The following is a 144,179-nucleotide window of genomic DNA, read 5'->3' as shown; positions in this document are numbered from 1 at the left end:
ACAGTGTGTGCAAATGAAGTAAGGAGGTAAGGCAATAAATAGGCCAATAGTGGTGAAGTAATTACAATTTAGCAATTTACACTGAAGTGATGTGCAGATGAGGATGTGCAAGTAGAAATACTGGTGTGCAAAAGAGCAGAAAAACAAAAACAAACATGGGGATGAGGTAGGTAGTTCGTTGGATGGGCTATTTACAGATGGGCTGTGTACAGCTGCAGCGAATAGTTAGCTGCTCTGTCAGCTGACGCTTAAAGTTAGTGAGGGAGATATAAGTCTCTAACTTCAGTGATTTTTGCAATTCGTTCCAGTCATTGGCAGCAGAGAACAAGAAGGAAAGGCGGCCAAATGAGCTGTTGGCTTTGGGTATGACCAGTGAAATATACATGCTGGAGCACGTGCTACGTGTGGGCGTTGCTATGGTGACCAGTGAGCTGAGATAAGGCTTATAGATGACCTGGAGCCAGTGGGTTTGGCGACGAATATGTAGCGAAGACCAGCCAACGAGAGCATACAGGTCACAGTGGTGGGTAGTATATGGGGCTTTGGTGACAAAACGGATGGCACTGTGATAGACTCCATCCAATTTGCTGAGTAGAGTGTTGTAGGCTATTTTGTAAATGATATCGCCGAAGTCAAGGATCGGTAGGATAATCAGTTTTACGAGGGTATGTTTGGCAGCATGAGTGAAGGAGGCTTTGTTGCGAAATAGGAAGCCGATTCTAGATTTAATTTTGGATTGGAGATATTTAATGTGAGTCTGGAAGGAGAGTTTACTGTCTAGCCAGACACCTAGGTATATGTAGTTGTCCACATATTCGAAGTCAGAACCGTCGAGAGTAGTGATAAGAAACGTATCTCAACTGATTGACAGAGTTGCTATGCAGAGGTTTGAGAGGGTGAGCACTAAAATTCATAAATCAAAAATGACCCATTTAATAGAATCAAATGATTGTCTGAGTATTTGAAAGGTAGATAGACACCTCAAATATGGTTCACTAGAAAGAGCTAATCAATCAACATGGTAGTAGAAGTTGATTTTGCGATGACACGCTATTCAAAATGTAGAACAACTACACACCTGTAGACTCATTTTATTCATTTATTTTCATCTGTCAAATAATAACCTTTTCCTGTCACAATCCCTCCATTTCTCTCACATCTATCCGTCTCTGACTGTCACTCTAACTTTTCTACTAGAACCTGGAGTGACTTCTCTGGGAAGGAAACAGAAAATAAGCTGGAACCTGAAGAAGGGCCCTACCCCACCATGGCATTTGGGGCGAATTATAAGGGTTTAGCTCTCAACTTGACCTCTGTCCTAATGACTTGTAGTCTAAATCCTTTGGCTCCAGGAAGAGTGTTTTTCTAACCTCCACTTGTCTGCTGTTCGTCCAAACACAAGGAGAAAGGAAAACAGGGCCCACAAGAACAGGGGACTCCGCACCACCTTCTCACCAGTGGAGGCTGCTGAGGGGGGGACGGCTATTAATAATGGCTGGAATGGAAACCACGTCGTTGATGTAGTTGATACCATTCCAGCAATTATTATGAGCCGTCCTCCCCTCAGAAGCCTCCGCTGTTTCTCACAGCACAGCAGAATCCCCACTGCAGTCTCTCGTTCTTCTCTGCGGCCTGCACAGGTTATCCCAGGGTCTCTCTCCCTCTGATATGGATGGATTGTTAGATAGGATCATGGTCTCAGAATTACACCTCCCCCCCACCCTTTGCCCTCAGAACAGCCACCATTTTGTCAGGGCATGGACTCAACAAGGTGTCGAAAGCGTTCCACAGGGATGGTGTCCCATGTTGACTCCAATGCTTTCCACAGTTGTGTCAAGTTGGTTGGATGTCCTTTGGATGGTGGACCATTCTTGATACACACGGGAAACTGTTGAGCATGAAAAACCAAGCAGCGTTGCAGTTCTTGAAACAAACCGGTGTGCCTGGCACCAACTACCATACCCCGTTCAAAGGCATTTCAATTTTTTGTCTTGCCCATTCACCCTTTGGCCCACATACACAATCCATGTCTCAATTGTCTCAAGGCTTAAAAATGATTATTTAACCAGTCTTCTCCACTTCATCTACACCAATTGAAGTGGATTTAACAAGTGACATCTATAAGGGATAATAACTTTCACCTGGATTCACCTGGTCAGTCTATGTCATGGAAAGAGCAAGTGTTTTTAATGTTTTGTATACTCAGTGAATGTCACGTGAGATGACATATTAGATACTGTTGATGGCGCCTACAGAGATGGTCGCCTCGCTTCAGGTCCTTAGGAAACTATGCAGTAATTTGTATTATTTTTTACCTTGTTAGCCCAGAAAATCTCAAGTGTTATTACATACAGCGGATCCTTTGTTCGGACCTCCACCCTGGACGTGGGATCTTATGCCAGGGGCCGACCAAATACAACGTGGTCGCCGCAGGAGAGACAGACGGAGTGGCCTACTGGTCAGACTTAGAAGGCGAGCACACCATACACCGCTTCCGAGCATATTACTCGCCAATGTCCAATCTCTAGACAACAAGGTGGATGAAATTATGGCACGAGATGCTTTCCAGAGAGACATCAGAGATTGTAACATTCTCTGTTTCACGGAAGCATGGCTCACTCGGGATATGTTGTCAGAGTTGGTACAGCCACCCGGTTTCTTCACTCATCGCGCCCACAGAAACAAACAACTATCTGCTAAGAAGAAGGGCGGGGGTGTATGCCTTATGATTAACGACTCGCGGTGTGATCATAACAACATACAGGAACATACAGGAAGTCCTTTTGTTCACCTGACCTAGAATTCCTTACAGTCAAATGCCGACCGCATTATCGACCAAGAGAATTCTCTTTGATGATAGTCACCGTGTATATCCCTCCTCCAAAGCAGATACCTCGACAGCCCTGAAATAACTTCACTGGACTCTATGTAAACTGGAAACCATATATCCTGAGGCTGCATTTATTGTAGCTGGGGATTTTAACAAAGCTAACCTGAGGGCTTCCTAAATTCTATCAGCATATTGAATGCGCAACACGGGCTGGTAGCATTCTGGACCATTGCTACTCTAACTTACGCGATGCATACAAAGCCCTCCCTTGCCCTCCCTTCGGCAAATCTAACCATGACTCCATTTTGTTGCTCCCAGCCTATAGACAGAAACTAAAACAGGAAACGCCCGTGCTGGTCTGACCAATCGGATTCCACACTTCAAGACTGCTTTGATCACTTGGACTGGGTTATGTTTCAGGTAGCCTCTGACAATAACATTGATGTATATGCTGACTCGGTGAGCAAGTTCATTAGCAAGTGCATCGGTGATGTTGTACCCACTGTGACTATTGGAACCATCCCTAAACAGAAACTGTGGATTAATGGCAGCATTAATGAAAGAACAAACCACCGCTTTTAATCATGGCAAGGCAACTGGAAACATGACCAAATACAAAGAGTGTAGCTATTCCCCCCGCAAGGCAATCAAACAAACAAAGTAGAGTCTCAATTCAACGGCTCAAACATGAGACGTATGTGGCAGGGTCTACAGTCAATCACAGATTACAAAAAAGAAACTCATACATACACTGACACGGCCCACTACCAAAGCCTGTGGGTTCTCCTTCACCATGGCCAACGTGAGTAAAACATTTAAACGTGTTAACCCTCTCAAGGCTGCCGGCCCAGACAGCAGCGTCCTCAGAGCATGCGCAGACCAGCTGGCTGGTGTGTTTACAGACATATTCAATCAATACCTATCCCAGTCTGCTGTGCTCACATGCTTCAAGATGGCCACCATTGTTCCTGTTCCCAAGAAAGCTAACGTAACTGAGCTAAATTACTATCGCCCCATAGCACTCACTTTTTGACGCAAACAAAAATATGTATCTTTCGTCTCTCTGTGTTTCATAATTTCCTTCGATTTGCAAGAGGCTTAATGTATCTCACTGGAGAAAGCATCCGAGAAAGTGAAACAGCGCCCATCTGTCTCTGTATGTGTAGGCCATATATCTGATTCTGTCTGGTCACATTGTTGCCACCCATAGCATTGAATGCGAGGGAAGCCAGTGAGCATTTGTCCTATAAAAAAAGTATTAAATAATAGCCAATTAGCCTTGAGCTAAACTGAGTGAGCTCAACTGTGAATGGTCCTGCACACCAAAACAAAGTGTCAAGGGAAGCCAGTTTGGATCTATCTTCACTCCAAACACATCACATCGAGCACAAGACATCATTAACAGAAGCAACTTGAATTGTTGCATCTCGTTGTGTTGTTGTTCTCCAGTTTCTAGCTAGCTATCTAAAATTGTCCCTTTCCTAAATTAGCCATGGATGGAGTTAGACATTTGGACTTGTGGTTTTACTTAATTCTCAGTACTGGCCAATGATTATAATGGCAATTCTGATCTAACCAGTCATACATTGTGCCCCTGGACTGAGAGGATGGAAGTTCAATTAACACTAGATGTAGAAGGCTAATATTAACTAGTTAACATTGCCCATGAAAGGAAGTTAGGCTAGCGAGCAAGGATTTTACTACAACAAAAAATAAAAGTGTATACTGTATGATAGAGTCATAGACCGTTTTGTCAACAGAAAAGAGGAGAATGGCATTGGCGTTTCTACAAGTAGGGTGAGACAACATGTTTTTTCTACTTGCATGAACTCTACTTGCATGAGCACACACACAAATCAGAACGATGGACATCCTATTTAGTTTTTGGTATCTATTAGTTGTCACTGTATTAGACTAAGCACAGGTGATTTGATGATGCTGAAGTTGAAATGGTGCTGGAATAGTGGAGGCAGCTCCTGACTTGCAGTAATGCTCCGTGGTTCTAAATCAATAGTTGTTTAGTAGTCTGAAAACTTAGGCAAAAATGTACTTGCTGTAGGACATGTTAAATTAAAAAATAATAATAATTTAAGTTTGTTAAATGTAATATGCTTTGTTGGATTTCACCGGACAGAGGTTGCTCTCCGGTTTTGTGGTGAAACAAAGGTGTGTTTGAATATATTCATCTACTGTGTCTTCTTATTGTCTTGGCCTTAGGCCTACATATCACGATATCAAGAAATATGAACTCACAGGTTATATGGCAAACAACGCAATAGGTTGTAATATGGCTTTTTTTCTGGCTCGGCTTCCCCAGTGATTTTACCCACACGCCGCTACTGCTTACTGCTTATTTTACTACCTCAACATTCCCAAATATTCAAAGAATTGCTTACTGCTGTGGTCACCAATCTTTTGAGTCAAGATCACTTTCTGAGTAAAGATGCAAGCCAACATCTACCGCTCAGATTTTTTAGAAATCTGAAGCCTATGCAAACTTAACCCTATGCAACATTAACAAACAAAAACAGTTGTGTAGCAATGAGGTTTGTGCAGTAGGCTATAGGCAAAATAAATTATCACTGCATATTGGCTATGCTTGAATTGTCCTGCCAATGTTGTTCTCAGACCATTTTGAAATTATACGTAAAAAATGTAGGTATATGATCACGCTGGTAATAGATCATTTGTTGTGTTACTTGTGAAGCATAGGTAGGTGAGCATATCATTTGTTGTGTTACTTGTGAAGCATAGGTAGGTGAGCATATCATTTGTTGTGTTACTTGTGAAGCATAGGTAGGTGAGCATATAATTTGTTTAGTTTTTTATTACTGGACTGATGGCCTGCATCTGATGGTCAGTTAGGGAAAGTAAGACACAGCGGTGAGTGCAGCTGCCTCTCACCCAACTCCCCGTCCCTCGTTCCCGCCGCTGAGAAAAGGAGACATAGTCTTCCAGCTGACAGCGAAACTTAAGTCACACTGCCTCATGCACCAATTCATGTTCATGTTGTTTAAAAAATATATATAAAAAAATATTCAACCTTTATTTACCTATGCAAGTCAGTTAAGAACAGTTAATAACTTATTTACAATGACAGCCTACTGGGGAACCTGCCTTGTTCTGGGGTAGATTTGTACCTTGTCAGCTCAGGGATTTGATGCAGCAACCTTTTGATTATTGGCCCAACACTAACCACTAGGCTACCTGTCACCCCAGGTTACTCCTATGACCAGATAAAGTGAAATATTCCACAATATTAAAAGTCACAAACCGCTAATAATAGCAACGCAAGCTTATCGGAACACTTTGCTATACAGAGTTCTAAGGCGGAGTTCTACCTTCAGACACATGAAATGGTTAAAAATGTGACTCACCACCTGGAATAGGTCTTATGTAGCAACATTGGAATTTCTGTTTTTTTTATACATTGGATTAAAGTAGAGACTCAGAGCTATAAAATGGTATATCATACACTGCATTTGAGAAAACAACGGGAAAGTAATTCTGCTTTGAATGTTGATCAACTTGTAAACTTGTAAACTCACTTTTGAGAATACCATCAATATTTTGGGATTTCTTTGTCGACAGCCATTCAGTGTTGTTCTTAAGCCTTAGCCCCACCCATCTCGTTAAGGGTTGATCTGTGTGTTCTGTACTAACTTGCAAGCTACTTCCAGTCATCTAAGAGAGAGAGAACAGCTCACTGAACATTACTTGCCCTAGCAGAGTTGGTTAGGCTTTTATGTTATCGAGAGCATTGGTGACTGCAACTGTGCTGTCAGATTGTCCATTGCTAAATGCAGAGCGTTTCGCATTAAGAGCGCACACTGGATGCTCTGGCCAATATGCAGGGTTGTTTCGAAAGCTTTGACCTCACAACTATAGTCAAGCACCCAAGCTACAGTAACTGGCTAATAATGGCTAGCCACTTCCAGACACTTAATGAGAGAACACCCAGCTCTCACCATTTTACTCACCCTAGCAGAGCTGGTTAGGCAGTTTTCATGTTTTCCAGAGCATTGGTGACTGTAACCGTGCTGCTGGCAACAATTGAATTACGCTTTGTTGTCGACATTTACTGACACCGGACATATTCAACGGGTGTTGAGCGTTCAAAAATTAGTCAGTTATTCTGCGCTCTGGTACACTAAAATGGTAAGAAATGTAGCTAGATAGCTAGCTAGGTAAACATTGAATCCCAACGCATGACGTAACATTAGTTAGCGAGCCAGCCTGCCAACGTTAGCTAGCTAGCTAATTGTACACTTTACGATTATGGTGGGGTCTTTTATTAAGACATGTAGCTAGCTGGCTAAACAATGGACCACAATCACAACTCATAACGTTACTACCCTGCATGAATCTGCAGGTAGCTAACCAACCAGGTTCTATGGCTATAACTAGTCAAGCAAATGTGCCTGAGATACAAAGAATAAGATCATACACATAACGTTAGCTAGCTAACAGTACACTTGAAATGAAACTACTTTCTGTCAAAATTAGAAACGTGTAATATCTGATAATGTAGCTAGTTAGACTATCTTACCAATATACATCATGGTTGGACGCTTCTCCTGTCTGATGCCATGCATGGTTGCTCTTAGTTTGACAATGTAATGCAGACTTGTGTTTTCTCCATCTCCTTAGCTATCATACTCGAATTCCACTGATTTCAAAACTCGGTGGAGAGCATACACATAACGTTAGCTAGCGAGCCAGCCAGCTAACATTAGCTAGATAACAGTACACTTTAACTTGACATTAGGTATATGTAGTTTTACTATGAGACACATAAAAAAATCCCCGTTCGACACGACAAACTTAGACATACTAACCAGCTCCAATAGACAGACACGTGCTATATGGCAGATCAATCCAAACTCATCTCTCGGCATGTCCAGACCACTCATTATCTCAGCCAAACATGGCTAGCGGGAAGGTTACCCTCTCTTTCTGTGGCTTAACTAACTAGGATCGTAATTTAACAATTGTATTTGTATTTACAGATGGCATACAAGTTTGATATTAAGGCACATGAAAGTTCACGTGTTCGAGAAGGCATTTCTGCCCCCAAAAAATTACATTAAAACGGCTCTCCTGTGAAGTCGTGACTTATTCCTAATTTCTTGAATCGGGTCACAAATGTGAACACTTTGCCTTCCTGGTAATTGGGCTGCTGAGTCAAGTACAGAGCGCGAAACAAATAAACAAATAGGAACGCAAGGCTTTACCATTGTTTTTTTGTTTACAGAAATATTTGGTGATTGACTAGGAATGACATGGAGATCGACCAGTCGATCATGATATACCGGTTAGTTACCACTGGCTTACTGTCTTTGAGCAGCTAAATTCTCTTGCCATCCAGGGATTCTTCAAAGAATTTAAAAAAAAAATGTACAACGAAAGTATTGGATTCTTACATGGTCACAAGGATTTCTTGTCAAGATTGCCACACAAAAGTGTCTCTTTGTAGTAAAAAACAGACAATGGACTTATGAATGGCCCTTGTCATTGACTGTATATTTGAAAAATGCCCTCATTGACCTGTTATCAATATAAATGTTCCAATAGTCAGTCATGCATCCGTTTTTATTGAGAATATAACTCTCTGAATACAATATTATTGCTGTCAAAAATATAAGTACATGACTCGCCTTGATCATAAAAAAACATATTGTATAAAATAATTCAAAATAATTTCATATATCTTTCTGAACGTCTTTTGGTAGACTTTTAGGTGAATAAAAACAATTACACAATTACATAATGTATGTTTAGAAAGTACAGTACAGTCTTCTTTACAGAAAAACAAAACAAATCATGAATGATCATTTGCAAGTCCTCCAGTGGTTAGTGCGTTGGGCCAGTAACCAAAAGGTTGCTAGATCAAATCTCTGTGCTGACAAAGTAAACATCTGTTGTTCTGCCACTGAGCAAGGTAGTTAACCCACTGTTTCCTGGGTGCTGAAGATATGGGTGTCAATTATGGCAGCCCATAATTGGCTTCCCTCACAGGTTGACAGGTTAGGAGGAGTGCTTGCAACCTGTGGGGAATTTGTCTTCGTCAGACAATATTGCCAAAGACGTTTCAAGCCTTTTCCTCCAACCTCTCCTGTAATTACGACCTCTTCTAAGACGATGAGTAGCGCAGCATCTCTGTACCTCGACACTAATGGGGGATAATAGCTCTGGAATGGAGGGAGCGAGAGAGAAAAAGAGAGAAAGAAAGAGAGAGCATTGGACCTGTCAGAGTAGAGTCATTTATGAACAGTGCACAATTTTCACATATTCTTTGAACTCGACAGGGTTATTAGTTTAAGTGGGATTCCTGTATTAGTATTTAAAGTGGTGCTTATCTCCAATAAAAGCTTTATGATAATTTTATTGACTACCATTTGGTAAAATTGATGTCTCACAAACAACAAATGTAGTTTTTTAAATATTTGCTTATAAGCTGTTATTTCCGGTAGCTGACATTGCCTGGAATTTGTATTTCAACCTCCGTTGATTTTAGGTGCAAAGTCCTAACATTATATAAAGGTGACTCGGACTATGAAGTCTTTGTGACCTGACAATAAACGTCCTCGTGACCTGTTACACAATTCTTCCTGTTCCGAAACTCTTGTCCTGTTATGAAAGACTTGTCCTCTTACAAAACTCTTATGACATTTTTATAACGCAATTCTTCAAATTTTTGCAACAACCTCATAAAGTACCTTGACATATCCAGAGTGGGAAAATAATCTATATCCAGAGTGGGAAAATAATCCATATCCAGAGTGGGAAAATAATCCATATCCAGAGTGGAAAATAATACATATCCAGAGTGGGAAAATAATACATATCCAGAGTGGGAAAATAATACATATCCAGAGTGGGAAAATAATCCATATCCAGAGTGGGAAAATAATCCATATCCAGAGTGGGAAAATAATCCATATCCAGAGTGGGAAAATAATCCATATCCAGAGTGGGAAAATAATCCATATCCAGAGTGGGAAAATAATACATATCCAGAGTGGGAAAATAATCCATATCCAGAGTGGGAAAATAATCCATATCCAGAGTGGGAAAATAATCCATATCCAGAGTGGGAAAATAATCCATATCCAGAGTGGGAAAATAATCCATATCCAGAGTGGGAAAATAATCCATATCCAGAGTGGGAAAATAATCCATATCCAGAGTGGGAAAATAATCCATATCCAGAGTGGGAAAATAATACATATCCAGAGTGGAAAATAATCCATATCCAGAGTGGAAAATAATCCATATCCAGAGTGGGAAAATAATCCATATCCAGAGTGGGAAAATAATCCATATCCAGAGTGGGAAAATAATCCATATCCAGAGTGGGAAAATAATACATATCCAGAGTGGAAAATAATACATATCCAGAGTGGAAAATAATCCATATCCAGAGTGGAAAATAATACATATCCAGAGTGGAAAATAATACATATCCAGAGTGGAAAATAATCCATATCCAGAGTGGAAAATAATCCATATCCAGAGTGGAAAATAATCCATATCCAGAGTGGAAAATAATCCATATCCAGAGTGGAAAATAATCCATATCCAGAGTGGAAAATAATCCATATCCAGAGTGGAAAATAATCCATATCCAGAGTGGGAAAATAATCCATATCCAGAGTGGAAAATAATACATATCCAGAGTGGGAAAATAATCCATATCCAGAGTGGAAAATAATACATATCCAGAGTGGAAAATAATACATATCCAGAGTGGGAAAATAATACATATCCAGAGTGGAAAATAATACATATCCAGTATTCAAATAATTGACTCATTGACTTTTGATTTGATCTCGCAGGTCTCTGTTAACAAGGATTTATTTACACCCTGGTAAACTTTGTGTCTGATTACCACATTATTACCACATTATGAACAATACATTTGTTTGAGGATTATCCAAATTAGATTAGATTGTAGATCAGAGCTTCTCAAACCATTTAAGGTTTCGCTCAAATTTTCTGGGTCATCCACATGAACGTTCTCCCGTGCAGATAAGGAATTTCTGTGAAACCATGAGACTGGACAGAGGATTTACTCCGGATTACATGGCAGTTCTATAATAATGTTAAACATATGAGGAGAGCAGATTCCAAACCCACCAGTCCGTCCTTACATAGTGCCTCTTTTGTCGTTTGACAACTGACAGTTTGATTTACTTGAAAGGAATTGTAGATGCTCTGTGTGTAACGCAGCTCGAGAATTGATTTTCAATTTCATTAGCTGGACGATAACGAATGTATCATGGACAGCTTTCTTTGCTTGTACTAGACACAAAGAGTTTGCAGCCTGTTTGTGCACTTATTTGTAGAAGTTTACAAGTTTCTAAAGTTTCGCATTTCTGTTTACTCTATTCACATCTGCGTGGAAAGGTTTGGATGATAATTTGTAATCTGAACATAACTGTAGTCCCATTTTAAGTACCCTGAGTATAGCTCTGCGTCTTGTTTTTGCAACCACCATTTCATACTTTGCAAATAATTCTCATACATATTCAGCAATTTGCCAGGCCATGGTAGAAAACACGTTCTTGGGTTTCTGCAAAACGAGTTATTTATCCTGTCACATTACATTCCCATGGCTTAGAAAGTGTGTCCAAAAGCAAACAAAGGTAAACAAAACCCTATTTTATCTTTGTATCATATGACAACTCTGGCAGAGAGGTCTGTTATGGTACAGTAGGTTAGCATTACACTACAGTAGCCCTGCACTAACGCTAACATAGCACTCGGCAGATAAACGCTAGCCAAAGTCTAGCCACCTCCTAGCCACTTCAGACCACATGTCTCCACTAAGTGAAACCGAAGCTTGTTGTTTAGCCTGAGAAGCCATAGCTAGCTGCTTCAACTATTCTACTTACTAGTGTGTTCCACAAGAAGAAAAAGGCTCTTCATATCTTTAAGATATTATTGAAAGATAATATAAAATAAAGATAGATAATTAAGATAAAATATTAAGATAAGATAAAAAAATATATTTGAAATTGTTTCATTCCACTTGTAGAAATGTAATAATGACCAGTTTTGAATAGTAGAAAATACCAGTTCAGAGATTAAGTGAAAAATAGTTTTTTTTAAATGTTTTTGTTTTATGATTTAAATGTCAATTTGATTAAAGCACCAGGATTATTTCCAATGTCAGAGCCTTCTTGTCTGTAATTTTTTACATGTAAACACTTGGGTTCACAATACTCCCAATGTAGTTGAAATCTGGGGTATTCTGTACATGAAATACAATTACAGAGATTAAGCCAAGTACAAGCAAACATTTACATTTCTGTACATTAGGGCAATCATTGTTATACTTAATTTATAAACATGCCCTAAATTGTATAGAATTGTGTCATCATGTCATATAATTTTTCCATTTTGGTGAAGGTAAAGGGATCTTGTAATCGCTCAACTATCAGAGAAATAACCTGATAAACCAAACCATCATCATAATCTTTCTTTATTTCTCTCTGTCAAACCAAAATTAAGATTTATGTTTTCCTTGCTTCACATGTGTTAATGCTTTTCCACTGACTTCTTAGGCATGCATTATATAATTTTATTTGCAAGTCTAAAAACCAGATTGCCAGATTCAATTTTGTCATAAAAAACACACAACATTTTACAATAAAAAATGCTTGATATAAGGTTCTTAAACAGCAGATTTGAATTGTACTTAAGCCGTTTATTTTAGTAAGGTTGCTTTCGGGTTATTGAGTTTTATGGCAAATATTTGAAACAGGTTCCAAACAGTACTGTGTAGCAATTTGTACAAACTGTGTTTATGGGATCTTCTCCAAGAAAATGTTATGTTTAACTGCTGATATTAGATTGGACTAGATTCAATCAGAGAACAAAGGAAATGACTTGGCAGTTGATAATAGTGATGCATTTCACAATTACCTAACTTATCTTGCTATTATTATACATCGTTCTTTCTTTCAGACCAATTTGACACTTGCATGGTCATATTGGCCAACTTTTTGTCAATAAAGTTGACAGACAGTGCTTTTGCGACTCTCCTCTTCTCTTCTGTCAGGATGTAACATCAGATGATATATCCTCCAAGGGGAGGCACTGCCTGGCTCCTATTGCCTGTGCCTGTAGAGAGAGTGCATGTATCAGCACATGTCCACTGCTAGTGCACCACAACAGACTCCCCTCAGAGAGACTCACTTACAATGACGGCCTACCAGGGAACAGTGGGTTAACTGCCTTGTTCAAGGGCAGAATGACAGATTTTTACCTTGTCAGCTCAGTTATTTGATCCAGCAGCCTTTTGGTTACTGGCCCAATGCTTTAACCACTAGTTTACCTGCCACCCCTTGGCAGGTTAGCCTGGGAACAGGCAGATACATACATACCACAGGGCTGTCTTGTTCACTCATCCATACAGTCACCAACAGTTCATACATACAGTATGTGCTAACATTTCTGGCAACAATGTCCACATACTTTCTCACATTTTTGCTCCTTCCAGACACTTGACACCACTGAGTAGACCTACTGATATATTGGACTACTTAACAAAACATTATTATGATTATAGTGGGATTTTCAGAAAATGTGTATGTTTGATTTCTCAAAGCACAGAGAAAGAAAGATCATATTTTAATCACATGTACATTTGAAAACACATGCAGATTGTTGGACACACTCAGTGAAGTGACAATACCACCCAGAATGTAAGCTAACATCTCATTAAACAGCTTGATCTCTAGGACTCTGTCCATTTCTCACAGTTCCCTCTGATGACCCTGTCACTTACAGTCTCTGTGGAATGTGATATGTGTGTGTGTGTGTGTGTGCATGCGTGTGTGTTTTCCTACATATTTTACTGTAAGCAAGTGTGAACTTTAAAAGTCTGTACAGTTGCCCTCATGACCCTGTCACACATATGTGTGTGTGATTGTGCGTGTGTGTGTGATTGTGCGTGTGTGTGTGCGTGCGTGTGTGTTTGTGTGCATGCATGTGTTTTTATGTGTGTGTGTGTGTGTGTGTGTGTGTGTGTTTGTGCATATGCACACGCACACACACACACACACACACACACACACACACACACACACACATGCGCACACACACACACATACAAACACACACACACAAACACACATGCTTACACACAAACACGCACGCACACACACACAAATGTTTGACAGGATCATGAGGGCAACTGTACTCCAAAGACGTATAAAGTTCAGATTATTTTATGAAATTCACTGAGGAGGATGGTCCTCCCCTTCCTCCTCTGAGGAGCCTCCACTGATCCATACATCCCAGACAGTCATAAAAAAATACATTTAAAGACAAGCCAACATATCTTGAAATCTGTTTAGGAAACATGCAGTTTCACGTTCACATGTTGAGGTGTAAAATGGGAGGTGTATAATGACGAGAACCAAATATCATCAAGATTCAAAGATATGACCTGCTACGTACATAAACACGTGTTCGTACCGTACACACACTAACACACACACATTTGCATCTCACAGCAACATCCCCTCCTCTGTGGATATGTGATACAGAGTATAGGCTGAAGTTAAACTAGAAACTGATCTAAGGTCGGTGTTACATTTTCTCCACTAATGGTTAAGGTTTAGATATGGGGAGGATAAGCTGATCCTCGGTCAGTGCCGAAGGGCTATGGGCAATAAAGGTAAGCTAAGCTAGCACCCTCCTGTGTTAGTAAAGAGGGCTGCATCTCAACCACTAAGCACTCACACATGCAACTTCATTCGATCCCATCCTCCACTGTCTTTTTGTTTGTACTTTATCATTCATTCAATGCAGGTGTAATTCATATAATTCATATTAATATGTTATTTTTTTCAATGCTTTCTTGACTCTCGATCTAGAGACAATATTTGAATTTAAGCATAGAGTAATTTACACACATAAATGGGTAAGCAACCCAGGAACCTTCTCCATGTCTCTCATTCAAAGTCACACCTAGGGTTGCAAAATGTCTGGAACTTCAATAAAGTCTCTGTTTTCCCCAAACTCCCAGTTGGAGGATTCCCAGGATCCAGAGGGAATACGTAGGAAATCAAGAATCCTCCAACAAAGACTTCTGGAGAACCCTAGTCACACCATTACAGCTAGACCATTGACCAGTTCTGCATAACTCGCCAAGATACTTCAATCCATTGAAAGGACAGTATGGAATGCTCATAAATTGTAGTTGTGTAAAATAACAGTTGACGTCGAGAACGTCATACTCTAAGTGGGAGCCCCAAATGAAACAAACATCTTATGCTAGCTGCTTTGAAGCATGAAAACAGTTGTCAAATGGGCCACACTCTACCTGAGTAATAGCTTGCTTAAAAAGAGGTTGCAAAATGTGTTTCATGAGTGTGTCTCATGAAAACAATGACTTCCCATTACCTTTGAATATAATCCCCAGGGGGTTACTGTACTTGAAGACTGTTGTGATCAGATTTTACTTTTTGGATTTCATCTCCAATTTGAGTGTCCGGTACCAGAGCACCAAGTCTGGGACAAAAAGGCTCCTAAAGAAGCCATAAGACTGCTGAACAGTTCATCAAATGGCTACCCTGACTATTTGCATTGACCCGCTTTAATTATTATTTCCACTGACATTCTTGCACAGGCTCTATGCACACTCACTGGACTCTACATACACACTCACTGGACTCTACCTACACACTCACTGGACTCTACCTACACACTCACTGGACTCTACCTACACACTCACTGGACTCTACCCAGAGTCACTGCACTCTACCTACACACTCACTGGACTCTACCCACACACTCACTGGACTCTAGCTACACACTCACTGGACTCTACCCACACACTCACTGGACTCTACCCACACACTCACTGGACTCTACCTACACACTCACTGGACTTTACATACACACTCACTGGACTCTACCCATACACTCACTGGACTCTACCCACACACTCACTGGACTTTACCTACACACTCACTGGACTATACCTACACACTCACTGGACTCTACCTACACACTCACTGGACTTTACCCAGAGTCACTGCACTCTACCTACACACTCACTGGACTCTACCCAAACACTCACTGGACTCTACCCAGAGTCACTGCAGTCTACCTACACACTCACTGGACTACCCACACACTCACTGGACTCTATCTACACACTCACTGGACTCTACCCACACACTCACTGAACTCTACCCACACACTCACTGGACTCTACCTACACACTCACTGGACTTTACCTACACACTCACTGGACTCTACCTACACACTCACTGGACTCTACCCAGACACTCACTGGACTCTACCTACACACTCACTGGACTTTACCTACACACTCACTGGACTCTACCTACACACTCACTGGACTCTACCCAGACACTCACTGGACTCTACCTACACACTCACTGGATTTTACCTACACACTCACTGGACTCCACCTACACACTCACTGGACTCTACCTACACACTCACTGGGCTCTACCTACACACTCACTGGACTCTACCTACACACTCACTGGACTCTACCTGCACACTCACTGGACTCTACCCAGAGTCACTGCACTCTACCTACACACTCACTGGACTCTATCTACACACTCACTGGACTCTACCCACACACTCACTGGACTCTACCCACACACTCGCTGGACTCTACCTACACACTCACTGGACTTTACCTACACACTCACTGGACTTTACCTACACACTCACTGGACTCTACCCAGACACTCACTGGACTCTACCTACACACTCACTGGACTTTACCTACACACTCACTGGACTCTACCTACACACTCACTGGACTTTACCCAGAGTCACTGCACTCTACCTACACACTCACTGGATTCTACCTACACACTCACTGGACTCTACCTACACACTCACTGGACTCTACCCAAACACTCACTGGACTCTACCCACACACTCACTGGACTCTACCTACACACTCACTGGACTTTACCTACACACTCACTGGACTCTACCTACACACTCACTGGACTCTACCTACACACTCACTGGACTCTACCTACACACTCACTGGACTCTACCTACACACTCACTGGACTTTACCTACACACTCACTGGACTCTACCTACACACTCACTGGACTCTACCTACACACTCACTGGACTCTACCTACACACTCACTGGACTCTACCCACACACTCACTGGACTCTACCTACACACTCACTGGACTCTACCTACACACTCACTGGACTCTACCTACACACTCACTGGACTCTACCTACACACTCACTGGACTCTACCTACACACTCACTGGACTCTACCTACACACTCACTGGACTCTACCTACACACTCACTGGACTTTGCCTACACACTCACTGGACTTTACCTACACACTCACTGCACTACCTACACACTCACTGGACTCTACCTACACACTCACTGGACTCTACCTACACACTCACTGGACTTTACCTACACACTCACTGGACTCTACCCACACACTCACTGGACTCTACCTACACACTCACTGGACTTTACCTACACACTCACTGGACTCTACCTACACACTCACTGGACTCTACCCAAACACTCACTGGACTCTACCTACACACTCACTGGACTTTACCTACACACTCACTGGACTCTACCTACACACTCACTGGACTCCACCTACACACTCACTGGACTCTACCTACACACTCACTGGGCTCTACCTACACACTCACCCGACTCTACCTACACACTCACTAGACTCTACCTACAAACTCACTGGACTCTACCTACACACTCACTGGACTCTACCTACACACTCACTGGACTCTACCTACACACTCACTGGACTTTACCTACACACTCACTGGACTCTACCTACACACTCACTGGACTCTACCCACACACTCACTGGACTTTACCTACACACTCACTGGACTTTACCTACACACTCACTGCACTACCTACACACTCACTGGACTCTACCCAATCACTCACTGGACTCTACCCACACACTCACTGGACTCTACCTACACACTCACTGGACTTTACCTACACACTCACTGGACTCTACCTACACACTCACTGGACTCTACCTACACACTCACTGGACTCTACCTACACACTCACTGGACTCTACCTACACACTCACTGGACTTTACCTACACACTCACTGGACTCTACCTACACACTCACTGGACTCTACCTACACACTCACTGGACTCTACCTACACACTCACTGGACTCTACCCACACACTCACTGGACTCTACCTACACACTCACTGGACTCTACCTACACACTCACTGGACTCTACCTACACACTCACTGGACTCTACCTACACACTCACTGGACTCTACCTACACACTCACTGGACTCTACCTACACACTCACTGGACTCTACCTACACACTCACTGGACTTTGCCTACACACTCACTGGACTTTACCTACACACTCACTGCACTACCTACACACTCACTGGACTCTACCTACACACTCACTGGACTCTACCTACACACTCACTGGACTTTACCTACACACTCACTGGACTCTACCCAAACACTCACTGGACTCTACCCACACACTCACTGGACTCTACCTACACACTCACTGGACTTTACCTACACACTCACTGGACTCTACCTACACACTCACTGGACTCTACCCAAACACTCACTGGACTCTACCTACACACTCACTGGACTTTACCTACACACTCACTGGACTCTACCTACACACTCACTGGACTCCACCTACACACTCACTGGACTCTACCTACACACTCACTGGGCTCTACCTACACACTCACCCGACTCTACCTACACACTCACTAGACTCTACCTACAAACTCACTGGACTCTACCTACACACTCACTGGACTCTACCTACACACTCACTGGACTCTACCTACACACTCACTGGACTTTACCTACACACTCACTGGACTCTACCTACACACTCACTGGACTCTACCCACACACTCACTGGACTTTACCTACACACTCACTGGACTTTACCTACACACTCACTGCACTACCTACACACTCACTGGACTCTACCTACACACTCACTGGACTCTACCTACACACTCACTGGACTCTACCTACACACTCACTGGACTCTACCTACACACTCACTGGACTTTACCTACACACTCACTGGACTCTACCTACACACTCACTGGACTCTACCTACACACTCACTGGACTCTACCTACACACTCACTGGACTCTACCTACACACTCACTGGACTTTACCTACACACTCACTGGACTCTACCTACACACTCACTGGACTCTACCTACACACTCACTGGACTCTACCTACACACTCACTGGACTTTACCTACACACTCCAACGCACGCACGCACGCACGCACACACACACACACACACACACACACACACACACACACACACACACACACACACACACACACACACACACACACACTTTCATCCTGATTTTCTAGTCACTTTTACCCCTACCCACATGTACATGCTATATTACTTCAACTACTTCATACATTGATTCATTAACAAGGAGTACCAGTACAAGGAGTACAAGTAGTCCTTTTAGATAGCCTTGTTATAAGTATTTTATTGTGTTACTATTTTTGGGGGGTCTTATTTCACACAATTTTCTTACTTTTGGACTCTGCATTGCTGGGAAAGTGCTCGTAAGTAGGCATTTCACAGTAAAGTCTATACCTTTTGTATTTGGCGCATGTGACAAATACAATTTGATTGATTTGATTTGTATCGAAGTGTACAGTTTATATAGTCAAAGCTCCTTTAAGATCTTGCTGAAATAGATATCCATTAACGGATTGATGTATAAAATATAACCATTTAGTTTATAAATTCATTTCATTAATGATTTATGTTCTGAGAGCTTATCCATTAAATTGAAGAAGATAGGTTAGACAATATGCATCCAATGTCCAATTGTTGCTCCCCATATGCTGGGTGTCAAGTCAAGTAACATTTTATTAACGTAAAAAATGTCCCAATATACTAAAAAAAATATATAATAAAGTGAATGACATCCACTTTCAAGTCAAGGGTGAGAAACAAACAACCATTAAATTAATGCTCTCTTTGTGCCAGCAAGGTTGTTTTCCCCACCAATTATGTTTTTCCTTATTGTGGACCCTAATGCTACATGTACAAAGTTACTTTTCAGCCTTTTAGGCCAGGATGTTTATGCCAGGATGTTTAGGCCAGGATATTTAGGCCAGGATGTTTAGGCCAGGGTTTTAGGCCAGGATATTTAGGACAGGATGTTTAGGACAGGATGTTTAGGCCAAGGTTTTTAGGCCAGGGTTTTTAGTCCAGGGTTTAGGACTATTACAAAATAAGTTTCTCATTCTAAGACATTTAAGAAAACATCCACTAGGCTACTATTTCCAATAAACTAATATATTATTTAGCAAGCATACATCTGTACACATTGGGGTGAAAAAAATACTGTTTAAATGTGATTAGCCACTATCCCACTTCAGAACAAAACGTGGACCTCATGAGTGAGTCTTTTTCCAACTCTACAGGTAGAGTGTAGGAAGCGTATGCAAAACATAGGAAGGCATTTATAAATAAATACATGTAAACAGTATATATATATATATATGGCTTTATTAAACACACTCTTGGCATCCGTTCTCTGCTCTTTCTTAGTCAAAGTCCTCACATTACATGAGGAGAACTTGGCACGGCAGCCGAGCGCGCAATGGAAAATTGGAAAATCTTGTGCCCATGGGTGAGAAACAATTATGGGTTTGTGTTCATTACAATGGTGTACAACAAAGGGAATGAAAATACCAGAGCTAAGTGTTTTACCTTAAAAACGCTGGGAGCGAAATTAATGTAATTAAGACCACAAATATCTCAGGCTTTCGTAAAAATACTTTTACTGCCTCACCAGGATGCATGTACTCTAACTTCTTGAACCCTGTTTGAAATCAAGGGCCCCCTTAACTGTATCTTTTACTTTACTATTTATATTTTTGACAACTTTTACTTTTACTTCACTACATTCCCAGAGAAAATATTGTACTTTTTACTCCATATATTTTCCCTGACAACCCAAATTACATTTTGAATGCTTAGTAGGACAGGAAAATTGTGAAATTCACACACTTAACAAGAGAACAATTGGTCATCCTCACTGCCTACGGTCTGGCGGACTCACTAAACACTAATGCATCTTTTTTGCAAGTAATGTCTGAGTGTTGTCCCTGGCTATCCATACATTTAAAAAAAATAAAAAAAATAGTTTACAGGTCCAATAAACGTAATTATAGTGGCTGCTGTGACTAAGTTATGTTGTCTACCGACCCCACCTTCTATGGAGCCAGTTGGACTGTTAACTACCGTGTCAGACCAGGCAACTGAAGGCATCAAAGCCCCATTGACTTACAGCAATAAACACATAATCAGGGAACACACCATTACTGGGATACACACACTCCTGCACAGCCTCACAAACAACTGAGAGTGTGAACACAAGCACGCATGCACTCATGCAAACATGCTCACACATACAAACACTGAGTCTCACACAAACACACACACACACACACACACACACACACACACACACACACACACACACACACACACACACACACACACACACACACACACACACACACACACACACACACACACACACACACACACACACACACACACACACACACACACACACACACACACACACACAGGAGTATGTCTCAAACATAATCGATAGGCCAGCGCTGCACAAATCCTGACCTTACTGGACCTTTGCGTCTTAAAACTGTTCTTTCACACAGGTATTGCATAGGCTCACTGCAACATGTGAGTGCTTTGAAAGGGTGGGATTGTGTGTGTATACAACAGAGACAGCAGTAGGGGATTCAGGTTAGATATGTATATGTATCTCTTGTTTGGTATGTTTCCATGAACAATGCTTGTAACTGTAAATTAAATGCGTGCATATCTTTCTGTTCCCCTTGCATGAGTTCGGGTTGTTTGAACCTGTATGGGATATTCAACATCCTATGAATTTTGTTAAGAATCGTCACAGATTGTCAATGCAAAGTATTTTGTTACCAGTATCGAATTTGTACTGATATTTTTCCAATGTGTTTGGTAGACTGTAAAAGAAGACCTGGGATCAAAAACTATGAGAAATACTAGCATTTGCTTTTGTCTGCCTCGAGTGCCAGTTGGGCAGGGTTTGCAATTGTGTGACTATCCTATTAGTTCCATTGTGCCAGGTAAGCTCAATCAAACCTAACTAAAGTATTTTAAATGATTTCAAATAGTATTTGAACCTAGGTCTATAACTCAGTACCATAACCTCAGGCAATTCCATTTTTTACTATGGTAGTAGAATACTGATCTGGTCTCCCACAAACTAAGTACAAGTGTAATTGAACCTGTTTACATCCAAACTGACAATTATGTTTAATTATAACTCAACTTAATGACATCTTCTCAGCCCAATTATGTATATTGTGATTATTTTTGCCCGTCACAATAACTGGGCAATCAAGCAGATTTGTTATCATTACATGGAGTTTGGTGCAATCACAAACACACTGTTTGGGTTTTTATATAGTGGAGGTCGGACCACCTGCATTGGCTACTCTTATAGAGAATCAGGATTTTTAATGAGTTTGCAAGTATTTTGGTGAAAAACATTAGCAATATGAGAGACATTTCTGTAATTGCTATACATAGGTACTGTACTGTACTAAAGGAAATCATTCTCCCTTCCTCAACTTGAATTTATTTTCTTGGGGATGCAGAAAGAGAAGAAATATATATTTTCAAAAACCCATAACACAGCATTCAAGAAACATACCTTGAGCACAAGAGATCTAGTTAGTAGACCACAGCTCAGTCTACCAGTAGTCAACTCACGGACATTGTCCCGATATATCTTCACAGTCGAGGTGTAGCTTTTATCTCTCACTTTACCTTGCCCAACAGTTGGAGAATCTCCATAACTTTTGTACATAACCTCACTCACCCTGGCAACCCAGTTGGTGCATGTATCTTTTATCCCTATCAACAGTTAGATGAACATCTCAAGAACTTTCATACATTGCACAAAACTTCCTCCAACCTGGAAACCCAGTAGGTAGGGGTACTGTGTTTGAGGGTTAGTTACCGTGGGCTACAAGGATGGGAGGAAGGTCAGGCCCATTCCTCAGTGGTGCCAGCCTTTTTTAGAGGCATGTCCTGTCTGTCTGTGCCTGCTCCTCACAGGTCACTTTAATATCAGCCCAAGGCCTTGGATCTGCCCCCATGCAGCTCCAGCAATTGCTGTCTGGAATATCCCCTCCCTCCTTCCTTCACTTTTTGTTGTGTAGTATGCCTTTTCAGCTGGATAGCATGTACCTGTCCCGGCATCTCTCCTTTGCTTTCTCTCTCTTTTTTCTCTTTCTCTTGTTCTCTCTCCCTCTCCGTCTCTCTCTCCCCATTTCTCCCATCTCTCTCCCATCTCTCTCTCTCTCTCTCTCTCTCTCTCTCTCTCTGTCTTTCTCAATTCAATTATGTATCTCTCCCTCCCTCTTTCTCGCTCTCTCTTTTATACCTCTCTCTCCTTCACTCTCACTCTCCCCCTTTCCCTCTCTCTCTGTCTCTCTCTCTATCTCTACATACAGTACCAGTCAAAAGTTTAGACACCCCTACTCATTAAAGGGTGTTTATTTTATTTATTTTTAGTATTTTGTACATTGTAGAATAATTGTGAATACATCAAACATATGAAATAACACACATGGAATCATGTAGTAACCAAAACAGTGTTAAACAAATCTAAATATATTTAATATTTTTGTTTCTTCAAAGTAGCCACTCTTTGCCTTGATGACAGCTTTGCACACTCTTGGTATTCTCTCAACCAGCTTAATCTGGAATGCTTTCCCAACAGTCTTGAAGGAGTTCCCACATATGCTGAGCATTTGTTGGCTGCTTTTCCTTTACTCTACAGTCCAACTCATCCCAAGCCATCTCACTTGGGTTGAGGTCGGGTGACTGTGGAGGCTAGGTCATCTGATTCAACACTCCATAACCTCTCTGCGCACAGAACCCGTTAGCGGGATGAAATTCGACAACATACAGGGATCGCTACATAAATAGTCATATTAAACACTCATGAAAAGACAAGTGTCTCACATGTTTTGAAAGCCTAGAATCTTGCTAATCCAACTGCGTTGTCAGATTTTAAAAAGGATTTACTGCGAAAGAATACGATGCGATTATCTGAGGATAGAGCCCCATAAAAAACAACTATTTCAACCAGCACAGGCGTAACAAAATCACAAACTGCAATAAAATACATAGTTTACCTTTGACGATCTTCCTCTGTTTTCAATCCCAATGCTCATTGTTACACAATGAATGGTCTTTTGTTTGATAAAATCAATTTTTATAGCCTAACACGAAACATTTTGTGAACCGCTTGTGTCGTGAATTCCGTCTCATTCCATTTTCAACGACACATTCGATGTAAATACACACACGAAATGTGACTTTTCCAGTCATGTTTGGTTTCATTGCAATCAACTGGTTTGTTTGTAACACAACCAAATGTCATTTCGCGGGACGTATTGACTGAAAGAAACCGATTTGAACACAACAAGTAATGACATCATTGTGCACTGTTGATTGACGGTATTTTAACCCAATGACCACTGATCGTCTTGACATCTAGCTGGGTAGATAGCCAATGAGCTGAGGTAAATGGCAATATGTAATGTTTATGTGTTGGAAGACCAACCCATGTAGAAAACTCCGGCGTAAAGATGGTCATTCGCCATTGAAGTTTCATACCGGAAGGAGCAATGCATGTTACGCACAGCGTTGTTTTGGTAAAGCGCAGCTTCAGCTGTTTATATATCAATCAGTATGGCGACTAAGTCAGGGAAAGCTAAATCTAAGTCTAGGTATACAGATGTACACACAATTTTAGAAGAAATTGATCGGGAAAATGAGACAGAGATTGTTGGAGGACGATTCATTTAGCGATTCTCAAATGGAGGAATATTTTTTGAACGGAGAGGACATCGTTTTGGACTGGTAAGTTTTTCTCATGCCAATGCCGTTGTTTGAAATTAATAATATAAAATATTATTTGTGAAATGAAATAGCCTATTTGAGGCTGTTGAGGGGAGGGCAGGCCCACAACAATGGCCAAAGTGAAATAGAGACAGTAGATACAGCTGGTCTGTCATAATATAATAGAGACAGTAGATCTAGCTGAAATGTCATAATATAAAATAGACAGTAGATCTAGCTGGTCTGTCATAAAATAAATTAGACAGTAGATCTAGCAGGTCTATAATAATATATTCAACCTTATGTTCCCTGTACTCTATATATATATATATATATATATGTTTATTATACCTGTTGATACTGGGCTCACATGTGAAACTATTCTAATTGAACATTTTCTTTCACAGTGACATTGACTCCGAATGGGAGCCCCCAGTGCCAAGGTGTCCATCCCCCACTGAAGCTGGTTCATCCAGCTCCTGCCACAAGTGGTGTTCATCTGCCCAAATTTATTTCTGCAGGCATGGATGTGCCTCAGGGCCAAAAGGGCACAGCATGGAGGCGTCGCTGTGTTCTTTGCAAAATTAAGTCCCCCATCACCTGCACCACATGCTTGGTGACCCTCTGCTTTACAGCAGAAAGAGACTGCTATGGCACCTGGCATCAGCAGCACAATATTATATGGAGGACTGATGGTCTTCCAAATATTGAAAGTGTTATTTTGTAAATGTATATACTCCATTTTTGGGGGGGTGTGTTAGAATACCATTTTGGTATTTTGTATATAGTTATTCCATTCAAAATGTATAACTTCACCAATTTGGCCACTTGGGTACATTTGGGCTACTTGTGTGGGACACCTGGGTGACTTCATGATAAATATCATGTAGCACACTCATTTTGGAAGTTATCATTCTGAAACTTTGCACAAGTACTGTTGCCCTCTTATGTTTTTCACTGATTTTAAAGATGATGATACAACAATACAAATTGAAAAAACGTATGTTTTTTTCATTGTATTATCTAAACCAGATCTATTGTGTTATATTCTCCTACATTCAATTCACATTTACACAAACTTCAGAGTGTTTTCTTTCAAATGAAATCAAGAATATGCATATCCTTGGTTCTGAGCCTGAGCTACAGGCAGTTAGATTTCGGTATGTCTTCAGGCGGAAATTGAAAAAATTGAAAAAGTAGGGGGGTAGCTGTAAGAGGTTATTAACACAGCTGACATCCAACCCGGAAGCCAGCCGCACCAATGTGTCGGAGGAAACACTGTGCACCTGGCAACCTATGAGACAAGGATATCCCCGGACCTCCTGGTCGCAGCCGGTTACGACAGAGCATGGGCTCGAACCCAGAGTCTCTGGTGGCACAGCTGACGCTGCCAAACTATTCTAACTATTCCAAGGGAGTTGAAATAACGCTGAAACAATGTTGACTCAACCCACTTCTGCTTGGAGTGCAGCTACTGTACGCCTTAACATGTCTTTGGCAAGGTGTCTGTAACAACTCAATAAGCACAGTGGTCAGACAATTTCCATCTGTCATGACACAACAGTGTTCATTCACTATGACACAAAACACAACATTAAAAGAAAGAATGAATTATAGATTGTCCCATTGCAGCTTTGACATTAGAAAACGAGTTGATGTATGAAATTATTTAGGTAATTGAGGTTATTTACTGAAGTCAATGGGAAACATTACGTAAGAGGTAGCAACAGTGTTCAGTGGATTGTTGGTTACACAGGTTACATACAGAAAGTATAACTGTAGTCAAACATCAGAGAACAAGGTGTAGCATAATGTTTATATTCCTTATGAATTATGATGCTGGAATATTATTCTATCAAACTTTATGAGCTAGTTGAATCTTTTATTCAATAGAGCAGATGGGACAAGTTAAGACATGTCATCACATGATTCTGAACAGCACAGTCAATTCATCCAATCTTCTACGACTGCCATTGGCCCATTTGAGGTCAGTAAAAGTAGTAGTCTTTTGTTCCTGGGAATAGTAGGCTTCACTTAATGAAAAATGTTGTGAGTAACATTAAGAAAACAGTGACTGATATTAAAGTTTATGGACACTTTCAGGGTAAATTGCTGGCTCCAAAACCAAAGCCCTCTACAGCACAGAGAAACTAAACTCTAACTAATTTGTGTTTCTCCTGTTCTTAACATTAGACTCCCTCGGGCCAAATCTTCGTGAGAGACTCAACATATTTATAAATAGACAGAATGAGAGAGAGGACCCGAAAACATGAATAGAACCATATGGTATTGGTAAGAAAGTAACTAATCTTGTGACAATATAGCGTGGCTTTCCCTCAGAGCCGAGCCAGCTCCATTCTGTGTCATGTCAGAGACATTCATGAACAGACTGCAACCCTGCAACCGGAGAAGGTCTGTCTGTGGCTAGGCAAAGAACAAAGTGATGCTGGATCTGAGGAGGAAATGACTATGTCTATAGTCAATTACACGTAATTACAATAATTCAACCTTGGAAGATGGTTTATTCAATTTTATGATGAGGTTTTCTCTTTCATCAAATGCTTCATAGGAGACAAGGGGTGGATGGAGGATAAGGACAAAGAATGGTACTTTGTGAAACAGATATGTTTTTCCTTTGTCGGAATAGCTCATTTTTGTCTTTTATCTCCCAATGACTAGCGCTTTGCGGTTTATGTTATCTCAAAGTTTGATATGTCTTCCCCTCACTCACTGTTGTGTCGTCCCTTTGCCCTGTGATGTCCTTTGGTGCAAAACTCAGCACACTCCATCTATAACCATAGCAAAATAGCTTTCCTTTGCCCATTTTTCACTTGGCCTTCTATAAATATTGCAATGGCAATGTTGTTTGCTCCTCTAGGTCTGACTAGACAAAATTGATAGGGCAGAATTTTTTTTATCCTCTGAAGTAAGATCCCTTTTTTCATGTTGTGTTATAGACCCCCCCCCCCCCCCCCCCCCTGTTTAATAAACTAGAGAATTGATCGGTAGAAGTTCAATCCTTGTGCATATAGATTTATATGCCTCTATTGCAAATCAAATCAAATCATCAAATCAAATGTATTTATATAGCCCTTCGTACATCAGCTGATATCTCAAAGTGCTGTACAGAAACCCAGCATAAAACCCCAAACAGCAAGCAATGCAGGTGTAGTAGCACGGTGGCTAGGAAAAACTAGAAAGGCCAAAACCTAGGAAGAAACCTAGAGAGGAACCAGGCTATGTGGGGTGGCCAGTCCTCTTCTGGCTGTGCCGGGTGGAGATTATAACAGAACATGACTTAGATGTTCAAATGTTCATAAATGACCAGCATGATCAAATAATAATAATCACAGGCAGAACAGTTGAAACTGGAGCAGCAGCACAGCCAGGTGGACTGGGGACAGCAAGGAGTCATCATGTCAGGTAGTCCTGAGGCATGGTCCTAGGGCTCAGGTCCTCCGAGAGAGAGAAAGAAAGAATAAAGAAAGAGAGAAAGAGAGAATTAGAGAGAGCATACTTAAATTCACACAGGACACCGGATAGGACAGGAGAAGTACTCCAGATATAACAAACTGACCCTAGCCCCCCGACACATAAACTACTGCAGAATAAATACTGGAGGTTGAGACAGGAGGGGTCAGGAGACACTGTGGCCCCATCCGATGACACCTCCGGACAGGGCCAAACAGAAAGGATATAACCCCAACAACTTTGCCAAAGCACAGCCCCCACACCACTAGAGGGAGATCTTCAACCACCAACTCACCATCCTGAGACAAGGCCGGGTATAGCCCACAATGATCTCCGCCACGACACAACCCAAGGGGGGGTGCCAACCCAGACAGGAAGATCACATCAGTGACTCAATCGTATGACCCACTGAAAAGATGAGTCTTCAGTAACGACTTAAAGGTTGAGACCAAGTTTGCATCTCTCACATGGGTAGGCAGACCATTCCATAAAAATTGAGCTCTATAGGAGAAAGCCCTGCCTCCGGCTGTTTGCTTAGAAATTCTAGGGGCAATTAGGTCTGCGTCTTGTGACCGTAGCGTACGTGTAGGTATGTACGGCAGGACCAAATCAGAGAGATATAGGTAGGAGCAAACCCATGTAATGCTTTGTAGGTTAGCAGTAAAACCTTGAAATCAGCCCTTGCCTTGACAGGAAGCCAGTGTAGGAAGGCTAGCACTGGAGTAATATGATAAAACATTTTGGTTCTAGTCAGGATTCTAGCAGCCGTATTTAGCACTAACTGAAGTTATTTAGTGCTTTATCTGGGTAGCCGGAAAGTAGAGCATTGCAGTAGTCTAACCTAGAAGTGACAAAAGCATGGATTAATTTTTCTGCATCATTTTTGGACAGAAAGTTTCTGATTTTTGCAATGTAACGTAGATGGAAAAAAGCTGTCCTTGAAACGGTCTTGATATGTTCTTCAAAAGAGAGATCAGGGTCCAGAGTAACGCCGAGGTCCTTCACAGTTTTATTTGAGACGACTGTACAACCATTAAGATTGATTGTCAGATTCAACAGAAGATCTCTTTGTTTCTTGGGACCTAGAACAAGCATCTCTGTTTTGTCCGAGTTTAAAAGTAGAACGTTTGCAGCCATCCACTTCCTTATGTCTGAAACACATGCTTCTAGCGAGGGCAATTTTGGGGCTTCACCATGTTTCATTGAAATGTACAGCTGTGTGTCATCCGCATAGCAGTGAAAGTTAACATTATGTTTTCGAATGACATCCCCAACAGGTAAAGTATATAGTGAAAACAATAGTGGTCTTAAAACGGAACCTTGAGGAACACCGAAATTTACAGTTGATTTGTCAGAGGACAAACCATTCACAGAGACAACCTGATATCTTTCCGACAGATAAGATCTAAACCAGGCCAGAACTCGTCCGTGTAGACCAATTTGGGTTTCCAATCTCTCCAAAAGAATGTGGTGATCGATGGTATCAAAAGCAGCACTAATGTCCAGGAGCACGAGGACAGATGCAGAGCCTCGGTCTGATGCTATTAAAAGGTAATTTACCACCTTCACAAGTGCAGTCTCAGTGCTATGATGGGGTCTAGAACCAGACTGAAGCATTTCGTATACATTGTTTGTCTTCAGGAAGGCAGTGAGTTGCTGCGCAACAGCCTTTTCTAAAATTTTTGAGAGGAATGGAACATTCGATATAGGCCGATAGTTTTTTATATTTTCTGGGTCAAGGTTTGGCTTTTTCAAGAGAGGCTTTATTACTGCCACTTTAGTGAGTTTGGTACACATCCGGTGGATAAAGAGCTGTTTATTATGTTCAACATAGGAGGGCCAAGCACAGGAAGCAGCTCTTTCAGTAGTTTAGTTGGAATAGGGTCCAGTATGCAGCTTGAAGGTTTAGAGGCCATGATTATTTTCATCATTGTGTCAAGAGACATAGTACTAAAACACTTGAGTGTCTCTCTTGATCCTAGGTCCTGGCAGGGTTGTGCAGACTCAGGACAACTGAGCTTTGAAGGAATACGCAGATTTAAAAAGGAGTCCGTAATTTGCTTTCTAATAATCATGATCTTTTCCTCAAAGAAGTTCATGAATTTATTACTGCTGAAGTGAAAGCCATCCTCTCTTGGGGAATGCTGCTTTTTAGTTAGCTTTGCGACAGTATCAAAAGGAATTTCGGATTGTTCTTATGTTCCTCAATTAAGTTGGAAAAATAGGATGATCGAGCAGCAGTAAGGACTCTTCGATACTGCACGGTACTGTCTTTCCAAGCTAGTCGGAAGACTTCCAGTTTGGTGTGGCGCCATTTCCGTTCTAATTTTCTGGAAGCTTGCTTCAGAGCTCGGATATTTTTTGTATACCAGGGAGCTAGTTTCTTATGAGAAATGTTTTTAGTTTTTAGGGGTGCAACTGCATCTAGGGTATTGCGCAAGGTTAAATTGAGTTCCTCAGTTAGGTGGTTAACTGATTTTTGGCCTCTGGCGTCCTTGGGTAGACAGAGGGAGTCTGGAAGGACATCAAGGAATCTTTGTGTTGTCTGTGTATTTATAGCACGACTTTTGATGTTCCTTGGTTGGGGTCTGAGCAGATTATTTGTTGCAATTGCAAACGTAATAAAATGGTGGTCCGATAGTCCAGGATTATGAGGAAAAACATGAAGATCCACAATATTTATTCCATGAGACAAAACTAGGTCCAGAGTATGACTGTGACAGTGAGTAGGTCCAGAGACATGTTGGACAAAACCCGCTGAGTTGATGATGGCTCCGAAAGCCTTTTGGAGTGGGTCTGTAGACTTTTCCATGTGAATATTAAAGTCACCAAATATTAGAATATTATCTGCTATGACTACAAGGTCCGATAGGAATTCAAGGAACTCAATGAGGAACGCTGTATATGGCCCAGGAGGCCTGTTAACCGTAGCTATAAAAAGGGATTGAGTAGGCTGCATAGATTTCATGACTAGAAGCTCAAAAGACGAAAACGTATTTTTTTTGTGTAAATTGAAATTTACTATCGTAAATGTTAGCAACACCTGTGCCTTTGCAGGATGCACGGGGGATATGGTCACATTATGATCAGTGATTAGTTCAGTAACTATAATTGCCTTTGAAGTAAGGGATCTAACATTAAGTAGCCCTATTTTGAGATGTGAGGTATCATGATCTCTTTCAATAATGACAGGAATGGAGGAGGTCTTTATCCTAGTGAGATTGCTAAGGTGAACACCGCCATGTTTAGTTTTGCCCAACCTAGGTCGAGGCACAGGTCGAGGCTATCAATGGGGATAGCTGAGCTGACTACACTGACTGTGCTAGTGGCAGACTCCACTATGCTGGCAGGCTGGCTAACAGCCTGCTGCCTGACCTGCACCCTATTTCATTCTGGAGCTAGAGGAAAAACACACTCAGTAAATACTTGTATTAGTAGGCAATGTTAGACACAGACTGTGGACTGAGGTATACACTGTACAGCAACTGAATACAGTCGACCCTATGTGATTGATAGTAATTTTTATTTAATTTTAGGTCTTTGTGTGTTTCTCCAATGAAATATAGACCCCTTAAAAATACCAAATCATAGATGAGGGTAGAGAGGGCCTTTGAATTGAAGCAACCCCTGAACCAGAAAATAATCAGGGGACTTAGACAGGGCACTGTGGCCGGAAATTCTCTGTGAATACTGGCTTCAACTATGACCGTTTTGGAAACTGCCTTTTTGGCATTCGCATTGAGCCCTCTCTGTCTGTCACACGGTCAATTTGGGCTCTTCTGACCTAGAAGCTGATGAGTAGCTTTTCTGTTTTTCAGAGGCTCGCATCATGAAAAAAATGGATTGATGCACGCCTCCATACAACCCCGACCTCACCATCTAGACCTGTGGCTTGCCTTCTCCCTAAACATTAAAAGGATCTCTTCTAGCCAATTTTTTTTGTATTTTTCCCCTGTTTTCCTTTTGGTATTTCATCTCATCTTCCCACTCAGAGACAGAAATCGTGGTTGGGCTTTTCTGGATTGTGGCCAAGTCTTCGCACAGCTTGTCCTGATTACTAACCAGACTAGAGCCCATGGTTAGATGGAACCAAACCTCTGGCCGCTTGTTTCCCTCCCTACATGTTTTGATGTGATGGCCTATGAGGGTTTCCTAAAGGACAGGGGGATGTGACTGCAAGGGACCCCTGCAAATGTTGCACAGGCAGCAGACAGAGACAGAACATATTGTATTATCATTCAGTTCTAACGTAAATGATTGTGTGATGATTAAAAATAATGGTAATTTCTCACTTAATGACTGGTTACGGGGACCATGCACAGTCGTAAGGATGATATCACCTTTGAATTTCCCTCTGAGAACCTATTGACAGTGTACACCTGCTTTGTCAGGCCAGTGCTCAAGTACGCTGCCCTGGTATGGCCACTGGGTCTCATACAGGCGTGCATGGGAATTATGCTTCAACGCCACACTTCATCTACGTGCAATGAACTGGGGTTACATGCCTTTGAAGCCTGTCACACCCACCTGTTTATAAACTCTTTACCTTTCCCATTTGTTTCAGGATCCGTCTTCTGTATGGGTGACCCCTTATACTATTGCACGTTTTCCACATTAGTATTCCTTGTAAGCCTCTCTATCCTCTCCTCCCTTCTGATCACTGTTTTCGTCTGTGTTGTATCAACACCAATTGCTTTCCAGGCAATTAGTACAGGCAAACGGAGCAGACAAGCAGGCCTGAGCCTTAATGCACTAAACTACTCTGGTAGTAAATACTGACTGATTCCTGAAAGCATTGTCATTTAAAACCCAGTGGCTCTGGTCTTTGTCTGAGGAGAGAGTTCCTTTGAAATGCCAGGCCACAGGAATACATCCCGATGTGGATCACAATGGATGATTTTGCCAGATAAAGGGAGATTACAGTTAACTGTCTTTCATTATCCCAACAGGTTCTGTATTATGCTGTAATGAGGGCAGGTCGCAACATAACTGAGGCTCTTATTAACTGCTGAATTTGATTTTTTATTTAACAAAGCAAAACAGTTAAGAACAAACTCTTATTTACAATGACAGCCTAAGAACACGAGCAGAATGACAGATTTTTACCTTGTCAGCTCAGGGATTTGATCTAGCAGCCTTTCAGTTACTGGCCCATCGCTCTAACCACCAGGCTACCTGCTACCACCAAAAACTGGTTTCAAAGGATGGGATGACTAGTTTGATTCTTGCCTCTGTAGCCTCCACACAATCTACACTCTGAGGAATATTAAAAAATATATATATACTGTATCTTTAACCTTTATTTAACTAGGCAAGTCAGTTAAGAACCAATTCTTATTTACAATGACGGCCTACCAAAAGGCAAAAGGCCTATTGCAGGGACGGGGGCTGGGATGACATTTTTATATGTATAAATAAACATGGGACAAAACACACATCACGACAAGAGAGACAACACTACATAAATAGAGACCTAAGACAACAGCATAGCAAGGCAGCAACACATGACAACACAGCATGGTAGTAACACAACATGACAACAACATGGTAGCAACACAACATGGTAGAAGCATAAACATGGTACAAACATTATTGGGCACAGACAACAGCACAAAGGGCAAGATGTTAGAGACAACAATACATCACACAAAGCAGCCACAACTATCATTGAGTGTTCATGATTAAGTCTTTGGTATACAGAGATGACCATTGATTGCTAGTCAATGGTTCATATTTGCACCTGGTTCAAGGGAGGGACTTCTGTTGTCAGTTGGACGGTGTTTCCTCTGACACATTGGTGCGGCTGGCTTCCGGGTTCAGCGAGCAGTGTGTTAAGATAGAGGACGCATGACTCTCAACCTTTGCCTCTCCCAAGTCCGTTGGGGAGTTGCAGCGATGAGACAAGATCAATGATGTTTTACTATTTGCGGTGTACAAACGTAGTATGATGAACTGGAATGATATTTATGCTAACAAATGACCTCTAATTAGCCACGCCTCCAATCTGATAGGCTGCAACCTCTACCATATATTATTAAAAAGGTTCCAGTTTTAACCTTTACACATGGTTTCCTCGAAGACCCTTTTGAGAGGGGTTCCTTGAGGAATGTTAGAAAGGTTCCACCGGTGTGGCAACCCAAAAGGTTCTTCAGGCACCTTTACTTCTATGAGTGTATGAAACCCTCTTCTTAGGTTTTATCAAGTTACAAAGTGCTGGGTGTACATGTATTTTATGTTGTGATTCAGATATCCTTTTGTAGGTATTCTGTTCAGCAAATGTGGGTGTTAGGATTTGTCATCTTACAAAATCTCATTTGTGTAAAGATATGTTTTAGGAAGCTAGATTGTATGCCCAATTTATGTCAATATTAAGCATAGTATTTAATGAGAACGAAACCAAATCAGATGAAATTAGAAGATTAAAGAGTGGAAAAATCAGAGATTTAATAAGGTAAGAAGAGCAAAAAGCTTTAAAAGAAAGGTTGAGAAAAAAATGCTTTGTATGCAAATTCAGCAGTCTGCGAGGCACCTCAACACAATGTAAAAGGTAGCAAGACAATGCAAAGAATGCCAGGCATGTAGTTCTTAAGGGAACTTCAGTCGCCAGACCTAGTGGCGTTGATATTGTCACCATTTCCTCAGAGGCTTTCATACAGAAAGAGAGCGAGAGAGAGGGGGAGGGAGGAACCAAAGGAGAGAGCGAGGGAAAGAGAGAAAAGATAGAGACACTTCTAACAACGGCAGGGGAGCCTGGGGCCAACGGGGCCCAGAAGATGGATGGAGAGGGAGCCCTGCCAGGAGTCCGTCTCGAGGTCCCTGTCTCCCCGACCTCTCCGCGCTCCCATCCAGGCCAGGACAGCACCCCTATTCCACTCCCTCTCACTCCATGATCCCTCCCTCCCTCCTCTCCTCTCCTCTCATTAGGGCTCATTTCCACTTCAAAGTAGCCATTATCAGGCATCTCTGAAGGTAATTAGGAATGGGTGGCTTTGAGTAGTGGACACGCCACGGCTTTAAGGGAGTCATCCCCATTGTGGCCTTTGTGGGCCCATCGACATTGATGGAGGGGATGCCACGCATGTCCCATGCAGGCCCTGCCAGCTCTCCCTTTGACTAATAAACAGTGGAGTAAAACGGTGTGTAATTAACTGACAGTCAAAGCAGGACCTGTTCTGTTTGACAGACTGGGGGGGTGCACTTCAAGACTTTAAAATGGGTGGTGGTAAGGGGTGGGGGTATGGTGGAAAAAGTCATAAGGGGTCCTTTGGAATGAATGAGAAAAGAAAAGGCAGTAGGACACAATGGTGAGCCCACGAAACGGAGAGGCCAAAAATCCACTCTGGACAATGAAATAGAGTCAATGTTTACTCACGCACACCTAGGGATGGTTTCAACGTGTAAGAGAAGGGGGAGGATTGTGTTGTCAAAGCACTGCCTGGCTGCATCATCTATGACAGAGATAATGAGAAACTGAGAATTGGGGAACATCTGGCAGCAGAACAGCTCTTTTAGTGTCTATGTTCACAACTTTCATTTGGTCATTTATGAAGGCACTTTTTGAATTGTGGTGGATACAGACAGAGAAAGACGCTGTCACCAAATAAATGTGTCATTATTTTCGTGTCTACGGCGACTTCTGCTCTGCAACTCAACAGGGGTGAGAGTTGGTGGAGACCTCCGTTTTTTGCTACTGAGTGTTATACAGTATGTGGTTTTGAGAATGGCGGTTTGTGTAAAGTCATCCTGATGGCTATTACTGTACTACGGCTGCCTGCCAGGCCAATGAAAATGGTGAATAATAAAGTGCAAAGTGAAGACAGCTGTAGTACTGGAGACCAATGTTAAAGGCCCAGCGCAGACAAAAATGTGATTTTCTTGTATTATATACACTGCTCAAAAAAATAAAGGGAACACTTAAACAACACAATGTAACTCCAAGTCAATCACATTTCTGTGAAATCAAACTGCCCACTTAGGAAGCAACACTGATTGACAATAAATTTCACATGCTGTTGTGCAAATGGAATAGACAACAGGTGGAAATTATAGGCAATTAGCAAGACACCAACAATAAAGGAGTGGTTCTGAAGGTGGTGCCCACAGACCACTTCTCAGTTCCTATGCTTCCTGGCTTATGTTTTGGTCACTTTTGAATTCTGGCGGTGCTTTCACTCTAGTGGTAGCATGAGACGGAGTCTACAACCCACACAAGTGGCTCAGGTAGTGCAGCTCAGCCAGGATGGCACATCAATGCGAGCTGTGGCAAGAAGGTTTGCTGTGTCTGTCAGCGTAGTGTCCAGAGCATGGAGGCGCTACCAGGAGACAGGCCAATACATCAGGAGACGTGGAGGAGGCCGTAGGAGGGCAACAACCCAGCAGCAGGACCGCTACCTCCGCCTTTGTGCATGGAGGAGCAGGAGGAGCACTGCCAGAGCCCTGCAAAATGACCTCCAGCAGGCCACAAATGTGCATGTGTCTGCTCAAACGGTCAGAAACAGACTCCATGAGGGTGGTATGAGGTCCCGACGTCCATAGGTGGGGGTTGTGCTTACAGCCCAACACCGTGCAGGATGTTTGGCATTTGCCAGAGAACACCAAGATTGGCAAATTCGCCACTGGCGCCCTATGCTCTTCACAGATGAAAGCAGGTTCACACTGAGCACATGTGACAGACGTGACAGAGTCTGGCGACACCGTGGAGAACATTCTGCTGCCTGCAACATCCTCCAGCATGACCGGTTTGGCGGTGGGTCAGTCATGGTGTGGGGTGGCATTTCTTTGGGGGGCCGCACAGCCCTCCATGTGCTCGCCAGAGGTAGCCTGACTGCCATTAGGGAACCGAGATGAGATCCTCAGACCCTTTGTGAGACCATATGCTGGTGCGGTTGGCCCTGGGTTCCTTCTTTTTTTTCCCACCTTTATTTAACCAGGTAGGCAAGTTGAGAACAAGTTCTCATTTACAATTGCGACCTGGCCAAGATAAAGCAAAGCAGTTCGACACATACAACGACACATTTTACACATGGAGTAAAACAAACATACAGTCAATAATACAGTATAAACAAGTCTATATACAATGTGAGCAAATTAGGTGAGATAAGGGAGGTAAAGGCAAAAAAAGGCCATGGTGGCAAAGTAAATACAATATAGCAAGTAAAACACTGGAATGGTAGATTTGCAGTGGAAGAAAGTGCAAAGTAGAAATAAAAATAATGGGGTGCAAAGGAGCAAAATAAATACAAATATGTAAAAAATACAGTAGGGAAAGAGGTAGTTGTTTGGGCTAAATTATAGGTGGGCTATGTACAGGTGCAGTAATCTGTGAGCTCCTCTGACAGTTGGTGCTTAAAGCTAGTGAGGGAGATAAGTGTTTCCAGTTTCAGAGATTTTTGTAGTTCGTTCCAGTCATTGGCAGCAGAGAACTGGAAGGAGAGGCGGCCAAAGAAAGAATTGGTTTTGGGGGTGACCAGAGAGATATACCTGCTGGAGCACGTGCTACAGGTGGGTGATGCTATGGTGACCAGCAAGCTGAGATAAGGGGGGACTTTACCTAGCAGGGTCTTGTAGATGACATGGAGCCAGTGCGTTTGGCGAGGAATATGAAGCGAGGGCCAGCCAACGAGAGCGTACAGGTCGCAATGGTGGGCAGTATATGGGGCTTTGGTGACAAAATGGATTGCACTGTGATAGAATGCATCCAATTTGTTGAGTAGGGTATTGGAGGCCATTTTGTAAATGACATCGCTGAAGTCGAGGATTGGTAGGATGGTCAGTTTTATAAGGGTATGTTTTGCAGCATGAGTGAAGGATGCTTTGTTGCGAAATAGGAAGCCAATTCTAGATTTAACTTTGGATTGGAGATGTTTGATGTGGGTCTGGAAGGAGAGTTTACAGTCTAACCAGACACCTAGGTATTTGTAGTTGTCCACGTATTCTAAGTCAGAGTGGTCCATAGTAGTGATGTTGGACAGGCGGGCAGGTGCAGGCAGCGATCGGTGGAAGAGCATGCATTTAGTTTTACTTGTATTTAAGAGCAATTGGAGGCCATGGAAGGAGAGTTGTATGGCATTGAAGCTTGCCGGGAGGTTTGTTAACACAATGTCCAAAGAAGGGCCAGAGCTATACAGAATGGTGTCGTCTGCGTAGAGGTGGATCAGTTAATCACCAGCAGCATGAGCAACATCATTGATATAAACAGAGAAAAGAGTCGGCCCGATGGCGGTTATGATATTGTTTAGGACCAGTGTGGCTGAGGTGCACCCATGGCCAGCTTGGAAACCAGATTGCATAGTGGAGAAGGTACGGTGGGATTCGAAATGGTCAGTGATCTGTTTGTTAACCTGGCTTTCGAAGATTTTACAAAGGCAGGGCAGGACGGATATAGGTCTATAACAGTTTGGGTCTAGAGTGTCTCCCCCTTTGAAGAGGGGGATGACCGCGGCAGCATTCCAATCTTTGGGATCTCAGACGATACGAAAGAGAGGTTGAACAGGCTAGTAATAGGGGTTACAACAATTTCAGCGGATCATTTTAGAAAGAGAGGGTCCAGATTGTCTAGCCCAGCTGATTTGTAGGCATCCAGATTTTTTAGCTCTTTGTCACGTTCTGACCTTAGTTATTTTATTATGTCTTTGTTTTAGTATGGTCAGGGCGTGAGTTGGGTGGGTTGTCTATGTTCCGTTTTCTATGTTGTGTTTGAGTTTGGCCTGGTATGGTTCTCAATCAGAAGCAGGTGTCATTAGTTGTCTCTGATTGAGAATCATACTTAGGTAACCTTTTCCCACTTGTGTTTCGTGGGTGTTTATTTTCTGTTCTGTGTTTTGCTTCACCGTTCAGGACTGTTCGTTTGTCGTTTTATTGTTTTTGTTTCAGTGTTCACTATTCGTATAAAAAATCTAGATGAACACTTACCACGCTGTGCTTTGGTCCTCTTCTTCATACAACGACCGTTACAGAAACACCCACAACAACAGGACCAAGCAGCGTGGTACCCAGGAGCAGCGGGTTCAAGACTCCTGGACTTGGGGGGAGATCTTGGATGGCAAGGGCCCCTGGGTACAGCCAGGAGAATATCACCGCCCCAAGGCAGAGCTGGAGGCAGCGAAAGCCAAGAGGTGGCGTTATGAGGAGGCAGCACGGCAGCGCGGCTGGAAGCCCGAGAGGCAGCCCCAAAAATGTATTGGGTGGAAGCACACGGGGATGTGGCTAAGTCAGGTAGGAGACCTGAGCCAAATCCCCGTGCTTACCGTGGAGAGAGAGGGACCGGGCAGGCACCGTGTTATGCCTTGAGGCGCACACTGCCACTGCCAGAGTCTCCCGTCTGTCCTGAGCTGCCAGAGTCGTCAGTCAGCCAGGAGCTGCCAGAGCCGTCAGTCAGCCAGGAGCTGCCAGAGCCGTCAGTCAGCCAGGAGCTGCCAGAATCGCCCTTCACTCCGGAGCCGCCGGAGTGTCCCGCCTCTCCGGTGCTGCCGGAATCTCCCGTCTGTCCGGTGCTGCCGGAATCTCCCGTCCATTCGGGACCCGTGGCTTGGGTCCCCAGTCCGAGGTCGCCGGGGAGGGTCGCCGCGTTAAAGAGGTCACGGAAGCGGGTAAAGAGGCGGAGAAGGACTATGGTTGGGTTCACGTCCCGCGCCAGAGACACCCACCCAGACCCTCCCCTATAGGCCGGAGTCCGTACCTTTAGGGGGGGGGGGGTACTGTCACGTTCTGACCTTGGTTCTTTTATTATGTCTTTGTTTTAGTATGGTCAGGGCGTGAGTTGGGTGGGTTGTCTATGTTCCGTTTTCTATGTTGTGTTTGCGTTTGGCCTGGTATGGTTCTCAATCAGAGGCAGGTGTCGTTAGTTGTCTCTGATTAAGAATCATACTTAGGTAGCCTGTTCCCACTTGTGTTTCGTGGGTGTTTATTTTCTGCTCTGAGTTTTGCTTCACCGTTCAGGACTGTTCATTTGTTGTTTTATTGATTTTGTTTCAGTGTTCACTATTCGTATTAAAAATCAAGATGAACACTTACCACGCTGCGCTTTGGTCCTCTCCTTCATACGACAACCGTTACACTCTTTCAGAACTTAAGCTGTCTCGATTTTGATGAAGGTGAAGTGCGGGGGAGGGGGGATTGGGCAAGTTGCTGCAGGGGGTGCAGAGCTGTTAGCCGGGGTAAGGGTAGCCAGGTGAAAAGCATGACCAGCTGTAGAAAAATGCTTACTGAAATTCTCGATTATTGTAGATTTATCGGTGGTGACAGTGTTTCCTAGCCGCAGTGCAGTGGGCAGCTGGGAGGAGGTGCCCTTATTCTCAATGGACTTTACACTGTCCCAAAACTTTTGGGAATTAGTGCTAGCCTTTGCATTCATAACTGACTGTGTATATTGGTTCCTGACTTCCCTGAAAAGTTGCATATTTCGGGGGCTATTCAATGCTAATGCCGACCACCACAGGATGTTTTTGTGCTGGGCTACATCTGCTCTTAGTTCTACATTTTTTGAACAGGGCATGCTTATTTAAGATGGTGAGGAAAGCACTTTTAAAGAGCATCCAGGCATCCTCTACTGACGGGATGAGGTCAATATCTTTCCAGGATACCCGGGCCAGGTCGATTAGAAAGACCTGCTCACTGAAGTGTTTTAGGGAGCGTTTGACAGTGATGAGGGGTGGTCGTTTGACGGTGGACCGATTACAGACACAAGAAATTAGGCAGTGATCCCTGAGATCCTGGTTGAAGACAGCAGAAGTGTATTTAGAGGTCAAGTTGGTCAGGATGATATCTAATAGGGTGCCCATGGTTACGGATTTAGGGTTGTACCTGGTAGGTTCCTTGATAATTTCTGTGAGATTGAGGGCATCTAGTTTAGATTGTAGGCCGACCAGGGTGTTAACCTGTAGTGACACCCCATCCCGTGAACGGGACCGTTGTCATCATCTGACACTAATTAGCATAACGCAACAGACATAAATATTCCTAGAAAATGAGTGAAATATATTGGAACACAGTTTAGCCTTTTGTTAATCTCCCTGTCATCGCAGAGTTTCAAAATATGCTTTACAGCCAACGCTAGACAAGCATTTGTGTAAGTTTATCATAGCCTAGCATAGCATTATGCCTTGCTAGCAGCAGGCAACCTTGTCACGGAAATCAGAAAAGCAATCAAATTAAATTGTTTACCTTTGATGAACTTCGGATGTTTTCACTCATGAGACTCCCAGGTAGACAGCCAAAGTTCAAGTTTCTTCACGTTTGGCTGAGAAATCGCCCGGAAATTGCGGTCACCACAACGCAGAAAAATATTCCGAATTAGCTCCATAATATCGACAGAAACATGGCAAACGTTGTTTAGAATCCATCCTCAAGGTGTTTTTCTAATATCTATTCGATAATATATCCGTCGGGACAATTCGTTTTTCACTAGGACCGATTGGAGTAATGGCTACCTCTGTATTTTACTGAGCCACCATGTGACCACTTACGCAATGTGGCCGCCTACGGCTATTCTTCAACAGAAATGCGTAAAACTACGTCACAATGCTGTAGACACCATGGGGAATACGTAGAAACTGTAAGCTCGTTGATGGTACATTCACAGCTGAATAGGGAGTCATTGGAAAGCAGCACTTTCAAAACCTGGGGCACTTCCGGATTGGATTTTTCTCAGGCTTTCGCCTGCAACATCAGTTCTGTTATACTCACAGACAATATCTTTACAGTTTTGGAAACGTTAGAGTGTTTTCAATCCAAAGCTGTCAATTATATGCATATTCTAGCATATTTTCCTGACAAAATATCCCGTCTAAAACGGGAACGTTTTTTTTTCCAAAAATGAAAATACTGCCCCCTAACACCAAGAGGTTAGCATATCCCAGTTTAGGTCACCTAACAGTACGAACTCTGAAGATAGATAGGGGGCAATCAATTCACATATGGAGTCCAGGGCACAGCTGGGGGCTGAGGGGGGTCTATAACAAGCGGCAACGGTGAGAGCCTTGTTTCAGGAATGGTTGATTTTTAAAAAGTAGAAGCTTGAATTGTTTGGGCACAGACCTGGATAGTAAGACAGATCTCTGCAGTAGATTACAACTCTACCCCCTTTGGCAGTTCTATCTTGTCAGAAAATGTTGTAGTTTGGGATGGAAATTTCAGCATTTTTGTGGCCTTCCTAAGACAGGATTCAGACACGGCTAGGACATCAGGGTTGGCGGAGTGTGCTAAAGCAGTGAATAAAACAAGCTTAGGGAGGAGGCTTTAGATGTTAACATGCATGAAACCAAGGCTTTAACAGTTACAGAAGTCAACAAATGAGAGCACCTGGGGAAAGGAGTGGTGCTGGGGGCTGCAGGGCCTGGGTTAACTTCTACATCACCAGAGGAACAGAGGAGTAGGATAAGGGTATGGCTAAAGGCTATAAGGCATTCAAAACAGAGAGTAAAAGGAGCACATTTCTGGGCGTGGAAGAATAGATTCAAGGCATAATGTACAGACAAGGGTATGGTAGGATGTGAGTACAGTGGAGGTAAACCTAGGCATTGAGTGACGATGAGAGAGGTTTTGTCTCTAGAGGCAACAGTTAAGCCAGGTGAGTTCACCGCATGTGTGGGGGGTGGGACAAAAGGGCTATCTAAGGCATGTAGGGCAGGGCTGGGGGCTCTACAGTGAAATAAAACAACAATAACTAACCAAAACAGTAATAGACAAGGCATATTGACACTAGGGAGAGGCATGTGTAGCTGCTTGATCATAGGGTCCAATGATCAGCAATAGGTGAGTCAGGGAGCCGTTCAGTGGTCGTTACTACGCTAGGTGAGCTGGAGACATGACGATTCAGAAAGCTAGCGGACAGGGGCTAGCAGATGGGCCTTCGGCTGCATCGCAACGGAAGAGCCTGTTGAAACCACCTAAGACAATTACATCGGCATACCAGTTGTGATGGATTGGTGGGGCTCCGTGTCGGCAATAAAGCGTCCAATTGGCAATAGCGGTATTGTAGCCCAATAATTAGCTGGTAGATCTCTTTGGCTAGCCAGGAGATGGGCCAAGCTTGAGGCTAGCTCAAGGCTAACTGGTGCTTGCTTCGGGACAGAGGCGTTAGCCAGCAGTAGCCACTTGAATGCCGCTGGCTAGCTGCGATGATCCGGTGAAATCGACCCTGGCTTGCGGCAGGAATCTGGTGTTGAGGTATAGGTTAAGCAGTCCGATATTCTCTGGGTTAATATCGCGCTGTGCAGACTGGCAGGTATTGACCGAGCAGAAGCTGGCTGGAGTCCGAGTTAATGTTGAAGACCGCTAGCAGTGACTGACTGACTACTAGCTAGTAGCTAGTTAGCTGGCTAGCTTCTGATGGAAGTTCCGATTCTAAAGTATAAAAATAGCAGATCCGTACCACATTGGGTGAGGCGGGTTGCAGGAAAGTATATTCAGTTCGTGGATAGAAAGTGAGATTAAAATATATACTAAATATATACGAAAAACAAGGAAAACTGCTATGTACATGGGACAAGACGAGACAAATACATGTCAGACTGCCACGCAAACGTGGAACAGAATATGATATAGTGGAGTCAAAGTAAAAGTAAATGTTGTCAAAACATAAAGAGTAAAGTACAGATACCCTTAAAAAACTACTGAAGTAGTACTTTAAAGTATTGTTACTTAAGTACTTTACACCACTGCTGGGTACAGATGTCCGTTCAATCAATTTTCCATATTGATTCAACGTCATCACATAGAATTTTTTGTTTTAGGAAACAACGTGTATTCAACCAGTTTTTGACAAGTGGGTACTCAGTGGGATGTTCTGGCTTACAATAGAGTTTGGCTTTCAAGGGCATTTCTGAAAGTCTTGATTGAATAACGTATAACGAATCATCGTTGCAATCCGTCATCTTTGTAAATGTCAAGATATGTAATAATAATCAAAAACAGCAACGAGAATAGATAAAGCTACGAGAAAGCATTTCTTTAGGATCAATTTCAAAATTTCATATTTTCACTACCAAGTCAGAGAAAACATTTATGTCCTATTATGTCACTAAAGTGACATATAACTACCATGGTTAAATGCCACCATTCTGACATATTTCTAATGAGATCTAGGTCTGGTCCTTTTTACACTTTTTTACAAAGCGAGTCATCAGAATTAAAATATTTAGTCATTCTTTGATGCTCTCCCTAGTTAGCAACCTCCCACTGAGCACTGACATCCTGTCTGCTTGAGCCTGTCGGCAGGAAGCCCCCTGGGTTAATCAAAACATGACTACAAGATAGCCAAAGAGGAGGGAGGGGAGAGAGAGAGAGAGAGAGAGAGAGAGAGGAGGCAGTAGAGAGAGAGGAGGCAGTAGATGGAGTAGAGAGTGAGAAGGAGAGACCATTAGAGGGAGGAGAGATAGAGAGAGACCATCAGTGTCAGAGTTAGTATACTTGAGCATACTTTTAGTCCAATAGTAGGCTTCACTTGGGAAATTTTGACTATTTCTTGTCATCATAACCATTCCTTGCCCCCTCCTTTATCCCATGGAGTTCTTCAGTTCTGTTTCCCATACATTACACTTCTTTATGACAAGCAGGGACACAGAGCTTTCCCTGCAGCTATACATAACCTGGGAGATTATCAGGAGTGGGTGGAATTAAGGGAAATTACTATAGATAATTACTTATGCTAATGTCACGACTTCTGCCGAAGTTGGTCCCTCTCCTTGTTCGGGCGTTCGGCGGTCGACGTCACCGGTCGACGTCACCGGCTTTCTAGTCACCACCGATCCATGTTTCATACCTGGTTTCCATTCCATAATCAGTGTTCCTTATTTAACCCTCTGGCTTCCATTTCTGTTTTGTGCGTGATTGTCATTGTCATGTGGTTTCGTTATTTTGTGCTCTGGATATTTGTGTTTTTCCTTGTTGGAACATTGCTTAATTTTTGAGTAAATTCTCTGATTACTACTCATACCTGTGTCCTGCGCCTTATCCATTCACTTAATCGCTGACAGCTAAACAATCCCAACAAACCCATTCACACTGCCTCCGAGGGGTTCTACAAATCAGCCGGGCTAGACAATCTGGACCCTCTCTTTCTAAAATGATCTGCCGAAATTGTTGCAACCCCTATTACTAGCCTGTTCAACCTCTCTTTCATATCGTCTGATATTCCCAAAGATTGTAATGGCATTGAATAGAAAACTACAAAACCCCCCAAAAAACTACTTCCTGTGTCACACCCTGACCATAGTTTGCTTTGTATGTTTCTATGTTTTGTTTGGTCAGGGTGTTGGGGTTTGTGGGTGATTGTTCCTGTCTTTGTGTTTGTTACACCAGATAGGGCTGTTTTCGGTTTTTCACGTTTTCTTGTTTTTTGTATATTGTTCTATTTTTTATCTTTATTAAAGATGTATCACAATAACCACGCTGCGTTTTGGTCCGCCTCTCCTTCAACAGAAGAATCCCGTTACAGAATCACCCAACACAACAGGACCAAGCGGCGTGGTGACAGGCAGCGGCAGCAGGAGCAGCGCAGGAGTACTGGACATGGGAGGATGAGTTGGATGGTAAAGGACCCTGGGCACAGCCTCGAGAATATCGCCGCCCCAAAAAAGAGCTGGAGGCGGCAAAGGCGGAGAGGCGCTGGTATGAGGAGGCAGCACGGCGGCGTGGATGGAAGCCCGAGAGTCAGCCCCAAAAATGTATTGGGGGAAGGCACACAGGAAGTGTGGCGAAGCCAGGTAGGAGACCTGCGCCAACTTCCTGTGCATACCGGGGGGCTAGAGAGACCGGGCAGGCACCGTGTTATGCTGTGAAGCGCACGGTGTCCCCAGTGCGGGTGCATAGCCCGGTGCGGTACATACCAGCTCCGCGTATCGGCCGGGCTAGAGTGGGCATCGAGCCAAGTGCCATGAAGCCGGCTCTACGCATCTGGTCTCCAGTGCGTCTCCTTGGGCCGGCTTACATGGTACCAGCCTTGATCATGGTGTCCCCGGGTTCGCCTGCATAGCCCAGTGCGGGCTATTCCACCTCGCCGCACTGGCAGGGCGACCGGGAGCATTCAACCAGGTAAGGTTGGGAAGGCTCGGTGCTCAAGAGCTCCAGTGCGCCTGCACGGTCCGGTCTATCCGGTACCACCTCCACGCACCAGACCTCCGGTGGCATCCCCCCACACCAGGCTGTCTCTCCGTCTCATCCCTACAGGTGCTCCCGCCTGTCCAGTGCTGCCGGAGCCTTCCTCCTCTCCAGCGCTGCCGGAGTCTCCCGCCTGTTCAGCGCTGCCGGAGCCTTCCTCCTCTCCAGCGCTGCCGGAGTCTCCCGCCTGTTCAGCGCTGCCGGAGCCTTCCTCCTCTCCAGCGCAGCCGGAGTCTCCCGCCTGTTCAGCTCTGCCGGAGCCTTCCTCCTCTACAGCGCTGCCGGAGTCTCCCGCCTGTTCAGCGCTGCCGGAGTCTCCCGCATGTCCAGCACTGCCAGAGCTGCCAGTCTGCAAGGAGCTGCCAGTCTGCAAGGAGCTGCCAGTCTGCAAGGAGCTGCCAGTCTGCAAGGAGCTGCCAGAGCTGCCAGTCTGCAAGGAGCTGCCAGAGCCGCCAGTCTGCATGGAGCAGCCAGAGCCGCCAGTCTGCATGGAGCAGCCAGAGCCGTCAGTCTGCATGGAGCAGCCAGAGCCGCCAGTCTGCATGGAGCAGCCAGAGCCGCCAGTCTGCATGGAGCAGCCAGAGCCGCCAGTCTGCATGGAGCAGCCAGAGCCGCCAGTCTGCATGGAGCAGCCAGAGCCGCCAGTCTGCATGGAGCAGCCAGAGCCGCCAGTCTGCATGGAGCTGCCAGAGCCGCCAGTCTGCATGGAGCAGCCAGAGCCGCCAGTCAGCATGGAGCAGCCAGAGCCGCCAGTCAGCATGGAGCAGCCAGAGCCGCCAGTCAGCATGGAGCAGCCAGAGCCGCCAGTCAGCATGGAGCAGCCAGAGCCGCCAGTCAGCATGGAGCAGCCAGAGCCGCCAGTCAGCCAGGATCCGCCAGTGCCGCCAGTCAGCCAGGATCCGCCAGTCAGCCAGAATCCGCCAGTGCCGCCAGTCAGCCAGGATCCGCCAGAGCCGCCAGTCAGCCAGGATCTGCCAGAGCCGCCAGTCAGCCAGGATCTGCCAGAGTCGTCAGCCAGTACGGAGCTGCCCCTCTGTCCGAGCTGCCCCTCTGTCCCGAGCTGCCCCTTTGTCCCGAGCTGCCCCTCAGTCCTGTGGCGTCATTTAGAAGGGTCGCCGTGGTTAGGAGGCCACTGAAGCGGACAATGTGGCGGACTAAGACTATGGTGAAGTGGGGGCCACGTCCAGCACCAGAGCCGCCACCGCGGACAGATGCCCACCCAGACCCTCCCCAATAGGTTCAGGTTTTGCGGCCGGAGTCCGCACCTTGGGGGGGGGGGGGGGTACTTTCACACCCTGACCATAGTTTGCTTTGTATGTTTCTATGTTTTGTTTGGTCAGGGTGTGATCTGAGTGGGCCATCTATGTTGTGTGTCTAGTTTGTCTGTTTCTGTGTTTGGCCTGATATGGTTCTCAATCAGAGGCAGGTGTTAGTCATTGTCTCTGATTGGGAACCATATTTAGGTAGCCTAGATTGTTCCTGTCTTTGTGTTTGTTACACCAGATAGGGCTGTTTTCGGTTTTTCACGTTTTCTTGTTTTTTGTATATTGTTCTATTTTTCATCTTTATTAAATATGTATCACAATAACCACGCTGCGTTTTGGTCCGCCTCTCCTTCAACAGAAGAATCCCGTTACATCCTGAATGGATTTTTCTCAGATTTTCGCCTGCTAAATCAGTTCTGCTATACTCACAGACACTATTTTAACAGTTTTGTAAACTAGGTATTTGGAGGTTCATATTTATGTAATTGCAGAGGAGAAAGAGGCACTATACAGGTAACAACAATCACTTAGGAGATGTAAATGTTAGAATGTATAGCTGAATGTTGGATACATCCACAAACAAATGGAGATTAAGATAATGTACTCTATCGCCGCAAGCACAATGAATTGGTACCCAAGGACCATGCCTTTTAGATAATGCTCAAATCTATTACAATGTCAAATGTATTTATTTGGTTTCCAAAAACTAATAAAGCAATACCCAATAGATGCACAAACACACTACATATTAATGTTTTTAAATGTATGTAAATTGTAGTCTTTTGTCTGTAATATATTTTGTATTATTTGTCGGACCCCAGTAACAATAGCTGTCGCCATTGGCATTGGCTAATGGGGATCCTAATATATCAAATCAAAGCAGGTACTATGTAACTACATACAGTATTAATACAAGATTCTTACTATGGAAATTACTGTGTCGCTACGAAGATAGAATATTGTGCAGGATTACAGATACAAGTGTTCCAATGAGACATGCTGTTGCATATTAAAAGGGCAAGACACTCCGTAATCTTTGTTGCCTGCAGTTATGGCAAAATTAATGCCTCCTTTTGCTTTGGAGGTTATGTTGTGCATCATACAGTATCCAAAAAAACAGTTAAAGATCTCTCATGTCCAAGTCCTAATGAGGAATAATCCCCCCCGGTGCTAGAAAGGGGAGTCAATAGGGCGTAATTGACCCGGCAGTTGAAAGCATGTTCTCAAAGATGAAGCAAACTCTGGTAATTGCCCCTAGCTGAGATGGAGTTCTGTTCTGACAGGTTGTCGTTCTGTCGGCTGACTTGCCACCACCTCCACTCGATGTGTATTGGATCTCATGGCCGTCCTGCTGTGGTATGCACTCACTCCTCACCTCTCAACTCTCTCCAGAGTACAGAGGGCTTAGGCACACATAGCTAACTAGCTGACATGCTAATTGGGTGGTAGGTAGACACAGTGTTGTGTTTGGAGAAATAGGACACTGTGAAAATGTACTGTCTATAGACTGCTGGTAGATACTTATCACAGTGGGAGGCCATTTGTCCTCGTGATAGAACCGAAGTGGTGCTTGCTGTATTCTGATCCAGTAGCGATGAACCTACCGATTCTACTTGTAGAATTGCTCGTCAGTGTCCAAAAACTTGACAATGAGCCAATCAGAGAGCACATGGGTGAGCCAATAAAAATACTGAGAACATTTGGCATTTTCTCTGTACACCCATGGATGAGGCAGTCACAATTCATATGGTAACTAAGTGCATAGTGCAGTGATGTGTCTTTAGCTAACTATGTTATGCTAGCTACTGAATATGCTAATGTTAGCAAGCTAGCTATACATTTGGCTATGGGCTGGCACTGGCAGTATGGGATTATGGAGGGTGAATTACATGGTTTCTTTGTCATCTTGTGCAGAGAGCATTGCCAAACAACGTTACTGCCACCTTCTGGTTTGGAGTATTTTTACAAGGCTGAGTGGCTGACGACATCCAAGGTCTTTGCTGTGTGAACAAAAAAGACTGTCTGTCGAAACTGTTCAGAGGTGCTAAGTAATGTCGGCAGGCAAACGTTTGACAATCCTACCGGTGTGTCCAAGCTTTAACAGATTGAACAGATTTTACAGATTGAATAGAGCTTTTAGTCTACCATGGACTGTTAAAGGCCCAGTGCAGTCAAAAACATGATATATTGTGTTTTAAATACAGTTGAAGTCGGAAATTTACATTCACTTAGGTTGGAGTCCCTAAAACTTGTTTTTCAACCACTCCACAAATTTCTTGTTAACAAACTATAGTTTTGGCAAGTCGGCTAGGACATCTACTTTGTGCATGACACAAGTAATGTTTCCAGCAATTGTTTACATACAGATTATTTCACTTATAATAAACTTCAGCACAATTCCAGTGGGTCAGAAGTGTACATACACTAAGTTGACAGCTTGGAAAATTCCAGAAAATTATGTTATGGCTTTAGAAGCTTCTGATAGGCTAATTGACATAATTTGAGTCAATTGGAGGTGTACCTGTGGATGTATTTCAAGGCCTACCTTCAAACTCACTGCCTCTTTGCTTGACATCGTGGGAAGATAAATAAAAAAAAGTCAGCCAAGACCTCAGAAAAACAATTGTCGACCTCCAGAAGTCTAGTTCATTCTTGGGAGAAATTTCCAAATTCCTGAAGGTACCACATTCATAATTACAAACAATAGTACGCAAGTATAAACACCAAGGGGACCACACAGCCGTCATACTGCTCAGGAAGGAGACGCATTCTGTCTCCTAGAGAAGAATGTACTTTGATGTGAAAAGTGCAAATCAATCCCAGAACAACAGCAAAGGACCTTGTGAAGATGCTGGAGGAAACAGGTACAAACATGTTTATATCCACAGTAAAACGAGTCCTATATCGACATAACCTGAAAGGCCGCTCAGCAAGGAAGAAAGCCACTACTCCAAAACCACCATAAAAGAGCCAGACTATGGTTTGCAACTGCACATGGGGACAAAGAACGTACTTTTTTGGAGAAATGTCCTCTGGTTTGATGAAACAAAAATAGAACTGTTTGGCCATAATGACCATTGTTATGTTTGGAGGAAAAAGGGGGAGGCTTGCAAGCCGAAGAACACCATCCCAAACGTGAAGCACGGGGGTGGCAACATCATGTTGTGGGGGTGCTTTGCTGCGGGAGGGACTGGTGCACTTCACAAAATAGATTGTATCATGAGGGCGGAAAATGATGTGATATATTGAAGCAACATCTCCAGACATCAGTCAGGAAGTTAAAGTTTGGTCTCAAATGCGTCTTCCAAATGGACAATGACACCAAGCATATTTCCAAAGTTGTGGCAAAATGGCTTAAGGAACAAAGTCAAGGTATTGGAGTGGCCATCACAATACCCTGACCTCAATCCCATAGTTTGTGGGCAGAACTGAAAAAGGTGTATGAGCAAGGAGGCCTACAAACCTGACTCAGTTACACCAAGTCTGTCAGGAGGAATTGGCCAAGATTCACCCAACTCATTATGGAAAGCTTGTGGAAGGCTACCCGAAATGATTGACCCAAGTTAAACAATTTAAAGCCAATGCTACCAAATACTAATTGAGTGTATGTAAACTTCTGACCCAATGGGATAGTGACGAAATAAATAAAAGCTGAAAGAAATAATTATCTTTGCTATTATTCTGACATTTCACATTCTTAAAATAAAGTGGTGATCCTAACTGACCTAAGAAAGGGAATTTTTACTAGGATGAAATGTCAGGATTAGTGAAAAACTGAGTTTAAATTAATTTGGCTAAGATGTATGTAAACTTCAACTGTATATATTTCCACAAGTTGGAATAATACTGTGAAATTGTGAAAATTATGATAATACCATTTAAGTGTAAAAGCTGTTTGAGAAGGCCACCTGAAATTCCAGCCTGTTTTCGTGGTAAATTAGTTAATAGACCAATACGAATAAGTGTTCCAAACTTTTCTGCCAATAACAGCTAGTTTTCAGTTTTCCCCTCACACTCTCTAACAGTCCTAGAAAAATACTTGCTTGATCAATTGCTCTTTGCTAAGAAACTATTTTTTACTTATTTTACTATTTTAATTTAAAACAGTCACAGTAAGGTACTTAATTATTACCAAGAAATGATTTGATATTGAGATCAAAACAGCTGCATTGGACCTTTAATGTTGGTAAAATGCCTATAGGTAATAATAAATACATTTTCAAGACAATTAACATAATGCCAGCCATATTATGTTTCGGATATGTTTAGGAAATGTGTATTCTTGAGTGAATAGTTTGTTTCGTGCTTGTTTATTAGTGATGCCCTGAGTGTATAAAACATTAGGAGCTCTTTCCATGACATAGACTGACCAGGTGAGTCCAGGTGAAAACTATAATCCTTTATTGATGTCACTGTTAAATCCACTTCATTCAGTGTAAATGAAAAGGGAGGAGATAAGTTAAAGAAGGATTTTTAAGCCTCAAAACATTTGAGCTATGGATTGTGTATGTGTGCCATTCAGAGGGTGAATGGGAAAGACAAAATATATCAGTTCCTTTGAACGGGGTAGGGTAGGAGGTGCCAGACGCACCGGTTTGAGTGTGTCAAGAACTGCAACATTGCTGGGTTTTTCATGTTCAACAGTTTCCTGTGTGTATCAAGAATGGTTCACCACCCAAAGGACATCCAACTTGCCACAACTGTGGGAGGTATGGAAGACACCTTATAGAGTCCATTTCCCCTGACAAATGTAGGCTGATTTGAGGGCAAAATGGGGAGCAACTCAATTTTAGGAAGGTGTTTCTAATTGTTTGTACACTCAGTGTGATTTTTATCTTATTTCAAATCATACATGCATTCAGTAAGTATTTTGGTTGAACTTGGGTTCCCTGTTGCAATCTACTTGAATACCATTAAAATCACATTTGTTCCCTCATCTCACTGTAAATAGATTTGGAATCCAAGTGGGAAAAGTACATTGGCTAACATTGGCAGAGGAGGCTGGTGGAAGGAGCTGTATGAGAACGGGCTCATTGTAATGGCTGGAATGGAATAAATTGAACGGTATCAAACACATCAAACATATGAAAACCACGTTTGACTATATTCCATTCCAGCCATTACAATGAGCCTGTTCTCCTACAGCTTCTCCCACCAACCTCCTCTGATTTCATGCCTATATGGTAGTTAATGAAGTCATTAGAAACAAACATTCCCAGTGGCCCTTTATTACATAATACACAAAAATTATGTCACAATAAGTTATACAAACATTTCCAGTGGGCCTTTATTACCTAGCACAAAAAATATTGTCACAATAAGTTATACAAACATTTAAACTGTTTGTTGCTTGATCGTTCAGTAAATTGTAAGCAGTTAGGCCCTCCAAGCCAAGTCACATTGTACATATTAGGAACATGGTGTGTCTGTTTGTTTGAATCTCAGAAGCGAGTCATCAGCCAAAATGTAAGTGTTATGATTTGAAATTCATGAATGTTTGGACTATTACCCTTCACGGGCTAAATCGAGGGGCTCTCAAGTTGGAGCTTTTTGTTGACTTTGCTAACATGCTTTGAGTCACTTTCAGCATCTACTGTTCAAACAATTCAAATTATCTAGGCCTAGGATACACACGAAGAATTGGACACCAATGAGTATATCTTATCTAAATCTTGAGGCAGACATGGCTTTGTCTCACTTGCACTCTACTTTGTGATTACTAATGTGTCGTTATTGACATTGAAACAAGGCGCTACCAGACAGGGGAAGCAAATGCTGCCATTCACCCTCTAAAGTCGTTAAGGAGGTAGATTCAAAATGTGTGTAGGGACACAGTACTGTCTATTAAAAATGTCAAGCTGTTATCAAATGTGATCCGATTCAGGAAACTAGGCATATGTCACAAGTCATGACTTCACAGGAGAGCTATCTGAATGTAAAAAATATTTGTTTATCAAAATGTGTTTTTTTGTTTGTTGCAGAAATGCCTTCTCGAACATGTGAACGTTCATGTGCCTTAATATCAAACTTGTATGCCATCTGTAAATACGAATACAATTGTTAAATTACGAGCCTAGTTGGTTTAGCCACAGAAAAATACCAACCTTCCCGCTAGCCATGATTGGCTGAGATAATGAGTGGGCTGGACATGCCGAGAGATGAGTTTGGAATGGTCTTCCATATAGAATGCGTCTGTCTATTGGAGCTGGTCAGTATGTTTAGGTAAACGTGTCGAACGTGGATTGAATTTGAATATAATTTTTTTTATCATGTAGTTAAACTGCATAAACCTAATGTCAAGTTAAAGTATACTGTTATCTCGCTAACATTAGCTGGCTGGCTCGCTAGCTAGCTACATCTAGGCTCTCCACTTTCTGGAGGACCGAGTTTTGAAATCAGTGGAATTTGAGTATGATAGATAAGGAGAAAACACCAGTCTGGAATACAACGTCAAACTAAGGCAACCATGCATGTCATCAGACAGGAGACGCGTCCAACAATGATGAACACTGATGGTAAGATTTTCAGATATTACACGTTTCTAATTTTGACAGAAAGTGGTTTCATTTCAAGTGCACTGTTAGCTAGCTAACCTTAGCTAGCTGGGTCGCTAGCTAACATTATGTGTATGATCTTATTCTTCGTATCTCAGACACATTTGCTTGACCAGTAATAGCCATAGGACCTGGTTGGTTAACTACCTGCAGATTCATGCAGGGTAGGAACGTCATGAGTTGGTATTATGTCCGTTGTTTAACTAGCTACCTAGCTACATGTCTTAGCAAAAGACTCCACTATAATTTCAACAAAGTATTTTCATTTCAACCTAAAGTGTACTGTTAGCTAGCTAGCTAACATTAACTGGCTGGATCGCTAACTAACGTTATGTCATGCATTGGGATTCTTTGTTTACCTAGCTAGCTATCTAGCTACATTTCTTACCAAAAGACTATCGTCTTAGTGTGCCAGAGCGCATAATAACTGATGCATTTTTGAATGCTCAACATCCTGCTAAATATGTCTGGTGTCGGTAAACATCGGCAACAAAGTGTAATTCAATTGTTACCAGCAGCACAGTTACAGTCACCAATGCTCTGGATAACATGAAAAAAACCTAACCAGCTCTGCTAGGGCAAGTAAAATGGTCAGAGTGGGGTGTTCTCTCATTACGTGTCTGGAAGCAGCTTGCCAATGTTAGCCAGTTAGCTTGGGTGCTTGACTGTAGATGTGAGGTCTGAGCTTTCGGAACAACCCTACTTATTGGCCAGATCGTCCAGTGTGCGCTCTGAACACGAAAACACAGATAGATCGATAGGGCGCGTAATGTTCAGTGAGCTGTTCACTCTCTCTCTCTTAGATGTCTGGAAGTAGCTGGCAAGTTAATACAGAACGCTCGGATCAACCCTTAAAGATATGGGTGGGGCTAAGGCTTAAGAGGGTGTGAACTGTGCTGAATGGTTGTACACAAAGAAGGGTTCTCCAATAGTAGTACCAAAACATTGAAAGATGGTTTTCTCAAAAGTGAGTTTACAAGTTAATCAACTTTCAAATTCAAATTTTGTCTCGTAAGACCGAATCCAGGTGGTGAGTCACAAATTACCAGAACCTCCTGCTCTTGTACTGCACTGTAATTTGAGAACAAGGCTACCTAAATTATATCAGCATATTGATTGCAGTACTCGCGGGGATAATACACTCAATCACTGCTACTCTAACTTCCGTGATGCATACAAAGCCCTCCCCCGTCCTCCCTTCGGCAAATCCGACCACGACACCATCTTGCTCCTATAGTCTTATAGGCAGAAACTCAAACAGGATGTACCAGTGACTAGAACCATTCAACGCTGGTCTGACCATTCGGATTCCACGCTTCAAGAGTGTTTTGATCAAGCGGACTGTTTTTTTTTCCGGTCAGCCTCAGAGAACAACATCGATCTATACGCTGACTCGGTGAGTGAGTTTATAAGGAAGTGCATTGGAGATGTTGCACCCCCTACTCTAACCAGAAACCATGGATGGATGGCGGCATTCACACAAAACTGAAAGTGCTTTCCAACGCATTTAACCATGGAAAGAGGCTTGGGAATATGGCTGAATATAAACAGTGTAGTTATTCCCTCCACAAGGCAATCAAACAAACAGCCTGTACAGGGACAAAGTGGAGGCACAATTCAACGGTTCAGAAATGAGACGTGTGTGGCAGGGTCTACATGAAATCAAGGACTACAAAAAGAAAACCAAGCACGTCTCGAACACTGACGTCACGCTTCCAGACAAACTAAACACCTTCTTTGCCGCTTTGAGGATAATACAGTGTCGCGTTGCGGCCCGCTAACATGGACTGCGCCCCACCTCTACTTCTCCGTAGCCGACATGAGTAAAACATTTTAACGTGTTAACCCTAGCAAGGCTGCTGGCCCAGACGGCATCCCTAGCTGTGTCCTCAGACCATGTGCAGACCAGCTGGCTGGTGTGTTTACGGATATATTAAATCTCTCCCTATACCAGTCTGCTGTCCCCACATGCTTCAAGATGACCACCATTGTTCCTGTACCCAAGAAGGCAAAGATAACTGAACTAAATTACTACCGCCCCATAGCACTCACTTCTGTCATCATGAAGTGCTTTGAGAGACTAGTCACGGATCATATCACCTCCACCTTACCGGCCACCATAAACACACTTTAGTTTGCATACCGCCCCAACAGGTCCACAGACGATGCAATCGCCATCACACTGCACACTGCCCTATCCCATCTGGACAAAAGGAATACCTATGTAAGAATGCTGTTCATTGACTACAGCTCAGCAAGTGGAGAAGGTGGAAAGTTTTAAGTTTCTCGGTGTACACATTTCAGACAAACTGAAATGGTCCACAAACACAGACAGTGTGGTGAAGAAGGTACAACAGCACCTCTTCAACCTCAGGAGGCAGAATACATTTGGCTTGTCACACAAAACCCTGACAAACTTTTACAGATGCACAATCGAGAGCATCCTGTCAGACTGTATCACAGCCTGGTACGGCAACTGCACCGCCCTCAACCGCAAGTCTTTCCAGAGGGTGGTGCAGTCTGCACAACACATCACCAGGGGCAAACATGACACCTACAGCACCCAATGTCACAGGAAGGCCAAAATAGATCATCAAGGACAACAACCACCCGAGCCACTGCCTGTTCACACCGCTACCATCCAGAAGGTGAGGTCAGTACAGGTGCATCAAAGCTGGGACCGAGAGACTGACAAACAGCTTCTATCTCAAGGCCATCAGACTGCTAAAAGCAATCATTAACTCAGTGAGGCTGCTGCCTACATTGAGACCCAATCACTGGCCACTTTAAGAAATGGATCACTAATCACTTTAAACAATGCCACTTTAAATAATGCCTCTTCAATCATTTTTACATATATACATAACTCATATCATATGTACTGTATATATAATTTTTTTATACCATCTTTTGCACCTTGCCTTTATATGTACATATTCTCATTCACCCCTCTAGATTTCTGTGTATTAGGTAGTTGTTGAGGAATTGTTAGATTACTTGTTAGATATTACTGCACTGTCGGAACTAGAAGCACAAGCATTTCGCTACATCTGCTAACCATGTGTATGTGACCAATAAAATTGGATTTAATTTGATTTCATTTCATAACTCTGGAATAATGAAACTGCCAAACTGGTTGCTAGTACAAACATTTAAAGTTGACAACGAAACAGGGTTTGGTAAAGCTATCAGGACTATAACATTTTTAAACAAATCAAAATGTTCAGAGTTCGAGCTTTTACTCAACGGTCCCACCTAATGGGTCCGCTGACGGCTTCTTTGGCATTAGGCGATTCCTGATTGGTAGCCAGCCTGGGCAGCCAATTGCATCATGCCATTGGAGGTGAACTTAAAAAAACATGAACTATAGGTGCATTATGGCATCGTTTTTACTGTCCTTTGTGGTTGTCAGCTATAATGAGCGGACAGGAACGGGAAGAGTTGAGTGAAAGAGGTAATGACAGGGCCCGAGGCGGCTCTAACACGACTAAAACTGTGTGACAACGCTACAGGAATGTTGCTGCAATTAATGAACCTCCCGGCCTTCTTGCTGTCTGGTGCCAAGGCACATGTGGAACCTCTAAAAGGCTGTGTTTCTGAGGGAGCAGATTATCCCCTGGAACCAGACAGTCACACCAGGATATCAGGATGCAGCTCTCTGTTTTACTGAAGTTAAAGGGCCTTTCAGGACTCCGTATCCTCTCAAAGCACAGTATTCTCACATGCATGCACACACACGCGCACACATTCAATGAAGCACGTGAGCGCACGCACACACACAAAAACACTCAGAAACACACTGTCAAAAATATTGTGCAACTTCCACTTAAAAAAATTGAAGCAACTATTTTCATCAGCTTTTTTGGTATTTCCAACTATGTATTTTTATGTATAATATACTTTACTTTTACTTTTTCACAAACACTCATCACGTCCAGCATTTAAAAAAATGGTAACCTCCAACTTGGTCAAATCCTGAACTGTTATTGTACATTAGATCTACTTAATCTTTCTAATTAGTTACTTTCATTGATCGTGTCTTACTGTTAAACATGACTTTATGTATTTCATTGCTTGACATTTTTATCCACTTTAGCAGGAATTGTTAAATGCAGTGCTCAACTGGCGATTTTAGTATTTCATCTTTGTGGGGCAAATAAAACACTTTTTTTATGCATGCCAGCAAAGTCACTACACAACACAACATCAAACAATACATTAACTCTACTTCTTGTTCAAACCGCCCTTACACAGCCTTGAGGTGTGTTGGGTCATTGTCCTGTTGAAAAACAAATGAGTCCCACAAATGAGTCCCGCAAACCAGATGGGATGGCATATTGCTGCAGAATGCTGTGGTAGCCATACTGGTTAAGTGTGCCTAAATAAATCACTGACAGTGTCACCACCACTAGGCTAGCCTGGGGCGGCTGTGTAGCCTAGTGCTTAGAGCGTTGGACTACGAAGGTTGCAAGTTCAAATCCCCGAGCTGACAAGGTACAAATCTGTCGTTCTGCCCCTAAACAGACAGTTAACCCACTGTTCTTAGGTTGTCATTGAAAATAAGAACTTGTTCTTAACTGACTTGTCTAGTTAAATCAGGTTGTTTTTAAATATAATTTAAAATCACACCTCCTCCTCCATGCCTCATGGTGGGAACCACACATGCAGCGACCTTCATGTTCAAATGAGCACAGCACAACAAAGTTAGTCCAAAAATGGCTTATATGCTGCTTCATGAATTATGTAATGTGCCAGCGAGATGTGTATACAGTAGTTAATAAAGTAATACTAAGTGTATGTTGTGTAGTAAGCTGTTAGTTGACCATGTGCCTCACTCTATTTATTTGGTCCCCTTTCCCATTATAATTTAGCCTACTGTTCTGACTTGGTGGTGCACATGTAGCTTATAGCCTGTTTTAGAGAAATGTCATCATCAAATATTGTAAAAGCTTTCATTGTCTGCTTATATGCCCCCTTTATTTATCCTACGGTTCTGACTCGGTGTGCAGGGAGAATTCTGTAAGAATGGCCCATGTTCTGAATTCTGTCACTGTACATTCCAAAAGTGCTGAACAAAAATATATATATATATATTGATTACACACAGGTGGATTGTATTTATCATCATTAGTCATTTAGGTCAACATTGGATCATTCAGAGATCCTCACTGAACTTCTGGAGAGAGTTTGCTGCACTGAATGTAAAGGGGCTGAATAATTTTGCACGCCCAATTTTTCAGTTTTTGATTTGTTAAAAAAGTTTTAAATATCCAATAAATGTCGTTCCACTTCATGATTGTGTCCCACTTGTTGTTGATTCTTCACAAAAAAATACAGTTTTATATATTTATGTTTGAAGCCTGAAATGTGGCAAAAGGTCGCAAAGTTCAAGAGGGCCGAATACTTTCGCAAGGCACTGTAAGTGAAATAATGTCTGTAATTGGAAATATTATTGTGTCATGCACAAAGTAGATGTCCTAACCGACTTGCCAAAACTATTGTTCGTTAACAAGAAATTTGTGGAGTGGTTGAAAAACGGGTTTTAATGAGTGTATGTAAACTTCCGACTTGAACTGTACTGTATAAAACATTCTAAAAAAAATTAAGAATGTTCTTCACATTTTCAAACAGTCCATTTATATTTTCCAACGGGGCTAAACATTTGGGTAGATTTTTTTCTCGGCTGAATGATCTGAATTTAGGATTACATGGACTCTCCACAACTATTTTGAATGTGCGGGACAAAATTGAGGCTATGATTATGAAGCTGGAGCTCTTCTCTGTCTGCATTAACAAGGATAACCCACAGGTCTTTCCATCATTGTATGATTTTTTTGTGTGCAAATGAACTCAAGATTACAGACAATGTCAAATGTGATATAGCGAAGCATCTGAGTGAGTTGGGTGTTATGCCCTGCCTCCAGTCCTCTTACCGACATCTGAACAAGAGAGCCTCATCGAAATTGCCAGAAGCGGTCCTGTGAAATTTTAATTTAATCAGAAGCCACTGACAGATTTCTGGATTGGGCTGCGCTCAGAGTATCCTGCCTTGGCAAATCGTGCTGTTAAGACACTGATGCCCTTTGCAACCACGTACCCATGTGAGAGTGGATTCTCGGCCTTCACTAGCATGAAAACTAAATACAGGCACAGACTGCGGGTGGAAAATGATTCTCTCCAATGCATCCCAACATTGCAGAGTTATGTGCATCCTTTCAAGCATACTCTTCTCATTAAACTGTGGTGAGCTATTCACAATTTTCGATGAACCAATAAAGTTTAATATGTAAGAAGGCTAAATAAAGAGCAAAATGATTGATTATTATTATATTATTATTTGTGCCCTGGTCCTATAAGAGCTCTTTGTCACTTCCCACAAGTCGAGTTGTGTCAAAAACTCACACTCATCCTTATGTTTAATAAATGTATTGTATAGCGTGTGTGTGGCAGGCTTACAATGATGGCAAAAAACAACATTTGAGAGTGCGCTGACCCTAGTGCTAGAGGGTGTACGCTGCTGGAGGTTGAATGTTTGAAGGGGTACAGGACTATAAAAAGTTTGGGAAAAACTGCTCTACAGGATCCCCCCCCCCCCCCCCCCCCACCCCAACGGGACTGTTAAGCTAACACAGGCTAATGTGATTAGCATGGGTTTGTAAGTAACATGAACTTTTCCCAGGGCATAGACATATCTGATATGGGCAGAAAGCTTAAATTCTTGTTAATCTAACTGCACTGTCCAATTTACAGTAGATATTACAGTGAAATAATACCATGCTATTGTTTAAGGAGAGTGCAGAATTATGAACTTGAAAATGTATTAATAAACCAATTTGGCACATTTGGGCAGTCTTGATACAACATTTTGAACAGATAAAAAAATGGTTCATTGGATCAGTCTAAAACTTTGCACATACACTGCTGCCATCTGGTGGCAAATAAAATTGCACCTGGGCTGGAATAATATATTATGGCCTTTCTCTTGCGTTTCAAAGAGGATGGTATCAAAAAAAAAAAAAACATGTTTTTTTCTTTGTGTTATCTTTCACTGGATCTAATGTGTTATATTCTCCTACATTCATTTCACATTTCCACAAACTTAATAGTGTTTCCTTTCAAATGGTATCAAGAATATGCATATCCTTGCTTCAGGTCCTGAGCTACAGACAGTTAGATTTGGGTATGTTTTGGCAAAAATGTTTTAAAAAAAGGGTTGGATACTTAATTAAGCACATTTTTACTCTTGAATTATTTAGGCTTATTATTTAAGTGGTTGAATACTTATGGACTCAAGACATTTTAGCACTTCATTTTTGATTACTTTGTAAACATTTCTAAAAACATAATAAGACTGACATTATGGGGTATTGTATGTAGGCCCGTGACAAAATATTTCAGGATATAACACAACAAAATGTGGAAAAGGTTAAGGGTTGTTAATACTTTCTGAAGGCACTGTATTAAAATACATATGATGCTAATGTAAATAGGGCTTTATAAATACATTTGATTGATTGATATCCAAAAGATGAGATGAACCAGCAAACAATATACACCCCAAATCAGTGTCTTCTAATCCTAAAACCATTCCAACCGTTCAGAAACACAAGGAAGGATATAGCTGCAGGGACCAAAGGGCCTTTGATATAATCTAACCATGTTGAAACAGTCAATAGATGAGCCCTCTGAAGATAAAGTGGTGAGGACTGACAGGCCAGATAATGGTCCAGACATAGAAAGTGAAGATTAAGCGTAAGAGGCTCCTTTTCAGAGAGTTAAGTTGTCTGCCCAGAGGCCACTCATGGTTCATCTGTCACACAGAGAGAGTGACTGAATAGTATTTTTTTTGTACCTTTATTTAATTAGGCAAATTAGTTAAGAACAAATTCTTATTTACAATGACAGCCTACACCGGCCAAACCCGGATGACGCTGGGCCAATTGTGCGCTGCCCTATGGGACTCCCAATCACGGCCGGTTGTGATACAGCCTGGATTCGAACCAGGGAATCTGTAGTGATACCTCTAGCACTGAGATGCAGTGCTTCAGACCACTGCTCCACTCACCAAGCTAGGCTTCTTTCTTGTCAAAATAAATATAGACATACAGTGCATTCGGAAAGTATTCAGACCCGTTGACTTTTTTCCAAAAAATGTACGTTACAGCCTTACTCTAAAAATATATTTTTCTACTCACAATAGCCCATAATGACAAAGCAAAAACAGATTTTTAGAAATGTTTGCAAATTTGTTATAAATAAAAAACTGAAATATGACATTTATTCAGACCCTTTACTCAGTACTTTGTTGAACCACTTTTGGCAGCGATTTCAGCTTCGCGTCTTCTTGGGTATGACGCTACAAGTTTGGCACACCTGTATTTGAGGAGTTTCTCACATTCCTCTCTGCAGATCCTCTCAAGCTCTGTCAGGTTGGATAGGGAGCGTTGCTGCACAGCTATTTTCAGGTCTCTCCATGGATATTTGATCGGGTTCAAGTTTGGCTCTGTCTGGGCCACTCAAGGACATTCAGAGACTTATCCCGAAGCCACACCTACGTTGTCTTGGTTGTGTGCTTAGGGTCATTGTCCTGTTGGAAGTTGAACCTTCACCCCAGTCGGAGCTCCTGAGTGCTCTGGAGCAGGTTTTCATCAATGATCTCAAGGATGATCAATGAAAACAGGATGCACCTGAGATCAATTTCAAGTCTCATAGCAAAGGTTCTGAATACCTATGTAAATAAGGTATTTATGTTTTTGTTTTTTTATACATTTTCTAAAATTGTCTAAAAGCCTGTTTGTCTAAAAGCTTATTTTTGCTTTGTCGTTATGGGTTATTGTGTGTAGATTGCTGAGGATTGTTTTCAATATTTAATACATTTTAGCGTAAGACTGTGACGTAACAAAATGTGGGAAAAGTCATGGGGTCTGAAAACGTTCCGAAGGCAAGTATTGTTCTACACAGCATCAAATCATTTATTTTTAATTTGGCAGTTTATGGACTTCATATGACATGGTACTGAAAGTCAAACCCACTAAAATCCTGTAGATGACCATGAGATTTTTGAATTTATACTAAAATGCTAGAAGGTGCAATTGATAGAATAATTGTATATTTTCACCAAATCTGCAGTTAATAGCCTTTATGTTGAATGTAATAGCATGATGTCTTTTTGTCTTGCTCATCAGCCTACTTTACATTGCTATATACATGGTAAAGCAGAGATTGTATGTTGTTATGATGAGAATGGATTTGCCTGCAAATAAGTCAAATAATTAACAGTGGTACAGGAGGCTATAGAAACCTGACATAAAACATACAGTAACTGTCACATCTATCATGCCAATTTCAAGCAGCTTTGAACTAGGCCTAAATGTTTGTCTATATATTCCAACATGGTTATTTCTCCTCTGGGCAATCTTTACACAAACTGAATTTTTCAAGGCAGCTTAAGTTAACAGCAACTACCATAACTCTTCAAGAATGCATGATTTTCCTCTATTTGGAATACCATATTTGGATACCCCTCAAATGAACATATGGACATCAAAGCACCAGTCACAGTCTTGTGTCCATATAGCCTCAGTTCATGAAAGGAGCCTCTCTTTTGACAGGCAATGCTTGCGGAGGTGGAAAGACGGCTGACATGGAAGCAGTTGAGTGCTGAAGCTGCAGAAGACACAGTCACAGCGCTCTGTAAATGTCTGGCGCAACATTAACAAAGGAAATGAGCAAACCGCTCAGCAAATAACAGTGTTTTATTCAACATTTTGGGCTTACATCTGGGTGCCAACCCAAGTGAAAAATATTATGTACAAATTACTACATTTGTCTAGACAGGACATTATTTTAGTTTTACTTACCTTGGCAATGTTGTAGTGTAATTTTTATAAATATGTATATTGGTTTATGTCAAACATTTACAGCATCCAAATGTGCACTTAAGCATAAATTACACAGCCTACTTCAACCCCAGCAATTAAATTACTTTTTGAACAATGCAGAACTATTCACATGCTGAAGAAGGCTCAGGATCCCACATTCTACAGTGCACTTAGGTAAGACTCCTAAAGAAGCACTCCTACTAAATATTTGTATAACTAAACCAAGATAGACCACAGTCTGTCATTTCCAATGGGAGCAAACTAATCATAGTTGGCAGAACAAGCAAGGAGGTGGGCAGAGCCAAACACGAGCTAGTGATGTATTTTCATATTTCCCCTAGGGGAACCCTGGTTTTCACCTGTGTACACATCAGGTACAGGCTGGGCCTCTGTTGCCCAGTAGTAAATGTCCCAGTCGTTGCTAGGCTCATTGATCAGTCTGTCATACTGTCTTAACTGGTGCTCGGTCATTGTATTAAGATAGGTGCGGGTGTGCAATAACCAGGGTTGGGGAGTAATGGATTACATGTAATCTGTTACATGTAAAGGATTACAAAAACGGTCAATGTAATCAGTTACATTACCAGAAAAATATTGTAATCAGATTACCGATACTTTTGAAAAACTGGATGATTACTTCGAGGATTTCTATTAAATTCAGAAAGGAAGTTTTAGAAAAAAAATCTTTGACACTTCTCTGTTTTCTCAATGACATTCAAATCAGCATTGAAAAAAGGCGCAAATTTACATTTGTTCCACCTGAGAGAGTCTGACCACAAGTCAGGTACCACTACGATGACACGCCAAATGTCTTTGATGGATCGCGGGAAAAGAGCAGGAATAGGCTTTTGTAGGCTACAGTACAGTCTTCCAATGGTGCAACTGCTGTCGGCATCCAAAGATTATCCAACTTGAGTATAGGCTTGGAGGTAAGGATGACAGTAGTGGTGTAGTCTACAGTGATATCACTTATTATTGACATCTACAAAGCGCATTGATGTGAATCACACTCCTGCTCTGTGCTCTCTCATTTAGCTATTTGCGTTTTACGGATTGTGGTTGTTGGCTGTTCACAAATCTAAATGTGTATTTGAACCCAATAATGGTTGAATTCAAGAAGTTTAAACTGACTATCAATCATTGTTTTTTAAACCAGTGGACAGCCAGTGAAAAATGCGCTCTTGCAACAGCTGCATATTGCGGATCGAAGCCTATGGAATAAAAGTGGGGCTTTTATTTCTCAATCTAATTCATGCTGATAACAAAAATATATCCATAGGCCTAATGGACACATGCTCAATCTTGCACAATTTTAATAGACTTAAAGGGGCAATCTGTAGTTGCTACATACATTTTTGGACTTGTAAATGATATATATATATATATATATATATATATATATATATATGTATATCCATTGATACTTGAAGAATATAATTTATAAATGCCTCATGAGCTCACAATCCATGAGAACCCAAAATATAAGCTTGTTTTTCTCCAATGTTTGTAAACATTGTAAATGTAAACAAACAATGTTTAGCCTCATAACATGGTTAAAACAATACTTTTTTATATAATGGATGGTCAGTCCTTGCATCCATAGCTCTGTCTATTAATCTGAGAGTGGTTACATTTCTCCAGGCCCATCCCTCAGATATTTACCAAAACAGAGGCGGGGCAATCATTTTGTTATTGTTTCATTTGCCCCTTTAACAGCTGCATATTATCAAGATATTAAAGTATGACCAACAAAAGGTGAACAATAGGCCTATAGCGAATGCAGCATATGGCATTCATTTTTCACATGTAAATAGCACTTTTCAGTAGTGCTCAAAGCATGCCATTCCATGAGCGCAGAATTTATTTTTCAACTTGAAACAATTAGCCAAATCAGTCCTCCATGACAACAAAATCAAAATCATAAACAACAGAGTAGGGCATTTTTGTCTTCTTCTAGTGGATTTGGCTAGTTCAGCAACACCTATTGCGGACAGGTGTATAAAATTGAGCACACAGCCATGTAAATTAACATAAACAAACATTTGCAGTAGAATGGCCTTACTCAAAAGCTCAGTGAATTTCAGTGTGGCACCGTCATAGGATGGAACCTTTCCAACACTTCAGTTTGTCAAATTTCTGCCCTGCCAGAGCTGCCCCTGTCAACTGTAAGTGCTGTTATTGTGAAATGGAAAATTCTAGGAGAAACAACACCTCAGCCGCGAAATCGTAGGCCACCCAAGCTCACAGAACAGGACAGCAGAGTGCTGAAGTGCGTAGCAAGTAAAAATTGTCTGTCCTCAGTGGCAACACTCACTGCTGAGTTCCAAACTACCTCTGGAAGCAACATCAGCACAATTGTTTGTCTGGAGCTTAATGAAATGGGCTTCCGTGGCTGAACAGCCGCAAACAAGCCTAAGATCACCATGCGCAATGCCAAGCGTCAGCTGGAATGGTGTAAAGCTCGCTGCCATGAGACTCTGAAGCATTGGAAACGCGTTCTCTGGAGTGATGGATCAGGCTTCTCCATCTGTCAGTCTGACAGACTAGTCTGGGTTTGCCGGATGCCAGGAGAACGCTACCTGCCCCAATGCATAGTGCAAGGTGAAAGGTTTGGTGGAGGAGGATTAATGGTCTGGGGCTATTTTTAATGGTTTGGGCTAGGCCTTTTCCAGTGAATGGAAATCTTATCACTCCAGCATAGAATGACATTCTAGACGATTCTGTACTTCCAACATTGTGGCAAAGCCCTGACCTCAACGCCAGTTGTGCCTTCTTCACCACTCTGTCTGTGTGGGTGGATCATTTCAGTTTGTCCGTTATGTGTATGCCGAGGAACTTAAAACTTTACATCTTCTCCAATACTGTCCTGTCGATGTGGATGGGAGGGTGCTCCCTCTGCTGTTTCCTGAAGTTCACGATCATCTCCTTTGTTTTGTTGATGCTGAGTGATAGGTTATTTTCCTGAAACCACACTCTGAGGGCCCTCACCTCCTCCTTGTTGGTAATCAGGCCTACCACTGTAGTGTGGTCTGCAAACTTGATGATTGAGTTGGAAGCGTGCAGGGCCACACAGTCATTGGGTATCAGGAAGTATAGTAGAGGGCTGAGAACGAACCCTTGTGGGGCCCCAGTGTTGAGGATCAGTGGGGTGGAGATGTTGTTTCCTACCTTCACCACCTGGGGGCGGCCTGTCAGAAAGTCCAGGACCGAGTTGCATCGTCAGTGGACCTATTGGTGCGGTAAGCAAATTGGAGTGGGTCTAGGGTATCAGATAGGGTGAAGGTGATATGCTCCTTGACCAGTCTCTCAAAGCACTTCATGATGACAGAAGTGAGTGCAATGGGGCAATAGTCATTTAGTTCAGCTTTCTTGGGAACAGGAACAATGGTGGCCATCTTGAAGCATGTGGGGACAACAGACTGGGATAGGGATTGGTTGAATATGTCCGTAAACACACCAGCCAGCTGGTCTGCGCATGCTCTGAGGACGCGGCTAGGGATGCCATCTGGGCCGGCTGCCTTGTGAGGGTTAACACGTTGAAATGCTTTACTCATGTTGGCCACGGAGAAGGAGAGTCCACAGGCTTTGGTAGCGGGCCGTGTCAGTGGCACTAATTTTCCTCAAAGCGAGCAAAGAAGTTGTTTACTTTGTCTGGCAGCAAGACGTCGATGTCCGCGATGTGGCTGGTTTTCTTTTTGTAATCCATGATTGACTGTAGACCCTGCCACATACGTCTCGTGTTTGAGCTGTTGAATTGTGACTCTGCTTTGTCACTATACTAACACTTTGCTTGTTTGATTGCCTTGGGGAGGGAATAGCTGCACTGTTTGTATTCGGTCATGTTTCCGGTCGCCTTGCCATGATTAAAAACGATGGAACGATTTCAGTTTTGCGAATCAATCCATGGTTTCTGGGTAGGGAAGGTTTTAATAGTCACAGAGGGTACAACATCTACGATGCACTCACCGAGTATACATCAATGTTGTTGTCTGAGGCTATTCAGAACATATCCCAGTCCACGTGATCGAAGCGATCTTGAGGCGTGGAATCAGACCAGCGTTGTATTGACCTGAGCACGGTCGTTTTCTGTTTTTGTTTCTGTCTATTGGCTTGGAGCAACAAAATGGAGTCATGGTCAGCAGACTTGCTGAAGGCAGGGCAGGGTTAGGGCTTTGTATGCATCGCAGAAGTTTGAGTAGCAATGATCCAGAATGCTACCAGCTCGTGTTGCTCATTCAATATGCTGATAGAATTTATGAAGTATTGTTCTTAGGTTAGCTTTGTTAAAATCCCCAGCTACAATAAATGCAGCCTCAGGATGTATGGTTTCCAATTTACATAGAGTCCAGTGTAGTTCTTTCAGGGCTGACGAGGGATCTGCTTGGGGGGGAGATATACACGGCTGTGACTATAATCAAAGAGAATTCTATTGGAAGATAATGCGGTCGGCATTTGATTGTAAGGAATTCTAGGTCGGGTGAACAAAAGGACTTGAGTTCATGTATGTTGTTGTGATTACACCATGAGTCGTTAATCATAAGGCATACACCCCCACCCTTCTTCTTACCAGAGAGATGTTTGTTTCTGTTGGCGCGATGCGTGAAGAAACCAGATGGCTGTACCGACTTTGACAACATATCCCGAGTGAGCCATGTTTCCGTGAAACAGAGAATGTTACAATCTCTTATATCTCTCTGGAAGGAAACTCGTGCCCTAATTTCGTCCACCTTGTTATCTAGAAATTGGACATTGACGAGTCAGCGGGGGATGGTGTGCTCGGCCTTCTGAGTCTGACCTGTAGGCCGCTCCGTCTCCTTAGTGTACTTTCTCAGTATTTATCTTAACCTCATGTACTATCTTTCAATAAAAATGCCTTTACATAGCTAAATGAACCATAAACCAGTACAGCCACCTCAATACTGAGCCAGCTAATGGTAGCCGTTTAGCCAATAGCAACCCTAACCTTGACAAGCTAGCATTAGCGTATACAGCTTTTTAAAACTCTGTAATATATAACACTTGGGTAGGGAGATGTCCGTGCCTAGACCATATAAAGGGAATAGAAAAACCCCAATAGATCAATATATTGAAATCAAAATATTATTTTGCGCCATTTGTTCTTGTTATTCTATGGACTCGCTATGCTTAGCCACAAACCCAGTCATCTCTTATGTCAAGATTGCTAGCTAACAGTATCCACTAGATCCATTTAAACATTTAAACTTTACAATTTCAACATAAAAGGTAAGTATCACTCAGATAACCATTTAGACTAACATTTTCTATAGATAATGTGCTAAAACACAACTGTTTAAGAGAAGAAAGAAAAAAGAGACAGGAGCAGAAACGGTAGAGTTGTCACAAGTGTCATCGAAGGGAGATGCAAACCACTGTGCTCCCCCGCCCCCTGCAGGTGGCAACAGGCATCAACAATTCCCAATAGAAATCCTTGGATGACTCAGCCCAAAATAATAATGGATTGCAACCATTGTTGACTACAAGAATATCATGTTTTATAAATACAATGTGATTCCATAAAATGAAATGGAAAGTATCATCTATAGTGGATAGATACGACAAAGTAGATGTAAGGTTGCCTAATACTGAATGCAATTAGAAGATAATGAATCATGTGAGATTTATGTATTTAAAAAAAATATATGCCATGTAAAAATAAAAATAAACAATTCTGGAACACAAATAAACAAATGTTTTGAGTACATTTTTCATAATGAAAATGCATATCCATATGATAATTGTATGTATGGGGGAGGGTGTGAGATTTATATATGTTATTAAAATATATGATCATGTGTTTGAAAATATATGTCACTTTTATATATTGGTTTTAAATACATGATCATATATTTTAATTTATAAACTGGGTGGTTGGTGCCCTGAATGCTGATTGGCTGAATGCCATGGTATATTTAAGCAATAAGGCACGAGGAGGGTAGGGTTGCTATTAGCTAAACGGCTACCATTAGCTAGCTCAGTATTGAGGTGGCTGTACTGGTTTATTTTTTATAATATATGGCCAATATACCACGGCTAATGGCTGATCTTACGTACAACAGCCGTGATATACCACGGCTGTCAGTCAATCAGCATTCAAGCCTCAACCCACCCAGTTAATAACAGACCATATACCACGGGTATGACAAAACATGTATTTTTACTGCTCTAATTACGTTGGTAATCAGTTTATAATTGCATTAAGGGGGGTTTGTGGTATACAGCCAATGTACCATAAGAACAGCCCTTAGCCATGGTATATTGGCGATATATCACACATTGCTTAAATACTATATATGCCACTTTTTTTTATTTATATATAGGGCCATATATTATAACAGCTCAGTTTATAACAGACCGTATGCCACGTGTATGACAAAGCATGTATTTTTACTGCTCTAATTACGTTGGTAACCAGTTTATAATAGCAATAAGGCACCTCGGGGGTTTGTGGTATATAGCCAATATAGCATAAAAACAGCCCTTAGCCGTGGTATATTGGCTATACATCACACACCCTCTGGCCTTATTGCTTAAATATATGTCACTTTTTTAAAATATATAAGGCCATATATTACTTTTCCATATGGGATAATACTGTGAAATTGTTTAAATTACGATAATTAACTTTTAGTTTAAGATCTGTTTGAAAAGACTGCCTAAAATGTCAGTCTGTTTAGGTGGGGATGGAGTTTTGGCCTGCTTTGTGACATCACCAGGTGGTAAATGAGTTAATAGAGCGAATAAGAAAGAGTTTTAAACCTCTCTGCCAATTGATTGATTGATTTTATTTGTCAGTTAAAGAAAATACATATATATACATACAGTACAAAGAATATAACAGCTAGTTTTCGTATTTCCTCTCCCTACTCAGACCACTCCCAGACAGTCCTAGCTAAGTTTTTGCATGAGAAATTGCTCTTGCTAAGAAGCTTATTTTTTTTATTTACCATTTTGATCGAAAATAATTACAGTAAGGTACTTAATTGTTACTCAGAAACAATTTAATATTGAGATAAAAACGGATGCATTGGGCCTTTAATAAAATAAATCTGTCCAACATATTAAGGCCACCACAGGTGGCTGCTGGAACCTTAATTGGGGAGGACGGGTTCATAGTGTCTCGAATGGAATCAATGGAATGGTATCGAACACATCAAACTCTCTCCATTCCAGCCATTATTATGAATTATCGTCCCCTCGGCAGTCTCCTGTGCAGGAAGGCCACACTTTTATTGGCCTAATAGTCAGCAACTACCTGCACATCGCAAATATGATATTGAAACGGACCATTGATCCTATATATGGATGCTTTGTTTCTCGTGTTCTTATTTCTCATGTTTATTTATTGTGTGTTTTTGTTCCACCTTATGTTATTTTTTAGTGCTACATTGATATTGTTTACTGCATTGTTTGGTTTGGAGCTTGCAAGAAAAGCATTTCACTGTATTTATTCATGTCACATTAAAACTTGATACATGAACTATTCCTTGAAAGGATACATCTCTGCCTCCCACTGAACACATTTATAATATCTGAACCTACTGAAGTAAAACTAGCCAAGTCCATTCATTCTATTATTTTCTTATTTTGATCCCTAAATAATATTTCACTGGAATACTGCTAACTTTAGTACCATGATCTCATACTTTTCTCAAACACGCCCATGTGTCGCAAAAATATGACGTCAATATTGCTTACATGTCTGAGGGAGTTCTATTACGCGGGTTCAACCGGGCAATGTTCCTTACCATCATCGGGTGAAAGCGGTGAGGTAATCTTAGCAGTTCGGTAATGTTGTTGACAAGGCAGTATGGTGCATCGTCCAGAAACATATAACATCTCTTTTCCATGAAACACATGTTTGAATTGTCAAACTATTTTTCATTGGGAAGATAAAACGTTTTTTTCAAAAGCAGTCACTTTTGCATGTGAAAACACAGAATCCTGCTCATTACATAATTTTGTTTTGAGCCGATGTTGCTATCGGACAGAGCAGGGCACCCCAACGGCACCTGGCTCAAGCCCGGGAGGCAGGCCGTTTCCTTATCGAATGGGATCAACTTTCAGCCAGTGAAAATCAAACCAACACGGGCGCCCGCTTGAAATTAATCGAACCTCCTCTCTGTGTTGACAGTGGACCTCCTCGGTGTTACTAACAGAATGGCTGTTGATATAACTTTACTGTTCAAAGCCAGTGTAAAAACGGTCAAAACCCGAAATAAAGCTATGGGAGTAGTGTTTGATTTGCCTAAAGATGAAATATTCAAGAAGAGCAGACCGAATAACGGATTTTCTCTCAAGGCGAAAGAAGTGGTGAGTGTCCATTCACTGGCAACACTGCACTGGCTAACGTTAGTCTTGCTAACTAGTTAATTTAGCTAGCTAAGATATTTGTTGTTGTAATTTATTTCCATAACATTTGTAGCTATAGACGGGGGAAATAAAATGTAGGTAAATCAATAGAGTTCGGTTGCCGTTACAGGTAACGTTAGCTAACTTGTCGACTAACTAACGTTAGCTAAAGGTTTCTTAACTAGCTTAGTCATGAACGTTTCCTAGCTAACCAACGTAGATGGCTATCTAATTTAGGCCTAAAGTTAGGTCTATGATGTGCTCGCTGCTTATATTATTTGACCTCTAACTTGCTAAGTTACCAAACCAATACAACGTTGCTCAAACGTTCAGTACTTTGCATGTAACTAATTAGCTACCTGGCAACATTTGACAGGTTAGTGGTGTCTTCCAGAAAGATAAACAAGACGAGCTGTGGTTTAACGTGACCACGCCCCCGAGTAGGGTACAGCATTAGTGCACTCCTGCTACTCCCATGTAATTAGTCTAACTTTGGCGGTATCCTGAGTAAACTACTGACACATTATTTTTTTCGTTTCAACAAACGTTTTCAGAAGCCTCATTTGTCTTTATTAACATACTTGGCTGTCACAACAACTAATAATTAGCTTGACACTTATTCTGCCACTCTCTGGGGAGGTTCCCACTGCTTGGAAGGCAGCCATTGTGTGTCCTTTATTTAAAGGGGGAGGTCAGGCTGATCCTAACTGTTATAGGCCAATTTCTATTTTGCCCTGATTATCAAAAGTGTTGGAAAAACTTGTCAATAATCAACTGACTGACTTTCTTGATGTCTATAGTATTCTCTCAGGTATGCAATCTGGTTTCCGCTCAGGTTATGGATGTGTCACTGCAACCTTAATGGTCCAAAATGATGTCACCATTGTCCTTGATTCTAAGCAATGTTGTGATGCTATTTTTCACTTTGTCAAAGCTATTGATGCGGTAGATCCTTCCATACTTGTGGACCTCCAAAACAAAGGTCATGTGGTTTGGTAAGAAGAATGCCCCTCTCCCCACCGGTGTGATTACTACATCTGAGGGTTTAGAGCTTGAGGTAGGCACCTCATACAAGTAGTTAGGAGCATGGCTAGATGGTCTGCTGTCCTTCTCTCAGCACATATCAAAGCTGCAGGAAAAGGTTCAATCTAGACTTGGTTTCCTCTATCGTAGTCACTCTTTCACCCAAGCTGCCAAACTAACCCTGATTCAGATGACCATCCTACCCATGCTTGATTACGGAGATGTCATTTATAGATCGGCAGCTAAGGGTGCTCTCGAGCGGCTAGATGTCCTTCACCATTTGACCATCAGAGACCACATCACTGCTCAGTATACTCCTCTGTAAATCTCTGTATACACCTCGGAAGACCCACTGGTTGTTGATTATTTATAAAACCGTCTTAGGCCTCACTCCCCCCTATCTGAGATATCTACTGCAGCCCTCATCCTCCACATACAACACAATTGTTTTGCCAGTCACTTTCTGTTAAAAATGCTATGCGGTAGCAGAGAGAACAGTCTGACTTGGGTGACTGGAGTCGAATGACAATTTTTAGGACCTACCTCTGACACCGCCTGGTATAGAGGTCCTGGATGGCAGGAAACTTTGCCCCAGTGATGTACTGGGCCGTACGCACTACCAACTGTAGTGCCTTTCGATCGGAGGCCGAGGAGTTGCAATACAAAGCATTGATGAAACCAGTGCAGCTGGTGCACGTTGGTGTGAATGCAGCTGTAGGATGAGGACCCATGCCAAAACTTTTGTCTCCTGAGGGGGAATAGGCTTTGTCATTCCCTCTTCACAACTGTCTTGGTGTGTTTGGACCATGATTGTTTGTTGGTGATGTGGACACCAAGGAACCTGAAGCTCTCAACCTGCTCCACTACAGCCCCATCGAATAGAAGGGGGTTATACTCGGTCATCCTTTTCCTGTAGTCCACAGTCCTCTCCTTTGTCTTGATTGTGTTGAGGGAAAGGTTCTTATCCTGGCACCACACGACCAGGTCTCTGACCTTGTCCCTATAGGCTGTCTCATCGTTGTCCGTGATCAGGCCTACCACTGTTGTGTCATCGGCAAACTTAATCATGGTGTTGGAGTTGTGCCTGCCCATGCGTTCATGAGTGAACAGGGAGTACATAAGAGGACTGAGCGCGCAGCCCTGGGGCGGTACCCGTGTTGAGGATCCGTGTGGCGGATGTGTTGTTACCAACCTTTACCACCTGGGGGTGGCCCGTCAGGAAGTCCAGTTTACAGTTGCAGAGGGAGGTGTTTATTCCCAGGGTCCTTAGCTTTGGGGGCACTATGGTGTTGAATGCTGAGCTGAAGTCAATGAATAGCATTCTCACATAGGTGTTCCTTTTTCCAGGTGGGAAAGGGAAATGTGGAGTGCAATAGCGATTGCATCATCTGTGGATTTGTTGGGGCGGTATGCAAATTGGAGTGGGTCTAGGGTTTCTGGGATAATGGTGTTGATGTGAGCCATGACCAGCCTTTCAAAGCACTCCATGGCTACAGACGTGAGTGTTACGGGTCGGTAGTCATTTAGGCAGGTTACCTTTGTGTTCTTGGGCACAGGGACTATGGTGGTTTGCTTGAAACATGTAGGTATTACAGACTCGGCCAGGGACAAGTTGAAGTTGTCAGTGAAGACAGTTGGTCAGCACATGCTCGGAGTACACGTCCTGGTAATCTGTCTGGCCCTGTGGCCTTGTGAATGTTGACCTGTTTAAAGGTCTTACATCGGCTACGGAGCGCGTGAGGACAGTCATCTTGAACAGCTGATGCTCTCATGCTTGTTTCAGTGTTGCTTGCCTCGAGGCGAACATAAAAGTAATTTAGCTCGTCTGGTAGGCTTGTGTCACTAGGCAGCTTGCTGCTGTGCTTCCCTTTGTAGTCTGTAATAGTTTGTGTGCTAGCAAAACAGTTCTGTAGCTTAGCATCTGCGTCATCTGACCACTTCCTTATTGACCGTGTCACTGGCGCTTCCTGCTTTAGTTTTTGCTTGTAAGCAGGAATCAGGAGGATAGAATTATGGTCAGATTTGCCAAATGGAGGACGAGGGAGTACTTTGTACGCATCTCTGTGTGTGGAGTAAAGGTGGTCTAGAGTTTTTTTTTTTTTTTTTTCTTTTTCTCACTGGTTGCACATTTAACATGCTGGCATTCAAGTCCCCAGCCACTAGAAGCGCCGCCTCTGGATGAGTGTTGGTTGCTTATGGCCGTATACAGAGTGCGGTCTAAGTGCCAGCATCAGTTTGTGGTGGAAAATAGACAGCTACAGAGGATATGCATGAAAACTCTCTTGGTAGATAGTGTGGTCCACAGCTTATCATGAGATATTCTACCTCAAGCAAGCAAAACCTAGGCACCCCGACCTATGTCCCCGATGTCTGTCTCTTTCTCCTGCGAATGATGGGGATGAGGGCCTTGTCGGGTGTCTGAAATAAATCCTTTGCGTCTGACTTGTTGAATAAATATTCTTCTTCCAGTACGAGGTGAGTAATTGCTTTCCTGATATCTAGAAGCTCTTTTCGGTCATAAGAGACGGTAGCTGAAACATTATGTACGAAAAAACACGCACAATAGTACAATTGGTTAGGGGACCATAAAACGGCAGCCATCTCCTCCGGCGCCATTGTCTTCCCCGGGTCGCTCCTGGACCGGTTTATCTCCATCTCTTTATTCAAAGACTCAATCGTGGACACTCTTCCTGACAGTTGTGGCTGCTTTGTGTGATGAATTGTTGTCTCTAACTTCTTGCACTTAGTTGTGCTGCTACCATGTTGTCATGTTGTCTTGCTACCATGCTTTGTTTTCATGTGTTGCTGCCATGCTATGTTATTGTCTTAGGTCTCTGTTTATGTAGTGTTATGGTGTCTCTCTTGTTGCGATGTGTGTTTTGTCCTATATTTTTATTGTATTTTTAATCCCAGCCCCCGTCCCCGCAGGAAGCCTTTTGCATTCTGGTAGCCCGTCATTGTAAATATGAATTTGTTCTTAGCTGACTTGCTAGTTAACATGATATTTTTACGTTATTTATCTGACATGCTAACACTGACAGTAAATATAGTAAATCTGTCGTATTATACATACGTCACTGTTTGTTTACCCCTAGCTTTTTTGCCGGGAAGCTGACTTTAGCTGGCTGACTAGCGAAATAAATTTGTATTGATCTATTTCGCTAATCTTTTTTTTTCTTTTTTTTTCTTTTCTCCGCTAGTCTTAGATTTGTCACGTAACTACTTCCAGTCTTTGCCTGCCCTTGAACGGTCTAGGTATTTAGAAAAGTTGATTCTTCCAACAGTGTAGCCATATCTAACAAGTAATATCTAACAATTCCACAAAAAAATACTTAATACACACAAATCTAATTAAGGAATGGAATAAGAATATATAAATATATGGGTGAGCAATGTCAGAGCGGCATAGGCTAAGATGCAATAGATAGTATAGAATACAGTATATGACATGAGTAATGCAAGTGCCCAATGGTTACAGGTCTGTATTTAGGCAGCAGCCTCTCTGTGCTAGTGATTGCTGTTTAACAGTCTGATGGCCTTGAAATAGAATCTGTTTTTCAGTCTCTCTGTCCCAGCTTTGATGCACCTGTACTGATCTCGCTTCTGGATGGTAGCGGGGTGAACAGGCATTGGCTTGGGTGGTTGTTGTCCTTGATTATCTTTTTAACCTTCCTGTGACATCAGGTGCTGTAGGTGTCCTGGAGGGAAGGTAGTTTGCTCCCGGTGATGCGTTGTGTAGACCGCACCACCCTCTGGAGAGCCCTGCGGTTGTGGGCGGTTCAGTTGCCGTACCAGGCGGTGATACTCTCAATTGTGCATCTGTAAAGGTTTGTGAGGGTTTTAGGTGACAAGACAAATTTATTCAGCCTCCAGCGGTTGAAGAGGCGCTGTTGGGCCTTCTTCACCACACTGTCTGTGTGGGTGGACCATTTCAATTTGTCAGTGATATGTACGCCGAGGAACTTAACTTTCCACCTTCTCCACTTCTGTCCTGTCGATTTGGATGGGGGGTGCTCCCTCTGCTGTTTCCTGAAGTCCACGATCATCTCCTTTGTTTTGTTGTGTGAGAGGTTATTTGCCTGACACCACCTGGGGCCGACCTGTCAGTAAGTCCAGGAACCAATTGAATGGGATGGGTTGATGCCCAGGGCCTCAAGCTTGATGATGAGCTTGGAGGGTACTATGGTGGTGAATGCTGAGCTATAGTCAATGACGTATGTATAACGTTGGTAAGTTGTGGTCGCACTTATATCCAATAGTTCTTCCCGGCTGTATGTAATAACAGTTGAGATTTTCTGGGCTAATAATGTAAGAAATAATACATACAAAAACGAAATACTGCATAGTTTCCTAAGGACTCGAAGTGAGGCGACCATGTCTGTCAGCGCCATCTTAGAACTTCACTGGACTTTATGAAAATGGAAACCATATATCCTGAGACTGCATTTATTGTAGCTGGGGATTTTAACAAAGCAAATTTGAGGAAAAGGCTATCTACATTCTATCAGCAAATCGACTGTAGCACACTGGAAAAACACTGGACTATTGTTACTCTAACTTCCGTGACGCATACAAGGACCTCCCCTGCGCTCCCTTCGGCAAATCTGGCCACGACTTAATTTTGCTCCTCCCTAGCTATAGGCAAAAACTCAAACAGGATGTACCCATGCTCAGGACTATTCATCTCTGATCTGACCAATCAGAATCCACGCTTCAAGATTATTTGATCACGTGGACTGGGATATGATATATCGACGTGTATAGGAAATGTTGTACCCACTGTGACTATTAAAACCTAACCTAACCAGAAACCGTGGATAGATGGCAGCATTCGCAAAAACTGAAAGCGTGTACCACCGCATTTAACCATGGCAAGGCGACTGGGAACATGGCAGAATACAAACAGAGTAGTCATTTCTCTCCGCAAGGCAATCAAACAACCAAAATGTCAGTATAGAGACAAAGTGGAGTCGCAATTTAACAGCTCAGACACAAGATGTATGTTGCAGGGTCTACAGTCAATCACGGACTACAAAAAGAAAACCAGCAACACGGACATCGACGTCTTCCTTCCAGACAAACTAAACACCTTCTTTGCCCGCTTTGAGGATAATACAGTGCCACCGAAACGGCCTGCTAACAAGGACTGTGGGCTCTCCTTCTCTGTGATAGACGTGAATAGGGCATTTAAATGTGTTAACCCTCGCAAGGCTGCCGGCCCAGACGGCATCCCTAGCCGCGTTGTTAGAGCATGCGCACACCAGCTGGTGTCCCAGCGTATCCCAGTCTGCTGTCCCCACATGCTTCAAGAAGGCCAGCATTGTTCCTGTACCCAATAATGCAATTGTAACTGAAGTAATTGACTATCGCCCCGTAGCACTCACTACTGTCATCATGAAGTGCTTTGAGAGACTAGTCAAGGATCATATTACCTCCACCTTACCTGTAACCCTAGACCCACTTCAATTTGCTTACCGCCCCAATAGGTCCACAGACGATGCAATCGCCATCACTCTGCCCTATCCCATCTGGACAAGTAGAATGCCAATGTAAGAATGCCGTTCAAATATATTTTTCAAATGTATTTATAAAGCCCTTTTTACATCAGCTGATGTCACAAAGTGCTGTACAGAAACCCAGCCTAAAACCCCAAACAGAAAGTAATGCAGGTGTAGAAGCACGGTGGCTAGGAAAAACTCCCTTGAAACGCCGGAACCTAGGAAAAAACTTAGAGAGGAACTAGGCTATGAGGGGTGGCCAATCCTCTTCTGGCTGTGCCGGGTGGAGATTATAACCAAATATGGCCAAGATGTTCCAATGTTCGTAGATGAACAGCAGGGTCAGATAATAATAATCACAGTGGTTGTAAAGGGTGCAACAGGTCAGCACCTCAGGAGTAAATGTCGAAACTGAGGGTGGGCGCCAACCCCCCCGGACAACAAGATCACGTCAGTGACGCAACCAACTCAAGTGACGCACCCCTCCTAGGGGCGGCATGGAAGAGCACCAGTAAGCCAGTGATTCAGCCCCTGTAATAGGGTTTGAGGCAGAGAATCCCAGTGGAAAGGAACCGGCCAGGCAGAGACAGCAAGGGCGTTTCTTCTCTCCAGTGCCTTTCCGTTCACCTTCACATTCCTGGGCCAGACTACACTCAATCCTAGGACGTACTGACGAGATGAGTCTTCAATAAAGACTTAAAAGTCGAGACCGGGTCTGCGTCTCTCACATGGATTGGCAGACCATTCCATAAAAATGGAGCTCTATAGGAGAAATCCCTGCCTCCAGCTGTTTGCTTAGAAATTCTAGGGACAGTAAGGAGGCCTGCGTCTTGGGACCGTAGCGTAGGTGTGTACGGCAGGACCAAATCGGAAAGATGGGTAGGAGCAAACCCATGTAATGCTTTGTAGGTTAGCTGTAAAACCTTAATCAGCTCTAGCCTTAACCGGAAACCAGTGTAGAGAGGCTAGCACTGGAGTAATATTATAACATTTTGGGGTTCTAGTTAAGATTCTAGCAGCTGTGTTTAGCACTAACTGATGTTTATTTGGTGCTTTATCTGGGTAGCTGGAAAGTAGAGCATTTCAGTTGTCTAACCTAGAAGTGACAAAAGCATGGGTACATTTTTCTGCATCATTTTTGGACAGAAAGTTTCTGATTTTTGCAATGTTACGTAGATTGAAAAAAGCTGTCCTTGAAACATTCTTGATATGTTCGTCAAAAGAGAGATCAGGGTCCAGAGTAACGCCAAGATCCTTCAGTTTTTTTTATTTGAGACGACTGTCTCAAGATTAATTGTCAGATTCAACAGAAGATCACTTTTGTTTCTTGGGACCTAGAGCTAGCATCTCTATATTGTCTGAGTTTAAAAGTAGAACATTTGCCGCCATACACTTCCTTATGTCTGAAACAGGCTTCCAGGGAGGGTAATTTTGGGGCTTCACCATGTTTCATCGAAATGTACAGCTGTGTGTCGTACACGTAGCAGTGAAAGTTAACATTATGTTTCCAAATGACATCAGCAAGAGGTAAAATACATGTTGAAAACAAAAGTTGTCCTAAAACGGAGCCTTGAGGAACACCGAAATTTACAGTTGATTTGTCAAAGGACAAACCATCTACAAAGACAAACGGATATTGTTCCGATAGATGAGATCTAAACCAGGCCAGAACTTGTCCGTGTAGTCCAATTTGGGTTTCCAATCTCTCCAAAAGAATGTGGTGATCGATGGTATCAAAAGCAGCTCTAAGATCTAGGAGCACTAGGACAGATGCAGATCCTCGATCTGACGCCATTAAAAGGTACTTTACCACCTTCACAAGTGCAGTCTCAGTGCTATGATGGGGTCTAAAACCAAATTGAAGCATTTTGTATACATTGTTTGTCTTCAGGAAGGCAGTGAGTTGCTGCGCAACAGCTTTTTCTAAAGTGTTTGAGAGGAATGGGAGAGAGTTTTTTTTTTTTTTTAATTCTGGGTCAAGGTTTGGCTTTTTCAAGAGAGGCTTTATTACTGCCACCTTTAGTTAGTTTCGTACACATTTGGGTGGATAGGGAGACGTTTATTACGTTCAACATAGTAGGGCCAAGCACAGGAAGCAGGTCTTTCAGTAATTCAGTTGGAATTGGGTCCAGTAGGCAGCTTGAAGGTTTAGAGGCCATGACTATTTTCATCAATGTGTCGAGATATAGTATAAAAAAACTTTTGTTTCTCCCTAGGTCCTGGCAGTGTTGTGCAGAGTCAGGACAACTGAGCTTTGGGGAAATACGCAGATTTAAAGAGGAGTCCGTAATTTGCTTTCTAATGATCATGATCTTTTTGTCAAAGAAGTTCATGAATTTATCACTGCTGAAGTGAAAGCCATCCTCTCTTGGGGAATGCTGCTTTTTAGTTAGCTTTGCTCGATTACTTTGGAAAAATAGGATGATTGAGCAGCAGTATTGGTCTTTCCAAGCTAGTCGGAAGACTTCCAGTTTGGTGTAGCGCCATTTCCGTTCCAGTTTTCTGGAAGCTTACTTTATTCCTCAGGTATTTTCTGTGTACCAGGGAGCTAGTTTCTTATGACAAATGTTTTTTCTATTTAGGGGTGCATCTAGGGTATTACGCAAGGTTAAATTGAGTTCCTCAGACAGGTGGTTAACTGATTTTTGTTCTCTGACGTCCTTGGGTAGGTGGAGGGAGTCTGGAAGGGCATCTAGGAATCTTTGGGTTGTCTGAGAATTTATAGCACGGATTTTGATGATCCTTGTTTAGGGTCTGAGCAGATTATTTGTTGCGATTGCAAATGTAATAGTCCAATAGTCCAGCATTATGAGGAAAAACATGAAGATCCACAACATCTATTCCACGGGACAAAACTAGGTCCAGAGTATGACTGAGGCAGTGAGTAGGTCCGGAGACATGTTGGACAAAACCCACAGAGTCAATGATGGCTTCGAAAGGTTTTTGGAGTGGGTCTGTGGACTTTTCCATGCGAATATTAAAGTCACCAAAAACTTGAATATTATCTGCCATGGCTACAATTTCAGGGAACTCAGTGAGGAAAGCTGTATACAGCCCAGGAGGCCTGTAAACAGTAGCTATAAAAAGTGATTGAGTAGGCTGCATATATTTTATGACTAGAAGCTTAGAATATGAAAATGCTGTCTTTTAAAAATATATATATATTTAAATTTTCTATTGTAAATGATAACACCTCTGCGGGATGCGCGGGGGCTATGGTCACTAGTGTAACCAGGAGGAGAGGCCTCATTTAACTCAGTGAATTCATCAGCCTTAAGCAATGTTTGTCATGCCAATCACATGAATATTATGATCAGTGATTAGTTAATTGACTACAACTGTCTTGGAATTGGGGGATCTAACATTAAGTAGCCCTATTTTGAGATGTCACAATCTCTTTCAATTATGACAGAAATGGAGGAGGTCTTTATTCCAGTGAGATTGCTAAGGCAAACACTGCCATGTTTAGTTTTGCCCAACCTAAATTGAGGCAAAGACACTGTCTCAGTGGGGATAGCTGAGCTGACTACACTGACTGTGCTAGTGGCAGACTCCACTAAGCTGACAGGCTGGCTATCTCATTGTGGAGCTAGGGTAGTTAGAGCCCGTCTATGTTCGTAGATGAGATGAGAGCACCCCTCCATCTAATTTGTAATTAAAGCCAGTTTGTTATTTAGAATTATTATGTCTGTTTAAAGAGGGAGAGAAACCAAAAACCTACAGTCATCTCATGGATCTCCCAGTCGAGGCTGGCACAGGTTTTGAACCAGCATCTGTAGCAACACATCTTGCACTGCGATGCAGTGTCTTAGACAGCTGCGCCACTAAGACACTGACCGGTTGGGAGTAGGCTACAGTACTACTGAGACACAGTTGCGCCTTGTGACCCAAAAGCATAATCAGTGCTCTAACACCGCCTTGCGCTGGTCTGGAGCAATGAAGTAGTGACGCAGGGTACCATACTAAACCACAAATCACCTCTGTCCGCACCATAATCGCAAAACCTTGAGTAACCACTGTATGCCTCTACACACCCATTCTCTCTCTCCCTCCTATACATATTCATATTCACCCTCTTTTACTCTCCCATTCATATGCAGACACATACCCTCTTGCCCACACACACCCATCCATAGAACAGTTATTGACTTACAAGCTATATTTAAGCAATAAGGCACGAGGGGATGTGGTATATGGTATATATATTGGCCATATACCACAAACCCCCGAGGTGTCTTACTGCTATTATAAACTGATTACCAACGTAATTAGAGCAGTAAAAAATACATGTTTTGTCATACCCGTGGTATATGGTCTGATATACCACGACTGTCAGCCAATCAGCATTCAGGGCTCTAACCACCCAGTTTATAATTCCTCTTTTTAATATTGTATTTTCAGTGTCCCTGTATCTCATTGGCATTGGCTAATTATAACATTACTTCCTAGAGAAGAACAGTTACTTGGAGACAATAGTCTAAATTCTATTAGGGGGAGGGAATATTGTCTCAACTTACTAGAAGCTTGCTTGTAAGTTGATCTATCAATTTTAAAAGCTTAATTTTTTTTTTTTTTTTTTTTTTTTTTTTACCCCCTTCTCCCCAATTTCGTGGTATCCAATTGTTAGTAGCTACTATCTTGTCTCATCGCTACAACTCCCATACGGGCTCGGGAGAGACGAAGGTTGAAAGTCATGCGTCCTCCGATACACGACCCAACCAAGCCGCACAGCGCTCATCCAACCCGGAAATTGAAAAAATTGGTAGCTGTAAGAGGTTAACACAGCGCACATTCAACCCGGAAGCCAGCCGCACCAATGTGTCGGAGGAAACACTGTGCACCTGGCAACCTTGATTAGCGTGCACTGCGCCCGGCCTGCCACAGGAGTCGCTGGTGCGTGATGAGACAAGGATATCCCTACCTGCCAAACCCTCCCTAATCCGGACGACGCTATGCCAATTCTGTGTCGCCCCACGGACCTCCCGGTCGCGGCCGGTTACGACAGAGCCTGGGCGTGAACCCAGAGTCTGGTGGCACAGCTGGCGCTGCAGTACAGCGCCCTTTAACCACTGCGCCACCCGGGTGGCCCTTAAAAGCTTAATTTAAACTGTGTTGTCTGGCTTCTACATATAAACACAGTTTTGACGGTACAAAACGGAGTTACCATCTCCCATGCGTCATATCGGTACGTGCGTGTCCCTTCCCCTGGATTTCTTTCAGCTTTTTTTCAGGCCTAGATCGCAAACACATCATTGGTGTTGAAATAGAGAGAATAAGTGTGCCGCATGCAGCATGACCACTGTGACATGGAGAGGTATCCATGACACTCATGTCGGGGAACTGACAAGTCCCATCAAAGGCCCCTTGAAGAACTCCTCTGGATTTCCCAGGGGCTTCAGCTCTTGATCCGTTCCTGATGTTCCCACCCATCATCGGCAGGAGAAACGAGCCCAGTCACACAGCTCCACACAACTATACTTTGTTATGCTTTGCTCACCCCTGTTGCAATGATATTGGAAATGGTGGTGTAATAAAAGCAGGGATACTGATTTGAGGGAACTCAAACTTAGCCTGTGGTGCCTGTCCATACTCTCCCCACCCCGGGCCCACACCCTCCTGCTGTCTCCCCTACTGCTACCGATATTATCTGAAAGGATCTCGGTGAACCAACGTTTGGAGAAATTTAAATTGTGACTTTGGAATGTCCTGACTACATACAGTTATGTTGTGGTTTTCATCCACCCCCACCCGCTCATCGTCCTCTCTGTACAACTTCAGATACGGGCTACATTTTTTGTGTGTGCGAGCCCTCTCTTCGCATGTTTGATTCCATAAACATGCTGCAATAACATTTTTCTTTCTGCTTTCTAACAATTTCTTGAGGAAAGCCGATCCTCCCAAGAGCCAGTGATTAAAGGTGGAAGATCAAAAAAGAGAAAATATTAAATTAGGTCCCCAGTAACAATGTTGATGGCCGGTTCCTAATGCTGAACAGATGTGGCCGCCCTCCCAACACATGTACTGCCTTCTCAGTTTTCAGTGACACTTCACTAAACAGATAGCAAAAAAAGTTCAAAAGTAAACAAATATAAAGTAATGTGTATAGATTGCTTTTTTCATTAAAAACTTTACCCTTTGTGGAAAGTGAACTTTTTGAAGAAGGTGAAGCAAAAGGCTCTATGGACTAGTAAGAGGGTTAGTGTGTGCAGGGTGCGGTGGTTGGGGGGGGAAATATTTTACCTTGTTGTGGGCACTGTGATCTCAGTTTCACCGCTCTCCTCCTGGTCTTCACAGTAGGCTGGCCTTCTCCAGTTTAAATGGAGGTCACCCCAAAATTGTTAAATTGTGTGTAGAAAAATAGCCTTTGGCTACTCACCGTGCCTTCAGCAGTGCTGTTCCAAAACAGTTTTCTTTGAATCTCCAAAAAGTGCGGCGATCAGCCAGTGCTTAGAAGTATGCATTATTGCTAAACTTGAGCGAGGCAGGGGGTGACCTCATATGGCAAATTTGAAATGGAAATGATAATCTGTTAAATTCTCAAAACATTGAGTTACATTTGGAAAACTCTGGTCTTTTTTAGCTTAGTGTTTTGGGTTTGCAGTGAGCTGTGAACGTCTCTCCTATTGGAGAACCTCGGGCTCTTGAACAGAATAACTTTGGATTCTGTCAGAAAGTTTAAGTGCTTCTACAGCACCGTAAATGTGATGCTCTGGTGGAATTTAGCTGCTCTGAAATTAGAAAACCATAGCCTAGGCTATATTTATTGGCCCTTTTACATGAGAATCCTAATTTGAGCAGTAAATACATCTCTTCACCCCATTTCTTCCAGTTGACACAGACCAAGTTTTCACAAGTCACCCCACAATAATTGCCATGAACCTGCATCGGCTGTCATGATGATCAATGAACCTGCATCGGCTGTCATGATGATCAATGAACCTGCATCGGCTGTCATGATGATCAATGAACCTGCATCGGCTGTCATGATGATCAATGAACCTGCATCGGCTGTCATGATGATCAATGAACCTGCATCGGCTGTCATGATGATCAATGAACCTGCATAGGCTGTCATGATGATCAATGAACCTGCATCGGCTGTCATGATGATCAATGAACCTGCATCGGCTGTCATGATGATCAATGAACCTGCATCGGCTGTCATGATGATCAATGAACCTGCATCGGCTGTCATGATGATCAATGAACCTGCATCGGCTGTCATGATGATCAATGAACCTGCATCGGCTGTCATGATGATCAATGAACCTGCATCGGCTGTCATGATGATCAATGAACCTGCATCGGCTGCCATGGATCGATGGACCTGCATCAGCTGTCCTGAATCTGCATCAGCTGTCAATTGTTTTGTAGTCTCACTAGTCTTCTTCTGTCTGTCCCCCAAACTATCTCTCTTTCGTTTTCTCTTTCTTTCTCTATCTCTTTCACAAACACACGCAGTGATTAGAACGTTGGGCCAGTAACCGAAAGGTTGCTAGATCGAATCCCAAAGCTGACAAGTTAAAAATCTGTTGTTCTGCCCCTGAACAAGGCAGTTAACCCACTGTTCCTAGGCCGTCATTGTAAATAAGAATTTGTTCTTAACTGACTTGCCTAGTTAAATAAAGGTTAAATGGTATTTTTTATTTTTTAACTGCGAATCATTCTCTCACCACCAGGTTGTGATTTGAGGGGATTTACCTGAGCTGAATGTCCTGCTAAACCATTTGGGTTCATCTCCGCTCTCTTTTCGCATTAAAGCCAGGCAAATTCCCAAAGATGTTTCAAAAAAGGGATTTCCCCTGTTTGCAAAAATGAAAAGAACAAAGTGTAAAATATGGAGACAAATGCACAAACACTGTCTGTAGACTAGTGTCAAACTTAAGGGTAGCAAGACAGAATCCAGATACTCTGCAAACTAAACAGTTTAATTCTAACAAAAGTACTGTACTGCTTCAGAGAGACAGGCTTTAAAGGCAAAATTCTGATTGATATGAGCCATAACGGCATTCTGTAATGAATACTCTTTCCTTGACAAATAGGCATAGGCCACATAAGACTGTTATCTAAAGGATAATTGATTACTCAAACATGATCAATTCCGCTATCATTTTGCATATCTGTATTAAAATCGGCAGAAACATTTCCTTAATAATCACAAACTGTCAAACATCCACTCATGCTCAGGGAAAACAGAACAAACCTCAAGAGGAAAAGTGACATTTCTTAAAACAACTGTAAAAGGTTTCAAGACTTAAATGCCTGTCTCTTTCACAAAGACATAATAACCATTAAATCCTGTGAACAATTTTATTTTTTAAATAGGATAGCCTTAAATACAGATGGTGACCAGTTAACATTATGTTTGGGTAGCCTACTGTACATTGGTACACGCTAAGTCTGTTCTACTGTTTACCAAAAATGTGCATAATATACACAGGCATAAGAAGAGAAGAATGTGTTCCTTCATCTAAGTGTTTTGTTAATGAATCCCTTAAGTGCAACGACACCAAACATAAGGGTTGCTCAAATACCCAACAAACACCACATTCCAGTCATGTTTTCCATCTAACTTCAAAATAAAAGGCTGGCTAAAAATAATTGGAGGGGTAGAGGATGATCTGGCGGGAAGTCTGTGGTCTCAATTTCTTTCTTTCTCAGTAAATCTTCAACATGAAATTACTGTTTGCATCTATGGGAGTCAGGACAGACCGAGAGAGAGGTAGCTGCCTTGAATAGGATAAAACTGAGGCTTTTTTCATCAAGTGAACACATTACTTGTTTTTGCCCCCAAGTGATGTAGGTTTGTTCAAAGGGGGTAAAAAAAAAAGTCCCAGCTAAACAAGATGCTGTTTTAGAAATAAATAAATAATATATATATATAAAATACAATTGGGGAGTATATCAACTTTAATATTGCAGATATATTGTAGCTTCCATCAATATAGTTGTCTGCATCATTTTCAATCGTGTGTGTGTGTGTGTGTGTGTGTGTGTGTGTGTTTATATATATATATATATATATATATATATATATATATGTATATATATATATATATATATATATATATGTATGTATATATATATATATATATATATATATATATATATATGTATGTATATATGTGTGTGTGTGTTTATATATGTGTTTGTGTATATACATACATGCATACATACATACATACATACATACATACATACATACATACATACATACATACATACATACATACAATATAAATATACACAGCCGCAGTCGTAAAAACTGTTCTGTATGACAGCGAGTGTCCCATCTACCTCTGAATTGTACTCTGCATAGAGTTCTTGTAGAGATTTAATGAGTATGCGCCTCTAAACCTTCTTGTTTTGCGTGACAGTGTCTTTCTTCCCTGAGAGAAGGTGACTATTTTCATCTCTACTGAGAAATGCAATGACCTGTGTTTTCCTCACTAAAGACATTTTATTTTTCCCCCGTGGCCTGATTTTTCACTTAGATTGCATTTGAATTTATTTGACCTTTGCATGCCTTTCGGAATTTGTCGCTTTTTTTGTTGTGATTGTTTTAGTTGCATTTCCAGTTGGAGAATTTTCTTCTTTAGTTCTCCTTTTTCCTTTTGCAGCCACTTGCAATGCTTTGATACCTTTTTTAAAAACTTTTTCTGGAATGGAGGAAGCAAGTGGTTGCTCCAGTGTTTGAGATTGAGTCTCAAGGGATTGCTCCTTGGAGTCAAGGATTCCGATGGTTGCTCCAGCTCTGGAGGCACAGGTTCATGTTGTACTTGTAGAAGTTGTTCAGGGGGCTGCTGAGTTTCCTTCAGTGGATGCTGGAGTTAAATTCATCACCACATTTATTTGTTCGATTTTTTTTCACAGCTCCTCTGATTTAATCTCAATTTTTTCCCCCCTATTTTTTTTCAGCATCAAATTATGTCATTGTATGGATTGGTGGATGATCACGAGTGACATCATTCTTCCTTCTCTGATGGCAAATTATGACACTGGCACAGAATAGGATTCGCATCCATTAAATGTTTAGTAGTCTATTAATAGTAGGCTATACAATAACACTTAATCAACGTTTAAAATTTAAATCAACTCCCTCTTCCTTTCTCTCTCAAACATGTTTTGTTTCTATTTCATTGCTAATGTTAATAATGATCACTTTACTATAATTTGAGCCTGCTTTACGTTGCATTTAGTTGCATTATTACATGGTTATTACATGATTGTTAATGTTGTAATTTATGCATTGTTAAACTAACTGGTACATTTCTATTCAATGCAGGTACACAAATGCAATTTCAAGATACCTACATAAAATGCCCATCAAACTACTTCAATTCAAACTTATACAGTCTCGATTTTTTTATAAAGTGCCCCAATTGTGAAGCAGCTATTAACTAATATAATTCATAATCCATTTTAATCCAATATTTGTGTTTGATATTATATGAACTAATATAAGATATCAATTATACCTTAACTGCAGTGCAATAAAACATTAACTACAGCGTAATAGTGCAACTTAATGTTAAGCGTTATCCACCCAGCTTTATATCCTATTCTGTTGCCGACAGTAGCATAAAACCATGAAAACAATACCTTGCTTTATTTCTGGCTAGTCTTTCCTCCCTAGCAACTGGATCTGCGTTGATCTTTTGCCTGTGCCGTGCAGCCACTTCTTATTAAACAACGACATCTACAGTATAAAGATAATGTGCCTTGTAATACCTTAAAATGCCATAAGATAGTTTTAAAATGATGATATTGAGTATTCATACAACAAGTACATTTGAATTGCATGATTAAATGTTGTAAACTAGTGAGAACATGGGATAACAAATCTACTGTCATTCAGCATAACGGGTGACATTGTGGTATAACATTAAACTTTTTTTTTGTGCTGAAGGCACAATCAGCTGAAGGCTGATTATCATGCGATATGCTTTAAAATAGATTTGTACCTTTGTTATACTGAATGACCTTGATGAAGTGAAAATGTCCGGACAAAAGTTATTCAATTTTAAATATTTTTTCGATACAGTATATGTTGCCCATTATTCTATATATTGTTGCAAACACTAACACAATTATGCCATGGGTGTTCATTTATATTTTTAGGATGAATTTCTACATTTTAAAAACAATTATTTGTTATTAGAATTTTTACCCGGACAGTTACACTGAAGGACATTTTGACACTTTTAGAGCTTAATAACTCCCGTAATTTAATAGTTTGATTCACAGGTATTTCTGGGTCAAAAAGGGGGTAAGAGTTGAGTGATTTAATATTATATTTATTTTTCTATGTTAAATGAATGGTCTTTGGACACCAAATTTACACATCTCGTCTTTGACCCTTATATAAATTATAAGCAATATAGACAGCATACATGGTTAATATTTGCCATTTACCTCTGCTAGATCACATTTATCAATAAAAGCGCTATTCATTTTTTTTAAATGTAATTATTTTTGTAAACAATCTAAGACGTGGGTGGTATAAATCATGTATCTTGAACAAATATAAATGAAACACGTTTTTCATCGCTATAGATGTTTTTTGCTTTGAACTGAACAAATTGGAAGGACACATTTTACATACAGTACTTTATGGAAATAATAAATGAGCCCCATTGTAAACAAATGGGGGCTGGTCTACACACCACATGAGGGACAGAGTTTTACTGTGTGTGTGTTGCAAATGTATTTCTTGCACTTGATGCATGTGTACTGTTGTCTTCCTGTTCTTCTTGGTTCCACCCACATGGCAGCGCTTCTTCTTGTTGCTACCGGTTGCAATCTAGAATGATGTAAACTAGTGATCCACCGATATTACATTTTTGGCCGATACCGATATCTGATATTTTCCATGCCAAAAAACTGTACTAGACTCCTTTTAAGCAGTCTAGTACAGTTAAATAGTTAACAGACACACACATAGACGCAGCGGATGTTTCACACACCATAAAGAATGTAAGGGGATTGTTGAGCTGTGAAAACTATCAGGAGTTTGAGACAATGGGATCTGCTCTCCACTGACAAATACTGGATGATGCTGTGTAGGTTTACATGGCCTGAAGGCTACATGAGGAAATTATTTAAAATGTTTAACAGAGAAGATGGAGGAGAGATGGAAATAACACACACCCCATAGGAAGTCTCCATATGAATATGAATGTTGATGACTGTATAAACTGTCCATGAGAAGGTGCTGGATTTACATTTTGAAACTGGAAATGAAAACTGATGAAACTGTCTCCCAAATGAGAGATTATTTTATTAACAAAACACAAACTCTCAAATTCAAACTACATCGGCGAAACTAGCAAGACACAGCAAAGATCTAAGTTGGAAAACATACACTAGGCCGGGATTCAATCCACATAACCCTGTCGATAGTGCAGCTTTTAAAGGCTATGCTACTGCATTCGTGGAGAAAAAGCTATGCTACCGCATTCAATCGGAAATGACCATAAAATTGTTGACAAAGCGCAAACAGATTTATTGCCAGCCATAACACATAGTTGGCATGTCATGTATACAAAAACGACATGATACATAAATACAGCCCTAGACTCTAAAACCTTGTTCACAGTGGCAGTGCCTAAAATAGTATTTTGTTGCCTATTCGATTCAAATCTATAATTTGTCCTGCAGTCTAAACAGCCAAAAAGCAAATGGAATCACCCCAGCGTCGTCCGGGTTTGCCCTGTCATTGTAAATAAGAATATGTTCATAACTGACTTGCCTAGTTAAATAAATGTTACACACAACACACAGACCAAAATAAATATTTTGTTGGCATTTACGTATGTCCATTTACGTATGGCATTTACGTATTTACTTGCTGTGCTTTTGGTCTTTGCGTGTCAAAAAAGATACACGTCAAATAAGCGTGTTGACCTATCAGGACCTGAATATGACTGCACATAATAATTTAACAAGTTCATACATTTTTTACGTACACACAATAGGCTGACTGGGGAGGTGATTTCACACAGTCACAGTCCCGCGCTAAGAGCTACAATGCTAATATTTGCATAAACTCTACACAGTCGTGTTTTGTGGGTGTCACCGAGTAGCCTGATACCCCATTTCATTGTTTCACATTCCAACCTTGTTTAACATTTATCTACTATAAATATGGCATGATTCCATCAATTGTAACCTTCTGCATCACTTTTAAAGAGGTACTTTTATTTTGAAGGTAACCACAAATTCCACTATTGTGCCTAATCCTTATTGTGGCTAGCTTCACAACACATAACCCGGTCCGGTCGAGCCTCACTAGCCAGATAAAGCTAGCTGGCTGCTTATAACGTTAACCTTGTTGCCCAAAGCTAAGTTGCTGGCTAGCTATTTATTTTCATGAACTGAAGTTCAATTTCAATAGGCGAACAACAAGTGGCTACCTAGCTAATACTTACTCACAAGATTCCTAAATCATTGCTAAGAATAATGAAAATGACTGCAGTTTCTACTGGTTATTGTTTTCCGGCTGGTTGTATTGGTGCTAGCTAGGTACCAAGCTAAAGCTAGCTACCCCAGACATTGCGGGCGACAGTGCTACTGATAGTAGTGGTGGCGCTTGGCTTGCACGTGCAAATTCAGAACACACAATATTCTATAATAGAACTGTGTTATTTGACTTGTCTAATTAAAATATTTAACGGGTCAAATAGTGTTATTTGATGTGTATCTTTTTTGACACGCAAAGACCCAAACAGAGGTCCATAGTATGTCGTGAAGCTAATAGCAGTGACGCTATTACTGTGTAACTCCAGTAGGGCAACGTCTGAAAAATAGTCGGCGAAATCCAACATCACCCATGACAGAGAATGGTTAATTGTCAAGGGCAATGAATTCCATTATCTTAGCTTTAGTGGATTTCGCCTTTTGAGTTGTCTCGCTGAAATGTTCTTACTCTTCCAAATGACTACTCGACCTGTTGACTGCTCGATCCATACAGCAGACATTGTGGGCTAGGTTAGGAATGCTGTGTTGCGCAAAATTTTACGTGGCGCCATTACGTCATGTACCTACGTTAATAGGTATGCACGTCAGCTTTGACATCGGTATTGCACATCGGCGTTAAGCTAGACATCGGGCCGATACTGATAACGGCATTTTTAGCTAATATCGTCCGATTCCGATATGTTCATCAATATATCGTGCATCCCTAATGAAAACACTTAGTTCAGGAATTTTACTAACATCTCACTCACTCACATATAGTTACAGCAGGCCAAGGTAGAAGAGTCATACAAACACATGCAACAACATCACTCACACTTACTTCCGTAATTGGAGTTGTTGGTACTGTGGGTCTGGCGAATGCGGAACCAGCATCCTCCTCCTGAATTCTCTTCACGATGGCTGCAGAAGCTGGGGTTCTTGGGATATGTTGCCTCTTCTGGATTTGAGGTCTTACCAATGCCTTGCCCAGCTCCTCGACAAAGAGCGGTCTCCTCTGGAGCTTCCCTCTGTTCCATTCTGGGTTCAACACCATCCAGATGTCAAACGTTGTATCCCGAGCTGTCCAAAAAGTTGAAGAATATCACAAGTGGCCAGCTAAGCATTCTTCTTTTGCAGCTGTAGCCAGTCACCAGCTTGTCTAAATATCCACCCCTCCTTTTGTGGCATTGCAATCCATTATGATTTCTGGTTTTTGATGTTCCCGGCCACAGATTTTCACATCCCTATGCAGCATACTCATGAGTACCCCATTTTTGCCTTTTTTTGGCACGTTGGACAAGGGACGTGTCGGCCGTGAACAGAAACTTAGAGGAATTGATAGTCCTGTTCTGTGTATTCAACAGCTGAGGTGGGAGCTCTGGCTTGTTTTTTTGTACTGTTCCTACCATCGTCAGCTTCCTCTTGAGGAGCTCCTGTCCCAGCTTATGCCCCAGCTTATGCAATGTATAAAAGTTATCGTATGTGATGATGTAGCCACGGAGTCCCTGTATCACATCCAGGGCAACCCACATTCCTTTGTTCTTCTCAGGGGCTCCTCCATCTGGTTTCCCCCTATACACTTGCAAGTTCCATGCATATGATGAAGCTGCATCACAGGCACCCCAGATCTTGGTTTCGTATTTTGTGAGCATGTACTGCCTGAAGGGGCAGCGACCCCTAAATGGTATAAGCTGTTCATCAACCGTAACGTTGGGCCCAGGGTTGTAAGACAGGGGAAGGCGGTCCACCCACTTGTCCCACACTGACCTGATTGCAGTTAGCTTGTCTCTCTGCCGCCGAGCTCGTCTGGTGTCTTGGTTATCAAAGCCTGGAAATAATGTGAAAGTTTTCCATAGACATTGTTGTACGGAAAAGTTCTCTGCCAGTTTCCCACAGGGATTTTGTGGATTCCCCATTGGAGCTGAAAAGAACAACAAGGATAAGATCCACAAACCTATTCCCCCTCAGGAGACTGAAAAGATTTGGCATTGGTCCTCAGATCCTCAAAAGGTTCTACAGCTGCATCACTGCCTGGTATGGCAACTGCTCAGCCTCCAACCGCAAGGCACTACAGAGGGTAGTGCGAACGGCCCAGTACATCACTGGGGAAAAGCTTCCTGCCATCCGAGACCTCTATACCAGGCGGTGTCAGAGGAAGGCCCTAAAAATGGTCAAATATTCCAGACACCCTAGTCATAGACTGTTCTCTCTGCTATCGCACGGCAAGCAGCACCAAGTTTAGGTCCAAGAGGCTTCTAAAACAGCTTCTACCCCCAAGCCATAAGACTCTATTCAAATGGCTACCCAGAGTATTTGCATTGCCCCCCCCCTCCCCCCCTTACACTTCTGCTAATCTCTGTTGTTCTCATCTATGCATTGTCACTTTAATAACGCTACCTACATGTACAGTTGAAGTCGGAAGTTTACATCCACCTTAGCCAAATACATTTAAAATCGGTTTTTCACAATTTCTGACATTTAATCCTAGGAAAAATGCCCTGTCTTAGGTCAGTTAGGATCACCACTTTATTTTAAGAATGTGAAATGTCAGAATAATAGTAGAGATTTATTTCAGCTTTCATTTCTTTCATCACATTCCCAGTGGGTCAGAATTTAAATTGTTTAACTTGGGTCAAACGTTTCGGATAGCCTTCCACAAGCTTTCCACAATAAGTTGGGTGAATTTTGGCACATTCCTCCTGACAGAGCTGTTGTAACTGAGTCAGGTTTGTAGGCCTCCTTGCACACACACACCTTTTCTGTTCTGCCCAAACATTTTCTACGGGATTGAGGTCAGGGCTTTGTGATGGCCACTCCAGTACCTTGACTTAGTTGCCATTTTGCCACAACTTTGGAAGTATGCTAGGGGTCATTGTCCATTTGGAAGACCCATTTGTGACCAAGCTTTAAATTCATGTCTTGAGATGTTGCTTCAATATATCACATAGGTTTCCATCCTCATGAAGCCATCTATTTTGTGAAGTGCACCAGTCCCTCCTGCAGCAAAGCAACACGACAACATGATGCTGCCACCCCCGTGCTTCACGGTTGGGATGATGTTCTTCGGCTTGCAAGCCTCCCCCTTTTTCCACCAAACATAACGATGGTCATTATGGCCAAACAGTTCGACTTTTTTTTTCATCAGACCAGAGAAAATTTTTCCAAAAAGTATGATATTTTTCCCCATGTGCAGTTGCAAACTGTAGTCTGGCTTTTTTATGGCGGTTTTGAGGCAGTGGCTTCGTCCTTGCTGAGCGGCCTTTCAGGTTATGTCGATTATACAACTCGTTTTACTGTGGATATAGATACTTTTGTACCTGTTTCCTCCAGCATCTTCACAAGGTCCTTTGCTGTTGTCCTGGGAATGATTTGCACGTTTCACACAATAGTACGTTCATCTCTAGGAGACAGAACGCGTCTCCTTCCTGAGCGGTATGACGGTTGCGTGGTCCAATGGTGTTTATACTTGCGTACTATTGTTTGTACAGATGAACGTTGTACCTTCAGGTGTTCGGAAATTTCTCCCAAGGATGAACCAGACTTGTGGAGTTCTACAATCTTTTTCCTGAGGTCTTGGCTGATTTCTTTTGATTTTCCCATGATGTCAAGCAAAGAGGCACTGAGTTTGAAGGTAGGCCTTGAAATATATCCACAGGTACATCTCCAATTGACCCAAATTATGACAATTAGCCTATCAGAAGCTTCTAAAGCCATGACATAATTTTCTGGAATTTTCCAAGCTGTTTAAAGGCACAGTCAACTTAGGGTATGTAATCTTCTGACCCACTGGAATTATGATACAGTGAATTATAAATGAAATTATCTGTCTGTAAACAATTGTTGGAAAAATGACTTGTGTCATGCACAAAGTAGATGTCCTAACTGACTTGCCAAAACTATAGTTTGTTGACAAGAAATGTGTTAAGTGGTTGAAAAACAAGTTTTAATGACTCCAACCTAAGTGTACGTAAACTTCCAACTTCAACTGTACATTTTACCTCAACTAACTGGAGCCCCCGCACATTGACTCTGTACCGGTACCCCGCAGTATATAGTCTCGCTATTGTTATTTTACTGCTGTTCTTTAATTACTTGTTCCTTTTATTTCTTATTCTTATCTGTATTTTTTTAAAAACTTTTAAACTGCACCTCTGAACCTAAATGTATACACAAAGGGGATGTATCACCTCCCCCCCTTCCAAACCAGCAGCATCTTCTCTCTGTTCTCTCCTGAGAGCTAGTGGGGCTCTTACACTAGGGACCTACTGCCACATGCTGGTGAGGTGTTGCAAAGCAGAGACATGTTGGCTTGTATGGAATTTAAGAATATGATATTTGTCATTTTGATTTTGATTTGAAGTAGATTTCAAGTAGCACACCAGTGGTCTAGTGACCCTGGATTGTAGGTCTACTATGTGTGTATTGTTTTAAAAAAATGCTAGGTATTATTATTGCGCTGTTGGAGCTGGAAACACAAGCATTTCGCTGCACTTGCGGGATTTGCAAATCTGTGTACGCGACCAATAAACCTTGACTAGAATTGTATTTTTATTTACAATAATTAGCATGTTATGGGATTATAGCTGTGAGGAAAAATAGTGAAAGTGCCTAGGAGAATTGGAAAAACAACAAACACTCATGCCTTTGACGGTTGGAGATGCCCAGACAGTAGACAGACAACACACGCCTTTCAACCATGGGAATGTTTCGCTTCACTCAATCCTTTTACAAGCACATGTACTCTAAATAACAAATAACATTTGATCCCTTAAACCTGCTTGATTCTAATTACTCTGAAGCAATGTCACACCTTAAGACTAAACTGTCTAAACTGCTTGGAGTAACCCTGGATTGTAAACTGCCATGGTCAAAACATATTGCTACAACAGTAGCTAAGATGGGGAGACGTCTGTCCATAATAAAGCGCTGCTCTGCCTTAACACTATCAACGAGGCAGGTCCTACAGGCCTTGGTTTTGTCGCACCTGTACTACTGTTCAGTAGTGTGGTCAGGGGCAACAAAGAGGGACTTTGGAAATTGCAGTTGGCTTAGAACAGGGCAGCACGGCTGGCCCTTAAAAGTACATGGAGAGCTAACATTATGGCTCAAAGTGGAAGTGGAAGAGCGATTGACTTCATCATTATTTGTTTTTATAAGAGGTGTTGACAAGCTGAAGGTACACCCATGCATACCCCACAAGACATGCCACCAGAGCTCTCTTCACAGTCCCCAAGTCCAGAACAGACTATGGGAAGTGCAGAGTACTACAAAGAGCCATGACTACATGGAATTCTATTCCACATCAGCTAACTGATGCAAGCAGTAGAATCAGATTTAAAAAGCAGGTAAAAATACACCTTATGGAACAGTGAGGACTGTGAAGTAACATAGGCACATGAATACACACACATGATAACATATGCACTATACACACATGTACAGTCATGGACAAAAGTTGAGAATGACACAAATATAAATTTTCACAAAGTCTGCTGTCTCAGTTTATATGATGTTAATTTGCATATACTCCAGAATGTTATGAAGAGTGATCAGATGAATTGCAATTAATTGCAAAGTCCCTCTTTGCCATGCAAATGAACTGAATCCCCAAAAAACATGTCCACTGCATTTCAACCCTGCCACAAAAGGACCAGCTGACATCATGTCAGTGATTCTCTCATTAGCACAGGTGTGAGTGTTGACGTGGACAAGGCTGGAGATCACTCTGACATGCTGATTGAGTTCGAATAACAGACTGGAAGCTTCAAAAGAAGGGTGGTGCTTGGAATCATTGTCCTTCCTCTGTCAACCATGGTTACCTGCAAGGAAACATGTGCCGTCATCATTGCTTTGCACAAAAAGGGCTTCACAGGCAAGGATATTGCTGCCAGTAAGATTGCACCTAAATCAACCATTTATCGGATCATCAAGAACTTCAAGGAGACCGGTTCAATTGTTGTGAAAAAGGCTTCAGGGCTTCCAAGAAAGTCCAGCAAGGGCCAGGACCGTCTCCTAAAGTTGATTCAGCTGCAGGATCGGGGCACCACCAGTACAGAGCTTGTTCAGGAATGGCAGCGAAGACTTTTGGAGGATGGCCTGGTGTCAAGAATGGCAGCAAAGAAGCCACTTCTCTCCAGGAAAAACATCAGGGACAGACTGATATTCTGCAAAAGGTACAGGGATTGGACTGCTGAGGACTGGGATAAAGACATTTTCTCTGGTAAATCCCCAATCCGATTGTTTGGGGCATCCGGAAAAAAGCTTGTCCGGAGAAGACAAGGTGAGCGCTACCATCAGTCCTGTGTCATGCCAACAGTACAGCATCCTGAGACCATTCACGTGTGGGGTTGCTTCTCAGCCAAGGGAGTGGGCTCATTCACAATTTTGCGTAAGAATACAGCCATGAATAAAGAATGGTACCCACACATCCTCAGAGAGCAACTTCTCACAACCATCCAGGAACAGTTTGGCGATGAACAACGCCTCTCCCAGCATGGTGGAGCACCTTGCCATAAGGCAGAAGTGATAACTAAGTGGCTCGGGGAGCAAAACATCGATATTTTGGGTCCATGGCCAGAAAACTTAAAAAGACCTTAATCCCATTGAGAACTTGTTGTCAATCCACAAGAGGCGGGTGGACAAACATAACCCCACAAATATGACAAACTCCAAGCATTGATTATGCAAGAATGGGCTGCCATCAGTGTGGCCCAGAAGTTAATTGACAGCATGCCAGGGCGGATTGCAGAGGTCTTGAAAAAGAAAGGTCAACACTGCAAATATTGACTCTGCATCAACTTCATGTAATTGTCAATAAAAGCCTTTGACATTTATGAAATGCTTGCAAATTATACTTCAATATTCCGTAACATCTGACAAAAATATCTAAAGACACTGAAGCAGCAAACTTTGTGGAAATGTAATTTTTTTGTCATTCTCAAAACGTTTGGCCACGACTGTACACATGGATTTTGCGTTGTAGATATGTGGTAGTGGAGTATGGGCCTGAGGGCACACACTTAGTGTGTTCTGAATTCTTTAATGAATGTATTGTAATGTTTTTAAAATTGTATAACTGCCTTAATTTTGCCAGACCCCAGGAAGAGCAGCTGCTGCCTTGGCAGGAACTAATGGAGAGCCATAATAAATACAAATACAAGACGTCTAGGCCTATTTGTTTTCTGGGAGAGGAGATGGGTTTCAAGCAAATTGTAGCTCTGTATGAAAAGAAAAAAAATATTCTCAGAAAACCCTGTTAACACAGTGATTTGGTCACTAGAAGAAAAAGATTGGACCGAAGACAGTGGGCTTTGGCTTTACCAAAACAATCCAACTCACCATGGGCTTCTGTCACAGTCAAAGTCATTGTGTCATTTTCAATACTTCGCTTGTCTGGATTATTTTCTGTTTTTTTTTCTTTTCTCAAACAGAGCCTGCTGTGTGTGGACTCACACACACTTCTGTCCTTCTCGCACTCCACTCTGTAGATGGGGAACAATTAGGTATTTTTCGATGTTGCCTGAATTACAGGATTAAATATTGGATTCCACCGAGTTTCCTCTGGTTTTCCTGCGCACACCTTTACTCTGACATTTTATCTGTGATAAATAGTTGACAGATTATACATTTTAGGCATATTTTAATGTTTTCTGTCAGGGCAGCTATATAGAAGCGTATAATTTTATTTACTGGTACTATTTAACAAGGAAATTGCCAGTTTGAATTTGGTATGTCCTGCCGTTAACTAATAGTAATTGGTAAACATTCCGAATGGATAGAGAGACACATGGACAAGGTTTGCCTGTCAGTCAATGAAAGCAAAGTTGTGTTATTTTAGGCCTAACTTGAGACGTGTGAGCAAGGCCTGAAATTAACTCTTTGGTCCACCAGTGAAGGAATGAAATCCATCAACCTCTGACTTCTTACCAGCATTTGGTTGTGCGAGACATAGTGTGCGAGACATCGTTGAGAGAGAGAGGCCTACTTCTCAAGATACTGCATCGTTATCTCATAAGCCCTTTAGATGTTTACACTGGTTTGGTAAAAATAAAGGGGTTCCAGGTACATCTTACCAATGAAAGTCCACAATGATGGCCAAAATCATGAAGAGGAACTGTGATGTAGTCAACAAATGGAGAAGGAGACATGAAGAAATTGATAAATGTTCATGTTCTGTATTTTCTATTCGTATTGACAGATCTCTAACATCACCAAGCTGAAAGACTTTCTACTGCAGCACAGGAAGGACTATGTGAATGCTGGAAGGTAAGCCTCCTATCAGGTTACCGAACCATGTCTTGTTTACTGTCTGTTTTCTATCCATTTCAACTGTATGACTTTCATGTGGCTAATCCATTTTCACGTTTGACCCCAAAAATGCCCCCACCAAGGTTTCAGCTCGGCCTTCGTGTGGATTGTGATATATTTAACCGTTGACAAAGTAATTGATGTTTCGGAAGTTTACATACACTTAGGTTGGAGTCATTAAAAGTCGTTTTTCAACCACTCCACAAATTTCTTGTTAACAAACTATAGTTTTGGCTAGTCGGTTAGGACATCTACTTTGTGCATGACACAAGTAATTTTTCCTAAGGCTAATTGACATAATTTGAGCCAATTGGAGGTGTACCTGTGGATGTAATTATTTTTGCGAAAAGTGCAACTAAATCCCAAAACAACAGCAAAGGACCTTGTGAAGCTGCTGGAGGAAACAGGTACAATATTATCTATATCCACAGCAAAACAAGTCCTATCAGCAAGGAAGAAGCCACTGCTCCAAAACCGCCATAAAAAAGCCAGACTAAGGTTTGTGACAAAGATTGTAGTATTTGGAGAAATGTCCTCTGGTCTGTTGAAACAAAAATATAACTGTTTGGCCATAATGACCATCGTTATGTTTGGAGGAAAAAGGGGGAGGCTTGCAAGCCGAAGAACACCATCTCAACTGTGAAGCACGGGGGTGGCAGCATCATGTTGTGGCGGTGCTTTGTTGCAGGAGGGACTGGTGCACTTCGCAAAATAGATGGCATCATGAGGAGGGAAAATTGTGGATATATTAAAGCAACATCTCAGGACATCAGTTAAAGTTAAAGCTTGGTCGCAAGTGGGTCTTCCAAATCGACATTGACCCCAAACATACTTCCAAAGTTGTGGCAAAATGGCTTAAGGACAACAAAGTCAAGGTATTGGAGTGGCCATCACAAAGCCCTGACCTCAATCCTATAGGAAATTTGTGGGCAGAACTGAAAAAGCACGTACGAACAAGGAGGCCTACAAACCTGACTCCGTTACAACAGCTCTGTCAGGAGGAATGGGCCAAAATTCACCCAACTTATTGTGGGAAGCTTGTGGAAGGCTACCCAAAACGTTTGACCCAAGTTAAACAATGTAAAGGCAATGCTACCAAATACTAATTGAGTGTATGTAAACTTCTGACCCACTGGGAATGTGATGAAATAAATAATTATCTCTGCTATTATTCTGACATTTCACGTTCTTAAAATAAAGTGGTGATCCTAAGACAGTGCATTTTTACAATGATTAAATGTCAGGAATTGTGAAAAACTGAGTTTAAATGTATTTGGCTAAGGTGTATGTAAACGTCCAACTTCAACTGTACATATGGACGAGCAATGTCAGAGCGGCATGGACTAAGATACAGTAGAATAGTATAAAATACAGTATACATATATGAGATGAGTAATGCAAGCTATGTAACATTATCAAAGTGACCAGTGTTCCTTTTCTTAAAGTGGCCAGTGATTTCTAGTCTATGGCTATAGGAGCAGCCTCTAATGTGCTAGTGATGGCTGTTTAACAGTCTGATGGTCTTGATAGAAGCTGTTTTTCAGTCTCTCGGTCCCAGCTTTGATGCACGTGTACTGACCTCACCTTCTAGATGATAGCGGGATGAACAGGCAGTGGTTCGGGTGGTTGATGTCCTTGATGATCTTTTTGGCCTTCCTGTGACATTGGGTGCTGGCTTGGCATAAGCTTATATGTGGCTGCTTAGCCATTTCATGAAGCTCCCAAAGAACATTAATTGTGCTGACGTTGCTTCCAGGGACCATTTGGAACTCTGTAGTGAGTGTTGCAACCGAGAACAGACACTTCAGCGCTCGGCGGTCCCGTTTTGTGAGCTTGGGTTGCCTACCACTTTGTGGCTGAGTCGTTGTTGCTCTTAGACGTTTCCACTTCACAATAACAGCACTTACAGTTGACTGGGGCAGCTCTAGGGCAGGGCAGAAATGTGACAAAACTGACTTGTTGGAAAGGTGGCATCCTATGATGGTGCCATGTTGAAAGTCGCTGAGCTCTTCAGTAAGGTAATTCTACTGCCAATGTTTCCCTATGGAGATTGCCTGGCGGTGTGCTCGATTTTATACAGCTGTCAGCAACGGGTGGGGCTGAAATAGCTGAATCGAGTAATTCGAAGGGGTATCCACATACGTACTTATTATATACTGCTAAAAAAAATAAAGGGAACACTTAAACAACACAATGTAACTCCAAGTCAATCACACTTCTGTGAAATCAAACTGTCCACTTAGGAAGCAACACTGATTGACAATACATTTCACATGCTGTTGTGCAAATGGAATAGACAACAGGTGGAAATTATAGGCAATTAGGAAGACACCCCCAATAAAGGAGTGGTTCTGCAGGTGATAACCACAGACCACTTCTCAGTTCCTATGCTTCCTGGCTGATGTTTTGTCAATTTTTGAATGCTGGCGGTGCTTTCACTCTAGTGGTAGCATGAGATGAAGTCTACAACCCACACAAGTGGCTCAGGTAGTGCAGCTCATCCAGGATGGCACATCAATGCGAGCTGTGGCAAGAAGGTTTGCTGTGTCTGTCAGCGTAGTGTCCAGAGCATGGAGGCGCTACTAGGAGACAGGCCAGTACATCAGGAGACGTGGAAGAGGCCGTAGGAGGGCAACAACCCAGCAGCAGGACCGCTACCTCCGCCTTTGTGCAAGGAGGAGCACTGCCAGAGCCCTGCAAAATGACCTCCAGCAGGCCACAAATGTGCATGCGTCTGCTCAAACGGTCAGAAACAGACTCCATGAGTCTTACAGCCCAACACCGTGCAGGACGTTTGGCATTTGCCAGAGAACACCAAGATTGGCAAATTCGCCACTGGCGCCCTGTGCTCTTCACAGATGAAAGCAGGTTCACACTGAGCACATGTGACAGACGTGACAGAGTCTGGAGACGCCGTGGAGAACGTTCTGCTGCCTGCAACATCCTCCAGCATGACCAGTTTGGCGGTGGGTCAGTCATGGTGTGGGGTGGCAATTTTTTGGGGGGCCGCACAGTCCTCCATGTGCTCGCCAGAGGTAGCCTGACTGCCATTAGGTACCGAGATGAGATCCTCAGACCCCTTGTGAGACCATATGCTGGTGCGGTTGGCCCTGGGTTCCTCCTAATGCAAGACAATGCTAGACCTTATGTGGCTGGAGTGTGTCAGCAGTTCCTGCAAGAGGAAGGCATTGATGCTATGGACTGGCCCGACCTGAATCCAATTGAGCACATCTGGGACATCATGTCTCGCTCCATCCACCAATGCTACGTTGCACCACAGACTGTCCAGGAGTTGGCGGATGCTTTAGTCCAGGTCTGGGAGGAGATCCCTCAGGAGACCATCCACCACCTCATCAGGAGCATGCCCAGGCGTTGTAGGGAGGTCATACAGGCATGTGGAGGCCACACACACTACTGAGCCTCATTTTGACTTGTTTTAAGGACATTACATTAAAGTTGGATCAGTCTGTAGTGTGGTTTTCCACTTTAATTTTGAGTGTGACTCCAAATCCAGACCTCCATGGGTTGATATTTGATTTCCATTGATCATTTTTGTGTGATTTTGTTGTCAGCACATTCAGCTATGTAAAGAAAAAATAATATTTCATTCATTCAGATCTAGGATGTGTTATTTTAGTGTTCCCTTTATTTTTTTGAGCAGTGTATATTACAATGTTCACTCACTGTTGTCCATAAAGCAAACAGCACAAAAATAAACACATCTATACACTGACTCAATGAAATTGAGCATTGGCTACATAACTGCAAGTATAATACGAAAGTCCAAAAAACATGCCTCCGTACAAAAGCTTTAAATCACAGCAAAGGTTCTTTCACCCTTGTCAGCCTGTTAAGGAAGAGTCATAGAATAGCTACTTCAGAGTAACCAGTAAGTAATTACCACTAGTAACAACATAAGCTCAAGAAACTAGCCATGATTGTCGGCCATGTTTACCAAGTTATATGCAGCTTCATGTCTGTGTCCTCTGTAGCTAAGCCCACATTTACCAGTAACTTTAACTACATCAATCACACGTTCCATGACTTGCCGCCTCTTTCTGACCTGTGTAACTCTTATCCCATGTGTAACTCTGTTGTTTTTGTCACACTGCTTTGCTTTATCTTGGCCAGGTCGCAGTTGTAAATGAAAACTTGTTCTCAACTGGCCTACCTGGTTAAATAACAAAATATGATTGTAGTAACTTGTAATGCTGGTACTAATGGCGCTAATGATCTTTGTCATTGCCTGTGCTGTGTCACACAGGCTACTGTGTTACGTTCATGGATGTATTCTGGTTATCTTACTGTATGTAGCCTGTTTCGCTGTACAGTGTATGTATGCTTTCCCTAGCTTATGTGGCATGAGTTATGACTGAATGCTGGCATGTCTATAGTCTAGGTTTACTTTTTTTATTTACTTGTTGAAACATATTGCCTTCAATGTCATATTATTTGTATTTAAAAAATATTTTTAAAAATCACCTTTATTTAACCAGGTAGGCCAAGCTTCCTGACATCCAGGACCTATATACTAAGCCCAAAAAATTGTCAGACTCGTCACCCAAGTCATAGACTGTTTTCTCTGCTACCACACGGCAAGCGGAACCGGAGCTCCAAGACTAGGACCAAAAGGCTCCTTAACAGCTTCTACCCCAAAGCCATAAGACTGCTGAACAAGAATATCAAATGGACACCCGGACTATTCATTGCCTCGTTATTATGTCATTTTCTTGTTACTTTTTAATATTATTTTTTACTTTAGTTTATTTAGTATATATTTTCTTAATTCTTTCTTGAACTGCTTTGTTGGTTAAAGGCTTGTAAGTTCTACACCTGTTGTATTCGGTGCATGTGATAAATACAATTTTATTTCATTTGATCCCTCATTTACTCAAGTGTCTCCTTTTATTTTGGTAGTTACCTGTATGTAGCTATAGACCAGCGGAATAAAATGTAGTATGGGCCTACGCCTAAATTCAGTATGAGCCAGCAATTTAGATCCATTAGCCAAATTGTTAATATGATTTCTTTATACCTGTGTCCAATGGAGAATATTAAATAAAAATGTTATGAATGAAACATATTATTAGTTAAATGGGAAGAAGTACATTCTATGACATTATCTTCCCATAGACTTGTATAATATGTACGTATATTGCATCTTTATTAAACACGGCAAAGGTCTGGGCGCCCTTTTCATGTTTCTTTGACAGAAAATGAAGAACTGTACACGTGTGTGTGTCAGTCAGCAGAGTAACTGATTTCATTTAACTGCACAGAATCTGCAGATCTGGTTTATAGCAGATCTGGAATCAATACTATCTAGCTCTTGATACCATCTCAACGACCATCTATCCTGACACTTTTAATATTGGTTTTGTTTAATTAAATTACTTGCATTTATGATATGTTGTATGCCCACGGATTGTATTGACTTCTATATGAATGTAATAAAAAAACTGGAATTTGAAATACGTTTTTTATTTTATTGCTTTGTGTGTTTACAGTCTCATCTCATCAGATCTAACCCGGATGACAGACAATGAGCGAGACCAGATCGACCAGGACGCCCAGATCTTCATGAGAACCTGCTCTGAAGCCATCAAGCAGCTCCGCTCTGAAGGTTGTGTGTGTGTGTGTGTGTGTGTGTGTGTGTGTGTGTGTGTGTGTGTGTGTGTGTGTGTGTGTGTGTGTGTACTGCTTAAATACACAATATTAATAACACTTTTTTTCTAATTTTTTTGTCGCCCTTCCAGCTGAGAAACGGGTCATATCGACCCAGATTAAAGAGCACAGGGGGGCGGTCCTCGACCTAATCGAGATGTATTTGAAAGGTGGGCTCGTTAGTGATGCCGGTATATATTTGATGTCTGTGCGTATTGTAAGTACTGTACTTTGTAGTAATGTTGACAATATATGATTTGTGTCGATCATTGTTTGCAGGAGTATGCAAGCTTTATTCCGAGCAGAGGGCTATACGAGTGAAGAGAGTGGTAGACAAGAAGAGACTGTGAGTGTTCGAGGAGCTATTATTCTCGATGGAAGGATGAAACAAAAAATACCTTGAATTATTCATTTATTGTTAGAATTCTTGATTTTAGGGACGCTTGAGCTGAATTCTGACAATAAATGTGTATTATTAGTCTGTATTTTTACATGTAATTTATTTGTGCATTATTCTTCATTCATTTACAATATTATGGCAGTAATATATCTCCATAAAACATGTTGTGACCTTGCCTTAAAGGGATAGTTTGAGATTTTATCTACTTCCCCGGAGTCAGATGAACTCGTCGATACCATTTTTATATCCCTGCGTTCAGTTTGAAGGAAGTTGCCAACTGGCGTACAATCATGGGAAGTCTATGTTCCTGCAGACTACCTCTAACTTCATTCATACTGGATGCAGAGACATAAAAATGGTATCCACGAGTACATCTGAATGATGAATTAAAAGGCTTCAATGCCAAACACACAAACTATCCCTTTAGTGTTTTTCTTGACATTTAAGAAGACTGAGCTTGCCTTTGGCGTTTTGATATTATTCTAGGTCCCGACTAGAGCCAGAGCACCACCACAGTAGGATGGTGGTGGAGAAGAGCCCACAGGTGGAACAGCACAGCGAGGAGAAAACATCCAAGGAGGAGAGCAGCAGCGGTGGTGAGTACAGAGACCAAGAGGTGATCCCATTGAGTGGAAAGAAAATCTATTTTGAGAACAGCTGACTATTTTTGTTCACCTTTATTTAACCAGGTAGGCTAGTTGAGAACAAGTTCTCATTTACAACTGCGACCTGGCCAAGATAAAGCAAAGCAGTGCGACACAAACAACAACACAGAGTTACACATGGAATAAACAAACATACAATAGAAAAAGTATATTTACAGTGAAGTGAAGTGTACATCTCCTTGTTTTCTCCCTGAAGAGCGGAGCGTGATGGAGGTCCCGGAGAACACTGTGAGCCTGTGGGAGGAGGGCCAGGGTCGTGTGGATGACGAGCTCTCACCTGAGGAGATGCAGATGGTATGGAACAGAAATGTTGTGTATGCTAACATGTGCTTGCTCTCTCTTTCCTCAATGCACTTTTATATTATTGTCTCTATGTTGTTGTCTGATCTCATGTAATTCAAGTCACGTTTACCCCTGCCTACATGTACAGTGCATTCAGAAAGTATTCAGACCCCTTGACTTTTTCCAAATGTTATGTTACAACCTTATTCTAAAATGTATTAAATTATGTTGTTCCTCATCAATCTACACACAATACCTCATAATGACAAAGCGAAAACAGTTTACATTTTTTTGGGGGCTAATTACTTTAAAATAAAAACAGAAATACCTTATTTACGTAAGTATTCAGACCCTTTGCTATGAGACTTGAAATTGAGCTCTGGTGCATCCTGTTTCTATTGATAATTCTTGAGATGTTTCTACAACTTGATTGTAGTCCACCTGTGGTAAATTCAAGTGATAGGACATGCTTTGGAAAGGCACACACCTATCTATTTAAGGTCCCTTAGTGCATGTCATACAAAAAAAAATAAGCCATGAGGTCGAAGAAATTGTCCGTAGAGCTCCGAGACAGGATTGTGTGGAGGCACAGATCTGGGGAAGGGTACTAAAACATTTATGCAGCATTGAAGGTCCCCAAGAACACAGTGGCCTCCGTCAATCTTAAATAGAAGTTTGGAACCATCAAGACTCTTCATAGAGCTGGCCAAACTGAGCAATCGGGGGAGAAGGGCCATGTTCAGGAAGGAGATCAAGAACCCGATGGTCACTTTGACAGAGCTCCAGAGTTCTTATGTTGAGATGGGAGAACCTTTCAGAAGGACAACCATCTCTGCAGCACTCCACCAATCAGACCTGTATGGTAGAGTGGCCAGACTGAAGACACTCCTAAGTAAAAGTCTCATGACAGCCCACTTGGAGTTTGCCAAAAGGCACCTAAAGGACTCTCCGACCATGAGAAACAAGATTCTCGGGTCTGATGAAACCAAGATTGAACTTTGGCCTGAATGCCAAGCGTCACATCCGGAGGAAACCTGGTACCATCCATATGGTGGTGGCAGCATCATGCTGTGGGGATGTTTTTCAGTGGCAGGGACTGGAAGACTAGTCAGGATCGAGGAAAAGAATAACGGAGCAAAGGCCAGAGAAATCCTTGATGAAAACCTGCTCCAGAGCGCTCAGGACCTCAGACTTGGGCAACGGTTCACCTTCCAACAGAACAATGACCCTAAGCACACATCCAAAACAACACAGGAGTGGCTTTGGCACAAGTCTCTGAATGTCCTTGAGTGGCCCAGCCAGAGTCTGGTCTTTAACCCAATCAAACATCTCTGGAGAGACCTGAAAATAGCTGTGCAGTGAAGCTCCCCATCCAACCTGACAGATCTTGAGAGGATCTGCAGATAAGAATGGGAGAAACTCCCCAAATACAGGTGTGCTAAGCTTGTAGAGTTATACCCAAGAAGCCTCAAGGCTGTAATCGCTGCCAAAGCTCCTTCAACAATGTACTGAGTAAAGGGTCTGAATACTTATGAAAATGTGATATTTAAGTTTTTTAGTTTGAATACATTTGCAAACATTTCTAAAAACCTGTTTTTGCTTTGTCATTATACGGTATTGTGTGTAGATTGAGGGAGAAAAAAATGTTTTAATACATTTTAGAATAAGGCTTTAACGTAACAAAATGTGGAAAAAGTCAAGGGGTCCGAATGCACTATCTACCAACTGCATATTGATATGATACTGGTACTGACCTTGTGTACATTCTCATGTGTTTTACTTCCCGTGTTTTTATTTGTAGATATCTGACCTAGTATTGATTCCGTGCTCTTTAAAATCCTATTCTGATTTTCTATTTTCGTATTTTGATATTATACATTGCATTGTTGAGGAAGAGCTTGTAAGTAAGCATTTAGCTGTACTGTTTACACATGTTGTATCCTTTGCAAATGAAAAATAAATGTTGATTTGATTGGGTTTCACTCTGTCTAGTTTGAACAGGAGAACCAGAGGCTGGTGAGTGAGATGAGCAACCTAGTAGATGAAGTCAGGTTAGTGTTTAATCAGCCCTTCAGACCATTCTTACCACTACATTCCTAAATATGACTGAGGTGACGCAAAGATGAATCTCCTCCCAATGTTTTTCAGGCAAATCGAAGGCAAGGTTGTCGAAATCTCACGTCTCCAGGAGATTTTTGCGGAGAAGGTGCTAATGCAAGTGAGCGACTTCCTTATTCCCCCTGGTCCAATGCCCATCCCACTTAATAAAGTGTTATTGGTGTGTTATTATTTCCTGTTTTGTGTTCTTCACAGGAAACTGAGATAGACAGTATCCATCAGCTAGTCGTGGGAGCCACTGAAAACGTCAAAGAGGGAAACGAGGACATCCGAGAGGTAATGGAAGGTTATGCTAAACAACCCCAGTAGTTTACCCTGCTCTTTATACTGTACAGTATATTATTGTATGTAGATATTATATATTATATATAACATATTTTGAAATATTTATCTAAATATATTTTTTTATTATGAGGGTGTCCATATGTTTCCTTTGGTGGATGTAACTTTTAGAAAAACAAATGTACCAAATATTTGTGACTGACTCTTGAGGTGCTTAGCACAGCCATTGATGTCTTTTAACTCTGTGGTTTCATCACATGCTTGCCTTGCGTTTCCAGGCCATCCAAAACAATGCTGGATTCCGTGTCTGGATTCTCTTCTTCCTTGTCATGTGCTCATTCTCTCTGCTCTTCCTGGATTGGTATGACAGCTAACCCCTTAAACCTGGCAGAACCAGGAAGTAAGTGACTTCCATCAGCAGGAAGTGACATCAGCCTGGGCTTAAGTGGTTATCACATTGAAGTATATGGTTGGATGGACGAAATGTTGGGTTTAGGACCAGCTTGTCCTACTCCGAAGAGAACTGACCCCAGACATGTGCTTTGAGGACGACTTCACTACTGTCAACCGTACTCGATCCACAAGAGGACAGTGTAAACGCATGTTTACAAATGCAGTAAAGCACACAGTTGGCTGAATGCAAAGTGCTGTCGTCCACCTGTACTGTGTGCATATATGGGCAATCAGTATCACATACTGACCACAATGCTTGTTATTGCATCAACAGCAACTGTCCTCTGCCGTCTTTCTCAAAGGAAGTAAGTGGTTTTTGAGCTATTCATTATTCTTTGTTTGTATTGAGGTCTTGACCATACACATTGTAGACTTACGCTTTGTTGAGATGAAGAAAATTATTTTTGAAAACCTTATGGTCTTTCATATGTATTTATTTTTGTCGTTCAAGGGAAAAGATAAGAGAGAACCACATACCATGTCTCTTGAAGATGGGTTATTTTCAAAAAAGGGTTATGAGTTACACAGACCATTTAAGCCTTTTGTTTGTGTAAATATGGAAGTTATGATCAATCAATGGGAGTATTTTTGTTGGTATAACCCCACTTGGCACTTGATGCTTGTGTTGAAACCTAGTCCTAAGACAAATAAATTGAAGCACTGCTTGTGAAAGAAATTGTGACTATTTTCTCTTATTTCTCCAAATTACAGCAAGAGATCCACACATTCACTAGTTCAGTGGTTCCCAACACCAGTCCTCGAGTACCCCCAAGAGTACACATTTTTATTGTAGCCCTGGTGAAACACCTGATTCAACTTGTCAACTAATCATCAGGCCCTCAATGAGTTGAATCAGGAGTTTTTTGTCTGGGGCTACAACAAAAATGTGTGCTCTTGGTGGTACTCGAGGATTGGCACTAGTTGATACATGTAACTGCCAAAATAAAGGAAATGCCAACATAGTGTCATAAATAGGGCATTGGGCCACCATGAGCCAGAACAGCTTCAATGCACCTTGGCATAGATTCTACAAGTGTCTGGAACTCTATTGGATGGATGAGACACCAGCAGCAGTGCGTGGGTAAAATCACTGGGGAAGCCAAGCCCCCCCCCCCCTCCAAAAAAAGCCATATTACAACCTACACTGTTTGCTGCTAATTCATATGCCTTGAGACTGTGATATATAGATCTAAAGGCCAAGACAATAAGAAGACAGTGGCAGAATAACTTCAACCACACCTTTGTTTTATCACAAAACCGGATAGCAACCTCTGTCCGGTGAAGTCCACGACGCATATTGCATGTAACAGACAGTTACATGACCTACAACCTGGTTAAGTAAGTAAATGTTTCCGACATTTTCGGACCACTAAACAACTATTTGTTTAGAACCACAGGAACAAAGAAAACAAGAACTGCCTCTTCTGTTCCAGCACCATTTCAACTTCAACATCCTCAAATCACCTCTGCTTAGTGTAATACAGTGACATCTAAAAGATACCAAAAACAATTTAGTCCAATCAACAGAAGTTAAATATTATGTCCTTCATTCTTATTTCTGTTTGCGCATGTAGAAAAACATGTTGACTCGCCCTACTTGTAGTGAAACGCCAATACCATCCCCCTCTCTTTCATGTTGACGAAATGGTCTATCACTCTGTCATACAGTACACACGTATTTTTTGTTGTCCTAGGCAACCTGGCAAAAATATTTGCTCGCTAGACAAACTTCCCTTCATGGGCAACGTAAGCTAGTTAACATTAGCCTTCTACATCTACATCTACTTCTCCATCCTCTCAGGTCAGGGGCACAACAATGTATGAATTAATGGTTGGCTCAGAATTGATGTTATAATCATTGGCCAGTACGGATAATTAGGTAAAACCACAAGTCCAAATCCTTATCTCCACTCATGTCTAATTTAGGAAAGGGATCATTTTAGCTAGCTAGTTATCTAGCCACCGGTGGACAACAACACAAGATGCAACAATTCAAATTGCTTCTGTTAATGACGTATGTCTTCAAAGCGATTTGATAGGAGAGATGCCAAATCCAAGCTGGCTTCCCTTGACACTTTTTTTCCCCCGCCAGGAACATTCACAGTTGAGCTCGCTCAGTTTAACTTAACACTGATTGGCAATTTCGTTATGCTTTTTTTTTGTCAAGGGAGGCCAAATGCTTGCTGGCTTCCCTTGCATTCAATGCTACGGGTGGCAACAATGTCATACTCGTTTGGACCAGACAGTATCAGATAGATGGCCTACACGTAGAGAGACAGAGGGGCACTGTTTTGCTCGCTCTGATGTTCTCCTGTGAGATACAGTCATCAGCTTCTTGCAAATTGAAGGAAAATTATGAAACGGAGACAAAATAAATATTTGAGGGGTCTATTTTTGTGGGAAGCCTGGCTTCCCTTGGCATCCACAAATACACACCACTGTGCAAAACCATTCATCCACAAGAAATTCCATTATTTGCTGTTTTGTTGATGGTGGTGGGAAAGGCTGTCAAGCGCCACTCCAGAATCTCCCATAAGTGTTCCAAGGGGTTGCGATCTGGTGACTGAGATGGCCATGGCAGATGATTTACATCGTTTAAGCTCATCAAACCATTCAGTGACCACTTGTGCCCTGTGGATGGGGTCATTGTGATCCTATGGGGGCATAGCCATGGTAGCCAAAATAATGGCCTGCCCAGCATTTTCATACATGACCTGAAGCATGATAATTGCTTAATTAACTAGGGAACCACACCTGTGTGGAAGCACGTGCTTTCAATACACTTTGTATCCCTCATTTACTCGTGTTTACATTATTTTGGCAGTTACCTGTATATTATACAAATTGTACTATAGCTATTCTCCAGTCTAGTGTATGACAAACCAACAGTATCCACAGATGAACCTCAATCCAGAAAATGGCCTTTGGAACAATGAGCTTTAGAGATTTCATTCTCAGATTTATGCTTCTGAAAATCTGTTCATTTGGATGATCCTATATCCCAGCAAAAGGATTATATCACTCCAATATCTCACTTTGATCAAGGCCCTGGGGAAATTACATGATTTCCTTTATCTTAAGGGAATTGAACACTACTGAATTAAACTGATACAAGATTAAGCATTATTACACCATCCTCGTAAATACATGAATGAACTTCATTGTGTTGAGATATGATGGATTACTCAAACGTTTTTGAAATGTGTGCATTTTAATAGATATTTGTTTACATTGGTTTCCAGCTCAAAGCCTAGTACTCATTTGTCCCAACAACAAAAAGCAGCATCAAATGTACTTCTGTTTACGTCATTGTATAAAAAAATCTGTGAGAACAGAAGGCATTACTCTTAAATGACATGTTGAAAAGAAAAGCCATGTATTAATCACTCCTTTCAGAGGTTTCATTTTTAGAGTTCTTGAGTTCTACTACACATCACTTTATGACTTGACTGCGTTCTATGGTGACTGACAGCTACAGAATCCTATTCATATAGCATTACACGTTTACATTCAATAGCAACGAGAAGAAAACAGGATATGCTATTCAGTGACAATAAGCATTCCCCATGCTTTATGAAGGCATTGACATAGTGCCTGATCAAATATAGTGTCATTCCCAATAAAGAAGAGCTCTAAGTGCTGCATGTGGAGACGGATAAACTACAGAGGGTTCAATTATGCAGGATAAATATAAAGAACATCATACCTGTGTCGAATTCAGGCCTTTTGAAATGGAAAACAAAAATGAGCATTTCTTATTGGACTAGTTTAGGTAGTACCGCCCTTTTTTCCTATTGGACAAGAGTCAGAATTCAAAAAGTCCTCTACACAAATGGAGGAGTCAATTAAAGTCATTTAAAATGCATCTTCACGTGAGTCACACACACCCATTCATCCACAAATGGGAGAGGCAAAACAGTCGAGGAGCAAAAAGTTATACATTTCTGTATCTCAAGGGTTAAATGGCACATGCTCTGACAGTAATTTAAATGTTTTGTAGTAATGAAGACAAAGTATGGTTGTGTGAAATGCAGAAGCCTTACAAAATGAACCGTGCATGTGTTTAAACCAGCGCCGCAGACACTAGAATGGTTGTCAGTTTATATTTGGGGTACTGAAGTGAGATTTTATTCCCCATTATGTTTATGTACAAAGATGTTTTGTCAACAAGTGTCTGTCTGTGTATGTATTCAAACAAACCAGATACCCATCCAACCACAGTTCCTGTCTGTGCTTACACAAATGCATTTGTCAATTTCACTGATTAAAACACATTATGCCTGATACATTGCAGTTATATCATATCAGTTAAAACTGGCATAGCTCAAGAACAACCATTTTAGCTGAAGAACGTTTTTCCAGATTTCGGGTTTGCTTGAACGGCACCGTGTATACTATTTTTCACACGGCTGGATGGTGATCCTAGGGTCTGTTCAGAAGGGTGCAACGTTACAAAACACTCAGATTAGAAATACATTTTGTAGAACAGATGTGATTATCGCTCATGTTGAATTGGGCATCAGGTGAGCTCTATTTATTGTAGTTCTATTTGTAACATTCTTAACGTTTCACCTCTGAATACAGCCCAGTGCGTTAGGCCAGCTTCTGGTGGGTCTCTGTCTCTTGCTGGGTGACCTTCTCCTCAGACATGACAGTCATCCACGGGGACACGGACCGGGTGATGGTCTGCTTGGCCATGTTGTAGTGGTTGATGATGGTGAAGAGACGCCCGCGCCCGCCAGGGGGGTAGTAACCGTACATCCCCGTCGGCATGCACCGACCTTGCTGCAAGACAGGGAAAGAGAGGGAGAGAGATTTAACAGAGGAACAAAGGGAATAACTATAGAAATGTGAAGAGAAGCAAGACTTGGAGTCTAGGAAGTGCCTGTGAAAACCTGTCCTTTCCAAAATTACCAAACATCAAGTTGCCAATAACAGAGAGAGAAAATAATTGATTTACCACAGCAAGTTCTATCTCGCAGATGCAATTGTATGCTGCCATTGATATGATTAGTGGATTTCTTAAAGATGTCGGTCTTCATTGGTACCTTGAATACTTAAGAGGAAAAAAAGAGGCATGCTTAGTTGCTTACCACATACATGAAGCCATCTGGACAGGGCTGCTCATACTGGTAGACTTTATAGACCACCAGAAACACCACGCAAACCAGAAACGCCAAAGCACAAATCACCAGCAGAGTGACCTGGGAAGATGAGACACAAACATCACCTCTGGGTTACTGAAGGTGCCTAGCCCCTCGATACTACTCTGTGGCGCTTTATGGATACAGGGCCAGAAGGCTAGGTGGAGTTATTACCATATTTCTTATTGCACCTATTCTAATGTTCAGATCTACAAGAGCTCATCAAGACGTGGCTGAGGGTTTGATTAGGGAATATGAATTGGATATTAAACTGAACAGAGTGAGAAACATGACATCTTTAAAAGAGTCTGCACAAGAACATTGCACTGACATCGCTAGGGTGTTACGCAATGACTACTGGCGCTTTGAGGAACTGAGGAGGCGGGGAGTGGGAGAGAGGTGTTGGAGAAATCACTCAGTGATGAGGCCTGGGCCATATTCATTAAAAGTCTCGGTAGCAGTGCTGATCTAGGATCATTATAATCAAGGCAAAACTGGTCCTAGATCAGCTCTCCTACTCTCAGACACTTTATGAATATAGACCCTGATCTTGCCTTGGTCGGGGGACAAAACATAGTGAGTTTTATTTGACAGAGGTTTAATAAAAGTTCTTCTGATTTCCAGGATATAGATGTCATATTTCTCAGAGTTAGAAACATCTTGCAAAAATCATTTAAAAAAAAATGTGAATGAGGGGATGCTATGCAAAACCAGTCTTGGCGCCATGTAATGAATGTCCCTTTCATCTACAGTGCATGTCTTACAAGTGATAACATTACGCCTTATTAAGCTGGGAAACACCACGAAGAGCACTACAGATATAGAAATCAAGTGCTATGGGATGTCATGGGATGCATTTGCTCCATTGGTGTTGATGGCCGACACTTTGATAGCTTGCAAATCAGAGCAGAAATGGCTTTTTAAGATGATGATCTGTAGCAATCGAACAATTTGCTTCTCAAAGACCTCTGGTTGTGTTTAGACAGGCAGCCCAATTCGGATTTTTGCTACAAAATTGGTATTTTGACGAATCACATCAGATCTTTTCACATCAGCTCTTTTACAGAGCTGATCTGATTGGTCAAAAGACCAATTAGTGAAAGACGATACGAATTTGCCTGAGTGTACTGAGTGTGACAAAACCATTAAAAGGCCATTGCCATGGCAGCAGTTTTAATAATCACGAGGTTGAGGTGATAGGGTGAAGAAGAAGAAGAATGTAACATGTCTTACTTTGAGTCGTTCAGATACCCCTTCGATTATGCTTATTGAGAATTCTGCTATTTTTGGGGACCGCAGCCTGCTCTTCTTGTTCCCCCCATCATAGTCTGTTTTGGTCTTTACCACCACCTGAAACACAAGGAAAAATACCAAGATGTGTAAACAATGAGCTCATAGGCCTGCATGAAGGTGTTTATTCAAGTGCAATAAATTGTGGGCTATTTCCTTCATGTGTGTAATGGAGAATAGGTTTACATATGTTTATTTGAGGCTATTGACCAAACAGTGATTATATTGTCTCTAGACACGTTTATTTCCATTTGGGTCCTTATTTGACCACATTCATATTATTTCAGACTAAAGAAAACGGACCCCATGACAATATTTGACAATGGGTAGCGTAGATCTATTGTATCAATAGGCATTCAAGTCCCTTGAATAAATCTTACCTTGTCGAGTGCAGGGAACTGCAGTTGACTGGCATCTAAGGGTGTTATAAGGGGAATGGTGTCGAATCCATCTTCTGAGACGGCTTTGGCGTTGTTTTTGTCACTGAAATTATTCCCCAATTTAACCATTTTCCCAGACGAAAGGCTGTAAATGTATAACCTGCTCGGAGAGATACAAATCGTTCAGTGATTGTCTGAGAAATACATGTATGCGTCGTCAAAATTGAATGGCATGTGATTGTTTTCATTTTATTTTAACGTAGCGAATCACCCGAGATTAAGCAAAATCAGACCTACATATCACATTGCAATTGATAAAATATACTGTATGCAAGGTGGATTATTTTCGTTAATTTATTTTCGTTAATTTCATTATAAAAATACACGAAGGAGCGCTCAAACATAACACATCCATTGTATCCTATGAATGTTACGGCTGCAATAAGCACAATTTTAATGATACGAACGATAAACCTGTATATGCCATTGACTAATACATCAGCACTTACCTGTTAACGTTTTTACTTGTAGTCCGTATTTATTTTGTTGTCCTATTTTATTGCTTTAACTGAGAACGCCGGTGTAGGTGTGACGCAGACGATTTACGACAAACTGGGTGCACAATATGGCCAAGCTCTCGTTGATGCTCCTCAAAGGCGTCCCTTCGAGCTATGGATGCTGCTGTTGGCAGCGTAAGTGATGTAACAACATTACATCCCATACATAGGCAACACAAGACATTAACTCTTGAGAGCAGGTTCAGGGCAAGAAAATTGTTACTTTAACAAAACAAATATTTTGTGTTATTTGTGCACCCCTTCTCACCAACTTAGATTGCCGTTTTTCCCTATTGTGACTTTTTTTTAGGGCTAATCTATTACACAATATTTAGAATTATACAAAAAATGACTCCTGTTATGGAAATAAGCAACTTTATCATAATGTGTAGGTGGCCGTGTTTAGTTACAATTAGCTATAGTTCTTCAGCCCAAAAGTGAATAGTTTGAGAAATGTATAGTCCTTATTGTGTCATAAAACTGGCGCACCAAAAACAGTACTGCGATCAACGCAAAGTGGAGGACTGATCTCAAATTTCAGCTCCATAGCCGCTGAACAGCGCCGTGCCCAGCTCACATGAACCTGTTTTAGGGCAGTGGCTGCGGGAAGGCCTTCTGATAGACATTTTGCTATGCTTTGCTATTGTTCCCATTCCACTTTATTGTGAATTTAATAGTAAATATTACATTATAATAGAAATATTTCTGACTTGTTGATATATTCTATGCACTGCTGCAACATTGTCTGTGCCTATTCTCAATCCATAGACTTTAGCTGTGATCATTCTCATGACTTCACGTTCATGCCTAATGTTATCTTCATGGGGGTCAGAGACCTCAGACTGCAGACTAAATCCCTGTTCTGAAGACAGAATTTAGCCACTGGCTTGGAACAACTAAAAGGAGACACTTATTGAAGCCATAATGAACCATTCCTCTATGTTGTGTGGTTGACAGAGCAGGCTTACACAATACACCATTGTAACATTACTGCATGAAAATACAATATATTTTAAACCAAAAAACTATATTTTTTGGCATATTTTATTTCAAAACAGTGCATACTTATCCAGAAAGAATATACATTTTTTTGCCATCTTAATAACAATATCCTATAAAAGGAAAAACCTGAGTGTTATATTCTACTCATTGAAGTTAGATAATATCATAGTGCTAAGCAGTCTTCCATCATAAGGGAACTCTATGGCTAATTCTGAATAGACTTAGTGACCTCCTTTCCTCATCTCCTTCCCTTCATCTACAACGATGTGAAAGAACTGAACAGACAAATTATGATCACCAGTAGGTATCATCATGTGGTTTTGCCCTACAACAGTGTCTTCAAATCAGTGCTGACAAAAGGAGACGAGGAAAGGAAGCCACATTAGACGCACTACTTGCTCCAGCTTTCACTGCTCCAGGTCATTGTCATTCTGCAGTGTTTTCATGGCCAGACCCCATAGTGTTACACTGGAAAAGAAGGGTCCCTCACTTGCCCTGTAGGAGGTACCACTGGGACGGCTAGCCCCTGGGAGGGCCCCACAGTAACTGTCTGGGGCTGAGAGGTACGGCCGGGCCACCACCGAGGCCCCAGACCCCTGCTGTTGTATCTCCACACCCACCGGCCCATTCTCCACATAGGGGCCAAACACAAGGGCCTCTTGAGGTAGGTGAGCTTTGCCCAGTTTCAGGGAGTCTGCTAGAGGAGGGCACTTCTCCTGCTGCTGGGAGGGGGTGGAGGGGAGGAGGTGCTGGGGAACGATGGAGCGCAGCTCGGGGAAGGATGTTGAGGTAGAGGGGATGAGGTGGATGCTAGTCGACGGGGCTTCTGTATGTGCTGGTGGGGGTGAAGGCTTATCGAGTTCCATCACGGTATTGGAGGTTGGTGGTGGTTGCCTGGGCTCAGGTGCTTTACTGTGGCTGACAGGCTTGTGAAATGGGCCTCCTCCTCCTCCGTCTATACTGCTACTGCCAGGCTGCTCTGGGTCCTCTACGTCAGGGCTGGAGTCGTCAGGCGTGGCCTTGCAGTGCATGCTGCAGTGTCTCCTAAGGACAGCCGAGCGGGTGAAGCTCTTGCCGCAGGTGTTGCAGAGGTAGGGTCTCTCCCCCGTGTGCGTTCTCACGTGGCGACGCAGGTCGCCCGACCCAGCAAAGCTCTTCCCTGCGGTACGGTTTGATATGAGTCATCATGATATGTACCCAACCAACACAATCAACCATCCATTGACATTATGCTCTCAACAACTGCCTTCATGCAGCAAAATATACTGTTGCCTGAATTTGGAAAACTATATTCATAGACAAAAAAAATTATACCAAACTTTTCTTGTGGTCTTCATGTCTGTATCTATGAAATACAGTATCAATATTCAGACAGCCTCAGGGTCTGTCCCCTCAGAGGCTGTCCTAATACAGGTTGATACGCACCACAGGTCTGACAGGTGTGCGGTTTGTCCCCAGAGTGTCTGATCTTGTGCTTCAGCAGTTTCCTGTGCATGTTGAAGGACTTGCCACACTGGTCACAGGTGAACTCTCTGTCTGTAGTGTGAGTCTTCTTGTGCTCCTTCAGGTTGCTGATGTTACTGAACCCTGAGTAAGGAAGGATACAACATGCATTCAAAGAGGACTTGGTAACACTTAATAATAATGGATAGATAGGAGATCGACATGAATCATCCTTAATAAATGCATGTTTATAAAACTAGTGATGTGCAGTTTGCAAACAATTAGTCTTTTTTGAACGACTCTTGTAACTGACTCGAGAGTCACGATTTGTTTTTCTGAGTGACTCATTCGTTTTAGTCGTTCATTTGACCTGCTAGTGCTGGTATCACTGAGTCTTTCAGCAGGATTAATACACACTCCTCCAGCTCAGCGGCTCCAGAGACGTGCTCCGATCATATACGCATGCAGGAAAATACATCATGATCACAGAGAAGAAAAATACATGTTTAGAACTGATAATAGATTGCATGGTGCAAGAATTAATGCAATTAATTTATTATTGAATTTTATGATGGACGCAGCTTTGAAGAACCAAAACATACACAGCCCCTGGTCAACAAATTCGAACTTGAGAAAAAAAATGTGTTCGGGAGGTGCGGTTTGCAAGCGACATTGTGCTTGAGCCTCACGACAATCAAGCAATGCATTCCGCCAAGAGACGTTCACAATCTAGTCCGGTTGTTGCCACAACTAGACCTCGTTTCAAATAGATCAATAAATAATCTTATTTGTATGCCTAGCAATCAATTGTTTAAAGCACACATTTATAAGTCTCAGTCACAAATTACGCTAAGCCCGCTATGGTGAACGACATGTGAATGAGACGGGCTTGAAGACTCATGACTCTTTCGAGTTTTCAGTTCATCTTCCGCCAGTAGGGGGTCCAGCGTGCTCTGGCCATTGACTCAAATGAACCAAATGGGTCTAAAGATTTGTTCTTTTGACTGAACGAGTCAAAGATTAGTAAAATGAGCCAAACTTTCCATCACTATTATAAACACGTTTAATTGTTGTTTCTTTACATTTTTAAATGCTTATATATAGCAGGGCTTGTAATGTTATGAGAATGTTAGAATTATTCATTGATGTTTGATTTCTCAAACATTATATACTGCCCACCTTAAAACGCACATAGGAATACTGTAACATCTAAGAATCCATGTTTATATTGTGCCAGGAATCCATACTGGGACAAGTAATTTGTTGGTTGTAGCACTCACCGCGTCCACATATGTCACACAGGTGTGGCCGCTCTCCCGTGTGGATCACAATGTGACGCTGAACATCCCCCGAGGCAGCAAAGCTGGGAAATGCCACAGTGACGGAAGGAGAAGTAGTCAGCATAACACAAATACACCACATTAGATGGCTGAGTCCATGTTATGACTCACATCCATTGTTATCTAGACGGCTGTGGCACATGCACATTCATGATGTTATGTTACTGCTTATGAAGGTCTAATGTATTGTTTGTAAATGTGTTCTGTATATGTAGTGCCCTCCACAGTGCTATCTAGAGCAAGGGTCTACAAATGCTAGGCTAGATCAAAAGCCTGCCCACCAAGTAATTGACCAGGACCAGAGTTGGAGACAACTGATTTAGAGCTGTCCATTCAAGCAGTATGGTGACAGATCACCCAATATGGAAAACTTTTCTAAATTGTAAAAAAATAATAAATAAATAAATAAGTGTATACCTTTTCCCACAGAGTTCACAAATGTAAGGTTTTTCTCCAGAATGGCGTCGTAAATGGGTCTGCAAATTACCTGCCTGTCAAAAAAAACAGTGTTCATGTAAACCTCCTTATTTTCCTAGTGGACACACTAAATTACTTTCATAAATTGATTGAACAAAGGATAACTGTGCACCTTTACCTGTGAAAAGTTTTTCCTGCAAACATTACACTGGAATGGTTTCTCCCCTGTGAGAAAAAAAAAACTAAAACAATTTTTCACCTTACAAAATTCAGCATACAACTTTTTTGAGCATTTTTCCCACACATTTTAAGGCTCCAAAATTCAGTAATGACACAATAGTGAAATTAACAAACTACCAGTGTGTGAGCGCTTGTGAAGTTCCAGGTTGCTTGGGTGTTTAAAGGTCTTCCCGCACATCTCACAGCAGTACTGCACCTTATGCCCAGTTGGTTCTGTTGGATCACTGATGGTTGGTGGGTCCGGTTCCTCCTCTTGGTCAACAGGAGGTGGACTTGGAAGTTGAGAATCCATTGCGGTCTCCAACACCACTTCCCTGTCTCTGGCCAGGCAGTCTATGGGAGGTAGGCAGTCTACGGGAGCTTCAGGTGTCTCACTCTGGACCACTACCTCCTCTTGGTGAGTCTCCTTTGGGCAGTGGTTGACTGGTTCGCTGCTCTGCTCCAGGCACATCTCTTCTAGAGCCTTCTGAGGGCGCAGGTAGTTGTATTTCTTCAGGTAGACGGCTTTCTTTGGCCGCATGGGCTTGTTGACAGGGGAGACTTTTCCTCCTGGGTTGGCTGTGGTTGACAAGTCTTCAGCAGGCAACGTTGAACCAAACTCCTTCTGACCTGGTATAGCCTGCGGACAGGGTGGGTTTGACTGAATCGCATTGCCTGAACATACAGGGGCATTCGCGCATGGTTGTGTGACCCCAAATTGGAACTGCTGCTCTTCAACCAGCACCAGGGGACTTGGGCCTTGGTTTAATGCTGCATTGCTAGTCTCCGCAGCAGCACTCTGCTTGAAGTACTGCTTGCTGTAGAAGTTGCGTAGCTTGTAGCCGTGTACTAGCTGCTTCTCTGGGACTGGCTGGGTAATGGCTGTAGTCTCAGAGGTAGCGTTCCCACCATGAGACATTGGTGCCCCATTGCCAAAGGCAGACCTCTGGCCTACCGAAGAAGGGCAAGGAAGGTCCACGTCTTGGGCAAGGCCAGTCCCGAGGAGGTAGTCGTGTTCCGAGGTCAAGACACCAGACAATGAGAAAGAAGGGGCCTCCACAGCAGGAGCGCTGGGTTTCAGGAAAGTGTTGCACATGCTCTGAACATTTGGGACATGTAAGCACTGGGCGATGTCCAACAGTGCTTGTACATTGTCCTGGTTGACATCTAGATGGGAAGTGTACATGTAGTCCAGTATCTGGCCTATACCTCCCACATCCTGAATGACCAGTTGAAAAACATCATTTTTTTGACTTGGCGAATTTTGGAACAAAGACCTGCTGGGACAAAAGTAAAAAGGTTATTTTACAATGTCGACACATTGCTAATTTATCCCTGGGGAGCTCTATCAGGCTATAATATGAGAACACAAAGCATGATGAATCTCCATTTCATGTCTGTTTTGTTCAATAGCAGCAGTAGTAGTAAGGGAAAAACAAAATCCTAAGAATCAAGGTATTCATCTAGTATGGCAATATTCTTCAATATATTCACTACATGACTTGTGGATGATTAATATTAATGACACACCTGAAATAGGAGCTAAATGCAGCAAGTACATTTTTGTGGGCTTTGAAGCATACTCCTTTGACTACTAGCATGCAGTCACAGAGGAGCCCCTGTATCCTCTGCTCCTGTAACTGCTGGAGAAGGTAAGCACTGTGACTGGACAACGTTTCCATGCTTTTAAGAGCAGTCTTCGGGTGATCCAGGGAAGTATGGCCATCAAAACAACTAGAAAACATTCATAAAACAGAAGAACTGAGCATATATGATTTACAAACAAGCAATGTACTGCCTCTCATTGAAATGGTACCACTTAATTGTTGAAATGTATTACTATGGGCCCCCTGGACAGAATTCGAGGGTTATTTAGACAGCGGGAAAACATGACAGCAGTAGGCCTATTTATGAAACTACAACTCAATTATATGGGGATTGACTAACGTGTGACAAGTGCAGAATATTCAGGCAACATAATTCATTTAGGAAGATAACATTGTAAGGACAGCGCAAACACCTATTACTGTTTTGAGACCAATCACGAGAAAATGTTACCAATACGGGACTATCTGTCCTTTGCCGATGTGCCACATCGAAAACAAGTTACATTAAGCGACCTGAAACTGTACTAATAGACATGGTCCTAATTACAACATATACTGATGTTATTCAGCCACGACATAACTATGTAATACTTCTTTCGCTGACTTACCTCTATAATTTATATTTCATTTGGATGATTGGTCCCTTTCAAACATGTTACATAACTTCCGGTATGACTTTCCACACTTAGCCAAAGAGAATATGCGTAATACCAACTCTTACGAGACAAGATTACCTCTACTTTATGTAGGAACGACCATTATACTATGTTCATCTCTGGGTACACACTTAAGTAGCATTTTTTGAACGTCTCTAAGAATCATAAACTGGAACCCCTCAAACCATCTGCTGTATTTTCGGAATGTAAATAATGTAACACTTCCTGTCTAAAAAGAAGTCACGTGTGCGTTGACCGGTTATGCTGCGTTCGTTACGAAGTGGGAGGTGGGAATGTACCAGTTGTAAAGCCGTAAATACCAGTTGAATGCATTCCCGTGCTTTGAACTCGGTGAGAAATGCAGATTGTCTAATGACCAACAAGCTGCATAAGCCATGAACTAAAATTACAGCTATCACATTTGTAAACAAATTAGTGTTTAAAAAACAATTCCAACTCGGGAACTCTGGTCTCTTTCTGGAGCTTTGTATTTCTGATCTGACGATCACCGACGTCATGATTTGATCTCGTATTTTTTAGAATTCGCAGTTGTCATGAACGCACTATAAACATCACCTTTCCACTGGTTATGAACGCAGGGTAAGCAAAAACTATCAGGAAGGCCGTGACCTCAACAATTTCTGTTAAAAATAGAAGTGTCTTGCAAACTATTACAGACTACAACGGGACGTCCAGCCGCCCAGTGACATGAGCCTACCAGGCGAGCTCACCACTATTGTTTTATTATTGTAATTATTTATTTCACCTTTATTTTCACCAGGTAGGCCAATTGAGAACAGTGTTTGAGGGTGTGAGTTGGAAGCAGAAGTTGCATATATAGCCTCGCTACTGTTATTTTACTGCTGCTCTTTAATTATTTGTAATATTTTGTATTTATTTTTGCACATATATTTGACTTAGCACTTACTTTTCTTAAACATGTATTGTTGGTTAAGGGCTTGCAAGTAAGCATTTCACTGCAAGTGTCACGATCGTTGGAATAAATGGACCAAGGTGCAGCGTACGTAGAGTTCCACATGTTTAATTTAAATTAAACTCACAAAAACAATAAAGAGCAAACCGAACCATGAAGTGCTCACAGGCCACTACACACAAACAAGATCCCACAAAAACCCAGTGGGAAAAGGCTGCCTAAATATGATCCCCAATCAGAGACAACGATAGACAGCTGCCTCTGATTGGGAACCATACCAGGCCAAAATAGAAAAACTAGAGCACCCACCCTAGTCACACCCCGACCAAACCAACATAGAGAACAAAAGGCTCTCTATGGTCAGGGCGTGACAGCAAGGTCTATCTATACCTGTTGTATTCGGTGCATGTGACATTTTTTATTTTATTTTAGTCCCCCAATGAAGATGATAAAAAAAATAACACTAATGGTCGAAACTCTTACTCTTACTTCGAATATTGTTTAACAATATATATTTTTTAAATAGCACAAATTATAATATGGCATTGACAATATTGTTAACAGCATCAACAGTAATGATTACAGCTCCCAAGTGGCGCAGCGGTCTAAGGCACTGCATCTCAGTGATAGATGCATCAGTACAGCCTGGTCCGATCCTGAGCTGTATCACAACCGGCCGTGATTGGGAGTCTCATAGGGCGGCGCAGTTTGGCCGTCATTGTAAATAAGAATTTGTTCTTAACTGACTTGCCTACTTAAATAAAGGTTAAATAAAATAAATACAAATTGCTAGATAGTTATTATAGTAACAACAGTAATACAAATAACAAAACATGATTTATATTGCTATTATTCATAATAATAATAGTAATAACAATAATAATAATATCATTAGAATATTCAACTTTAGAAAGCACATTACATTTTTTTGTTATTTAGCCCATTTGTATTACACTGCACACAACATTCTGTCATTCATATTGCACTGTACACAATTTCCTGTACATTGTGTCACAGTAAATGAGGACCCATTCTTCTCAGGAGCACCTCCAGTTTCCAAATCCACAGAGTTTACACCAGAGGAGGCTGGAATGGAGTCAAACACGTTGTTTCCATGTGTTTGATACCATGCTATTGATTCCATTCAAGCCATTGCAATGAACACGTCCTCATATAGCTCCTCCCATCAGCCTCCTCTGTTTTACATGTTGCTGTGAATTTTGTGGTCAGTTATCTGTGGAAAACCAGTCAGATTCTGACTCTGATATGCATATTGAACATACATATTACACCTCTAGTTTCCAAATCCACAGCTGATGCCTGTTGTGTCCTATATTTCACTATCTCTGGTCCTGATTACCTGTAGCAGGACAGAAGATATGCGGGGAGGGATGTCAGTGCAAGAGAAAGAAATGGATTGAAACTAACAAGCCAAGACAGGAAGCACACAACAAAAACTCCTAATTAATTAATAATAATTAAGATAATAATAATTAAGATTGGAGCATGGAAAGCCTGTTGATCCATTATCAGTAGTTTGGAAAAGTGTTATACTAGCTTGTAGCTAGTAAAATGTTATCTGCTTCTTGGACCGTGTTGTTGTAGTGAATTTCCAGCTTGTAGAACTCATCATTATCCTGTCCTCCAATAGGGATGCCAGTGTTTTCTAGAAGCTAAAAAGCCAGAGAAGACGAATCAATAATGAAGAGACAGAGTGCAGACTAATGTGTGTGTGGGTGTTAATTCATGCATGCATGTGTGTATGTATTAAAGTCTCCAGAAGGGGGCAGTCTGTCACCCCTCCTACACCACAGGCAGACTACACAGATGTATTCATCAGCTGGTTCTCCCATGTGGCATTTCTGCTCATAGGTCTGGTTTACAGACTATTTGCAGCCATAGACCACCATGTGATGGACCAAGTCCAGTTGATCGATCGCCAGCTCCATCTAAGACCGGCAGAGAGAGAGGGAGGCAGAGATAGAAGGAGCAGAGAAGGGAAGAGACGTCAGAAACCTCTATGGACTCTAACAAACTTATGTCATAATTGTAAAAGGTTTAGACCATGAAAAGAGAAAAGGGTCCTTTACCAGAGTGATATGATTTTTCCTGTTGAGCTTTGGCACCTTCATGACCTTGCAGTGGTAATATGCAGGTTCTGTTCATATTATCTGTGTACAGTGGGGCAAAAAAGTATTTAGTCAGCCACCAATTGTGCAAGTTCTCCCACTTAAAAAGATGAGAGAGGCCTGTAATTTTCATCATAGGTACACTTCAACTATGACAGACAAAATGAGGAAAAAAAATCCAGAAAATCACATTGTAGGATTTTTAATGAATTTATTTTCAAATTATGGTGGAAAATAAGTATTTGGTCAATAACAAAAGTTTATCTCAATAACCTGCGGCCGCTCGGCAAGGAAGAAGCCACTGCTCCAAAACCACCATAAAAAAAGACAGACTATGGTTTGCAACTGCAAATGGAGAAATGTCCTCCGGTCTGATGAAACAAAAAATATAACTGTTTGACCATAATGACCATTGTTATGTTTGGAGGAAAAAGGAGGAGGCTTGCAAGCCGAAGAACACCATCCCAACCATGAAGTATGAAGGTGGCAGCACCATGTTGTGGTGGTGCTTTGCTGCAGGAGGGACTGGTGCACTTCACAAAATAGATGGCATCATGAGGCTGGAAAATTATGTGGATGTATTGAAGCAACATTTCAAGACATCAGTCAGAAAGTTAAAGCTTGGTTGCAAATGGGTCTTCCAAATGGACAATGACTCCAAGCATACTTCCAAAGTTGTGGCAAAATGGCTTAAGGACAACAAAGTCAAGGTACTGGAGTGGCCATCACAAAGCCCTGACCTCAATCCCATGAAAAATGTGTGGGTTTGAACTGAAAAAGTGTGTTAGCAAGGAGGCCTACAAACCTGACTCAGTTACACCAGCTCTGTCAGGAGGAATGGGCCAAAATTCACTTATTGTGGGAAGCTTGTGGAAGGCTACCCGAAAAGTTTAACCCAAGGCAATGCTACCAAATACTAATTGAATGTATGTAAACTTCTGACCCACAGGGAATGTGATGAAAGAAATAAAAGCTGAAATAAATCATTCTCTCTACTATTATTCTGACTTTTCAAATTATTTAAATAAAGTGGTGATCCTAACCTACCTAAGACAGGGGATTTTTACAAGGATTAAATGTCAGGAATTGTGGAAAACTGAGTTTAAATGTATTTGGCTAAGGTGCATGTAAACTTCCGACTTCAACTGAACATAGAACATACACATTTAAAGGCACTTGCATACCACTGTCTAAAGTCAGTGATGCATGCAAAGTGACACGTATTGAAAAAATAAGCAAAGTCCGACTCAAGGACAAGGAGCTGGAGGAGGAAGGGGGAAAGCAGAAGGTGGAGGAGAGGAGGACAGAAGGAGGAGGTGGAGGAGGAGGAGGGTAGTGAGGAGCGGATGAATGTCGAGGAGAGAGGACAGGAGGAGGAGAGAAGACGACAGGAGGATCGGAGAGAAGCAGGACAAGAGGATGAGGGGGAGGAGGAGGAAAGGATATTTTCCTCCTTGCTCTGCTGATTAGTATTTATCTCCACTCATACTTGAATAATAAAGGCCTAGTGCACACTTTTAAAAAAAATAGATAGGATAGATAGAAATGTTTAAAACACCCCTATTTCCTGTGGCTATGGGTGAACAAACTGTACATAAGAGAAAATAATAGGGTTTTAGGAAGAAACTGGAGCTTTGCATGTAGGCCTGTAGTGATATTATGAGAAGATGTAACATTACAAACAATGAAGTACAACAATGAAAAACCAAAGCACAATAGCCTAGTGACCTGGCTCTGAGCCCAGAAAAAAAGGCAACACTCTTTTAAAAGTTATGTCCGATTTCTCAGGGGTGTGAGATCCTTTGTGTCCTGGAGGCCACGCCATTGTTACCGTGGCACAGTCCCCCCCCCCCCGTACGTCATTATGCAGTGTTGCCTATTGCTGTTAAAAGTCAGTGCGGGATGACATACTGACATACATACTACAAAATAACGTTTGCGGTTAAATTCCCATGTACCGAATGAAAAATAACATTTAAATGGGTTTCCATCGCATTTTCAACTCTACTGATGGTTTTGACAGGCACACTTTTTGCGTTATATAGAGAATGTGTCCACTCTAGTCTTGACACATGCTCTAGCCAACTGCTCAACAGATGTGTGAGGGTAGGCGATTAGATTATTATGGATAAGAGCATACTATTTTTATTTGTCAAACGGCAGTCACATCCATTAACATTTCACCAGAATAAGACCCTTGATATTTATTGGAAAGGAGCATCAAGCTCATCACGTGCACTTTTATCACACTGTAAAGTTCATCATAATTGATTTCATCTGTAACCTAATAAACTGCATAGTTTCTGGAGTCGTAGAGGGAGGACCAAACAACATATCATCGCGTGATAGGTATAGCCTATTATACTGTATCAATAAATCCGTTTCCACCGCAATTTCACGCATAATTACTTTTGCCGACACAAAAAGATCCCACCACGTCGAACGAACAAATTGCCTGTCGGTATTTTTACAATTCTATCGGCACATCCTGTTTCCATCAGCCCTGCTGTGACTTTTTTCATGGGTCAGGTAGCTAATTAATCTGCATCTGCATATTTTAATAATAATAACAATATTAAATCATTAATTGTTTATTTAGTGGCACCACAAATGTGAAATAATATTTACAAAACAATTTACCAAAGAAAACACACTAGAAAATTGCTAGTTTACTAGTTGTTAGTTTACCTATGATTCATTTTTAATGTATGTTGTTTTTATTGTACATCATTATTAAAAAACATTTTAAATGTAATGAAAAGCACTATACAAAGTTAATGTATTATTTATTATGGTTGTAGACTTGCTAAATACAGATTGTTTAGCTTTAGTGTGTGTGTGTCTACCAACCACTTGCCCAACAACCACTTAGTTATGTTAGGAAGTTTGTCATCTTTATGACCGGCCCTGGTAACTTCACCCCAAATTGTCTTAACCCAGAACACAGTAACTTAAGAACATAAGTGTTTTTCTGACATTTTGGGGAATTTTAAGGGAAAAAATAAATAAATACAGCCCTAACAGAGCCCCAAGTCCCATGGGGACGTCCTCTAGGGCGTGGATGTTCTCCCCATCAAAGGCCAGCGGGATTTCACTCTCATGGTGAAATGGATTTCCGCCAATGTGCAGTAAAGGAGTGAAGAGCGGTGAAACCTGTGTCAACAAAAGTAAGAAAAGATGAATACACATACAAAGAACATAACAAATGTTCAGCTGTAGTTTTATTTAAAATCATACACACCTATGTTTATGAAGAAACAGATCATTTGTGCAAAGGCCACTCTGGTCCTCTTTGAAGAAGTAGGGCAAGAGCAGGATCGCTGCTGTGGTCTCAAGTCCTAGTAAGGTAAAGCAATGATCTTACTACACTTGCTAATTTTATTACAAAATACATTAGAGAAATGGAACGAATAAGAGCAAATACCTCTTCTGTATTGTCCTTCAGGAACTGTCAAAATAGCAAGGATGATGTCCTCACCCCTGCCTCGCCTCTCTACCTCTGATAGTCCTTGAATTATCTTTTTGTCTATATCGATTACATGGACTTGATTAATTTCTGCTAAGATCTGAAAAGATAATTTGCACACATTTGTATGCTAATAGAGTTCAGTTTGTATTGACTGCTTTGTGGGTTAAATGTACACTTCAAATGCAGCAGTCCTACAACATATCCATACCTTCTTCTTGATCCCAAATGCATTGTGTCCATGTTCTTTCCTATAATAATTTCAAAGGAAGAGAAAATATGTCAAAGAATAGTCTTACAAGCATTAAAAAATATATATATATTAATTAAATATTGAAAGATAAATTGCATCGACATACAATTGAATGCAAAATAGAAGAACATATTGGAGAAAGCACTTGCTAATACAGCACTGCCATACAGTATAACTACTGCCATACAGGTCTAATGTCAAATTTCAAGCTATCTTTGTACACAAATTCTTCAGTATTTTATCAGGCTGACTTGAAAGATTATATGCAACATTTTGCTGCGTGGCAATACTGTGTTTGGATTCAGAAGGGCATGCATGTATACAAAAGAGGTAGTCTAGTCACTGTATTAATACCATTATACATTTGAATCCCAACTACAGCTACCACCTAAGCTATTCATTTTCTCTTCACAAGGGGGCATACATGTAATGTTTCCAAAATGGGATAGTATTGTACATGAAATGTTATGCCTCCTTGTGAGTTAATAGTATTGAATGCTGTACCAGGCTATATAACGAGGAAGACCTCCATTGACGATTCAGTTCGTTGTAACATCTTGTCTGGACATATCACCATCCTTAGCTAGTTGGTTAGTTAGCTAGCTAACGTCAACGAAGCTAACGTTAGCTAGTTAATTCTCACAAAAGTGAGAACTGCTCTAGATTGGAAACTTACTTTAAGGAGTGTAATTTACGGAAACGATATACAATATATGGGAGAGAATATACTTCAGGAAATAATACAAATCTAGTTCTGCCTAGTTAGGACATAACATTAGCTAGCTAGCTAAAGTTACTGTACTGTAGCTCATACAATGCAAAAGGTCAAACCCGGCTTTCTAATATTTACGTTAATTCTTCTGAACTATAGCTATAGTAACGTTATGGAAGCTATTCACAGAAGACCATAATTGTCTTCGTTATTCATTAGTATTTTATATTATTATATAAATTATTTCAATACATATTCAGAGCCAAACATCAACCGAACTGTTGTCGCATTCAAACTTGGCATGAGCGTTTTCAGTTCCCTGAAGAACTCCAGCAACAATGGGGGTTCCTCGATTAACCCCACCACCTAAAAAGTTCTTTGAATAGCCTTTTGGGGTTGTTATTCATTGTCAAGAACCCTAATGTTCTTCGGGGATCTTTAAGGATCTTAGAAGAACTCCAGTTGAATCCCTAATTTTTAGAGTGTAGTACATTTGGAAATTAAAACGTTTTATGAATGAGTTTTGGGGAGTTACTTACAAAATGATGAAAACGAAATATATAGAGATATCAACCGCAACCACAATTGACTGCTTGGCATCCAACTGCAAGGCGTTACATAGGGTAGTGCATACAGCCCAGTACATCATTGTGGCCGAGCTCCCTGCCATCCAGTACCTCTATACCAGATGGTGTCAGAGGAAGGCCCTAAAAATGGTCAAAGACTCCAGCCACCCAAGTCATAGACTGTTCTCTCTGCTACCGCAAGGCAAGTGGTACCGATGCACCAAGTCTAGAACCAACAGGACCCTGAACAGCTTCTAACCCCAAGCCATAAGACTGTTAGTCCGGAAAGCTATTTGGTTAACTATTTAACTATCTGCATTGACTCTTTTTGCACAAACTTTTTGGACTCATCACATAAACTGCTGCTATTGATTATAATCTGTCACTTTATTTCTAGTTGTACACACTACATTGCCAGGTGTATGTGGACACCTTCTCATCAAACATCTCATTCCAAAATCATGGGCATTAATATGGACTTGGTCCCACCTTTGCTGCTATAACAGCCTCCACTCTTCTGGGAAGGCTTTCCACTAGATGTTGGAATATTTCTGCGGGACTTTCTTCCATTCAGCCAGCCACAAGAGCATTAGTGAGGTCGGGCACTGATGTTGGGCAATTAGGACTGGCTCACAGTTGGAGTTCCAATTCATGCCAAAGATGGTCAATGGGTTTGTGGTCAGGGCTCTGTGCAGGCCAGTTCTTCAACACAGAAGTTCTTCAACACCGATCTCGAAAAAACATTTATGTATGGGCGTTGCTTTGTGCACCGGGGCATTGTCTTGCTGAAACAGGAAAGGGCCTTCCTCAAACTGTTGCCACACAGTTGGAAGCACAGAATCGTCTGCAATGTCATTGTATGCTGTAGCATTAAGATTTCCCTTCACTAGAACTAAGGTGCCTGTACCATGAGAAACAGCCACAGACCATTATTCCTCCATCAAACTTTACAGTTGGCACTATGTATTGGGGCAGGCAGCGTTCTCCTGGCACCCACCAAACCCAGATTCGACCGTCGGACTGCCAGATTCATCACTCCAGAGAATGCGTTTCCGTTGCTCCAGAGTCCAATGGCGGCCAGCTTTACACCACTCCAGCTGACCCTTGGCATTGTGCATGGTATTTTAGGCTTGTGTGCGGCTGCTCGGACATGGAAAACCATTTCATGAAGCTCCTGATGAACCGTTCTTGTGCTGATGTTGCTTCCAGTGGAAGTTTGGAACTCGATAGTGAGTGCTGCAACCGAGGACAGACAATTTTTACACTTCGTGCTTCAACACTCGGCGGTCCCGTTCTGTGAGCTTGTGTGGCCTTCCACTTCGCGGCTGAGCCATTGTTGCTCCTAGACGTTTCCACTTCACAATAACAGCACTTACAGTTGCCTAGGACAGTTCTAGCAGGGCAGAAATTTGACGAACTAACTTGTTGGAAAGGTGACATCCTATGACTGAGCCAAGTTGAAAGTCACTGAGCTTCAGTAAGGCCATTCTACTGCCCATGTTTGTATGTGGATATTGCATGACTGTTTGCTTGATTTTATACACCTGTGAGCAACGGGTGTTGCTGAAATAGCTAAATACACTAATTTGAAGGGATGTCCACATACTTTTGTATATATACCATATGTGCGTATCTGCCTCAATTACGTCGTACCCCTGCACACCGACTCGGTACTGGTACCCCGTGTTTCTAAGCATTTCACTGTTAGTCTACACCCATTGTTTGTGAAGCATGTGAGGAATAACCTTCATATGATGATAGGCACATGGGCCCACAAAGCTCGTGGGCCCTCAGCCTTGCAGGGTTGCGGGGGTGTCTGTTATGCCTGTGACAGTATATTTAGGTACAGGGGAACAAATCTCAAAACGGGCGTAGGTTGATATTTGTCAATAAACCTTTTCTGAATGTTTGTACCATATAGTATCTAGTCTCCCCATGTTACAACCCCTCCAGGGCTTCTCACCGATATTTTGGTGATATCTGTAGGCAGATATCCTTAATTTTGCTGCAGCAATTCTGACTTTTTTTCATGGCAATATGCATGAACATTTCTCAGGGCCCTTTACACCCGTTGTTTGTGAAGCATGTGAGAAATAACCTTTTGACCTTGAAGTACTTTCTTATTGTTGCTGATGAGACACTGGTATTCATTCGCTGGTCGTCTCGTGTGACATTTCTGCTTGTATGTCTGGTTCACGGTCATCAGTAGCTTCTATAGTTGGGATCATCAACTAGATTCAGCTGTGGGACATTCTTTTTTAAATTTTAGACTGCTACCAGCCCAAATAGATATACCATTTGACTAAAACATAATCACTTCAAACCTTGCTTTATTTGTATATGATCACATATACACACATCTCTATTGTGTGTGGGAATACTTTGGAACAGATTTCCAAAATTAAAATCACTTGGATCTGATTTGCTGGTGTTTTTACAGTCTTTTATGTCCAACAATAATACATAAAACCAATTCTAACTTATAGAAACTAGTGGAAACCCTGGTTTACAGACAAGGGACAGCCATAGACCACCATGTGATGAACCAGGTCCAGGTGATCGATCGCCAGCTCCATCTAAGATCGACAGAGAGAGAGGGAGGCATAAAAAGAAGGAGCAGAGACAAGGAAGAGACGTCAGAAACCTCTATGGACTCCATTGACAAATGTATGTCATAATTGTAAAATGCTTAGACCATGTAAAGAGAGAGGGGTCATTAACCCGAGTAATAGGGTTTTGAGCTTTGGCACCTTCATGACCTTGCAGTGGTACATACAGTACATGCTCTACAGGGACAGTAATCTGCAATGGAAGAGGAACTACTGTGTTCATTTGTCAGATTGACTGACAGGTTAACACCTTTTGGCTTGGCTAGCTTGTGATTGTTTGAAAAAATGCATCTGAACACAGTGCCATCTGTTTTGTTTCACCTGGCTGCCAATTCCTGATCTTTGAGAACATAATTTGAAGAGTCACCTGAGGCGTGAGAGGAATAGGAGATAGAGGAGTACAGCAGTGCTGAGGGCAGAGGATTCGTAGAGAAGACGACAGGCTACCATTCTGAACCTTGTGTGGTGAGCTTTCTGGCACCCAGAGCTGTTGAGGCATCACCCTGATGGGTGCTACACAGAGAGGAAGAGGAGAAGTCCAGTGGCTATAAGACTCCTGGTTCCCAGACTTACCCTCTACAAGATCATGAACAGACTCCATCAAAATCATAATCTGTCCAGCTCCCTTCGCTCAAGCCACAAACTTACCCTCTCCATCTTCGTGGGATGCAGCTTTCTAAAGTCTTGACCTCTATTGGTTGACCTGTCATGATATATTGCTTGTTAGTTTTTTTGCTCTTGAAGCACTTTGAGATTCTGTAAGAAGCGCTATATAAATGTATTGTTATTATTAATACTGTCTGTGTTGCCAGTCAATTCCCCTTATGGAAAAAATAGAGAATCATTTAAGAGTCTTATATGGTCTACCTGGAAGATGTCACTAATACATATGGCAGCGAATACACTGACTTATATGGGTGGTTAACATTTAGACATAACATAAATGTTACATGTATTATATAAAAAACATACAAGAGGCATGTAAGCTAAGCCTTCTAAGGTCTCACATACATGGGACAAACCCATTTCAAAGCAGTTGCATACCACTGTCTGAAGTTATTGATGCATGCAATGTGACACATTGAATAAGGAAGCAAAGTGTGCCGTGAGGAGGAGCAGGAAGAAGAAGGGGACAAAGCAGAAGAACGGGGAGGAGAGGGGGTGGAAGAGTAGTAGGAGGACAAGAGATCAGGAGGAGGAGGAAAGCAGGAGGACAGGAGGAGAAGGAATGACTGATAGCAGCAGTGAATGTATTTAGTTATTATTTGCAGATCTTTCAACAATAATTCTCACGATAGCACGTTAAAAGTAGTCAGTGACAAAATCAAAGATAAGCAGGCGTAACTGTCCAGTATGAGGTGCTGCGCAGCCGGAACTTTGGAAACTCATACCTGAACATTTACATACAAATATGGTATTTTTTCTTATAATTGTCGTTTTTTTAATATGTTGACTTATAATAAACAACTAGTATGAGAGTTGGGTACTTTTTCCACCACTGCATCTAGGCTATTCTGTGAGCACAGTGGGAAACAGGGGAATGTTAAATATTTTCTGCAGGAATCAGGATGCTACTGTTTGACTAAATCATGGTTTTAGCTGCTCCAAAAATAAAAAGTTGAGTGAAGTGAACAGTTAGAATTTGTGGCTCGAACGGATGCGACCACATCCACGCGTGGAATTATAATTTCCACCTCTCCCGTATATCTACCAGCTGAATCTTGTTTCCTATTGTAACGAATACTCAAGGAGAAAAGGTGTAGATTCACGCACAGAGCGCGACACGTGTTTATTTTGCCTTAACAGAAGGCAGGAATTGTGGTCACAGGCAGGCAATGGTCATACACAGGTGAGCAAACAGGCAGGTGAATTAAATCTAGGACTGAAGGCTATAACTGGTTCTCACAGACGAGCTAGGAAAAGGCTTTGTAGAGTCAAAACGAACAATACCTCACAAAGGCACAAACAGAATGGACTGAACTAAATAAGGAGCTGATGAGACCAGGTGAGTAACTAACACAGGTGAAAATAATGAACAAAAATGAAAGACAGGGCTACGTTCGAGAACACAACAAAACAGAACGCAAGGTTGACCAAGAAAATAAATACAGAACTTTACACCTATATGTTTTAGAGCCCGTGTTTATTTGACTCAATAGGCCTATATACCTTGCTTTATTTGACAACATTATTTGAAAGAATTTGAGGGTTAGTTTAAGAAAACAGGGCGGGTCATCATGAGAAGCTATTAAAGATTTTACACAATTTAAAGCGCAGTAGTGCAGTTGATAGACTACTGTATGCCTACCTTGGATATAATGGATTGCATGTTGCATATTAATATAACTATTGTGATATAGAAATCAGTATCATGGACAGCCAAATATTTAGCTTTCGTTGATTGGACCAAATAGTTTTTATAATTTGGTTGTCACTGTATTAGACTAAGCATAGGTGATTAGATGATGTTGAAATGGTGCTGGAATGGTGGAGGCATCTCGGTTTCCTTTGTGACTTGTGCTAACTCTCCATAGTTCTAAATCAATAGTTGTTTAGTAGTCCGGAAATGTTGGATACATTATCTTGCTTGACCATGCTGTAGGTCATGCAATATGTTTTGTGGACTTCACCAGACCAACACAACAACAGATGTAGCTCTCTGGTTTTGTAATGAACAGGGATGTAAACTGGTTAGGGCTCAAAAAGGTGACACTGGAACATGCCAAAAGATCCCTGCTAGGGGGGATAAAAATAAATAAAAAATATCAGCTTTAAAATGCTAATTTCTAGTGACTTAGGCTGGATCCCATCTTGAAATGCAGGTTCTAACTAATTAAACAACACATCATATGATCTACATGATCAGTCTCTGTGTGTAAAATAAAAAGTGATTCATGCGAACCTAACTCACAGCTAAAAAATGTAAGGAAAGCCATCCAATGTTATTTGTTGCCTAGACTTGACTGCAAATTACACTCAAGTCCCGAGAAAAAAACAATACATTAATATTGCAGTTAGCCATGACAGCCTTTATAATAGAACACTTGTGATCACACACATCTGAATACTGCACTTGGGGGAAAAAACCCCCATCTTATGGTAGAAATAGAATGAAACAAACAGTCATTCTATTTTTTCTCTATTATAGTGGCCACTATAGTAGACATCGATCAAGTGCACAAGGCTACATGTGTGCAAAAATAAGGTTCACTGAGTACATTTTTTATAATCCCCCCTCACTCACAAGTGTTACTGTATGTCATGTTCAACACAACAAAAACAATATATTTGGGCTACACTGCACGGTATTACATTGTACACTTTCTGCCTGTGGACATCTGTTCTACAATATGCCAGCAGCAGAGCATGAGACCCTTTGTTGGCATATTTGATCTCTTTCAGGCAGAGTACACCTGGCAAACCCCTTTTATCCACTGTATTGAACAAGTGAGAAAGAGGAAAAGTGTGTGGTGTTCCTTTCACCTCTATAGTGCCATCCAGCTTAAGCCAGGCCCTGCTCCAGCAACACTTCATCCCTCTTCCAAAGTGGAAGAGAGATTGACTTCCTCATTACTTGTTTTTTTTAAGAGGTGCTGACAAGCTGAAGGTACCGAGCTGTCTTTTTAAAATACTAGCACACAGCTCGGACACCCATGCATACCCCACAAGACATGCCATCAGAGGTCTCTTCACCCTCCCCAAGTCCAGATCAGAAAATGGGAGGCGCACAGTCCTACGGAACTCTATTCCACATTAGGTAACTGATGCAAGCAGTAGAATCAGATTTTAAAAACAGGTCAAAAATACACCTTGTGGAACAGCGGGGACTGTGAAGTAACACAAACATAGGCACAGACACATGTATGCACACATGATAACATATGTACTATACACACACGTACACATTAATTTTGTGTTGCATATATGTGGTAGTATGCTTGTACAAGTATGGGCCTGAGGGCACACACTTAGTGTGTTGTGAATTCTGTAATGTATGTATTGTAATGTTTTTAAAATTGTATAACTGCCTTAATTTTGCTGGACCCCAGGAAGAGTAGCAGCTAATGGGGATCCATAATAAATACAAATACAAATCCACTTGTTTAACAAGCAATGCCTCATTTTCACCTAATTTTCTCATTCTGAAAATGAACCACATATTGTAAAGGGAAAGTATTAGTTCATAGATAGCAGTTAGTTTGTTAGCTAGTTAACATTTCACACATTTTGCCAGGGTCCAGTAAACAACTAATGTTATCATTTGAGGAACGGCAAGGAGTCGTACGCCAGTTAATACTATAGTGAATTGGTTAGGTTACTAACGTTAGCTCATCTGGCATTATAACATTAGCTTGCTAGCTGTCTGACTTTACTAGCCAGCAAATTTTCACACCATAAACTCAATTATTTGATAAGCTAAGTTGGCTAATGTTGCTCAACATTTCTATGGCTATCTCATGGAGAATTTGATCCAGCTAGCAAGATACTTAACAATGCTAACAATTCTTGTTCCACCACACTTGCTCCCTCACCTCAAACAATCCACATGCCAGTTGTTTTTCGGTTACAGCTCATGAAGTACGCTTCTTCACCTTCTGACCCCCATCGCCGGGCGACAGACTTCTCACCTACCTCTCTCTTCATTATCGTTCAGGGGACACGCTGATGTAACTGGCAAACTGCCTTTCCACTCTCTGCTGTCTTTCCAAAGCGAATCAGAGGCATCTGTAGTGATGCCTCTAGCACTGCGATGCAGTACCTTAGACCGCTGTGCCACTCTGGATTCCTAAATATAACGTGGACAACACCATGTGGGAGGACAACGTACTTCCTTTGAGAGTAAAATTAAGTAAATGGCGCCAGATGAGTTGCCTGCCGTTTTACGGCCTGCTAACCAATCGTGCTATTGTGTGTGTTTCTTCACGTTATTTTAGTTTATTTTGTACATAATGTTTTTGTCACCATCTCTTATGACCGAAAAGAGCTTCTAGATATCAGGACAGCGATTACTCACCTCGTCCCGGACAAAGATTTTTTCTTTAACGAGTCGGACATGAAGGATTTACTTCAGACACCCGACAAGGCCCAAATCCCTGTGATTCGCATGAGAAAGAGACGGAGATATTGAGGATGTAGGTCAGGGTGCCTTGTAAGGATCCAACAACGAGTGGGTAATCTGCCTCTAGCATCAGTCCAGTTAGCCAACGTACAATCATTGGATAACAAAATAGACAAGCTATGATCACAAATATTTTACCAACGGGTGATTAAAAACTGTAATATCTTATGTTTCACAGAGTCATGGCTCAACAACGAGATGAATAACACACAGCTGGCGGGGTTTACGCTGCTTTGGCAAGATAGAACAGCGGACGGGAGGAGAAGGACAAGAGGCGGGGGAAGGAGGAGGAGAGGAACATTTATGTCGGGGGAGTTTTTTTTTATCTGCGCTCTGCTGATTAGTATTTATCTCCACTCATACATGCGGAATAAAGGCATAGTGCACAATATATATTAAATACAAAATGTTTAAAGAAGCCCTGCTTCCTGCGGCTATGGATTGAACTAACTGTTCATAAAAGAAAAGAATCCCGGTTTTAGTAAGAAACTGGAGCTTTGTAATGTAGGCCTGTAGTTATATTATGAGAAGAAGATTTAACATTACAAACAATGAAGTACAACAATGAAAAACCACAGCACAATAGCATAGAAACCTGGCCCTGAGCCCAGAGAAAATGTAACACACTTTAAACTAGGAACTGAACCTCAGTAATGTCCTATTTCTCAGGGGTGTGAGCTCATTTGAGTCCTAAAAGCCATGCCATTATTACCGTTGCACTGATGGTCTCCTGAGGAAGAATGTTTTGGCTCACACTTCCTTGAGAAACCAACTGATCTCCAGCTTTGTTTTACAGAATACAGTGCCTTGCAAAAGTATTCATTCCCCTTGGCGTTTTTCCTATTTTGTTGCATTAAACATGTAATTTAAATAGATTTTTATTGGGATTTCATGTAATGGACATACACAAAATAGTCCAGATTGGTGAAGTGAAATGAAAAAAATTACTTGTTTAAAAATATATATTTAAACTGAAAAGTGATGTGTGCATATGTATTCACCCCCTTTGCTATGAAGCCCCTAAATAAGATCTGGTGCAACCAATTACCTTCAGAAGTCACATAATTAGTTAAATAAGGTCCACCTGTGTGCAATCTAAGTGTCACATGATCTGTCACATGATCTCAGTAAATATACACCTGTTCTGAAAGGCCCCAGAGTCTGCAACACCACTAAGCAAGGGGCGCCACCAACCAAGCGGCACCATGAAGACCAAGGAGCTCTCCAAACAGGTCAGGGACAAAGCTGTGGAGAAGTACAGATCAGGGTTGGGTTATAAAAAAATATCTGAAACTTTAAACATTCCACAGAGAACCATTAAATCCATTATAAAAAATGGAAAGAATATGACACCACAACAAATCTGCCAAGAGAATTCCACCCACCAAAACTCACAGACCAGGCAAGGAGGGCATTAATCAGAGAGGCAACAAAGAGTCCCAATGATAACCCTGAAGGAGCTGCAATGCTCGACAGCGGAGATTGGAGTATCTGTCCATATGACCACTTTAAGCCGTACACTACACCGAGCTGGGCTTTACGGAAGAGTGGCCAGAAAAAAGACATTGCTTAAAGAAACAAATAAGCAAGCACAGAAGAGACTAAAATGTATCTTTTTGGCCATCAAGGAAAACACTATGTCTGGCGCAAACCCAACAATACTCATCACCCTGGAACACCATCCCCACAGTGAAGCTTGGTGATGGCAGCATCATGCTGTGGGGATATTTTTCATTGGCAGGGACTTGGAAACTGGTCAGAATTGAAGGAATGATGGTGCTAAATAAAGGGAAATTCTTGAGGAAAACCTGATTCAGTCTTCCAGAGATTTGAGACTGGGACGGAGGTTCAACATCCAGCAGGACAATGACCCTAAGCATACTGCTGAAGCAACTCTTGAGTGGTTTAAGGGGAGACATTTAAATGTCTTGGAATGGCCTAGTCAAAGCCCAGACCTCAATCCAATTGAGAATCTGTGGTATGACTTAAAGACTGCTGTACACCAGCGGAATCCATCCAACTTGAAGGAGCTGGAGCAGTTATGCCTTGAAGAATTGGCAAAAATCTCAGTGGCTAGACGTGCCAAGCTTATAGAGGCATACCCCAAGAGACTTGCACCTGTAATTGCTGCAAAAGGTGTGTCTACAAAGTATTGTCTTTGGTGGGGTGAATATTTATGCACGCGCTCAAGTTTTCTGTTATTTTTTTCTTATTTCTTGCTTGTTTCACAATAAAAAATATTTTGCATCTTCAAAGTGGTAGACATGTTGTGTACATCAAATGATACAAACACTCCAAAAATCAATTTTAATTCCAGGTTGTAAGGCAACAAAATAGGAAAAATCCCAAGGGGGGTGAATACTTTTGCAAGCCACTGTACATACAATATTCGTACACTGGCGTAACGCAGTTTCTCTGGACCACGACAGGGTCAAAGGTCGACCCAAACAACATATCATCACGTGATTCCAAGTTTACTTCAATATGTATATGTAGGCCTAGTATCAATATTTGAGCATAAATAATTTCTCGCATAATTACTGTTACGACACTAAAATATCCCACTATTGTCTGTGCATTTATAAAATTATACAGGCATATACTCTTTCAATGAGCCCAGTCGTGACTTATTTCAGGCGTCAGGTAATCAATCTGCATGAAATTATTGGTTAGAAACCTGGTTAATATGTGTGCTTGTCTCTCTCTCTTTTTCTACATAGAGGGCTATAGTAGCTACAGTATGTTTTCACCTTGCATTTTTGTGTTGACAATCCAGACGGTATTTCCTGAGACATTGTGCATTATACTGTATGTACATTGGGTTGCACACAATTTCAACTTAGTCTTGAATGATGCATTGCAAGATATACCAGAGATATGAGACTGCTGATATTGCAACCACAGAACTCAAACGCTGGTTCACCAGTATGAACGAAACTGCAAGCTCTTTTTGTTTGTTTTATCCCTTAAGAACTGTGGTACGCTAAAGATAATAATCTGTATGCATCTGCCAATTTATTGGCTGTCAAGTATCCAGACAACCTGTCCCCAGAGCTTCCCATACAGTCAATCTCTTTCTGTAATGTGTTGAGGCCGGCAATTAAGGAGAATGAGAGGCTCAATTAAATATGTTGCAGAATTGCATTTTTGAAGCACCACTCCCTTCTGCCCAGTTTCCCTGATGTTGCTATCACAATCAAGCTGTTTTTACCATCACTGTAACTCTCTTCTGTGGAGAGATCATTTTCTAAACTAAAACTAATAAAGAACTACAGTGCATTCAGAAAGTATTCAGACCCCTTGACTTTTTACAGATTTTGTTACATTACAGCCTTTTTCTAAAATGGATTAAATGGTTTTCCCCCCTCATCAATCTACACAAAATACCCCATAATGAAAAGCAAAAACATATTTTTAGAAATGTTGTAAAATTTATAAAAAATTAAAAACCATGACATTTACATAAGTATTCAGACCCTTTACTCAGTACTTTGGTGAAGCACCTTTGGCAGCGATAACAGTCTTGAGTCTTCTTGTGTATGACGCTATAAGCGTGGCACATCTGGCACCTTCATTAAATACTACCTTGCAAAACACCAGTCTCAACATCAACAGTGAAGAGGCGACTCCAGGATGCTGGCCTTCTAGGCAGAGTTCCTCTGTCCAATGTCTGTGTTCTTCTGCCCA

The 144,179-nt window shown here is 41.8% G+C and overlaps 3 protein-coding genes across 7 annotated transcripts; 1 reads left to right on the top strand and 2 right to left on the bottom strand.

The window, feature by feature from the left end:
• Nucleotides 1-72,126: 72,126 nt before the first annotated feature.
• Nucleotides 72,127-111,325, top strand: LOC139413797 (syntaxin-18-like). Of its 2 annotated transcripts, XM_071161563.1 has the most exons (11): nucleotides 72,127-72,460; nucleotides 100,676-100,743; nucleotides 106,293-106,408; nucleotides 106,542-106,619; nucleotides 106,729-106,795; nucleotides 107,336-107,445; nucleotides 107,711-107,808; nucleotides 109,789-109,847; nucleotides 109,945-110,014; nucleotides 110,110-110,190; nucleotides 110,475-111,325. In XM_071161563.1, the coding sequence occupies exons 1-11, from the start codon at nucleotides 72,308-72,310 to the stop codon at nucleotides 110,568-110,570; spliced, it is 996 nt and encodes a 331-aa protein (XP_071017664.1). In that variant the 5' UTR covers nucleotides 72,127-72,307; the 3' UTR covers nucleotides 110,571-111,325. The 2 variants fall into 2 exon arrangements, with proteins under 2 accessions (XP_071017664.1, XP_071017666.1); XM_071161565.1 differs by lacking the exon at nucleotides 100,676-100,743 and having other exon boundaries at nucleotides 72,274-72,460.
• Nucleotides 111,326-113,841: 2,516 nt separating this feature from the next.
• LOC139413798 (neuronal vesicle trafficking-associated protein 1-like) lies at nucleotides 113,842-118,151 on the bottom strand. Its single transcript, XM_071161566.1, has 5 exons — nucleotides 117,973-118,151; nucleotides 117,464-117,623; nucleotides 117,027-117,143; nucleotides 115,743-115,853; nucleotides 113,842-115,434 (listed from the first exon to the last, which is right to left on the bottom strand). The coding sequence occupies exons 2-5, from the start codon at nucleotides 117,590-117,592 to the stop codon at nucleotides 115,243-115,245; spliced, it is 549 nt and encodes a 182-aa protein (XP_071017667.1). The 5' UTR covers nucleotides 117,593-117,623; nucleotides 117,973-118,151; the 3' UTR covers nucleotides 113,842-115,242.
• An 875-nt stretch (nucleotides 118,152-119,026) lies between these two features.
• Nucleotides 119,027-124,889, bottom strand: LOC139413796 (zinc finger and BTB domain containing 49). Of its 4 annotated transcripts, none has more exons than XM_071161562.1 (8): nucleotides 124,657-124,889; nucleotides 123,972-124,175; nucleotides 122,580-123,718; nucleotides 122,401-122,447; nucleotides 122,223-122,296; nucleotides 121,746-121,828; nucleotides 120,448-120,609; nucleotides 119,027-120,181 (listed from the first exon to the last, which is right to left on the bottom strand). In XM_071161562.1, the coding sequence occupies exons 2-8, from the start codon at nucleotides 124,121-124,123 to the stop codon at nucleotides 119,430-119,432; spliced, it is 2,409 nt and encodes an 802-aa protein (XP_071017663.1). In that variant the 5' UTR covers nucleotides 124,124-124,175; nucleotides 124,657-124,889; the 3' UTR covers nucleotides 119,027-119,429. The 4 variants fall into 4 exon arrangements, with proteins under 4 accessions (XP_071017663.1, XP_071017662.1, XP_071017660.1 ...); XM_071161561.1 differs by having other exon boundaries at nucleotides 119,051-120,181; nucleotides 122,580-123,721; nucleotides 124,657-124,861; XM_071161559.1 differs by lacking the exon at nucleotides 124,657-124,889 and having other exon boundaries at nucleotides 119,051-120,181; nucleotides 122,580-123,721; nucleotides 123,972-124,318.
• Nucleotides 124,890-144,179: the final 19,290 nt, after the last annotated feature.

Source organism: Oncorhynchus clarkii, chromosome 7 (genome assembly GCF_045791955.1).
Source record: "Oncorhynchus clarkii lewisi isolate Uvic-CL-2024 chromosome 7, UVic_Ocla_1.0, whole genome shotgun sequence".
NCBI classification, from domain to species: Eukaryota; Metazoa; Chordata; class Actinopteri; order Salmoniformes; family Salmonidae; genus Oncorhynchus; species Oncorhynchus clarkii.
The sequence above is the reverse complement of the archived record's forward strand: the minus strand, read 5'-3'. Positions and strand labels throughout refer to the sequence as shown.

Excerpts from the sequence above, each read along its gene's own strand:
- LOC139413796 (XM_071161559.1), bottom strand. The coding sequence starts at position 124,186 with ATGTTTTCTAGTTGTTTTGATGGCCATACTTCCCTGGATCACCCGAAG. Across the intron at positions 121,829-122,222 it reads TGTGAACTCTGTGGGAAAAG|CTTTGCTGCCTCGGGGGATG; the intron begins GTATACACTTAT and ends GGCATTTCCCAG. Across the intron at positions 120,610-121,745 it reads GTGTGACATATGTGGACGCG|GGTTCAGTAACATCAGCAAC; the intron begins GTGAGTGCTACA and ends TTCCTTACTCAG.
- LOC139413797 (XM_071161563.1), top strand. The coding sequence starts at position 72,308 with ATGGCTGTTGATATAACTTTACTGTTCAAAGCCAGTGTAAAAACGGTC. Across the intron at positions 107,809-109,788 it reads CACCTGAGGAGATGCAGATG|TTTGAACAGGAGAACCAGAG; the intron begins GTATGGAACAGA and ends CACTCTGTCTAG. Across the intron at positions 110,015-110,109 it reads CGGAGAAGGTGCTAATGCAA|GAAACTGAGATAGACAGTAT; the intron begins GTGAGCGACTTC and ends TGTTCTTCACAG.
- LOC139413798 (XM_071161566.1), bottom strand. The coding sequence starts at position 117,592 with ATGGTTAAATTGGGGAATAATTTCAGTGACAAAAACAACGCCAAAGCC. Across the intron at positions 117,144-117,463 it reads AGTTCCCTGCACTCGACAAG|GTGGTGGTAAAGACCAAAAC; the intron begins GTAAGATTTATT and ends CTTGTGTTTCAG. Across the intron at positions 115,435-115,742 it reads CAGATGGCTTCATGTATGTG|CAAGGTCGGTGCATGCCGAC; the intron begins GTAAGCAACTAA and ends CCTGTCTTGCAG.